Source organism: Phalacrocorax aristotelis, chromosome 2, assembly GCF_949628215.1.
Source record: "Phalacrocorax aristotelis chromosome 2, bGulAri2.1, whole genome shotgun sequence".
Lineage (NCBI taxonomy): Eukaryota > Metazoa > Chordata > Aves > Suliformes > Phalacrocoracidae > Phalacrocorax > Phalacrocorax aristotelis.
Window position 1 is genome coordinate 125,731,904 of NC_134277.1, and position 134,010 is coordinate 125,865,913.

The following is a 134,010-nucleotide window of genomic DNA, read 5'->3' on the forward strand; positions in this document are numbered from 1 at the left end:
CCAAGTGATACAGTACTTTATCACTTGAAGGTAGTGTTATTACCTCTTTCTTTCTGAGCTGAGATAAAGCATGACACCAAAAAAAAAAAGGGAAAAAAAAAGAATATGAAGTAAGCGAGCATAGAAGAATCCTCCAAGGGAAGAGAAGCAAACAACAGAACAAGGCAGGAGCAGGGTTTCAGAGGCTCCTTGTTGATGGGAAGCCAGAAGCTATGTCAAAGACGGACAACTATTCCCCGTTTAATTATCAAACACATTTAGCGGTAATACTTCCATCCCCCGCCCCAAATAATGAAGTAGCATCAGAACTGTAGCTGATGCTTACTTTTTTTAGAACTGGTTATGAAATGTCTGTTGATATTTCTGTTTGGGAACCAAAGACACTAAACCTTCAGTAATTGCTCTAGCAAGTGAAGAGTAATAGAGAATTTACACTTCTGTGCTTTTTCTTTTCCTTCTTTCTCATTCTTCCTAGAAACTGTTTATTGCAACTGCATACTTCCTGTGCTTCTAATCATCTTTTCTTGTCTTTCTTGTAATATCTTGAATGCTAAAGTAATTGTTGAAATTCACAGAACTCAAGGGGGCATGCTGAAGTTCCTTTCATCGTGAAGAAAAGCCTGAAGAAATTTAATTTTGACCTAAAACCATTTCAACATTAACTAGTATTTGCTTTTACTTGGGTTTTCAGTTTGAATTAGATAAAATTACATAAAATCTCTTTCTTTACTGTATCTGGTCAAATTTTGCACATCGAATCGTAGAATTATTAAGGTTGGAAAAGACCCTTAGGATCAAGTCCAACCGTCAACCCAACACCACCATGCTTCCATGGTAGCGAAATGGGCTCAAATGTGCCCATTTGATGGAAAAGCGGAGACACGTGGGGGAGGTTGGGGATGGGGGATGCCATTAGTTGAAAAAAAAAAAAGGCCAGAATTAGAACTTTTAATTCATGCTTTCCCTTGGTAGACAATGCCCTCTGTATAACCAAGAAAGCACAAAATACAACACACTAATACAGTTAGTATGTCTGGAGCTACCGCTGTAGACGACTAGACATGAGGATGCAAGCACTTGACAGTATTTTCCTTACACGTACTTTCTGAAATCAGTAAATGCAGCCAGATTTGGTACTGGGAGATGGATGAGAACTAGCTGAAGTTTCCATGTGGTTACTCCAGACTGCTATGAGGCAGCAGCTAAACCACCTGGTTTTGAATAGTTAGCGCTCAAGTGCTGCAGAGCTGGAAGTTTGAAAGGCAGCTTGTGCTACCTATGAAAAGATAACATTTAAAAAAAAAAAAAGCTCACCTTGAGATAATGGCCACTGTGACGTGGCATCCCAGGGTCCCAGAAATGGCACTTAAGTTGCTGCATTAGATAAAAAACCCCCAAACCTAAATACAATAATAGTTTGGTTTCGAAGGAAAATAATTATATCAAGCTGTGGAACTTGGTTGATGGTAAGACATGAGAGATCTGACATTTAGCAGTTGGGACAAATGAGGCTTTGTTCCTTGCTAAGAGCACAGTCAAGATACATGGTCACTCTTATTTGAGGAGGACCAGCCTGTTCTTAGCATCGGATAACTCGTGCCCTGAATAGAGCATACCTGGCTGGCAGAGGGCGGGAGGGCGCAGCCCAAGGGCATATCACAATATCACTGTGCCCAGGCTTACACTGATGCTGCGTCATCTGAATCTGTGCAATACTGGATCCCATACTTCCAAATTTGCTAGACCCTACAGAGCTGACCAGGACGTGAGTGCTGGTTCAGCCTTTCAAACTCATTATGCTTTTATGTATACCCTGCCAAGACATTTAGTCCACAGAAAGAAAAAGTGATGTCCCTTTTTGTATTTGGTTGGCTGGGTGATCGGGGCAGCCATACAAAGGATCCACAGAGGGGCTTCACAAGTGTTTCATGGTCAGAAAGCAGAGTAAGATGTTGATAAACTACGATTATTACCTGGTTGTAGTGCTTCCTCCAGGCCTTCAACAAATCTTCTGTTTAGGCTGATCGAGCTGCTGGTGATCAGTTCCAGGAACGAAGACAATAAATACACTCGGTACAAATAAACCTTAAAGTGTATCCTGACTTATAATTATGTCATGCTAACCACCTGGAAGTGTGTTGCATACATATGTGCGGAGAAGGAGAGATAAAGAACAAAAACAGCTTCTAGAAATAATTGGGGAAACATTTGGACGAATGGAATCCCATAAGAGGATTGTAACACAATTGTTTGCAACTTCTCTGCTAGCATCATGTGCCGTCTGTTCATATTTTGTATAGAGGTATGCAAGAGCGACAAAGTTAAAGACCAATGTGAAGCTACAGTAGCTTTTGTGCCAGCTTTAGAAGGAAGAAAGCATCTTTTAAAAACCTGAAGCCATGTCCAGATGAAGAAAATGGAAAGGATAAAACTCTGGTGGATTAAATATAAAAATAGATGGAAAAAACTTCAAGGAACTAACATAAACCCCATAATTCATAATTTTCAGAATATCAAGAACAAGAAATCTGTCAAACCTCTCTGGTAGATCTACTCCTGTCAGGTTTTTAAAAGAAAAACAAAAAAAACTCTAATCATTGAAATCTGATTCCCCCCAGGACAGCAAAGGCATTGCAAAGAATCAGTGTGTGCCTTGCATGTGTCGTCCCTGGAGAAAACACAAAATAGGCTCATGCTAGAAGCATTTTTGTGGGACAACTCAGGAGCTGCCTGAAATTCAAACATCTATAAATGCTATTATAGTTGCAGAACTTTTGTGGTTGGGAGGGACTGCTGCAGATTGTCCAGCCCAACCCCCTGCTCAGAGCAGAGTCAACTAGAGCAGCTTGCTCAGTACCGTGTCCAGTTGGGTTTTGAAAATCTCCAAGGATGAAGACCCTCCCACATCTCTGGGCAACCCGTTCCAGCGTTTGACCCTCACAGTAAAAAAAAAATTGTTCTTGCATTTGAAATGGAATTTCCTGTCCTTCAGTTTGTGTCCATTGCATCTTGTCCTGTCACTGGGCACCACTGAGAAGAGCCTGGCTCCGTCTTTACTGCCTCCTGTCAGTATTTATAGAAACTGGTAAGAGCCCCCTGAGCCTTCTCTTGCCAGGCTGAACAGCCCCATCTCTCAGTCTCTCCTCACATGCAGAGGTTCCGATCCCCTAATCAGCTTAATGGCCCTTCACTCCTGGACCGGTACATCTGTGACCTCGTGCGGGCAGAGTCCTGAGCCGGCCACAGGGCTCCAGATGTGCCTCACCAGTGCAGAGTGAGCAGAGGGGAATAATCTCTTCTGGCAATGCTCTGGAAGAGCTTTGCAGTGCACCCCCGGATGCTGTTGGCCGGTTTTGCCGCAAGGGTGCATTGCTGGCTCACGTTCAAATTGGTGTCTGCCAGGAGCTCCATCCAGCTCCTTTCCTGCAGAGCTGCGTTCCAGTCCGTCGCCTGGAACCCCACTGGTGCGTGGGGCTATCCTGCACCAGGTGCTGGGCTTCACAGTTCCCTGCATTGATTCCCATCAGCCATTTTCTCCAGCTTGGTAAGGTCCCTCTCAATACCAGCACAACCATCTGAGGTATTGACCACTCCACCCAATTCTGTATCGTCTCAAAACTTGCTGAGCGCACACTCTGTCCCATAATCCATGTTGTTAATGGAAATGTTAACCTGTGCTGGGCCCAGTGTCGATCTCTGGAGTACACCACCAGTGACTGGTCTCCCACTGGTCTTTGAGCCCAGCAGCTCAGCTAGTCTTCAATTTTCACTGTCCAACCTGTACTTCATCAGTTTATAAGGATGCAATGGGAAACAGTGCTGCAAGCCACATTAAGGTGAAGATGAGCAACAACCACTGCTGTCCCCTCATCCAGCAAGCCAGTAATCTCATCATAAAAGGCTACCAGCTTGGTCAAGCGTTATTTCCTCTTCATAAATCCACGCTGACTACTCTCAATCACCTTCTTGTCCTTCATGAGCTTGGCAATGGTTTCTAGAATTATTTGTTCTACCACTTTCCCAGGGATTTAGGTGAGGTTGACTGGCTTGTAGTTTTCCATATGCTCCTTTTTGACCATCTCGCAGATAGGAATGACATTTGCTTTCTTCCAGTCCTCGGGAATCTCTCCTGACTGCCATGACCTTCCAAAGATAATCGAAAGCAGCCTCACAATGACATCACCCAGCCCCCTCAGCATTTGTAGGTGCACCCCATCAGGTCCCATGAGCTTGTGTACGTCCTGTTTGTTTGAATGTTGCCAAACCTGATTCTTCTCTACCAAGGGTAAGTCTTCCTTGCTCCAGCCTTTTCATTGGTCTCAGGGGCCCAAGATTCCTGAACACAAGCCTTACCATTAAATACCAGGATGAAGAAACCTTATAAGAGTACCTTGACCTTCTCAATGTTGTCACCAGCTCCCCTGCCCCATTCATCAGTGGGCCCAGATTATCACTTGTCTTCCTTTTGCTGCTGATACACTTGTAGAAACCTTTCCTGTTGCTCTTCACATCCCTTACCAGATCCAGTCTGAGATGGGCTTTGACTTTTACAACCCCATTTCTGCACGTTTGGGCACTGCCTCTATATTCCTCCTGGGTGATCTGATCCTGCTTCCACCTCTTTTATGTTTATTTTTAATGTTTGAGTTTTATCAGGAGTTCCTTGTTTATCCTCGAACACATTCTGCCACCTTTGCTCAATTTCCTTTTCGTTTGGGATGGACCAATCTTGAACTTGGAAAAGGCAATCCTTCAAAATCAACCAGGTGTCCTGGGCCTCTCTTCTCTACAGGACCATAGCCCATGGAAGTCTTTAAGAAATAACTTAAATGCTATGATTTACATCTGTACAAGATACATTAGCAGATACTATTTTAAAGGAATTAACAGACACAGAGATATATGATTTCTTTAGGAGCCAATACTGCATTGGTTGGAAGGTGTTGTGCTTCACAATTATGTTGAATTGTATTGGAATTCTTTAGGACTACCAACTGCATGCAGATAAGGAGCTGGTTGATATGGTTCACTTGGGTTCCCAAATGTATTTGAAAAATCACTGCAAACTTTTTAAAGGTACTAAGCAGCCATGTTTAAGAGAAAATCCTGGGCTGGATAAGTCAAAAGATAGGAACAGAGAATGAAAGGCAAAGTGTCAGTTCTCTCAACTGGAGAAAGTGCCCGTGGTGGTTCACAGGGTTCTGTGCTGCTCAGCACATTCATAAATGAAAGGCAAGAGGGTGAGCCATGAGGAAAACAACTTTGCTGATGGTGGAGTTATTTAGGACAGTGAGTGCAAGGGCCAGCTACAAATAGGCAGAAGGAAATTCAAGGTAAATTGATGTAAAGCGAGGCAAACAGGCAAAATAATCCTTATCACATGAAACAATGGATTCTGAACTATCAGGCCTGAGATGTTTCTTGATTAGTATTAACCAAATGCTCATAATCAAAAAGAAGCAAATCAAATCTCAGAAGTTACTTAAAAATAGAGAACATCATTATGACAGCAGACTATGATGTGCCTACATCTTGAGTGCTGTGCACAGTTCTCACTCCCTCTCGAAAAGGAGTCCAGTGAAGTTAACAGACATCTGCAGAGCTGATTACGTTTCAAGAGCAGGTCTTGGCCATCCAGTATTCTTCTGACAAGTATAACAGAGAATTTGAAGGGTGCTTGATTTTTCAGAGACTCAAGTAGCACTTATTGATGCTAAAGTATCATTAAGCACAAAATATCAAGTTTCTAGCAGTTTAAACAACAAGCTACCTAGATTGGCAAAATAAATACAACACATAAGCGTTTAGGAACAACTGAAAAAAACTAACTCAGTTTTTATAATATTATTTTGAAGACTGGAGAAACATTTTTATGTAAGGCTTGATTTTAGGGTGAGGCATGCCAATGGCTTTATCCGACATTTTGCCTTACATGCCCTCAGCTAATCATTTTAAAAGGTAACTGGCTTATTATGATAACTTTTATAGGATATTTCTTGTTCATTAAAAGAAGTTATGCAACATGAAAAAACGTAAGTTATGGTCCTAGAGCATAATTATTTTGACAGAGAAAACACAGGAAATCTATTCCAGAATTTACATTTGGTTTTTTGATTCCAGCCGGCATTTTACAGTTCCACTTCAGGCAGACAGAAGAGCAAGAAATAGTTAAGCTTAGATTCACTTTATAAACCATTAATTTCAATGACCAACCCAAATACCATAAAGACCTACAGAATCATCTCAAATTCACATAGTTGCTCATTTCCAGGATTTCACGGGGCTAAGAACAGATGTGTGTCAGAAATCAGGAAACTGGCTCAATTCCTTTGGGATTTTTTTTCCAGAATGGAAGCAAGGGGGAGGAAGGGGAAAGAAGAAAAACAATTTGTCTGAAACATCAGACTTTCTCCTGTCTTAAAAAGAAGCAGAGTCTTTGAGCAGAATGGCGATATCAGCTACAGCAGTCAGATCTTCATAGCTCCAGAGAAGGGTTAAGATCTCGACAGATCTATAGTTATCAGTTCTGATAAATTAGGGATCAGAGCTCTCTGTCTTCAGCATCGCCTACAGCACTTCCTCTTCCAGACATGTTACAACCAGATTAGGAAAGACAGTAGATAAGACATAAGCAGCGCAGAGGATTTTCAATAGCATATGCTTTGAGCACCAGCAGAATATCGTCTTTACTGCTTTAAGCAATCTGCCTTTTCAGTACTTCCAGTATCTTGTCTAATACCAGCCCATACACTACAAAGGGCAAGTAATCCCCCCCTTACCCCGATTTATGAGGGGGTTTTGTATCTATATATCTCCCTTCATGTTTTCCCAATTATTTTGTTTTTTAAACTCTCCCAGTACCTCCAAAGCCTGGGAACTTTCTATTCCACACAAGAAGTCCTTATAATACTTCAGATACTAAAGTTTACAATATACCAACTAGCAAGTTGCACCTAACACACCTGGTAGCATGGAGGGCTTATAAAGGCAGAGGTTGTTAATGCATCTTCTTACTTTTAATAGCCTTAGACTGTCAAAAAGATTCCTTATTTCAATGGGGAGACAGGGTAGTTCACATTTTCCATTTCAGAAACAGCATACTTACTGAAATGAAGTACATCTAAGAACAAGACAAAACCCCCACTGACACTCTGTTTCTCTGCATTCATCCATTTGTGATACGTACTCATTCCTTGGTAAATGAAGAGGAAAAGCTCAAACGCAAAACCTAGCTAGTGTAAAGAACTATTCATATCTGACATTTTGGAAATACCAAAAGGTATTATGTACAAAAACCCTTCCAAAAGCAGCCCTTTTTTGTACTTCACTTATGTGAAATCAACTATTTTTCTGCACATCACATTCTCCAGTATCTCCCTGAACAAGGCAGCACACAACAGATCAACCAGAAAAAGTCATATTTGCCAACGTCTCTCTCCCTGTTTTTATCCCCACCCACGGTAAAACCCCACAGTTTTGTTAAATCTCTTTATTTATAATCTTCTTATAACAAAGCAGGTTGTTGGTTTTTTTTTTTATATATATAAAAACAGCAACAGACCCTTTAGCTCGCACAGGGGCTAAATTCATCATGTTTGGAAGAAAGGCAAAGGGAAAGAAAAGTCGACAATAAAAGAAACGGGAGGAGTCCTGCGTTTTCCTAGAGACTCCCCTTGAGGGCCCTGAGGCTGGGAAGCAGCTGGGCTGCGCTCAGGCGCTCCTCTACATCAGCCTTCCAGCAGCAGCTAATAATGCTCTGGAGTCTCTGGCCCACTGGCGACTCATGGAAAACAGCAGCAGCCAGCGAAGGCCGTAAGTTATAGGCTACCACAGCATAGAGCACATACTGCCGCTCACCCAGATAGGGCTGCTCTCGCATGACAATTTGCCAGAGGGTGATCGCAAACGAGTAGATGTCTGCTTTGGCAGTGACCCTCTCACCCTTGAGGAGCTCAGGGGCTCGGTGTGTGTACGTGCCCCCTTGCTGGCAAACATGGGGACTCTGGGACAAGCCCTCCTCCAGTTTCTGGGAGCACCCAAAGTCTCCAATCTTGCACACTCCCTGCTCAGTGATGAAGATGTTTGCAGGCTTCAGGTCCAAGTGCACAATGCCCTGTGAGTGAAGGAAGGCTAAGCCAGTCACAATGTCACAAGAATAGCACGCAGTCTCTTCCATGCTCAGGGCCTTCCTTCCACATCCTCCTTCATCATCCTCACCCTGTCTCCATGCATTCCCAGTGCCATAAATGACATGGTGCAGGGTGATGTTGCCCACATACTCCATAATGATGGTGCCCAGGCTGTTCTGGCTGGCCGGGGCACACGTGGTAGCAGCCACCACACGTACCACATTATCGTGCTGTAGCCGGGCTACGTTCAGCTCAGCCCAAAAACTCTGTCGTGATGCCAGCCGGTTTTTGCTGCTCTTCTTCACCTGCTTCACAGCCACAGTTGCACCATGGTAGGTGGCTTTGTAGACAGCACCGAAGCCACCAGAGCCTAGGGGCTGCAGGAGGCAGAGCTGATCCCAATCAATGGAGCACCAGGCCAGGCGTGGAGGCAAACGGCGGGTCCTGGCTGAAGGAACTCCCCCTAAGAAGTTTTTGCTATCTTTGCCAGGGATAACTAAGGGGCTGCTGCAGGGTCGCAAATCTGCAGATGGGGAAAACTCCAAAGGAAGAAAACAATTAAGGGGAATAGGTGATGGCATAATAAGGTGGAAAAAACAACAGGCAGTTACTAAGACAGAAAACTGAAAAGTTCCCCTGCCAGAAAGGACTCTACAGTGCCTTCCAAAGCCTTTTATCCTCTCTTCACCATTCTCCCTCCCACCCCCAAATGAACTGCATCTGTCACAACTAGCTGAACCCAATCAGGCTCACCTGGAAACATCCTTCTCCAACCCTGAAGTAAATCTCTAGAAAGTCAAGGCGAATGGATTTAAAGCTAAAAAAAACATTAACTCACATGTATTTCACATAATCTCTAATTTCAGGAGAAAAGAAAGATGTCCTGCCCATTGAATGCCTCTAGCAAAATGCCCCGACAGTAAATAAAGCGGTGATTGATTAATGTATTTCACCATGGCTCCAGGCAAGAATGATCACCATCAGATGCATTAAACAGCTCAAAGTCATTGTCAGAGGGAGCAACTGAAATGGTGAGTGCTAGCATTTCAAGTAGCCTATGGCAGGCACCACTGAGTATAAAAGTGTGTTCGCAGACACCTGCTCCTTAAATGTGGCTGGGACAAGGGGACCAGTTTGACTAGTTGACTCTGCCCATGCAGGACAGTGAGCTTAATATCAGCATAAAGACAAATGATTGCTCTGCATCATCCATTAGATAAATGTAATTATACACAAATATTTGGTTATCTTCCCATCACATCCCATGCAGTTACTACAGGTGTGTATTTTATTCCTAGATCCTCCTTAGTAAACTTATTGCTAAATTTATGGAGCTGTTCTGGCAGAAATCAAACAAATGTAATTTTGCCTTGCTGGTTCCAATGTTTTTTCAGAGGGGCTTTTGTTCTTTTGGCCCTGCTTTCACATATTCACAATGCTCATGCTGACTGCCTTAAGTGTTTGGTACCTGCTGTTCTGCCCTTCCATCAGAGCACCCTTACGGGGCCTATACAGCTAAGTGCTTTTGCATATCCCAGTAAGTATCTTTCCGTACATGTTGGCAAATATCTTGGAAAGCTATTTTCCCACCTCCTCGCCCTTCAGAACCTTCTTCTGGATGTCAGCTTTGCCAATAGGGATGCTGCCACAGGACTTCGAAGATTGGCGGTGCCTGTTTCTCCATAGTTTACCTCTAGGCACTAGCTCTGCAGGCAGCTCGTGCAGAGCTTTCCTGGTGTTCTCTGATCTTTTTAGTTTGCTTCTCTGGATGAGTAAGATGCAGCACAGAAGGGCTGAGGGAGGTTTCAGGGGTGCTCAGAACACGTGCAAACAGAACTGGAGTGTTCTCCACCTTGAGAAGGGTTCAGTTGTTCACCTCAACAGAAAAACCTAATGTCCCAAAGGCGTCTTCTGACCCTACTTGAACTCTAGATCAGCTCAGCCAGAGGGTTTCAAAGGCATCACTCTATAGTGAATCAGCAAATGGAGAGCTTCCCCCACTGAGACTTAGGATCGTCAGGAGAAATTTGTCATTGCAATTCACAGGGAAGCAAATTTGGGCCAGAGATGAATGAGAATGGGGAATTTGGGTTGTCACCTGCTGGTGTGAAACAGATAGGCTGGAGAAGAACGAGATAAATAGGTGCTAAAATGCATTTGTAGGAGTTGTTAACAAGTGAGAGTGCAAAGAGTTAGGGATGCCAGAGGGCCTCTCAATGGCCCTGGGTGGGACAGTCCCTCCAGAAGGGACTGACAACACAAGGCTCCTCTTCCTTTGCCCCTCCCAGAAAGGACTAGTAGTACAAAAGACCCCTGGACTCCCCTGGTGCTATCACACCCGGCGAGCTTTCTGTTGTAAAGCACAAGCCAGCCAGGTAATGCCCTCTCCTAGGGGCGGCTATCTGGCCTGAGGCACTGCTTCAGCATTGCTATGCAGTGATGCTTTGGGGGTGGGGGGAAGACCAAAGGAGCTTTAGTGTAGTTTTAAATATGCAGTGAAGTAAGCCATGGACCCAACAGGTGTTTTAAACTCCTTTTCTGAGCAGCAGTGTGATTTTATGCTTCTGTGGAAAAGTCTTCACTTCTGATCTTTGCGGAGAAATTTTTCTAGGAAGGCAAGTTGTGATGGAAATAAAAAGCTGCAATAGCAGATGAAGCTATACTGGAGAGAGAAAGGGGGGTTTTATATGTATTTTCTCAGAGCCATTAGGGCTCTAATTCTGGCATGGATTTCTGTGCCATGTAGTATATAAATACAGCAGAGAGACAATCTCTGCTATATATTCTCCAAGAACTTCAGCCTTCTCATGGGAGAAGTGCACTTGTTACAACCTGTTTTCACCAGGTTAAGGTGGCAGAGAAAGCTCAAAGGGAAAGTTGGTTGAGGGAGAAGGACGGATGGATGGATGGATGAAGGGTCCGAGTTAAGCTGACAACTATAGGAGCGCGTATGGAGATTTTGAATGCTGCAGAACACAGCAGTAAACTCTATGCTCATAAAACACAGGGTTAGGATTAGGGCCATTCCCCAGTTTCTTTGGTTGAAGTCTCATCTGGAAAGATATAGCAGACCTTCCGTACTATTCTTTTCAAACTCCATGCCCCCTACCCACTCTTTCCAGTTGTCCTTTTAGTAATTTTCCTGTTATCCTTTTCTGCTAGAAACCTTGATTGCCCGTTATGGCAGGGATGTTGCATTGTTCTTGGGGAACACACCGAGTTCTTGAACAGGAAGAGGGGCATATTTTGGGATCTAAACAGACGTAATATAACTTACTGTCTTGTCTCAAGCTGACAGCTGAGGACTGGAGCAGGGGGACATCCAGTGTCTTTCAATGTGAACGCAATTAGATTTAAAAGCAAACAGGCATATATCCTTAATAAACATTATTTTCCTGTGATCCAGTTGATGACCTGGCCCAGTGACTTCCCACGAGACACAATAGCTGTAGCACATCCTTGCCACACTTCACAGCATTACCACGGGTCAGAGGAGGGGGCTGCAGTATGGCTCGGGGAGCCATTTTCAGAGGGGAGCAGAGCTGCTGGGGACAAGCTGCCCCTTCCCTCCCGGCCACCCTTCCCCAGAGGAACCCACAGCATCACACCAGGCACCCATGGCAGCCTTCAACTGTGCTGTTCCCATTTCACTGCTATTTCCACAAGTAAGAAGGAACTGTATGAACCAGAAGTCATCAGCAAAGAATGCAACAGGAACCTTTACAAGTGACAAGAGGGAAACACACGGTCTGTGTCGTGAGGGCTGCAGTATGTCACAGTTTCCATAACCTGCGGCAGCGATGATTTTGTTCCAGGCTTATATGTCATATTTCTACAAGTAAAACATGCTTGTGCATCTGATGCTGCAACAGCTGCCCAACCTCATCTGTGCTTCCAGCTGAGAAGGAATACAGAATCAGTCTCGCTCAGCTCACCCATTTATATTTCACTTGTATATGAAGAATATAGAAACTCTTTGTTTGCCATTACTGTTTGTTACTACTGCTGTTCATTGAGTTGCTGGACAGAAGAAGTCAGCCCCAATACCGAGGGCCTGAAAGGACTGATGTGGATGTAACCTGCCACAACAGAGGGGACACGCCAAGCACCAGTTTGATTCTGATCAAGGTGCATCGCTGCTGTAGTTCTTAGTAGCTGAAGTTTTGACTAAGCCAGAAGGACAGAACTGGGGGATTGGAACTGATTTTGGAGAGTTTAAGACTGTATAGTTATTTTCTTCTCCACAATCATGACGTTATTTCTTTGTGTATTTGTTTGGTGTACCCTATAACAAACCCTTGAAGGCCTGGCTGTTCAGTGGCTTCTAAGAACTGCTTTACAGTACAGAGGTAGCATTGTGTTTCTACTAAATTAATTTACAATCTTGCTAAAGGAGTCAAATTTATCTCTTAAGTACTTAAATTACAGTCCTACTCTCAAAGCAACACAGTTCTTTAGCCTGTGCCTTAGTGATTTCTGAGAGGTTTTCTTCCCAGTTTTAAATCAAAGTTTTCTTTTTTCCCTATTTACTGTCAGTCCCTGTGATCACAGTTTAGGATTTGGTGATGAACCTATATTCTTCCTGATGCATATAGTATTTCATCGTCCAAATGCTGCTTCCAGTCGCACCTCATAGACCTCAAATGATGTTCAGAGTTGCCTGAAAGCAGTTCTGAAATGATGAATCACACAGGTGTAAGCAGTATCATTATTTGAAGGCAGCCCATACACAGGCTTGCTCTGAAGATAGACCACTGAATAACCTTTTTTTTTTTTTTTTAACCACCACAGGCACAAGCCAGAGAGAATGCGGTCCATATTTTAGAGTTTGATTGTTTGGGTGTGACAAATGACACCTCGGAATATCAAATACAAGCAAGTTTTCATTAGAGCAGTCAGAGGTAATCCCAAACGCAAAGAAGAAACACATCTGCAAGAATTGTGATGCTGTTTTACAGCTGATCTTTGGAACAGAGACATAATAAACATTTAAAAAGGTTAAACCCTGATTTATAAATAATAAGATCAAGTTTCAAACACACATTGCCAAACAGCTGCTTGATGCTTTTTTCCTTCCCAGTAAGGTTACTCTGTGTGTTCAAGAGCACAAAGCAAAGGCTCTCCTTACCTGAACACACTGAGGTTTTAACTGGTGGCACTAGCACGGCAGGTGAAGTTTCACAGCTGATTTACCAGGACCTCACTGACAACTAGTGGACCAGGGCTAACAATCTGGGACCGGCTGCTGTGGATTAACATCGCAGTTGCAAAAAAGCACCTTGAAACAAGCCATGAGAATCTAAACTTAGGGATAAAAAACATAAAGTGTGAAATACAGGCTCTAACCCAAAGTGATGCTCTCCGGCCATGCAAAGATGGGCACCTATCCTGGCAGGTTTACTGCTGTCATGTGGCAGGCACCTCAGGCGGTATTTTCAGCCAAACTGTCCAAGACTGGTTTTGCAGTCTTGCCCCTGCAGCAAAGCTGACTTTGCTGGGTCATGGGGAGATGACAAAAAGTAATAGTGCAATTTGAGACTAGTAGCTTAAGGACTAGAAAAGAGCCCCAACGCTTTAATGAGAAAAATGAATCACCTACAGCGAAGGGCCCAAGGGGTAACGTTAGCGCTATTCTACTGCTTGGTGACAGCTGCTTTCCCAGGTACAGCAGATGTAATGCTGATAACTAGGGCTGAAGTATAAAAGGGTCAGTCTCTCCCAGCAGCTTGCACAGTCCCATTAACAGAGATGATGCCCAGCTCCATGACTCTATGTTAAATACACTGCCATAGCAAATGTTGGGGGTCCCTGCAAACACCACACCTTCACAGAGTCGCAACAAGGAGAAGAGGCAAGAGGATCAGATAAATTCAGTGGCTCTGAATTGATGGCACTGTGGTGGGCCACAGCAAATTATCAGAGGTCGCCCTAAGCTACGGGGTATTAAACCTGGCTGATTAAAATGGGTCGTACAGTTCAAGTATGTTCAAGGTTTGCATCAGTGAATTAAGCAGAAGCTTCTTGTAAAAATACTGCTAGAAAAATACGCCTAAGCTGAACAGAGCACATAAACTCTGGGGCAATCCTCTAATACTTTATTGGCATAAGGAGCCAGACACCAACAGAGTAAGAGGAGACATTTTTTAGGTGAGGACAGACTTCAGTGAGTTTGGGAGTTTAGTCTGTGTTTGTCATTAATGTTTGATATTTGATATTCCTACATTAGAGCTTGCATGTTGCTCGTTTATGGCATGCCCCTTAACCATAGAGAGCCTGTATTTTATTTTCATTTTCAATGTCAGTACTTGTGAGGGAACTTAAGGATTTATCCGTGACCATGTGTGTAACAATTTAACACAAAGGCAATAAGCCAGAGGTGAGCTTAATTTCAAAGGCACAGCCTACAGAACTTTTCTGCTGAAATTGTATCTAATCCTACACAAGGATAGCTGACAAACACCTTCCTCGAGGGAGTCTGTGCACCCCACAGATAAAATTGCTGTCTCTCATAGATTAATCAAGTATTTGGAAGAAGCTCTTCCGACTTGCCTGGAAAACCACACGCTGTGTTAACTAGGAGATACCTTTACAAACTGCTTGATTCATTTTGGACTTGTGAAACACAAAATCTTTAAACTTCTTGAAGCAAACCAACCCAAAACTTTCCCAGGTTTGATTGCTGCCCCCTCCCATGCATACGGACCCATACACATCTACACATACGCGTGCACACACACACATACATGTATATATAAATACATACACAAAAGTTTAAGCAATGTGCTGATTTTCAGAAACTGTGACTGTTCAGGTCCTCTGCACTATTTTACACACGTCAAGCAGAGATCTGGCCAATCTATATGAAAGTGACACTAAACCATTCCTCTTTGTACACTGCAGTTCACTGCAACAGTGAAAATCAGTGCCGTGGGCAAACCGTGAAGGATCAATTCAAATGATTTCCAAACAAGCCACAGAGTGCATTATTATAGTCCTGTTTTCAGAGTGCTCAGCTGATAGCTGATACCTCTTCAGTCCCTTCTGATGCAAACTAGCTTTGTAGCTGGTGATTTTGGGACACAAACACCCCTGAAGGAGACAACGTTGTGAGATGACGATGGCATTGAAGGACACAACTGTTAATTGTATTTTTTTAAATACTTATTTCTCTAAAAACATTCATTTATTGAAGACACATAGACCATGACAACAAATAAATATTATTATGTAAAAATAAAAATACTGGGCAAGGTGTAATGCCTTTATTAGGAGTAGAGAAAGTTTATACCCAATTACCTGGGATATAGCACGCAAGCAGGAACTTGAAACTTCACGCTGCTGCTGGGGTCTGTCATTTTCAGCAGCACTATCCCCACTGTTGTTCAAAACACAGAAATACAGCATTGCTGCTTGTTTGCTAACAGCCCCAGCTAATGACGATAAGCAGCAGTTAAGCAGCAGTTAATCCTCCAATACACTTCTCAAACTTCTAGACCCAGACTAAATTTTGTAACAGAGCTTATCTTGCTGTCCCCCTTGCTGCCTGTTTGTGATGGCAAACCCTTGCCGCGCCAACTACAGCAACTGCCGCTTTGGAAAACTTAATTTCTATCCGAGCTACTACAATGCTTTGATTTGCAAAGTGGGGAAGCCAACAGCATGTAGCTGCTCAGCTCTTGTTAGTCCAGCAGCAGCTCTGCATCACAGTTTTGTATTTCTCTGTCAAAAACCCCCATTCTTTCTCCTAGGGGCATGCTTACACGTGGGAAGGAAAAGAAGGAGAGCGAAGGGGGAAACTGGAATAATCTTCCTCTTCCACTTCTGGAGGACAGCGAGACCAGGTATAGAGAATACTGAAGGACCGCTTTTCTGTACTTTCTTACACGGCTTTTGGAAAGGGGTGGTGACAGGAGAGAGAAGGGAAGATGCCTGTGGCTCTGAATTTAACAAGGAAAGCTCTGGAAGGACTGCACCGAGAGGTCTCTGGATATAACACAGATACCACCCATGCAACCCTGTTCCACTTATTACAGAGGCTGACGGAGTTTCTAGAGGGTGTCCATTTGGAAGGAGGACATGTTAATTCAGTAACAGTGGGTGAGACCAGCTATGACAGCGAGACAATGGGGTGGATTTCTCTCGGCGGGGTGGCAGTGGGGGAATGGTTTTGCAGATTATTTCATATCGGAGAGCATCTGTAGAGCTTTTCACTCTCAACATAACGATGCCAACCCTCTCAAGCAAGCTAGAAACCTTTGACACAGAAGTGGTAAGTCAGCTCAGAGGAAAGGGGTAGGGATCACAAGAAAGTAAAAATGTCTGTGTACAGAGAAGGCGAAAGCCAACAACTCTGTGTAACAATCATTTCTCTCAGACTGGGTTACAGCAAGAAATCTAAATAGTCAAGACTCGGAAAAGAGAGGAACCCAAAAATGGGAAAACACTGAGGATATTATTAACCAAGTATGTTCCGAAAAGCAATGAAATGTGAAATGCTCATCTTTTACTTTCCTGGTGAACAGTCTATGCTAGGGAACAAGAGTGTGGCACCAGCAGAGAGGCAGCTTTCTGCAGCTGTGAGCTGGCTGCTCGTCTGGCTGCGCAGCACCTCTTCCCCCCACGCATCAGACGTCGGCAGCATCACAGGTGGAGTCACAGTAGGTCTGTGGGACCAACGCAACAGAGTTTCTCCTGGACGTATTTCAGAGAAACAACCCAGATGCTGTGTCTAGCACACGCCGCACCCTTGCAGTTCATCCTGCAAACTAGAACAATCTACGTAAATGACTTGCATTCATCTGAAGTGATGGAGAACCACTCACTTACGTCTCCCGAACGAGCGGTCCCACTACGGAACCCCCAAACTCACCTTCCAGTGTCTCACAGCGTTTCAAAGTGCAATTGGATGGCAAACTCAATTGCTTCCTTCAGTTCAGATCTGTCTTGTCACAGACACAGTAGCATCATCCCATTTGTTCCTTGGTGAAATCATGAAATGCAGATATTTATGCTTTAAGATTTTCTGAAAAACTGACATTCTACCAGCCATAAATCAGAAAGACAGTTACACCTTTGCAAACTCAAAACAGCTACACCCAGCAAAACTGGACGTATTAGTTACTGTAATCCCAAACATGCAGATCAAGATTATCTATTGAAATGCCAGGCATAAGTTATTCATTAACTAAAACCATTCTGTAATTTTATTGATATATTTTGTGGAGTTCACATATTTTTGTACAGCAAACATAACACTGTAGGCCACAAGAAGCTGCAGCACTATTGTTTAATAGCAGCAAGGTATATTTTATAATCAGGGTATGTGGACAATAAATAGTCTGTTTCTTTGGATGTGAATGTTTAAAATGAAGTTCTGCTGCAGCTTCATAATGTGATTGCTATTTTACAGAGCTTATACACAAAAATATATATGCAATCTTTTTGTCTATATTTTATACAAATACAACAGTAGTTTGTGAATACATTTTAAAGTACATATACATGATAAGCAACTCGATTTCCCATATCACAGGATAGCAAATTTTAAATGCAAGAAACATATACAAATTCAGTCTGGAATGCAGGGTTTTCTGTGGGTTTTTTTTTTCCCTCTATTTTTGACTCAAAACTTTTACCATTAAACCATTTTAGCATACAAATCCAAACAATTTTTCTACTAGCTAAAAATATAATTTCAGCAATCTGAGTCAGGTTTGGGTGTGTCATCATTCCCCAATATACATTTCCCAGTTTTTGTCTAAATTCCAAGGCTTTTAGTAATATATAGTATATTCTTCACTCCACACCATGTAAAAAGCCCACATTCAATTTTAACTAGCAGTCACCTATTTTTGTGAACAAGAGCTGGGCTTGTCAGCGTTTAAATTTGCATGTCCAAAATCTTACTTTTGCAAGTGCTTATGAATACATTGTGGTGTTGCACAAAGTTCATTAATGACAAATTAAGTCACAGTATAAAAATATATCATACAACTATAGGTCTAGTATAGTCCTTTTTTCTATGGGTAAAAATACATCTGAATGAGACAGGGAGGTTTGTAGCACCATGAGAGGAGTTGTATCCCAAGTTACATTAGCAGCATGATCCAATATAACAATATTGCAGGAGTGTTTCTGAGGAGATAAACATTCACTCTGGTTCAACTGTACCACTGAAGCTTATACTGAAAAGTGTTTACATATGATTAGCAATAGTTCTGTGTCACTTCCAGGGCTAGATAACTGTTATCAAAAGACACTGCCTTCCAACAAAAGTAAGACACCCTTATTGCATAAAAGTTTTGGGACTATCCAAACACATTTTGAACTACTGTGGTGTTATCTGTACGTTGAGCGTGATGCTAAGTAGGCTGTGGCTTTAACTGTACACTGGGAGGATGCAGGATGGGCAGCTAAGCCTATACGGTTTACTACATACCAGGTAAGTACATTTATTTCAGAGGCTTATCGATAGACTGAGAAGAATACAGGATGAGCTGCTAAACCAGTGTATGAGACAGACATAACAAAGGATGCAATCCTGCTCCTCTCGACCTTTACAGATGCAGGATCAGGCCCCAAGTTAACTTCAGACAGCAGCATAGCGGTGATAGGATATGATGAAAAAAATCTGTATCAAATACTGCACATTAAACATTTTTGCCATAGGTTACCATCCAGAACTCCAGAGGACACAGTTTTCAATCGGTGAGGACAAACTCCTAATTTCTTTTGACTGGTATTCAAAATGGCAGTAGAAGACAGTGTAGTTTGAAACATGTAAACCTAGTAAAAACCATTGTAAAACCCTTAAGAAAGACACACTGGTTCTGTGCAATATAGCAAATTGATAAGAAAACACTGTAAAAATGTACCTGTTTAAAATTACAATGTCTACCATTTTGTACACAAAGCATTATACCAAAGGCCTACATATATGTAATCTAATGGCACTTGAAACAAATTATAATAAAAGGTTTTATAATAAAAAGCATAACCTGTAAGAAATTTTCTTAAAAGGTTTAGGTTTTCTTTTTGAAAGTGCTATATCTTGTAATATGTGTAACATAGAGGTTGACCAAGCTTTATTTTAAAAAATATTGGCCTATAATACATGTTTAGCTCACTAGGCAAATGATCCTGAAAATATGTACTCTTAACATTCATTATTAGCTTAATAAAGCAATCAGCTCTGGCTCATGTTTCAGTCAGTATATGGTTTTTAAAAACCGCTACTGCCAAATTAACAATAAATCACTCTATTCCACATTTTACTACTAAATAAAGCACAAGCAACAAGTACACAAAAATATATATATTAAAAAAAAAAAAACCTTACTAGAATTTAGAAGTTGCACAAAGAGTGGTGCACGATCAGCCAGCCCTCCCCCCTCCCGCCGAGAATCCATCTGAAATAGAGAAAACAGGGTTTAAAACCTGACATTTTAGTAGTGGCCAATATTGACTCTGCCTAAGTGATACTCAAAAGCACTCCGGTGGTGGTAGTATTGCTTACAGTGTCAGTCTACTTCCACGTTACCATACATCCTAGTTCAGTGGCAAACGCACTCAGCGCAGCCACCCACTGAAACCCTGACTGAATGAGGTTCAATATCTTGTCTGAGGTCCCTATTTCTCAAGTGAAATGTACGTCTAACTCCAAAGTGAAATGTCAATCCCTTTTCAGGAAGCTAAGGCATGAACAAAGTAGTAAGGATTCTGGCTACACGCTAAGAAACGGGTGTTGGCAAAGTGACTGTTGGGTTTTGTTTGTTTAATCAAGTCTAATCGGCAACAGAGACTGATAAACAGTCGCTACAGGTTGGAACTTTGTGTGCCAGAGGCTGCCCAGGACGTGCAGTGCTGCCTGGCCACGCTGCCGGGCCGGCCGCAGGATGCCGAGCACTCGCAATTTCCCTCTGCTGCAGATGCTCGGCTCCGTGCAGGACATGGCCCACTGGAAGAATTAAGTCCACTTATCTTCATCTCAGATTGATTTAAAGGACTGAGAATAAACCCGAGTTCCTCCTAGATGCGTTATGGTTGCTGATTTAAACTAGAGTTACATTTGGTTGCATTCACCTTGTGCTCTGTTCATCTCTGTTTTTCTTTCCTTTAGAAAGGTGACAAGAAAAAAAGCAATATTGAACAAATCATTCAACTAAAGATGTAAGTAAGCGAGCAATCTGTTTCACAGAAACCAGAGGAAGCAGTCATGAAGCAGAGCTAAAAGCCCACTTTGAGATAACGTGCTCCTAAACCCAAAATCTAGGAGTAGTTTGCAGAATTTCAAAAGGTATTTTCCTTATTAATACATCCTCACTTTAATGCCTTTGGAACACAAACACATTTATAAAAATGTTATCTTTCAGTAATAAAATTTAAATACACATATGTATAAAATAGTAAAACTACACCTGCATATTGCTCCTAGAATTAAAAAAAAAAAAGTAGGAGCTACTGATAAAACATCTGGAGCATGAGCTCCTTAAATGGGAGCAACTTTTGTTTCTGTGAAGTATAGTTAGTTTAACCACTTAAAACCTTGTATGAAACCTCATTATTGTTTGAGAGATATTAATGTACGCGATTTCTATTTTTTAATTCCTTGTACAAAAATGACAAGGAAAAGAATGTTATTGTTGAATTACAGCAAATCTAGTTTGCTTTCATGCATCACAGGGCTGGTGTGGGTTTTTTTTCCTCTTTTGGTTATTAGGGGTTGGGGAATAGAATATATTGCATTAGGTAAAAGTGGTGTAAGCAATATGCTTTTACTTCACTCCTAAGAGTCCTGTCTTTAAATCTTGGCAATGGGCAAAAAGTCCCTAACCAAGTACCCAGGTGTAGAAAGTGTGATTAACATCTAACTTGTTGCTTAGGAGGACATAACACACCATGTAACACAACTGAAAAGATCATTCCAATAAAAAAAAAAACCAAAACAAAACAAAAACTGGTATTTGCAAATTTACATTCACTCTATGACTGCACACTAGTATTGAACTGAAAATAGATACACACTTTCTGGCTGGACTTGATCCACCCTTTGGCGGTGGCAGCTGGGAGAAGACTGATGCCTACAAATGTGAATACACTATTGGAAGATTCCTATGCAGTACTTTCTATGCTACTAAAGAGAAAAAAACAGCAAGTTAAGAATTAAAACAAAAACTGCGACAAAATATTCTGCATTACTAAATTACAATGCTTTTATATTTCAAGATCAGCCATTAATTTCGCCTGTTTCCCTCTACCAGAGTCATGAAAGCACAACAACACAGTTCCAAATTCAACTTGAAACATTTGTCATTTAGGCAAGCAGAGATTCTCTGTTGAAATTCTGTTCAGCCATGATTTTAGAGCATTAAACTAAATTTTTTTTTCTTCTGTTATCCATAACAGGCCACAAAAATTTAAGCCAGAAAATGGCAAAATTCTTAACACCTTTTATAATGACTTCAATACAAGTCAAAATGCTATATATATGTACATGTGTATATATGGACTTCTATATATACACAGACAAGTTTTCAGAAAAATCTGAATTCTATATTTATTTAAAAAATTTAGATTTGTCATTCTAGAACAGATCAGATGTGTTACCATTTGGGAAGAGGATTTGTTTGGAAAGGGACTTGAGAATTTTTTTCCCCAAATCTTCAGGAACCTTTGTGATACATAATTGGATTCTTTGCAAATACTAAAATACATTAAAAGGTAAAAGTGGTAGTTCTACCACTGACATCAATGAAACAGAATAGCTGGTGTGGTTAAAAGTTTTAAGAAAGGGATGAGTGTTGAAAGTTTGCCTGGGATGACTTTCTACTGAACATTTTAAGTGTGTCAATTGGCAGTGAAAATGAAAACGAGACTGTTTAAAATAAAAAACAAAGTAAACACAGCTGAGAATAAACACTTTCAAAACATTTTAAAGTTAATTTAAATTTCTTACTGGCTTCATGAGATTGGTACTGTACAAAAGCAGAGAATTTATAATGTCTTATAGTAGGCACTAAGTTAAAAATGGTCACCTAAGGCATTTCTACAAATAGACAGTAACAAGCCAGCTTTGTACATCCTATTGGAAAGCTTGATGAAATCGTGGTAGGGTGGTGGTTGTGCTTAGACTGCTTGTGAAAGCTGCTGACAACGAGTGCAGAGACCCAAGACCTATACTATTGCTAGGATCTTGTGGATCCTGGGTTTGTGGTGGAAGTTGAGTCATAGAAGAATGTGCCTCCTCTTGCGTATAACTCATTCCGAGGTTTCCCACTGAAACAGAAGGATTATAGGGAGGGCCATTTACAGGTATGAAGTTGAACAGCTGGGAAAAGTCCAATGATGGGGTGTTTAGAGGTTCACTAATAGGAACGGAGCCCTTGGAAAGGGAAACCTCCCCAGACCCATCATCTAGTGGCCCTACTTGTGGATCCAGCCCTAGTTTTGATGAAGATGCTTGAGAATCCTGGGATGAAGAAGGCATACCACTTTGCAACTCCATTAGGTAACTTTCGATTTCCCCTTTCAATGGCTGTTCTTTTTCAGGCATAGAAATTGCATATGAGGTAGTACCGAGTGGATATTTCAACGATAGCTGGTGAGAAGGGTGGACAGACTCCATATCTATTGGACAAGGCATTCCCAATGGCAACGATGTGGCAACCATTTGGTGTGCAGATGCAGAACTCTGCATGGACTGAATCTGAGTGTTGTAGAGATTTAATTGCAAAGTGTTTGTAAATGGCTTTGATGTCAGTTCACTGGAAGGTAAAGACATCACTGGAAGCAGCTCATCCTTAATAGGCACAGAAACATTGCAGGTAAAGGGATCTAGAAGGTCCATTGGCTCTGTTTTGACCTTCAAAAGTTCTTGGTTGTGACTTTTCTTCATGTGGCGCGTGAGGTGATCCTTCCGCCCAAATCTCTGTGCACAGTACTGACAGAGGAAGTCCTTTCTTCCAGTGTGCACTACCATGTGTCTACGGACATCCTTTCGGGTGTAGAACCGACGATCACAGTGTTCACACTGGTGCTTTTTCTCCTTCACTCCACCCGATGACTTGCCTGCGTGAGTTTTTAGGTGCTCCAGCAGCACTCCTGTGCTTTCAAAAGTCTGCAAACATACCTTACAGGTGAGGTCACCGCTTGTTGCAGCATGCAAAGCCAGGTGACGTTTGAACCCAAGCTTGGTATTGTAGTTCTTTCCACATTCTTCACACTTAAAGGCCTCTTTGTTGGGATTGTGTGTATGTAGGTGATTCTTTAGGTGATCTTTTCGGTGAAACATTTTCTCACAATAATTACACTTGTGGGTTTTCTCAGGAGAATGAGTAGCCATATGCCTTTAAACACAGATATATTCTGTAAGTAATTATTTTGATCAAAAAACATATGTGCTCATTTTTTAATGGCAGCTAAATACTACACTAAGGGCTGCTTTGCAACAGAACCTTTTAACTGAAAGCATGACACTACAAAGACAGTTTGACAAATTTAAATATAGCAAAACGTGAGCCATTTCACTTAAATTGACACCTTAGTTTTGGTGGGTTTTAGCTACTGTAACAGGGGTATACGGGCAAGTATGAAAGTACTCATGTAAAAGTCCATAACCAAAAAATTTTCAGTCCATACTCTTTTTTCTTGTGACAATTCCTTATACAAATGAAAATTCTACGCTCATTAAAAAAAATAAAACAACAAACAAACAAACAGAAAACAAAAGCAGAAAACAAATTAAGAAACAAAATCAAAGACATTAGCTTGCAAACTTAGGTAATTTAGAATTCTAGAAACAATCCAATGGCTACTTTAATTAACACATCCTCTCTGCAATCAGCTGAAGGCGTACACAAATATATACTTTTACACGGCTTAACACGGCCAACATAAAATAGATAATATAATCTGAAAGATAAATAGAGTTTAATACCTTAGTAATTTGTACTTAGAAACAAAGGCCTTGGTGCAGTCTTGTTGTGTGCACTTGTAGGGCCTCTCTCCTGTGTGAGAGTATGAGTGAACCTTTAATTTCTCAACACTGTTAAAGGCCTTGTCACACAGTTGGCAAGGAAAGTTTTTTCTTGGTTTGGTTTCACCACGCTTACGTTTCCCTGAAGGGACTTTCTGGGTATCTCTTACTTCTGACAAATCACCAGGAATGACAGTGGCCATCGCAGCCTAAACCAGGCCTTCTTGTTGGACACTTGGGAATTGCCCAACTCCACTAAATGATTTAGCTTTAGATGGCTTCTCAAGTTTCATGTGGTCGTAAAAGAAAGCAAAAGGGGACTGGAAAAAAAAAATAAGAAACAACTAGTTTGTAACTAAACTTAGATTTTGAAGTTTACTTGCTATGTGATGCTTCTGAATAAAACTTAAAAATAAAATTAGGTTCAGCTGGTCTAATGTAATACCTGTAGGTTTCTTTACACTATTTGCTGCAACTCTTAAAATTCATTGCTCAGGATGAACAGATCCACATTTGCCCTGAAATCACACCTCACAACTTTCCCCACCAGCACTGATGGAGAACAGCAAAGTTTCTGTCAGATTACAGGAGACATCAGGCAAAGAGCCTTCCTACCCAGATGGCTTTTGGCAGCTTCGTATTTCAAAGGAATTAAAGCTGTGCCTGTGGTGTTTGCACGGACACATGCACACATGCACACATACATGCACACACACAGTTATCAAAGTGAAAATTTGTAAGCCTCAAAATGTTTGAAAACCTGTGTGAACAGCAGCAATACCCATGCTGACAGTCTGGGGGGGGGCAAAACTCATGTTCTCGGGCATACCTCCTCATTTTGATTACTGCACATCTAAGCATCTACTCTAGTAAAATGTGCACACTGACAATGATTGCTAACGCCAGGTGAAATCATCCTGTAAACTTACCCTCTGCTAACAGAGACTTGACACATTAACAACAGAAATCCCACATATTAGGGATAGATTAGCTAGATTAGGATTTTATCAGACCAGCACTGGAGGCTCCCACCCTCCTCACACTATCCTGCAAGATGTAGGGGCTGTAAGTGTTGAGATTTAGTCTAGCTCAGGATGGAGGCTTAGTCCTGCTGGGGCATTGCAAACCGCAAATTAAACCAGAGGCTTTGAGCTAATGGAGGTACATGACACTTATGTCTGCCTTGCGGGTGAACAGCTTTAAATTCATCATCTGGTAACGTATAGTAGCAACTGAGCGCCTTCCATTACAGGGCACTCAACAGCCCTCCTTTGTCAGGGCTAGCTGACAGCTTTCTTTTTATCATTGGAGCACAATTGCTACTTTAGATACCAAAATCCAGTGCTACTCAGAGTGTAAGGTCTGTGGTAGCAGGGGTGAGGAGAAGGATGGTGGGATGACAGCACTCAACGCAAGCATTGGTCAGGGCTGAAAAGCCCCAAAATTTGGCCTTCCTCCCCCTAAATCATTAACACCCCCTGCCAGGGTGTCACAGCTTGCAGCTGCCATCCGCTCCAGCCTCTGCCGGGCAGCTGTGCGAGAGGTGGCTGGGCCGGCGGCACCGAGGCCGGGGGCTCGTTGGCTGGTCGCCCCACGGCCCCGGCAGCAGGGCAGGGGAAGCCAGCAGCTGCTGGGACAGGTGGAGCCGGGTGGCCGGGAGCCGGGCAGGGAGCACCACGGCCACAGCTGCTCCAACCTAATGCCACCTCCCTGATAAACAAAACTTTTCCCCACTGGCAGTGAGGGGAGGCTGGATAGCTTGGCGGCAGCCTGGCCCTGGTCTCAGCTGTCCTCTCTCCCCTGCTGAGGAGCAGCAGAGACAGAGGGAGCCAACCACTCCAGAGGGGAGCGGAGAGCAGCACCCATGTGCAATGGGGGGCAAAACTAAATGGTCCTTGCAAAAGCTGCAGCGTGGCCCTGGAAGAAAGTGGGGAGGAAGGAGAGCCTGTGTTTTTCTCAATGCACAGCAGGACAGGAGGGCAAGGGGGCAGGGACGGGGAGAAGGGGATGTGTCTCTTCAATGTCTGCATTTTATGAAAGCTTCAGTCTGAGATTTCCATTTGAGATGTGTACACAGAGTATGCCTCTGTCTACGCCTCTTCCTCCCTCCTCCCCAAAATTTTTCCTGTCTTTACAAGAAGAGAGAAACACTGGCACTCCAAGATGGAAATCTGCTGCCTTTCAACCCTATGGTCCTTGAATGGCAGGTTAAACGATGCTACTTTCTTTAAGCAAGAAGTTTTGTAAGACTACCTTTACTCTCCCAGTTTTATATGGAACTACTAACCTCTTTAAAGATACCCAGTGACAGAAAAAGTGTTTCTTTAAGGACTTATAATTCCAGATTTGTCTCTCACTCATTCCCACTCATGGGACAAAGCCTGGAGACATCAATTCCATGAGTGGGAACATGGACAGGTCTTCAAAGAATCAGCTTAATTTAATTTTCTGCCTCTTAAGCAGCTTTCTAGCTAATAAGTGAAAAAATGAAACAGTTGTTTGGAGACTTGAGACCAAAGTGTTTGTGCAATAAAAGTAAATGAAGACCAGTTCCAAAGACTTCAACAAAGCCACCAATGGAATCAAAAGGAGGGTCTGATTCACATCAAAGTTGTGATAAATTTGTAGATTGAGATTTTTTTCAATATATGCTTTAATTAGAATCTGGTAATAAAATTTATTGGGCTTTCTTGTAAATGAACACACTGGTCTTCTATGCATATTGGCCTGAATATAGAATGAAATCTTGTTTTAGCCTAATCTCTCCTCACAGATGAAGTTCTGGGGGAGAAGAAAAATCCAACCCGCTCTATGCTTACACAGGGTGTATCTATACCACACAGGCACCTATGAGAGACCCACCTCACAGAGCCAACAATACAGCAGCCATGGCCCTTGCTGCGTGGCTATGGCACCTATGGTCTCAAGCGGTAAGAAAGGGCTACAGCCCCTTTCACCTTCCTGCCAAATCCACACCTAGCCTGAGAGGGGCAGGCAGCATTAGTGGCAAAGGGCAAAGAAACTGCCTCCACAGTCTGCTGCAGGGGAGTGTGGTTAATTTGACCGTGCTCAGCAGCAAGTGGCCTCCATGCCCAGCCAGCAATAAGGGAAGCAGGCAGAGCTGGTGGGATGTGGGGAGGGAGGGTGAGCTGCCATGGGGAGGTACAATGGACAAACCAGGATGGGGCTGTGGGGCCAGGGAGGTGCAGGGAGCACTGCCTGGGTGTTGGAAACATCTAAGGACTCGAGGACAGGGGTGAGCTGGTAATGCTGGGGACAGGTGGAGAGGAACTGAACGTGCATCAAGCTGGGGAGATGCAGGATCTTAGGCCATGCAGAAGGGTGATATGCAGGGTCTGATGTAAGGCCAAAAGGAGCGTTTGCCCAGCGTGGAACAACATATGAGGCTTAACTGTGAAATTAACAACTCTGACAACTTCTCATTCCTGTTCTAAATGCAAGGATCGCACCTCAGGCTGGAGGATATCCTATATTCAGGCCAATATAACATTACTGTTGTCTTCTCCAAAGCTTCAGGTAACCTAGCTGCTGTACCAGATGTAACTCTGAATGTTGTCACACATTAATAATTCAGGTTTTGTTGCTCTATGATCAAAACTAATTAAGCTGACTTTGAACTGTGTTAAGTGTCCTTAAAAATGCATCATTAAAACAAATATAGTGTGGATCCAATCTTTGACAATGACAGTGTTTTATTAAAAAAACCATGTACGCACTATTATCTCAGTACCGTTTCTCAACAGATGAGGCAATTAAGAACTTCAGTATTGTTCACTGAATAGCAAATAACCACTTTCTTTTTTTTTTGCTTGTGGATATATAGACTGAGCAATGGAGATAAAACTTAAAAAACCACTGATCCTCAAATATTACACTTTCCAAAGACCAGCTGAAAGAATTTTATGAGTAATATTGCCTGTTTGTGTCTCAACATATTATCACTTAAAATCCTCATTCTTATTGGTGCTTTCACAACTGCAGGATGAATGATTATATGCAGTATTAAATATAACAAACACATTACACAAAAGCTCATATATAATACTATTTTTAAAGAAGCATATACTTAGAGCAGCCTCTGTTCAATGCACACCTGATGTTTGCCCACTAAAGTCCTCAGATTTTGGTCTTAACCAGTTCCGCTGACTCTTCTTGGAGGAAACCAGAATCCAGTACTTCCCATTTTTACTGGTCTGAAAAACAAAAGGAAGAATGGACTAGACTCCAGCGAAATCAGTATATTCAGGAAGGCTGGAATGCGGCAAGACGGGGGTTGGAAAGAATCGGAAAGGAAAAGTTAAAAGGGATAGATCCAACCCATGCACAGAACATTATGTACTGTTAATTATAAACTGTAGGAATCAATTGTTCTTGCATTATCAGTAGCAATTATGCACTTCAATTTGCAATATACTTACATCATTTCAACTAATGCTACGCTGGACAGTAACACATAAAGAGATAAAATTAGACAAAAGCGAAGGAGTTTTCAATAAAGTTAAAAACAAAACAAACAAAAAATTCCACAAACCACAAATAATTTAGAAATAAGAGTGAAACACATAAAATGCTGGGCCCAGCCTTGAGTTTCTTACTCAGAAAGGACTGAATAAGAGAAGATTTCTGGATTAGGCCCAACTTTACTAGAACCTAATGCCTTCATTCTGCTTAATTATACAGGAAATAGCAGCTTAAAAGGTGACCTGCAAAGGAAAATAAAATTAATTTAAAAAAAATAATAAAGCCTCCTGATGATGTACATGCTACAGGTAAATCCCAATAGAGGGCAAGTCTAGGTGTGCCTGAGCAAATCCAGAGGGCCTTTCTGGAATTTCCCTTATATCTCCCTTTTCCCTGCCACCATCCTTTTGTAAATTTGCAGCATGTCTTTCTTCTCTTGCTAGAAGGCTCCTGGATGACACAGGTATATGCAGAAAATACGTTCAGCGCCTCATTGTAACGGGGAGGTTTACCCCCTCCAACTCTTCCAGATATATAAGGGTAAAGCCCTATACATATACACGCACACACCCCATGTGGCATAGCAGGCTGAAGGTATTTGGCAGGAGCCCCGGAGTAATGTAACATTTCCCACCGCATAATCCATGTTCCCTTCTCCCTTCTCATTCGCTCCAGGAAAGTATACTTCCTTTTGGTACCAAGTTCAGCTTTGCACAACCCCAGCCTCCTCTGCTGGTAAGCATGAATGTGAGCAAACCAGCACCCTTGAACACCTATTAAAGGCAAAAGCACTTCAGAGAAACTGACTGAAGCTCTCCAACAGCTAAGGAGCATTTATTTGAGGGCTTTGCACATACAGGCAGGAGGCAGAAACAGCTCCAATACCCAAAGAAAAAGTGAAAGCTTTGTTGTCAACTGCTGAGCATGAGAGGGGACGCAACCCTCATTTTCTCTTTTGGAGGTCCCCAAATCACCTTGTTTCAGGTAGAAAATGCTGATGACTCCCCACTCCTTCTCCCAGCAAGAACCTTATAAGTTAGTTACCCTGTAATGCCTATCTCAACGTCATCTACTATCACAGCAGAAAGGAAGAGCTTCATTATCCAGATGTTTCTACTAACATAGCTCACAATAGGTAGACAGCCACATAAATGTAATGGACTACGTCCTCATGGACTTAGTCCCTCTACTATTGGTATTTACAGACTACGTCCTGTTCAGAAAAAATCCCCAAATTCTATCCAAAGTATTATAATGCCCTCTCAAGAGCATTCAACATTTTTCGTAAACGCTTATAGCGTTCAATTCTCACCACACATCTAAAAATGCTCTAGCAAAAAGCAGACGCCCTCAGAGACAGACCATTAGAGGCATGGGAATACTATTATATCAAGGGCAACTGAAGCAACTGGAACAAGTAAATAAGCAAGATAAACACCAGATGTAGTTAAAATTAAGAGAATGAAGGAGGAAGGTCAGGTAGTCTTATCCATTACCTTATGGATATAGCAAAATCAAAATGCAGTGGATCCCGATGAGGGCAATGCTATACCTACAATTAGCTGGGATCTCAACTTCTACAAGACCATTATTAAGCAAAGAGTTTAACAACATACAGACAAAAGGGGATAAGTTTGTATGAATAATGAAAACATCTGCTACATTTGACAGGATTAAATGAAAACAGAAAATAAAAAATTCCTATGCTTTGCGACAATAATCAGCTACAGGATAAAAGACTTTTTCTTACGCACAGAACACAAAACTTGTCCATGATAATGCTGGCTTTTAGACCACCTTTCTCAGAAGCTTTTGGTGCTAGAAAATCTCTGAGGCAGAATACTGGACAAAGATGTACCATTCCTCTCGTAAATGCTTACAGTTACAGTGTTATTGAGTCTTCTTCTCAACTAGATGAGCTAGAAATGATTAATGAATAACAAAGCTCAAAGTATTCTCCACATGAAGTAGAGAAGCATCACACTGCAAAGAGCATTGCCACATGCACGTGCTCAAAGCCCACTTGGGAACTAGTAACAAAATACAACTTCTATAATTTGTCAGATTATAATACTTAGAATTTATCAGATCTTCCAGGATCCATGAGGCACTAATTTTGCTAACTCTCCAAACAACCAGATAACTCCAGGTTAGAAAATATTTTAATTTCTACCATCTAAGGAGTCACAGATAAGCAAACGCCCCCGAACCCTAAGCTAAATAATTTATTCCTCCTTTTAATATTAAAAAAAAGTAACATACTTTTTTCAAAATTCACAGTTCATCTTTACAAATCTGAAAAAACAGCTGCACTTGAAAATGTTTTAAAACATCTGATATCTAAACCAAAATGATAATGAAGGCATTACACGAATACGACCGATAATCCTCCCAACTTGTATTTCATACTTTTAAGAGTGTCCAAGCACAGTAAAGGAAAACACCAGTTTCATGGTTATTTTCTTTCAAAATAAGAGAGCAATAATGAGAACACAGTACTGAGAACACACCTTGTATACAGAACAGTGAATCTAGCTTTAATTACTGAAATTAATCAGTTTTAAACCACAGGAAGGGTCCTGTAAACATTAGAGTCATTATAATGGTAGAACTGATCAAGGATTTAATAGTATTACAGAGTCATCCAGGGTTTTAAGTATTTCTTTATGGAAACAAAATGAAAAGTGGTTACTTACCCTATGGAAACTGTGATTCTTTAAGAAGTGCTGTCCACACAGATCCCAGGTGAGCATGTACTCACATGAACAGGATCAAGTTCTCTGAAGACAGTAATGTCCATCCAGGCTGTGCCTGTGAACCCTCCCAACTGCTACCAACAGTGGTGTAAGGCAAAGGGCTCCCAAACTGTGCCACGCACACCACTGCACCACCTAACGCGGTCTGCAGCAACGGCAGCACCCAGCTCTGCTCTCCACTCACGCTGTGGGCCAAGAGCCATCACATGCACCACTGCCATCAGCGTGCTGCCTTGGGAAGTGGCAACCTCCCTCCCCAGTGGCGGCTGCAGCCCTGCCGCTCTCAAACCTGTGCTCCCATCCCAGGGTTTTATATGCTGATGTGAAGGAGCTTGCAAGGTTTGATGTGGCTGATGAATGGGAGCAGGGCCATGGGAGACAAGTATGTGGGCAAGAGTTGATATCCCAGCTGGGATTGTGCTGTGAGGATGGGAAAGCTGAAACACAGACAGGCATCCTGGTTTGGGAAGGAGGATGAACGCTTGCAGCCCAGGAAAGCCAGGAGCTGCTGCTACTCAGGGTGGTAATGGAGCAACCTAAGTCCAGGATGCCCCACTCCAACCTCTCTCAGGTTTGCCAACAGTAAAGACTCCTTCAGAGTGAAGAACAAGAGATCGCTTGTGGTACCTCTATGGAGAATGTACCTGGAAGAGCCACAATTACTGTACCGTAAATAACTATTTTTCTTCTTTTCTGTATCTAAAAAACGACTAAAAAATGTACTGACAGAGGAAACCTGCTTTGTCCAGTCTGGCATAGCTGGGGGAGCCAAGTTGGAGGAAGCACCAGCGAGAGACAGTCAGCATAGCCACTCTACCGTGGCTGGGAAGAGCTGAAGTGACAGTCAGACAGCACCTCCACTGAACAGCGGCAGAACTGAACTCAAATCTCACCATGTCTGTCCCTATCAGCCGGGGCTGTTACAATTGTGCGATGTCACCAGAGCTCCTGAAGATGAAGAAATCTACCTCCAGGTTAAGGCAGCTGAAGAAGGTGCACCACTTAGCCTCCTCCTGCTTTCCTTGTGCTATGGGCTTACACACAAGCCCCTCACTAGGCAGTTCAGTTTGTGGAGGTGCAGATTTAACCCTCCTTCCTTCAGATACCTCTACTGGGACAGTTGTTGGAAGGGGCTGAGGGCATAAGTGGCGAAGTGCCTGCACTGCTCCAGGACAGCACAGCGGATCCTGCTGCCCTGCAGGGCTCAGCCATCCTTCCTGGATCATCAAGGATCAGTGTGCCTACTGCACACTTGCACTGACCTCGGAGTGAGCAGTAGATCTGGCTGACTTTGTAGAAAAATGCTAGACTTTTTGCAGCGAAGACTCATCTCAAAGTAGCTGCAGGTAGCAGAAGATTTAGCTGCCAACCCAGGACTTCCAGCGGTCCCTCTTACGGAGAATTAACTTTCAGTAAGGAAGGATCTCAGCTGGAGAAGTTGATCCCACCAATGGAAACAGTCAAGCAGGTAAGAAAAATCCATGCTTAGTCAGCAAAGATGTTAAAGTATTGATGACTTCTGGAGTGCCTTTCCCTGTGTTGAATTAAAATCAGTCTTCTGACTGATGCAGGGGTCTACATCACTGTTCTTGGCAGGCCATCTGATCCACATTTATTTGAACAGCACCTCACTCTAAAGGAGACAGCCAGTGAACCCTGTTCACCTTTGCCCATGTTTAGGAGGAGAATCCCGTCTTTGGTAGGAAGATGCTTACTCTCCCCATTTGCTCTTGGCTGGATGGGGCCAGTGGGGGAAGGGGGCAACAAAGGGAGGTGTCTCTCTGTAGCCCGAGTTCTCCTACATCTGGAAGCTCAAGCTGAGGCTTTGATGCTGGAGGACAAGAAGGAGGAAGAACGGGCATTGCTGGGGTGAGATGGTTAACCAGAAGGTGGGTTTGACCAGAGAGTCTGCCTAGGCCAGGAGCAGCTTGTGCCTGCACTTTCACAAAGTGATACATTTAATTTTCTGCTTGTTTTATTGTGTAATTTGGAAGAGATTTGAATAGCAAGCAACATGTACACACGTGTTTCTGCCCTAAGCAACGAAGACACCTGGCACAACTGTCTACAAACATGGCACTGCCAAATGGCAGGAGGCACAGATCTCAACCCCTGGAGGCCTGCCTCTGGCCACCATGGCCTTTCGTACAGCAGGCAGTGAGAAGAGAGCCAACAGGTATACTACCTGACAGCAGCTGGGAATCGGCCGGGGTTTTACAGCTCCTGTTCTCTCACAAGCTGATGGAGAGATGTGAAAAGACACAGGGGTCCACACTGAGGCCCCCAAGGGACAAGATGCATTGAGAGGTGCATGAAGCTACCTGGCCTTTTGCATTTTTGGACAGCAGTTACTGTAAATAATCATTCAAAGATGTAGGCACTAGCCCTACCATACAGCAGTGTTTCATATAAGGGGAGCACGTGCCCATATGCAAACTATTCACAGAAGAACAGATAGGGGTTTCGTTTTTATTTTATATACAAGGCTGTGCTTATCTTATTTTGAACTTCAGGACTTCTCCTTATAGCAGGCAGCTGAGTTCAGAGAAACCCTTCTCCATGGATTCAAGCTCTAGCCTACAGTATAGAGGAGTGGCCGAGGGAGTGTGGTAGGACAGCAGCAAGAGCACGCACAGGCTGCAGGAAGACACAACCAAATGCAAGCACGCAGCAGGAGAGCTGCCTGTGAAAGCTGCTGCAGGAAAACGGAATGATGTGGGCAAAATAGTGAAAATATCTATTCAGCGATCTTAGGTATAAACATAAGAATGACTTAGAGATAATAACACATAAGACTTTACCCCTTGGGGAAGCAGCCTAACATCGAGAACATAATGAATTAACATGAGCATTGAAACTAAAACCAGGAAACCACTGTAGTCTACTCTTAGTGACAGCACATTATTAATATCTACTATGTACAGAACAATGATTATGCTGCAAAGAGTATTATACAGAAGGTAGAAAAAGATAAGAATTAAGATATTTCATAAATTCAAAATTTTAACAAAGTCTTTGTTGTTTTGGTTTTGTTTTTTAAACATCCACAAAACCGAGAAACTTCCTGAAATTGCATAAAGTTAAAATGGAAAAAAACCCCTATCTTTCAAACTAGTGTGAAATATGGGTAGCAAGGGGAACAAACACACTAAAATGATTAAAACCACTTCTTTTCTTCTGCGCAGTAAATAGACAGATTCCACTAGGAAACATCTGTTAAAAATACATACTTTTTATTCATTAATAAAGCGAGCATTTGGAGGAAAGAAACACTAGGTTGCGGTGGGACAGTAACCATCATACAAAAATAGTTATTTATATAGATTTGACAATTAAATACAACATGGGTTTTTTCATGATTATAAGACTATTTGCAATTCTTGAAAGCTGTACTACAGTCATTAAATTTGGACAACCAGCTTTTTAATTTTAGAAAATAACTCATTGTTGTAATATGCTACACCAGAATGAGTATTACATAACTTTTTTCAGAATATAGAAGAAAAAAATTATCATGCCTGCTTTTTTATTCTTCTTAAGTTTCTGGAAAAGTAGAACATGAACTTACCAACATTTATTTTATCATGACCTAATAGTCTGTAATTTAAAAAAAAAAATTCACAATACTATCCAGCATCTCTTTGTGAGCTTTCCATATTTCAAATTACTTAGGTCCACTTTAAATCTTGAGAGCTCAGTTTTGGTTACTATATGTTCCAAAGGATTCCTGATTATATACTAAATTAAAGGAAACAAGAGCTGCCTAGAGTTAACCCATCTGATGATTGTGGTTTTATGGGCTTTTTAAGAATCTATGGCACTGCAGAGATGGTTTTCTAAAAACTTTGGAGAGGCTGTGATACAAATAACGTTGATATTGTAATTACTGTTAGAATGCTTAAAACCTGCAAAAGAGCTTTCATGTATTTTGGAATCACACCCCACACCACACACCCCCAAAGAATAATATGCTTCCACTTTTAAAGTGATGATGCTTCTGTGAAAGCAAACTTTGGTTAATATGTAATCTGCATATAGGACCATGTCATTTTTATAATAAAATCAAAAGCAAATCCTGTATACGTTCAAGTAAACACAAACACACAACCTAAACGTGCCTACGGGATTATACACTAATACGATCAGGAATTAATTGATGTTCGTAAGGAACATTATTTTCCTTTGTCCCAAGACATCTTAAAATGACAGTAGGTATGCAGGCTGATCAGCGGTACATCTAGGCCAGTATTCTGCCTCCAGTAATAGCCAAATGTACAGAACAGGTCACAAACAAGTGATATTTCTCACAGATACCCTTCTGACCTCCAACTACTTTGATGTCAGGGACTTCCTGAACCATATGTGGTTTCTGTTAGTTTAGCAACTTTCAGCACATCACCCTTCCAAGCAATAGTCCAAAACGCTCGCCCTGGAAACTGTATCAGTTTCTAATATCTACAGCATACTTCCAAAAAATCATCCCACAGGTCTCTCCACTACCGATTTTATGGAGAACCCCTTCCTTTTGAAGGCTCTGAATCTACCTTTCCTCTTAACTGTGTATGTTCTTGTTTTGAAAGGCAGTGGTTAGTCTGCCTCTTTCTTCCTCTACAGATCTACATGACATTGCCCTCAATTCTTTCCTTTCCCAGGCCAAAGTCCCAGTTTACAGCAGTGTTCTTCACATGGAAGCCATGCCATGTGCTACATGTTGTTATCATCATTGCTGACCTTCTCTAAGCCTCTTCCAGTCCTAAGAAAATGTTTCTGAGCTGAAGGGTCCAGAAGTGCACACAGCACTCAGGAGGCAACTGGACCATACACTCTTGTAATGACATTCTTAATTTTATTATGTATTTCTTTCCCTTAACATTTGGGTTGTATTTTTGTGACCAATAAGCTCATGATCTCAGACTCACCAATCACAGTTCCCAAATCTTACTCTTCAGTGATAATACACAGCTCAAACTCATAATCTTATTTAGATTTAGGATTTTTCTTCCCCCTGCTTCTCAGTTATCCTCATTTACCTACACTGAATTTCATTGCCCATTTTGTTGCACAGTCCTCAGCACTTTATGCCCTACTGTTCTCCACAGCTGGCTCTCTTCTTCAGAGCAACCTTGCTCATGCCCTTACTGATACCACTTACGAATGTGATGAACAGCACAGATCTCTGTGGAACGTAACTGGGACCCTCCTTTAATTGAGAATTGACCCTCTACTTCTACCCTTTCTTTGATCCTACCTTTTAAACTGTCATTTACTTGTGCAAAGGCCTTCCCTCTTATATTATGGCTCCTTACTTTCCTTAAAAAGCCTTTTTGATAAAGTTCACTTTGATTTTTCAACCAGAACATCTTTAATTCTTGCTGATGCCTCCAAAGAACTCCAGTTCCCTAAGACAGTGCTCTCTTACAAATGCTGCTTTGACTCTTCCCAAATAATCATGCCTACCCAGGTGGCCACCAAATAGCATCTACCAAAATTGCCTGGTACAGATTTCAGGTTTGCCTCGTGCAGGCCTGCCTGGCCCAGACCACCCCTGAAACCATGATTTTACATACTTACATTTCTGAAGATTTTCCTAAACCTGAATACTTTAGGACATACCATTTGAACAACATAATTATGTTGCAGAGCTCAACTAGACAGGATAGGAAGTTACAAGTTTTGCTTTTTGAGACAGTCATCTAACATGAACCGTAACGCAAGACGTTTTTAACATTTTCAGTACTCAGACAAGTAAAAGGGTTTCTGATGCTCTAGTGCACTAAGTGGAAATCACAATGACGTCGGTGAACTCAAGATAAACTCCACCCACAGGTATCACCACACAACATAATCCTATGCAGCTAGTGATCTCTGCTCAGTTAGAGAGATGGTCTGAACTGGAACAGCACAGAAAAAACAGCCACCAGTTACTCCACTTTGTGCTGTGTTCCTCACTGAAGCTGAAAAAGTAAAACTTACCAAAGAGCTCAGTAATTTCACTTGAAGGTCTGCTTGGCAGACAGCACAAAGGAACTGCCAGAAGGCAGGGACAGGTTTTAAATAGCAAAGTCTGTAAAATAAGCATGGACTAGAAGTCAGAAAACATAGGACTACAATAATCCAACCAGTGATTCATCATTTGGGCTTGGAGAAATCCTCTACTCTACCTCAATTTCTGTCTGCTACAAAAAAAAAACCCACAACACCTCCCCCTCCCAAAAAACCCCCCACAAACACACAAACAAAAAACCCAAACCAAACAAAAAAAACCCACCCAAAAATAATATACTTACCCATCTTGCTAAGACAAGCTCAAATAAGAGGGGCAAGGTGGTGAGAAAAAGTCTTTGAAAAATCACAATACCACATAGAAGCTGAAGTGACTGTAATAGGACAAGACCCTTCACAGGAGAGTTAGATTTGCCTCATGAGGTTAGGTTAGATGGTTGGGAAGCTCACATTTGGGACAAAATGACAACTCATGAAGGACAGAAATAAAGTGACTGAGAGAAAGGCTAGTCTCCCCAGTATATATGCTGCATCCCAGGTGTAGGTGGAAACTCTACACAGCTGTCCAAAGAGCGCAGTGGAAACCCAGTCCTGCCCTGAATCACACTGCCTGAACATTGCCTGGGGGCAAAAACTGTGACGATGTTTAGCATTGCCTTTTTTGTTAACCTGGGATTTTCACATGGTTTATTGACACTATTCCTACTAAAATGCTAATCCTGGTTGCCCTGTCTCCTTTGCCTCTTATCCCAGCCCCCAAAGAAAGGCAAGAAGTACGAAAGAGTGCCCAATTTCCAAGCAGCCACTAATCTTCCAATACACTCTGCAGCTGAGGAACTGCTGCTCTATCTGAAAAGAAAATACTTCCTAGATTATTTTAACTTTACATCAAATGAGAAGTGTCATGTTTAGTCACGATGGCCTTTGCTAATACTGCTACAGCTGTGATGTTGGATGATTGTATCAATGACCTTATGAGCTAAAACACAAAAGCCTTAGGAAAGGATAACTAAAGATGCAGAATACTTAGGGTAATACTAAAGCAAATCCCTCTGCAAAGCTGTAATCAGTGAGTTTTTCAAAACCTGCACAGCGCAGATGCTGAATGTGTTTCTGACTCTGTTCGTACGTACCAGCTTTGTCTATGCAATGAAGCTAGCACATACCTAATCAGCTTTCGCTGATTACACTGACTTCATGGAGTATTTGCATGATGCTTTGCTATGAGAACATTCTTGTTAACAAGGTAAGTCCTCTGCATTTGTTCCCATCTCCCATTCGGGGCGTTGACAGGTTCATTTACAGGGCTCTGCTTCAGTCCGTCATGCAATTCATTTTGGGATGCACATCTTAAGAATGCTGAGATATGATACCAGATTAATGAACAATTAAAAGCAGTTGTGCATAATTTAGAGCGACATGATTGAACACAGCAGAAGGAGATGAAGCCAGGCAGTTAGTATCCAGAAGAGTCAGCTGGAGTACAATTTTTGGATTCAGGTGACTGGCAGCAGCTACTAGTTTCAGGCAGCAAAGGCAGAACCTTCCAGAAGTTCACACAGATTCTACCCTGGAGTTGCACTAACAGAAAACCAATCTGGGAGCTCCTGTCAGCCTGATGAAATGTCATAACAATGCAGTCACCAAACAACTTTACCATTAAATCACAAGGTAATGAGCTTGTTACTGGCAAGACCGCCAACTCAGGAAGGCTGAGTAGCATGAGGAGGTTCCTCCATGCCTGTCAATGCACAGGAGGTTACGCATAGCTCTGAAGGGACAGGGTTCCCTACTGGCACAGAAGCAGGGTGGTGAGGCGCATACCTGTTGCCCTACTCTACACCAGCTCCACCTCCCAAACACACATGCTTAAGACCTTATCAACATGATGGCATATTCCTTCACAGTCCTGCTGGATGCGGTTTATCACACTAAGCATTCACCAATACTAATAATGGGTGGTCTACGATGAAAGAACTGTATCGTAGAATAATAGAATAGTTTGGGTTGGAAGGGACTTTTAGAGGTCATCTAGTCCACCCCCCCTGCAGTGAGCAGGAAGGGGTGTCCTGCAAGGTAATTTTTGTTCTCCACAGTCCAAGACACCAGGGCTTAGTGGACTTTGCTTTCCTGACTCCCAAGCCTACATTAAGTGATGGGAAAAAACCACACGCAAGACACTGCCTTGAACAGCTGCAGACTGCCAGTGGGGCAGGCTTCCAGAAAGGTGGAAGGAAGATGGTGACAAAAAAGATGGAATAAAAATAGTCTTACGACTGTATGGTATGCATCAATGCTTCATGCATGTTATGGGAAAAAATCCTGGAGAGCAGATGGAAACATGAAATGGAGATGCTTTTGTGAGTCCCGGAGAATGTATTCCTCTAAGTGCTCTCCAACAAGATGCTTGAGCTTCTTTCACGCTGTGGGAAAGCAGCTGTAGGCTAGCAAAAAATTTGCAATCAAAAGGTATGTTTTAGTTTAATTTTATTTTAAAAAAGTTGTGAAGAGATGAGTTTTACAGTAGTTGTGAGTTCAATTATTTTTTAGACAGGTGTTTAAAAAACGGATTTATTTACTAAGTTAGCTGATGGTGCTTTTTCAATGAAAAAATGATGACCTTAAAAACAAAGCAGGTCGTACAAGGAGCGCTCCTCGAGATGATGTACACAAGATCCTGAATACTGTCAGGCAATATTTCTAATTAGCTCAACTGACATAGTAGCCTCAATATGGAACATCTTCTATGTTTTACAGGGTATTGGAGGTAAAGTGCTTGACCAGTGTTTTGTTACAACTGTTTATGTTTAGCACCTTTGTATTGCCTGTTTCTTGTCCCCTTCCAGAATCGCATAATCCATTTCAATCTTCTGGGTGTTCTCCAGGAAACCCTCCTTTCACCACTTTGCCTTTGCAACCTCCTGCTGAGCTGAGCTGACAATTTCAAGGTTCAGATCCACCTTTCGTTTATCTTCTGAAATCTGATGGCTATCTTTTAGCTAATAATTCCCCTCTTCATATGGGCTGCAGCCTTTTTATGTGCTAAGAGAAATCAGAAAAAATAAAGATGTTACTAGTCACCCCACTCATTACAAACTCTATTTTAATATGCTAAGTAGTTTCTTCCCTCATGACCGCATTCAAATTCTTTTCCCCCAACTTTTCTTCTCACCGTGTTCCCTTCAAAACTGCAAGATGCCTTCCAAATTACTTCCACATACTACATATGCTGTTGTAGGTTTTTTCTGGGACATACGTAATAGGGGATGTTCTTTGCTATTGTTTCAAAACTTTAAATGGTCAGGCACTGTTGGATAGGCATTTGAGTATAGATGGCTCTGCCTTTGAAAAAACAAAACAAAACCAAACCAACACAACCAAACCAGTAGGCATTACATTTGTAACAGCACACACGTGCATCTAGCTGTCCCCATGCTGAAGGGTATTACTCTATAGCAAATTCCTGGGAGACTTAAGGGCTTCATTTGTAAAGACAACAGGCAAACTGTGATAATACACTGCAATGCTACCTATCAACAAACTTCATCCAGGAGTGCTAGAGGAGCATTTCCTTAAAGAAAAGAAAAAAAAAAAAAAGAAAAAAAAGAAAAATAAGGAAACCCCCCAACACCTCCTTTACCTGCAATGTTTGTGTCAAACCTCTCTCCCACACACTCTTTTCACTCCTATAAATTACTGTAAATTACACTGAAAAATCAAGAAAATTCTGTAGCAGTTGTTACTTGTACACAAGCTCGCTCTACTAAATAAAAGTTTTAGAAGAGCAAGGCAGTTCAAAATTTCTTGTGTACTTCACCCTCAGCAAAGATTGAGCACGCTAATGAAACTCTGTGACAGCATAGCTTCATATTTGAGGCTGCATTAAGATTTATAAACACTCTGAGCATGACTAAGGTCTGGAGCAGGGGGGCAGCATAACCAAAGCTGGGGAAGGCTGTGATTAGTGAGGAGGAAATGAGAGGAGATCAAATCAGCTGAGAAGGAGGCAGAAAAGTGCAACTCATGTTTGGGATTTGCCAAAGCAAAGACATGTACTGTTAAAGCTTTGAAGTGAGACTGATGAGAAGATACCATTTCGGGAGGGGAGCAAGAGTGAAAAAAAAAAGAAAAAAAGAAGGCAATATGAAAAAGGCAAAAGCATCAATAAACTGTGATGAACTCTTCTGTTTGTGGAGTTGGGTACTGGAGAAAGCCCTGACTCAGCAACAAAGATGTGACAGATGACACTGACTGGGAGGAAGGCAAACCAATGCTTGTTAAACTGAACAACACGTCACACGGGCAGGGGTATAGGCAGCAGCAGGAGGAAGCACAGAGTCCCATGTTCGCCCTCCATCCTCTATGTCTGAGCAACCCTGCAAACACACGGCTCCCTCCAGCCTTCAAATTCCCTCCCCTTGCACCCACATGAGGAGCTGGGCTCTGGGGAGTGTGGAGGTGAGCCATGCTGTGGCTCCGGCTCAGCTGGGACGGACATGCTCCTTGCCGTGTCTAGCTGGGCTGGGCTGCTTCACGCCTTTGCCACATCCCCAGGGCTCCCCAAGGCAGGCAGGGAGTGGGCAGCATGCTCCATGGTGACATCAGCACGAGCAGGGTCACCCCTCTCCTCCTAGAGATCTACAGGCTTCCTACATAGGGCAAGGTAGCTACAGGACAGAGCTGAAAGGACTTGGGCAATGAAGATAACTTCATGCCACTCCTCATGGGATGGATCTCGTACACAGAGGGCAGAGAGTGCAGAGAAGGAGGGGAAGGAAAAGACATGGAGGTACAAGGAAGGTGACACAGTGACGTTCCTGAGAAGTCCTTCAGTACCACAGGACTGATTAGTAGGCAAGGGTAGATGAGTGAACACTGAACAGAATTTGTTGGATTTGTCATGCAAAATTTTGGGGTGGGGGATACCAACAGTTTAGATTGTTACTCTGGGTGAGAGGGTAACAGAAATTAAGAGATGTAGGGATAGTAGTTGGAGTGCAGAAGTTTGGAGGTTGCCAGTGAGTGACAGTACGGATGAGGATCCCACAGCAAATAAATATAACAAGAGTCTGATCTAAGTTTGAGAACAGCGAAGTTAAATGGCAAGGGGAAGGCTGCTACCTGAGCCAGAGCGCTCCGCTCCAGAAAAAGTACTTTAAACCCTCCTGTGAAGTTATTGTGCAATTGGGCATGCAATACTTACTAGATCGGCTTCCTCCTCCAGCCTCTGCAGGATCCTGTAGCTGTTTCTTGGGTATTGTTCACATCTGGTGAGTCACAATGCTTGCAGCAGGCCCAGACCCAGCTGGACACTATGGCATAGGTGAGGCTACTGACCTTTATTTGCTGGGTTCTTACCCGGTTACCTTGGGCCTCTGCTGTGGCCCTGTGCACCATCCAGGGGAGCAGGGGAAATAAATCACTCCTGGATTTGGTGGCAATGTCACTTGCAAAACCACAGCTCAGAGCATGTATGAGGGCACTGATCAAGAATTCCATTGTGTTTCTTTGTCTTCTGCTACATCCTTTACAGTCCTTTGTGTTGATTCCTTCCCGAGGCCAGGTCAAGGTGTGCTCTCTCTCTTTTGTTTATGGGGGCAGTGACCTGTACCTATCCACCCTGCAACAATTCCTGTCTGAGTAGGGTCAGACATACACGAACCAGAGGCCACCAGAGCCTTGGCAGGCTCTTCAAAACTAATCAATCGCTACAACCAACTTGCTTACAACCCCCACCAAAAAGAGCAGCACTCCTGGCTACCTGCCAAGGTGTATGGAGCATTCACCTCCAGTCAGGATGATCCTGGAGTAAGGGAGGATATGGGCAGTGAGCCAGGTGGGGAGAAATACAAACTCCAGCACATTATAAGCAATTAAGCCAAAGAAACCTTAGAGTGGAAACTAACTCACTGCAATGAGCATTTACTGCACTTACTAGCGTAAGTAGTCCTTTTTGATATAACTCTTTAGTATTAAGTTCAGCATGGACACATGATGCTGTAAGAGGAATTGAAGTGGTGTGTTCAAGGTAACATCCTACTGTGGACTAAGACATAGTTAATTGTTTTTGTTAATTATTTCCCAGTGATCAACAGCCTGGACATTCTTTCTCATTACCTCCATTTTAAGGTTCACAAAGGGACAATTCTACCTATTATCTGCTTGAGTAAATCCTACGTTTTCATACTTAGAAAAGCAAACCAGAAGTAAAAAAAGAAAATGTAGTAAATCTTGCATGCAGTTTCTGTTTATTAGGGCAAATCTCTTTTTTTTTTTAATATACTGGAATAATATCATGCAGAAGATAAAAAATCCCCACAACAGATTATTCCTCATCCTCTGTCTTTAAGAGACTGCTCTAATAGATAACATAAACAGGTTTAAGCAACTGTAGTAACCATTTTCAAGCATATCTTCTCCAAGGCACTGAGATGCCAAAGGAACAGGTCTGGTGGACATGCATTTCAGATCTGCTAAGTCCTGGTCCCATCTCTCTCACATACCCCTCTGCAGTTTTGAGCAAAAGCAGCTTATATCTACTACATATCAGCTTATGCATCTTTATCAACCTCTAATCCTTGCTTAAATAAAGAAACACAACCACTTAACTAAATCCAGCCTACCTCTCTGTCAAGTATGCCCTCTTCTTGCGACCTGACCCAACCATCCCTGGTTTCTAACATGCAGCCCTAGTCACTCTGCTTTTGCACGTCTTCCACTGTGCATTGGCAATCCCAGCACCACACTCCTCTTTCAAAGGTTTCATCACTCTAATGGCAAAACCTGAGGAATCACTTCAGCTCCTCACTGCAAAAGCCCACAGGTCACCGTGCACTGTGAATCAAGTGTTCGAGCTTTCTATTAGATACACAGGCTGTTCTTTATTTACAAAGGCCTTGGATGTTAAGAAGACACCACTACAAACAGAAGGAGTATTTATTTACAGATATCATTAGCCATTTACCAGAAAATGTAATAAACAGGTCACATATGAGCAGCCGAAGCACTGACTGGCTAACTGGATATTTCAGCTATCTTAATTAACTTCAGTATTGCATCAAATGCTGTAAGAGAGCGACAGATCACTAATGCCAAGTTAGTCATTTTCAGTAACAGTTCTCATGGAATTTTTTCCTTCTAAATAATCAAAACAATTGGTCATTGGGCCTTATAAGGAAAAGTGCCATACCAAACAGAATTTCATAAAATACAGCTGTTTTAACATCACGGTTCCCTCCAGCATATCTGCAGCACCTGAATTCTGGAGTTGCATTTTTATGTTTACTTTTAAACAAGATAACAAGATAAAACTATTAAAACAATTAGCAGTAGAGTAACTTGCTCAGATGATTTTATCTGTTCTTAGGACAGTGAGGCACATTCAATAAAACCACAGCATAGCAAATTTTAAACTAGTAAACGCAAATACTTTATTTTTTAACAGCGAAGTATTAGCTTGTGAGATTTACTGCCAGAAGGTAGCATACAGTTAGATGGACAAGACTTACATAGATAACTGGATCATCCAGAATTATAATATGATTTGAAGAGAACTTCAGAAAAAATAATACCAACCCTCTTTTTTCAGGACAAAATCCAAATCAGCAGAGAGTTAAATAAGAGAGGATCTTCTCCGTATGTTATGGTTATACCACCCCTTGAAGCATCTGATAGAAGCTAATATCAAGACAAAATGCAGGACTAGACAGAACAGTAGTCAGAATTCCTGTGTCATATCAGATCTAGAGAGGATAACACTTTCGTGAACTCCAAACAGCAGCCTCCCATCTCTCCACAGCATCTTTTGAAACATACAGTTGAGCTTGCCTCGAGTATAGCAAAGTATATGTTTTAAGACCTCGGGCACTGGGATACCTGCCAAGTCACAACAAATATGTATACATAATCTAATCTACTTAAATTTTGAGTGGAAACTCTGTGCCCTTTAGATATATCCCTCAAGGCTACAAATAGCATACTTGTTGGACAGGATGAACTTTCCCTGTGTAAGTAATAACTGCGCTCTTCTGGCATCTCACCGCTCCTCCCGGCTTCTTTCAAAACCAAAGATCGGCGAGGGAGGAGTGATGAGGATGAAGGTGAGGAGGTTCAGAAATAGGAGCAAAAGGAGATTAAGGAAGAGAAAACAGAGACAAATTATAGGCAGATTAGGAACAACAAGGCTCTCTTACCAAAACAGTTCTAAGAAAGCAATCTCTTCCCCCTGCCCCCCTTTATCTGGCAGGTGACAAGTTGGTAAAAAAATCCCCCAAACAGACAATCCCGTTAAGAGGAGAAAAGGGCCTAAAAAGTTAAATGAAGCAAAGCAGAGGCAAAGCAGCAGTGTTAACAAATTGCAAGGCAACACTCACTGTCCAACAGATTTGAATACAGAGAGGATTATTCACAGCCTTGGTATGGTCACCTTTTCTTAGGAAAAAGTGGCGAGAAAGCAAACCAATGAAATCTTTCGAAGCCTGTACAGGCTTCTACAGCTAAAAATAAAATTAACAAAACAAAAATCAAAACAGTTTAGAGTACACACGAATGTAAACAATCAGGCATATTTTGACAGCACACAGCAGTAGTGAAATAACTGTTGCCTTCTAAAATGAGGGACTATTACTATTTTTCTTTAAAAGCAGGTGAATATTGGGTTTGAAATTTCATACTGCACTTGTTTCTATGACCTGTGAACCTTCTGTTAAGAAAAGTTAAACAACTGGATAAGTTTTAATAAGAGATCTTTGCATTTCAACTCTAGAAGAAAAATTTCACTGGCAGTCTTACTTCCTACCACTAACCAATCTCTTAAAATATACTATCTACTAATCCTTCAAAATACTTGGTCTAATTGCACACAATAATGGACAGACTTATCTGAAGCAGATCTAGTGTGGTCTACACTACTTGTTTCAGCAGGATTTTTTTTTCTTTACTTCTAACAGATAATGTTACAACCACAAATTTCAAACTGCAACTGCCCTGCTTACCCAAATCTGAGTTCCAGAGGGCAGGCAAGGGAGATGTGGAGGCTCGTGCCTGTGCCATCAGTGTTTGTAACGGCACAGATGAGCAGTCTTTAAGAAAAAAAAGAAATACTTGTGAACATGAAGCATGGATTCATGACCAGCTAACGCTGGGTAATACAGTCTGACAGCACGGCACCCACCCAAGCTTTCCAGCATTAAGAACACATGAGAAAGTAACACATAGAAACTTGGCTATAGAAACTACATTTCTTTCCTGCCTCCTATCATATCGCAGAAATCTACTGGAATAAAGAAAGGTATGCATCCCCTTCTCCTGCAGAGAGAGCTGGAAGCTCATCTTACTAAACCACACTGTTACATATTATCGACCACACACAATACACTTATTTCTGACCTGTAACGATGCTAATCTTCCATCCTTCTCCCCAAACACACCGCTCTCTCCCAGCCCCGCCAGTTAGCACAAGCTGCCACCACTATTAGTGCTGGGGGGAAACATCTGCTAAAGGGCCGGGTACAAAATGGTCAAAAAGAGTTAGGGTTATGCGAAGGAACGGCTAAGAAAAACGACACAACGCTACCAAAACAGGAACAACGGCCTGATGATTTCAACATGTCCCTTTCTGAAATCATTTGTTTCCTTACCAAAGCAGGGGGGGTGCTTTCAGAGGAGCCTGTATCCAAATGGGAACATGAGAACGTGTCAGACATCTGTATTTCAGTCTCATTGTTACCACAGTTGTCACCAAAACTTTAAGGTTTGTACCCAAAAGGCTGTACTCACAAAGATGAGGGCTGATACTTCCCTTGAATTACAGGGCCACAGAAACCAGCACTGTGAAATACTACTTTTTTTTTTAAAAAAAACCAAACCCACAAACACAAAAAACCCGACCAAAAAACCCCAAACCAACACAAAACAAAACATTGAAGAATCACTCAGCATGGATATAGCTATGGTACAGATAATTACTGCCAGTTAACCTCAAGGCCTGATCCCTCATCAGATTTGATAGCTGCCTTGGCGAGCAGCTTCAGCAGTTACCTTCTCATCTCTGGACCCAATCCCAAAAGCAAAGCAGCTATCTCCAGAATTAGGTAACTCCACCTAAGCAAGCACCTTGTTTACTGGGTCAACCATAGGCAGAGGCAACTGTGCCCAGCCAACACCCAAAGGTGGCTGGACACATACTACTTTGCAGCCCGGAAGCAAGGGGGAGCAGCTCTGGTACAGCGCCTTGGCTAACGCTTCGGGATTGGAGATGGACACATCTGTCCAGCTGTCATGCTGACCAGAGCACAGCAGTGTCAGCCTGTCCAGAGCTTAGTTATTTTGAGTGTGTCTCCACACTGAAACAGTTCAAGGTACGGTGCTTCTTCTTCCCTCCCTTTCCTTCTTGCACTGGTGTTTGTCTGGCCACACAATGTACCAGGCCAGAGAGCTAGAACAGTCACATTAACCCTAGAGAGCTAAACCAGTCAAATTAACCCTACAGAAAAAATGCCAACCACTTCTGTGCAGTCTACGTCTTTGGAGTGGCTTAGTGCCAGCACAAGAGGAGGCAGAGAAGAGCCATCTCAGGTACAGGTATGAGCAGGTTGGGATTCCCGCAGCTCTAGCCCAAACCGCAAATCATTGAGAAACTGCACCCACAGATTTCCTATGGTCCCTTGGCACTAACCGGATTGAGCAGCCACTGAGAGTCAGGGACAGCAGGAATTTCAGCACCCTGCTAAACAAGAAGATCTGGCACCACCTCTGTCTTGCAGACCCAACGTCCAAGACAGCGGCAAGGGGAATCAACCTGGCAGAACAGATTGAGCACAACAGACTGATGGAGTATCACAGCACTGTGAGATGCTCTCACCTTAGCAGGGGTGATGAGAGGTACTAAATGACTAAGTTCATATTATTGGCAGTGCATGTATTTCCTTGAATAAACTTGGTCAGAACTAAGTCTGTGAAAAATCTACAATCACAACAGAGAGATGCATTGGGCAACTGCTCCAATGCACTATTCCCACTACAGTGAAAATAAGGTAGAAGTTTACAGTCCTCTGCACCAGAGATGGCTACCAGCCACAGAGACCAACACAAAGGTTTCTGAAAGGTGAATGAGAAAAAGTATCTACTGTATTTATATAACATTACCTTTCATATTGAAATTCTATCTTCTGATTTAACAGGAAGCAAGGCTGCCATGTGATGGGATAGAAGAGTCTCAAAACAGCATCAAATCCAAATAAATACTTTTTGTCTCATTTCAAAGTTGAGGAAAGGTAGAGAAAAGTTATCTGGACGTACAATTTATGATGGTAGCATGGCCTCTTGCTTGGAGCATGTTTTCAAAGAATGAACGAAATCATGAAGGTAAAGAGAAAATAAAATAAAATGTAACACTATTTCCAAAAGTTGAACCATGTCAAACATCCAACTTTTCTTCAACATGAAAAAATAGCCTTTATATAAAGGAAGCACAACTATTCTAGTCTCAGTCAGTAAGAAATCTGATATAGTACCACCTAAAGCAGTAGTTTCTTGAGCTGAGAGGGGCTAGTTCAAGAATAACATGGCAGGAAAAACAGCAGATAAAGAGATGACAACAGATTACTTTCTGAAAGGTGGAAGGATGTTATTTATGGACTTCTGCCAAGACTGGTCTTCAGTCTTTTTTGATCCAACTTTTTCATTCAGAATTTTTTTATGCCTTTAAGTGAGCACCACCAAAATATGTAGGAAATATGAAACTAGGATGTATCAGAAGTACAGTGCAGACTGAAACAACGCACAATAAATACTGCAGCAAATCTTAAGGACAGCCACAACAGAAATGGGATGAAAAGTAACAATAAAGGACAGAACAGCACACTTAGAGACTAGTGGTTTCTGCTGAAAAGTGATGAATCATTAGCTGGAAGTAGCGGAGAAGGAAAAAGTTTGTGTATAACCATCCTATAAGCAGCTAGTAAGAGTCACTAAAGAGACTGGTTCAGAAGAAAGAAAATATAACGATTCAAAAAAGCAGCCGTATTTCCAGTGCATAAAGGGACACACAGATGCCACTATAGTGGACTACCAAGATCTTGCAGGGAACACCATGTATAAATCTGGTAATACATATTCACAAAAAAAAATTATTTGGAATAGCACAAAAAATACCTGACCAAAAACCACAATTAAAAAAACCAACCCCCAAACCAAAGGTCTTAGTAAGTACACCAATGAGACAAACAGCAGGGCTGGCATAAAGAATAAGTGAAAGCTTATCATATGTAAGTTTAGGCTGGAAATTAAAAGGGTTCCTAGCCAACAAAACACTGGCCTTAAGTTTACACGTCAGAACATAGGGATGTGAAGAGAGGAAAAATCTGACTATGATCTATATAGGTTCACAGACAGACAGACATGTTCTCTGTGACAGTAAGGCATTTGGCTCAGCCAGGGTGATTTGTTCCAGTTCTGGGTCCCTCAATTCTCACTGGAATGTAACGATGGTCCTAGTGGGTCATACAGAAGCCCATCCAGCCCAGAATCCTTGCTCCAGTAACAGCCAATCATGAGGAAGGCAAGCATGTAGTATTTTGGGGAAGTATCACCATTTGTGATTTTGAGACTTTCCTATGCTAGACAGATTTAAAAGCCCTCTTTTCTGCTAATTTGGCAGTCCCCTCTTGCGCCCAGGTAAGCTTTTTTACTCAGAAAATCCCACAGCAAGGAATTCTACAGCTTATTTTCACATTTTATTCACAACTCCTTCCTTTTAGCTTGTTCTGAACCCAACTCACACTGTTTCTCTTTCCTCTCAGCTAAAAATTTTGCTTCTCCTTCATCCCATCTAAGCCACTCATGATTCCTTTATGATCTGTGATACGAAACCTCTATTGTTTTCTCCCTTTTGTAGTCTCTTACCAGGCTGAAAAGTCTAAGCCTACTTAGGCCTTCCTTGCTTGGAAACTGTTTCACTACTTTGTTCGTATTCATCACCTTGTCCTGTATTTTCTCCGTTCTACATGTATCTTTTGTACAGTATTCAGGAGACAGACACACCACGGATTGCTGCCTGGTTTATTTCTTTCCTAACGATTCCCAATGTCCACCAAAGTACAACAGGTAGTAAGCTTGATGTCTACATCAGGCAAGTCAGCATAAACTTGAATAACAATGGGGGGGGGGGGTTTGGGGGGGTGAAGGGGTTGGGGGTGGTGAGGACACATGAACAAACACAACATATTGGTGAAGAGGCAACACAACTTTTGGAAAAGGAAATCAAGCCCTACAAATCAAGTGGAGTTCTCTGAAGGCATCAATGAACATGTAGATAAGGGAGATGCAACTGAACGGCACACAGGTGTATCTGCACTGAAGTGGCTAGAGACTGACAGACAAAGCTGAACAGGCTGGTAGTTACTGCCTCTTCCAATAAAGAAGCTGGAGATGTGAAGTGAAATGATGAAGACACAGGTTCAAGAGGGAAATGTACCTGTTGTTCACACACTTCTGCTGTGGAACTCCTTGCAACAGGGTGTTTAGACACTTGAGTTTACAAAGGCTCGAGGGGGCACAGGAAAAAGTTCATGGAAAGAGTCCTGTAAGAGTTCGTAAATACAAACCCTCCATGTCTGGCTCAGGAAGCCTTTGACAAGCAAATTATTGAAGATCAGGAGAATACTCTGGGGAAGTTATCCCTATACGCTTGCCCTGCTCCTGTGCCTTTTACCACACCTTTGGTTTTGCTACTGTCAGACACAGAACACTGGGCTTTGATATGCACACAAGTGTAATTATTCTTACTAAATAAAATGCAAACGGAATTGGCCAGCATTTATCAGGTTGATTAAAAGCAGAATTTTTCATCTCAGGCCTTGATTGGGCTGGTAAGACCTGTGATAACAGCTCTCAAACAACTCTTGATTTGAAAGCAGGACAATTCCTCTGTTAACTTACACCAGAACTGACACTGCTGTCAGTAGGTACAAATGCTAACTGTAATCCAGCATATTTTACTATTGGCAGAATGAGTAGGATCACATTTCACCATGCTGCCGGACACTTGCCATTATAAGACAAACTCCTCTACATAAGACAACTTACAACTTTGCCAAATTGCTATTGTTCGGGCTGAAATTTTACAAGTTAGTCTCTGCTTCAATGTTTTGTTTCTTCACTTTTTATTCATTCCAAACAGTACAGATATATCGAAAAAATAAAGGTTAATGTAAAAAAAGTGGCATCTCTGTCAAAAGATTCTGGCAGACTTTTCCTACTTTTCATAGAGTTTCGACCCCCTGTCCTTCAGGATAGAGACTTGATAGTGGAGACGGGAGTAGTGGTAGAGCTCTCATTCCTGTGAGCTCTAGCCAAATTTGGCCAATTTCTTGATTGCTTACTCCACAAGCCCTTTAGTCATTCAGAAACCAATCTTTTGAGTCGGATAATTGAATGCTGTCCTAGAGAACTCAGATTCTACTAGAGATCTCTGTATCATTTAAATTAAACACTACAGAAGAGGTCATTAATTTTCCAGGTCCTTGGCATGGGTCTAGGAGGAGTGATTTGCAGAAATACTTAGTGCCTGCAGCTGCAGTGGCAGGCAGTGAAAGCTGCATTCTAAACAGATTTTGAAGACAATGGTTTTGAAAAACTCGGCCTAGTAACCTCAAAACAGGTTCTCCCAAAAAACGCCACAGAAACTTGATTCTTAAAAAAAACCCTCACAAAAACCACAAGAGCCATTCTCACTTGGCATTTTATTCTGTAAGTGCACTGCAGGCTCTCCTGCTTTGGTATCAAGGTGCTTACAGCGCAAGTCTCATGATGCACATTGGGCAAGTAGTGTCTCTCCATCACAAGAGTCAGAAACAATGTACAAGCAGCTAGGTATTTCATGAGGGTATGGACTGTGTCTGTAGGGGAGGATTTCTCGAAGTATCCAGAGCCTGAAGCAAAACATCAAATGTGCTAGAAAGCATACCAGAACTCTGTATAAATATGTTCCATTGTCAAGATCCATGTGTAAGTTTCCAGCCAGCAAACTGGCTTGTGAACTCCCATCTGCAAGATACATACAGCTCTGAGAACTAGCATCCTACTGGGTATTTGCCTTCAGTGATCCAGGGCAGCATAGCATAGGAGTGCCCATGGCGATGACTGAGGGGAACATAATTTGGTTTTGTGTAAATGAGGGACAGATGAATTTACCATTTTATTTAAAAACAGTACTGTCGGCCACCATTGTTAAATTAACCTACAAAATTAAACAGGGTGCATATATGAAACTGCAAGTACTTTAACTGCTTTTTCCCCTTTCCTTTCCACGTGTCTCAGTTCTCCTTAGAGTAACACTGCAAGCTTGTCAGGGGAAGGACAGATGCCTGCTGTTTTCCTTTTCAGCCTCTAGTACACTGAATCCTAAAAATGGATTCTACTTTTTTTTTTTTAAGGCATGAACAAAGCAACACAACTCCGAAAGCCTCCTTTAGTTCTATTTATTCTTACCCGTCATCAGTGCTTAGAAACAAACATTCTTCCTGTCCACTGCTCTCCTGTGAAAGACCACAGTATCTATAGTTACTAGAGAAGAGCGCTTCAGTTATCTAGGCTCTGATCCTTCCCATGCTTTACTTTTCAGCTTGCCCCAGAAGCCTTGCTTTCTCAAAGGATACCGGAACCAAGGTTTATCTTTTTCCAAAGGCAGCTACTGATATACTCTCTCATCACTGGGAAGCTCGTCATTCCTTCAAAGAATCAAACACCAAGACCACATCTGAAACTGAAGAGGTGAAGAGTCACTTCTGATCAACTTACAACTTCCAGCCAACTTGCCATGCCTCCCCCGGTGCAAGGAAAGCGGTGAGACTGCAACTCTAGCCCTAAGAAAAGCTGTCAGGGAGCACAGGTTTAACTTTTTAGAAGACAGCTACCAACTTCCCCCAAACCATTTTTTCTTCTTAGTCATAGGTCTTCCTCTCAAAGGAAAGCATATTGGGCAGGTGGCACATACCACCACAGTAACACTGTGAAACTCTCACCAGGAGGACAGAAATAGCATCAGAAACAGCACCTTAACTTCCTTCAAAATATCCATGATTTTCTAACAGCCCTAAGAAGCACACATCATGACAATTCCCCCTATCCTAAGAATGAAATGGCATGAGGGAGCAGAGGGAGGAGGACTGTATCAAGCAATAATCTTTCCTATTCCTTTCTTAAACCATGCCTGCTTACATGGCATTATAAGAGGCAATCTCACACAAATATGAGATTTTTTGGGCTGATCTTGCTGGGCTGTTTCTCCCATGCCATTTGGAAATCAAATTTATTAAAAGAAAATATTGGGTTTTTGGCTAGGGGTATCTTCAGAGCTTTCCTTCTTAGAATCCATGAGAAGATACTTCCCACTTCAGTCCAGTGGAGCTGCACAAATTGTGGCTAAGAAATTTTGGGCGTAATTCTGAAAGGAACAAACAAACAAGCCGAAGTCCAATTTCACACAAATATCCCCTCAGAGCAGTTGTTTATTTTATCTAATTCTTCCAGCTGTGCAAAAGGTGCTCTAAACAAACAGAGCACATTGCAGAAGAAAGGGAAGCCACTCAACACAACCTGTGATATGGCAGAGTTCTTCCCTGGTGTGTGAGAAGTCAGAGTCCAAGCTGCTGCTGCCGCACACAAGACAGGGCAAAGGACCTGAAACTCTGTTGGCAGATGGACATTTCTGATGGTTCATCTCAAGGAATGTATAAGAACAGCACATAAGAATCCACTGAAGCATCCAAGTAGTCAGAGGATCAACATATTCTGGAGGTACATCCTTGGCCACAACCTGCTAGAGCTTTATCTAGGAACTACTTACCAATACATGGGTGTCTCTGTTTCCTAGTGCTCCTATGTCACAGAGCACCCTCAGACTAAGCAGTGCAGAAACAAGGACACAAACATTTTTCTTTTGCAACTGAGGAGTAATACATGACTGAAAAATGATGAAAGCAGAGTAGAAAAACAATCTGGTGCGGGAAAACGGTACATTAAAAAAAAGTAATAATGAAACATTCAGGAGAGGATGAATCAAAACAAAACAAACTCAACACTTCCTATAAATCAAAGATTTCAAAATACTGAACAATTAAAGACTTGATTATGAAGAAATCTAAACACACGCAAAAATAAAAGGGCCAGATCAACAAGGTGTCTCGAAGTATTATTAAAATGATGGTCCACCTTGAGAAGGCAGTTTTCAGATGCACTGACAACTCTGGGCAACCTTATTTTATGCTCTCCATTTTTTCTTGGAGATACAAATGAAAACCATTGTTGAGGAAAACTGCACAAACTTAGAATAAACATGAAAGGGTAACAAGATGGGAAGCAAGTCATTACTTGACAGGAAAAGAGAGAAAGCAGAAATCCAGAAAACCTGAAGCAGACCAAGAAACAAACAGTTCAGATGGCAGAGGGATGCAGTGATGGTGGCTAAGGACACACACTCTTCTCATCGTCTTTTTCTATAAGTAAATTATCATGGGCTCCACCTCTCATCTTTCTTGGTGTTTTAAATATAAAAGCTCCTCTTCAGTAAATATATTCTTATCTTTAAAACATAATTACGGTCTGAAAGCTGACATTATAAATAGCAATAAGGAGCTTCGTATTCATGTCTTCTTCATTTCTGTATCAATTTACTTGATTGAAACAGTCAAGGATATGTCTTCTGGTCCTCCAGACTGAAAGGAGTTCTTATGAGGGTTAATCCTAAAGAGGTGTTTGACAGGGTGACAGTTTTGAGTTTATATCCATAAATAATAGCTGAAATAGTAATGTGTAACTGTAAATACTTATATATATTTAAAGGACAAAGCATTCACAGATGTTTAGCAACTTCCTTAAGAAAAGCAAGTATCTGAGTGAAAAAAAATACATTAGGGAAACCTAAAAAAAAAATAAAAAGAATACATAATCCACTAATCCATACTGGCATGCCAGGAAAACTTAAAGACAATTTGGAACAAACTTCCCAAATTCTTACAATTAGGAAATACATGAGGAATAACATCATGAATAAGTCTTCAAATTAGCAAGTGACCAAGAAGTATACGCTTTGCCAATTTCAGTTCAAATCAAAATACTTCATGATACACGCATATTTTTAGTACTTTTACAAATAAATTGAGGTCTTTGGAATAAGATTCTTCACTCACTAACATTCTCTTTTTCTCCCTTGTAGTGTCAGAAACAGCCATTTCAAAATTACTTTTGCAAATCTGCAAATTGAAAGGGACAAGTAATATGTAATCTCATATGAAGTTTGAATGTTTGAAAAAAATGACAAAAATCTTTTAAAATGAATCTCAGAAAAGGTTTTTTTTCTTCACTTTAATGACTGAAATAACTACTGCACTAACCTGATGACACACTTATTTACTATATTTTCTTATGCCCGTTATTCAGTTGTTGGCAGTAATACAGCTTCATTTAGCAATAGCTTGGACCCCTCAGTAAGGGAATGTGTACATAGTAGCTCTCTAATCTTGCTGCCCAGCTGCTAAGACAGTCACATGAGTCACTTGCTGCCTTTAGAGCAACACACACCACTTGCTGAATTTAGAGACATTCTCTGTTTCTGCACTCGTCATACATATAAATTGAGTAATACCCTATCCTAATCACACACAGCTCTCTAGGTGGGTTTTTGTTTTGTTTTGTTTTTAAATGTAAACCAGTGAGTCAAAGGACACATTTTTTATTAATGCCGTTAACAACCCAGCTCCACAAAGTGATTTATGTACCGTTTTTCAGTGTTATTGTTTTCATTCCAGTTAGGCTAACTTCAGGAATCAGTTCAAACCTAGGTAACTTCACCTAATTGTTCAGTGAAAATCCAGCCCTGGAAGAATGAAGAACTCTGACTGCCAGGACGATTCAGTACATAGCTTTGTAACAAAACGCTTTACAACATTTGCTTCCTTATCAGGATTTTAAACTGTGACTGTTTGGAACACCACCTTATTCAATAGTCTATTTAAAAACGATTTACATAAAGACTGACATAGTTACTTCCATGCAGCACTTTGGTCTACTGACACATAAAACCCTCGTTGAAAATACTTTATTTATTAACATAATCTGTAGGCACTACATGTGAAGTACTATCACATACAAACAGTACACAGCCTTACGTTACAGCAAAACACTGTGAGGCTAATCTTTGGACTGTCACTGCAGCCTCAGCGTAGGCCCTATGATGTTTCATTTTACTCTGTATCACGTACTATCTTCTTTCCCATATTCTCACTGTGTCTCATTATGGCACTGTTCTTTGCAGATGGTTGTATATGGAAGTGATCAACAACACAAAGCATTATGCTCTGGTCATACACATTCACAGACTACCAGTGTAGCAAAAACCCCACAGAATCGTACTTCAGGTATGGTGCAGGGCTAATGCCACCAAAACCAAGGCATCTTTTAGATTACATGAAACACTTCTCCAGTTCAAAACTATATTGGCTCAAACTGCAAAAGGTGTTTTAGTGTGCCTAAAGAAGAAAGCAGCATGTCACACCTTACCTAACTCTATTAGTTTCAAGTATGGCCAAGCTTGCCTTAAAATAGTCTTTACGGACATCTTGCCAGTAGGAAATCACAGTAAGCAATGTCCCAGCTCGCCAGTCGAGCAGTAGCACGCTTTCAAGTTAAATGCTCTAATCTGTCAGATAACATTAAATAGAGCTCCATAACTAGCCAGAATAGAGCATCAAGTAGTAACAACTACCTGAATTTCTCACTCATGTGTACCATTCTGAATTAGCATTTTTTTAAAAAGCAAAGAGGAATAAAAAAAAAAGTTATTGCTACGCTGTTCCAGCAAACTTTACACAGTAATTCAACTAAGTGCAAGCAAATTCTTCGCATTGGTATTTAATACCCAAAAAATTCTATTCACTGATGTACACAGTGTCAGTAAACCTAGTCAAATTTCAGACTCACACGCACATATCTACTGTTCTTACAAGTAACACTTAAGATTTCTGAAGTCGATAAGGCAGAACTATATTTTTCTGTTGTATTTTTTGCAGAACTTCAGTTGTAAATTTTACAGGATTTTCTTCCAAGTCAGTATTGCTGTTTCTCATGTTTGTGTGACTCTCTACACAGTAACAACATATGGTTACAAAAATTGAATGAGGAAAACCCAACTTCAGAAAACAAAGTGACAGAGGAACATGGGGCAAGATTAGCAATTGAAACTACTAATCCAGATGAACCTCAGACTCTCCAAATCCAGATGAATCTCAGAGCCTCCAAATCCCGCTGGCAGAAATTCTCATCCTCCTTTACTCTATCTTTCCCATAATCAGTATAGCATTCCATTCAGGCATTTGGCTATCACAACATAATATTCTACATCAAAATTAGGAACTGCTACCCCACACACACTGAGAAAAGGTTTTTGCATATGCCATTTTTAATCAACAATTTGTCTCGAATAACCAGAATGCCTTAAAGCAGGCCAAACCATGCTGACATATAAAACAATTCTTGGAAAAAAAGCTGCAATTTGATAATGCGCGTATTATGCATTCTATTAAACAAGGCTCTCTCCTTAAGAATTCAAATTTATCGGTATATTTCTGCGATAACCTGAAACCTTTCAGATGCACTCTAGTAAGAGGTAGCTGCCTGGAATAAAAACACTGCCTACAGAATGATGTATGATGGTTTAGTGGATTAGCATGTTAAAAGCATAATCTCTTTTGACACAGCTATTTTTAAGTGGTCTCATAAAAAAAGTATAAAATGCTAATTCTGTTTTCCAATAAACATAACTTTTGATATGCTGAGTCAGAGGTGTTACGCGTAATAATTACAGCAGGAGTACAATGCTGTTTGTATTTGTTTGGAGGAAAAAGCATGAGCACAATTGCATGCAAATAACAAGAAAAAAAAATCACGGAGCAGAATCCAATTAAAGGCAAAGACACCAGAGGGGAACAGTAATTCTGACAGAACAAAACACTTGTTTTCCAAGGTACAAACCACATTAATAGAAAGTCAACTCCAAAGCCATGTAACTTTTACATTCAGGTTTTAAAATACACAATTCCAACACTGGACTAAAATACTGTGTGCCACTAAGTCAGTACCATATCACTTTTCTATGTATTACTTTTCATTCTGAATTCAAACCCACAAAACCAACAAACTCACTAACCTTAGAAAGCACTTTATTGTGCACTATCTGAATGTAGTAGAAGAGCCTTGTGTTTGTACAGCTCCCAGAAATAATCATAGCAGCGTTCTGAATACCGATGCGTGTCTAGGTACCTAACATTTTTAACCTCAGAAAAAAAAGTTACAGATGTATATGGACACAACATCATTTTTTTCACTCTCATCAAGTTCTAATGGTTTTGTTACTGCAAAGATTCTTCTAAATATACATGATGTATTATTTTTGTAACTATATGACACACATGCCCTTACTGAGGGATCCAAGCTATTGCTAAATGAATCTCCCATGACATATAAGTATTATTTACCTGGTTGAAAAATATGATCAGATTAGTATAGTAGTTATTCTTCTTCGCTTTCAAGACAGTTAAGTATTTTTCCAAGATCTTTAGTAAAAGGATTTTTGTCGTTTTCAAACACTCTAACTTCATACGTGGTTACAATAATTGCCCTTTCAAGTCAACAGACTTGTAAAAATCATCCTGAAATGTCCATTTCTGATACTGCAGGAAAAAATGAAAATGTCAGTGAGTGACAGAAGAATCTTATTCCAAATAATTTATTTGTAAAACCCAGAGTAAAGCAGTTCCCTGTTCACACTGTAGAAAGAGACCAGTCCTTCACTGCAGGTCTGCTCCCTCCACATTCAGGACATTGCAGTTTCATCATTAAGCAGCATCCCCTGCTGAGACACACATGACTCTACTGTTCCATGATGTACCCTCAATGACCACCAGTTTCCAAATAATGCTAAAAAAAATACTGGTTTTACCCTGAAAACCCTGAACAGCTCAATTCTTGACAACCTGAAAGAGCACTCCTTTTCATGAGTGCCACCTGAAACAATCTCAAATGCATGCTGCAATAAAAAAAAAAAACAAACAAAAACCCAACAAAAAACAGATGGGGAAACACCACTCGCTACCTGAGAAGCACTTCAACTTTAACATAGACCTCTTATTCTGAGACAGGCTTAAAATGTTAGCATTACAGACTATACTCTGTACATCTACTAATGACCTACCTAGAATTTGATAAATAGAAATGATGATATTTGGAAAGCATGAATATCTTGGAGGTCACAGTGAAGAAGAACTGTCAGCATCCAACTGGATTTTAATAAGCTTTGCCAGGGAAACCTGGGACATGCAATTTTTATTGACTGTTTCTTCAATTTAATTTGTTTTTATTTATAGCTAAGCACTGTTGAAGTGGCCAAGGAAACTCAAATAATCTGGTCAAGATCAGACAGGAAAAAAGTCTCCCTCTTCAATCTACAAATTCTGTAGTTCAGGTCACTTAATAACTTTGCCAGCCACAGCACTGTACTCAGAAATATCAAGAAACAGATTTCCTAAACAACTGATGAATGTAACAAATGAAGGGGAAAAAAGAATAAACTTTTATCCCCACATAAGCAGTTTAGAAACACCCAAAGCAAGAAGATAGGATACTTGCTCTTCAGGCCTGAGCTCCGCCATGCATGGGGGAGATTATACATATTTTTGACTACGTGCTCTCTCAGATGTACCCCCAAACACAAAATCACATCAAGAATTTACAAAGTTGCTAAGTAACTATTCATTTGCAAGAGGGATACAAATACATTATGATCTCCATCCACTAGACCTCTTAACCTTCCCACAAAGGCCTAATTTACAAAAAGTTTGGAAATATATATACACACACACGTATGGATAATTGTCAGAGCACTGCTGGCAGCAAAAATGATTGCAAATTTTTACGCATATTTGGGAAGGAAGAATTAACAAATCAGTTAAGCCCAGTCTTCTCCAAACTACAAGTCTTACTACTACTTCACGTAACAGCTACAGAGCACTTTCAACTTGACAGCAAATTTCTGCCTGCATTTAGGCTTTTTTTGTTACCTACGTAAAACCTTTATGCCAAAACTACCACCAAATATCAAACTATCTCCTTTATGATAAAAGTTGCACGCTTAGCAGAAAGAATTATGTGACTTTCCATCACAGTTTAACAACTAAAACTATGACAGGAATAGGGGAGGTTTAGGGCATCCATGAAATCTTTGAGGGATTGCTCAGAGTTGAGAGACTTTCCATGGCTTGATTCCTGGTGAAAACTGGAACAAACAGCCCAATACTCAAGTACTTATTCAGACAAAACCTCTAGGGAATTCAGTCTGTCTAATGAAGAATTGTGGAGCTCACAGAGATAACTGAATATATTATCAGTTTCGAGGTTGCAACATTACTGTGTGACTGAAATCACAAATTCGTAGGATTTTAATATTTTGAGAGACTGAGGGGCAGTGCTTTAAGTCATCAGAGCCCCTTCCTGACCACACCTCCCTCTTCACTCAAGGATTGAAGAAAGATCCAGTCTCCCTTATGTTCAGTATTATTATTAGGCAAACTACAGAAAAATAGAAAATAATAATACATATTCACCCTCCCCAAACTAAAGCACTTTTCTACTCCAATCAAACGAATGAGTAATCAATGCAGTTAAAAACTGCTTAAATGCAGTTTCCTTTCAGTACAAATATTTAAGCATAATGAAGAGCAGGAAGTTTGTTTTACCTGATGCATAGATAAAAACTGTACTAGAAATCAAAATGTGTTACTCAAGATGGACTTCACTTACTTGTTCTCAAATATTCCTAAATGGTCAAGTTTTCAAAGGTAAAATAGTATTATACTACAGGGGAGACCTCCATACCCATGCTTTTTTCCCCCCAAATTTATTTCACAGTTTATCATTTCTGAAAGTGTAAACTATATTTCTGTTTGCCTTCTATAGCAATTGATGCTGGGACTGTGAGTATTTCTTTGAGAAATAGTGATACCACATACTTGACTGATGCTGCAAGGCTGCAAAGCCTGACATCTCTTCCTCATAGGCTAGTTTCACATTCATCCAGTTTGGGACTATTCCCATCATCCAAATACCACTACAATTAAGCTTCCCATGTTACTCTACACACAGTTTTTATACTTGTAGCATCATCAGCATAAGTTAATTCCACAGTATTCCTCAGCTCAATTTTTGAGTACAGAAATGATCAATATCAACACTTAATGGGACACAAATTCATTTTGAGAGAACAAAAGTTTTAAATAAGTGAAGGAACTGCTGGGTTCAGAAAAGAGTGCATCCACAAGAAAAGGATACAGTTGTGCAGCTAAGACAAAAGCCCTTTAAAATTACAGCTGGGAAAACATTACATTTTACAAGTAATGAGAAATTAAACAAGTTTGATATAAATATTGCATATATACTCTTTAAAGCAATTTCAACACATATTAAAACCAGCCTGAATAATTAGGATAATTAACATATTATGATTCTTGGTAACTTTTTAAGTAACAAATAATGTAACTTTGTTGTTTAGGAATGGAGCTGATTTCATTGTATTGGTATGCTTATAACTGTACTTAAACACCATTTAAAATAGCATGTAGCAACACCATCCTTTGACAGATGCAATAATATTTTTATTACTTTTTCTGAAACTGATTAAAATATAGCCATAAGCTATATGTTTGTGCTGGGTTATAATTAGAAGTGGTTTAGCCTAAACACAATCCCAGTATTCAAAAGAATTAAAGAAAACTGTCAAGTCACAGAGGAAAAAAAAAAATCTACAGATTAAAATTAACTGGCATTTATTGCGATCAGCTATGCCTAAGTTCTCTTCTAAGCTATGTGGTTCACAGTCTCCTAGTGTCCTAGATGAAACAAATTATGTGCGTATTGACCACAGTAACTTCCAGTGAACAAAATAAGCTTGAACAATGTCTATGTTTAGCTTTTAAACAAAGCACAAAATCCTAACCGGATTTTACATTTGTTTTATTTCAGTTTAATGCTCACTCTTCCTAAAGTACTTGTGAGGGGAAGAGCACCAGTAACTGATAACAGGTAACTAACACCATAAATTTATGCCTTCACAGTGTATCTTCTGATGAAAACCTAAGAACAGCTGTAGGCAATTTCCACTTCTGTGTATTTATATTGTATCTATACTTCCATGTGATAAGTACAGTATTATTATTAAGCCTTGCATGTAGGCAGCTGTAGTAAATGCACAATTAGTATAAATGAAAATTCCACACCTGACAGTAAGAGTTTGAAGAAACTTAACATTTACAAACTTGTAAATCTTTTATTACTAACTATACAGGCTTGATTAAAATTTAATAGTAAGCTGCCAGAATCTCTCTTTCTGCCTTTTCCTCAAAAAAGTCTCTTAAAAAAAAATGCTGTATCACAACAGATTCAAAAGACATATTCTCCCTAAACAACCAGATGTTTCCTTAGAATGTGTGTGTATTACATAGAAATGTAACATTCATGATAAATACCTATACCCCACAATAAACAGTTTTATTAGAAGTGACAAGCACTTGGGACAGTAAAATCTGATTTGCATACACAGGGTCCTTCTGCTGTTCAAACATTTAGTGTAATGAGATCTCATTAATCTAGAATCAGATGATTTGCAGGGCTTTTCAGAGAACTCATGCACTAGTAAATCTGATACCCTGTAGTATACAAATACATACTCAGTAAATGAAGAGGGAAGATAAGCTTTCTGATACTGTCCTTGCTTTTTGATTACTTGGCAATTCAGAGTAAATGTGCATAAGACAAAATCAGCCATCTGCATCTTATCTAATGAGAAATACTTCAGATTTGGCAGTCTCCAACATGAAATGTGACCCACAACCATAAAGAAAAGCCTTTAGGGTGAAAGGTAGTGATACACAGCGTCAGGCTACCAGGTAAGTTACCTGCACCATACGTAAGTCTATGTGCAATCTGTATGGTTAAATGTTATGAAATAAAATATTATTTACAACAGTATGGAAGAGATTATTAGTTATCCTAACTTTAGTAAAAAAACAACTTTGACAAATAATTCCCTTTAAACACTTTCTAATCTGCTTTCTGGGGATATTCTCCTTTGAGAGAGGAATTTAGCACATTAAGTGCAAAAGAAGATTATAGCAATTCCGTTTACTGTAACAGACACTTTTTGCATTTTTCCAAGTTCCTTTACATAGTTATTTCTTAATTGCATTTGATGGCAATTCTAGGTTTTGCTTTTCTGATTCCCACCTGACTTCTCAAAGCTGATTTGAGCTATTTTACTTCGGAGTTTTGAGTTACTGTTGTGTGTATTACAGCCACAGTTGTCTACATTCATTTGTTTTATCTATCTCTCTTTTTGGTTTTATACTAGTTCAGCCTTGGTTTTTTTTTCTTCTTTCCTTTCCTTTGAACAAGTAAAATAAAGTTATGCACATCAGGCCACATTCTACTCTCTTCATGCCCCCTTGTAAGTCTACAAAAATCGCCAGGGTTGGGCATGTATGAAATAGCCCATGACTCTGGCCATGCTTTTAATGTATTTGACAAAGTACCTCTACAGCCTGGACAGACAGTGAATTAGGTGAGGGGCAGAAGTTATCATAAAGAAGGCTGTGACAGAAACGGATTTATTCCTTCAACATGAGAATAACTGTATAAGCTTTCCCACTCTTCACTGTCATGCAGTCATCTCAAAACCCCGCTCTGTACGGCGGTTAATTTTAATGCCATGATCCTACAGTAACTGTTTAGAAGACATGTAGGGTCCATTTAAATATTAACAATTTTAATATATCCTATAAGAAGGCCCCAACCTCTGTAACTGCTATTACCTAACTATTTTCAAAAGCATGTTGTATCTTGTCAAAAGATTTAAAACCCCCTCTAATTCTATTCATTTCTGCTAATTCATCCTTCTAAGATGAGACAATAACAGGTGAACACTGATACCAAAGTAGGCAAAAAAATACTTCAACAAGCCAATCTAAGTGAAAGTAAAACTGAACTCAGTAATGGTGACCAGTTCTGTTCAGTATTAGGTTTTCGTAACTTGTGTACAACTAGAATTTTTCACATTTGATGTTCGGTTGACAACTGTTCATTTAAAATGCATTAGTAACTGTAATCTACTCAATTTCAGATAAAGGGTCACTATATTCCTTGAAAAATTAAAAATAAAATATAGGCAGCTGTGTAAGTGATTATACGGAGAGTTTATCAACATTTTATACTCAAGTTACAAGTTCGCAGAATTTAAAAATCAAAATAAATTTAACTAAATTCTAGATGTGATTTTTTTGACTAGTAGGAAAAATACACAACTCTCTTGTTATCTAAATGCTCAGATAAATGCAAAATAAATCCTCTACACTTCAGAAATTTAAACATTTTACATATGATGAATACAAAATGTTACTTTGTTCTAATATTTGAATTATTTTAAATAGTTTTTTAAGGCTACCTAAATGTGTGGTAATTGGTTAAAGATGCTTAACAGTTCAGTGGGTAGATAATGCACATTTCTTTCAAAAGTAATGCAAGCTAAATCCTCACTAGTGGCAAATCTTTGGAGAATATCTCCTGGAGATCAAGACCTCTATCACTTCAGTGGTGGTGGCTGCTAGCTCCTTCTAACTCTATACTGATTTCAGAATGGTCTAATTGCTCTAACATATTTCACATTTTCCAGAAGATCTCCCCTTGGTAAACAGATAAACTTATTCAAGAACCCTCCCAAAAGGTATTTGCTGACAAAAAAAATGGTTTTCAAGAGGTAAGAGGTTGCAGATACAAAATCTAAAAAGCTTATGTTTTAGACTCTGAAATAAAACATCTCTTTTAACAAAATAACCTTGAACAGTTACAAACAGTGGTTTATTTAGAACATGAGCAGTGCCCTCTTTAACCCACTAATTTTAACACACATGCACTACCCTGAAAGGAAGAGACTTAAGGGCACCATTTTGACTGACTAGCTGCAGAGATGGACGACCACTAGAAGTGGCTGTGCTTTGTATGCAGTGCCTTTTGGAATTACACAAACTTTGAGATTTAAATTAAGAAACTTTTAAGAAGTTCTACACTGGGAAACTAATTTTTCAGGATACTTACTAAATCAAAAGTACATACCAAGAGACACACTTGAACTAAACATTCAAGAGAAGCTGAATGCATGTCAATTTAGATTCCTGTATTTGCCCTACTGTTGTAGAATACTGTAGTTATTTGCTTTTAAACATTATTGAATAGGATTGATAAGCATCTAAGAAGGATTTAAATACATTTACAGCTCCTCAGTTTACCTACAAAAAGTAGGGTAACTTTACCAACAACAGCCCATAGTATTTGTTTCCTCAGGTGTTTCGATTTTAGAAAATCTTGAAAAAATCTTACTGAATCATGTATAGAACCAGAGCAACATATAATAGAGAAGATTATCTCAACTCTTAGAAGCAAGGAAGCTCTGAAAGTTACTTCTATTTTTATTAAACACCACATCATCCCTGTAAGAAGAATTAAGTTTTCTACAAAAAGAGAGTGAGTAAATTTGTAAAAAAACAATCCAAAACAACATCTATCTTCTGCTATTATCATCACCATCTGCATTGCACCTCAGAATTAAACCCAGTTTAGAAGAGTATCAAATTCTCTGAGAACACCCTTTCCTCTTCCTCCTCCCTACATCCTGAATTTTGCACTGTGGTTGGATACACTGAATTTACTTTGTAATACATAACCGTAAGTCAAGAAAGATACTCCACAACACGTGCTTTTTTCATGTTGTTATTACCAGTGCCTATACCTATTTTCAGCATTATAATACTAATGATTTAGAAACTCTTAATTAGGTTAAAATGTAGTAACACATTAAGCACTTCATACTGATAGTCACAGCCACAGTATTTGAAGAGTTCTTAAATACTGTTCTCAGTACCATTAACTAGTTTATTCAAGTTAGTTCTGTACATCTACTCCTACCTATTTGCCCCGGTATGTTAAAAACACCAACACATGGTGTACTGCTATTATTTTACAAATTTCTATGCATTTCAGGAAATTGTTACTTCAGTCAAGAAAAAGAAGAGATCAGTGTAAAGAAATATTTGGAAAGGAACTCTGAAGTATGAATTCCTGCTAACTATAAGAGATCTCTCTAAACCATAAAAGACAGTTTTGGAAAAAAATGTTCAATTTCATTCCTTTACACAAACTGATTAATCCTTCTCCCTTAATGAGCCTTTTTTTCTAGCCTAAGAGTAGTTAATGTGATTTAATTTTCACAACTGTGAGTCACTGGAAAACTTTGAGATTTCTTCCAAAATCTCCAACCACAAGACTGTCCTAGTCAACAACTACCATACAACAGCTTCTTTGGTCACACTTGCAGAAAAGGTAGAGATCATTTGCGAACACATGCTCCTCAACAAAGAGGGCTAGCACAATTGATACTCAACTTCCACAAGTTCAAACAAAACATTTGCTGAAATAGCCTCCCTACAAGTTCAGTACTCCATCTTCCCTCTCAAGAACCACATACCTGTATTCAATTTTAAATCTAAAATTTAATACAAAGACTACAAAAACAAGGCATGTGTAAAGGAAACATCATAACTCCTCATAAAGGTATCAAATTGCCATGTTAAGAAGCGATGTTAATTTTTTAAATAGGGTATTTCACTGAAAATTAAAATGCATAGGAGACAATAGGGACAAACAGAGCATTTCACATCATTACAGTTAAACATTTACAAGTTAAAAATTAAGCAAAAAACTGTACCAGCCAGAACCCATGCTAAAATCATGCATGCACACACACATGCACACATATATATATGAAACTAGACCGCAGTTAGGATGATTTTTCTTTTTTTAAACAAAGCCAGAGGCAATTCTTCCAAGTGATGCTATAATTACACAGCTAAGGTGTACTTGTAAAAAGCCCCTAGTTTGGCCAATTAAAACCTGCAGTTATTTTCACCACTTTCAAAACCTTTTGGGACTGTTCAGAAGATTTAAGTATAGAACAACCTCCACAATATTTTTCAACAAACTCAGGTGTCCCCAACAAAACTGACTTTATTCGAAGTAAAAATAATGCATTTCATAACTTTTACAAAATGTCTGTGAAATTGCCCTATGCACGTAGGTCTCCTCCCAGGGAATTCATAGGCAGCAGAACAACACTAGGTTTTAATATTAAACAACCTGAGACTATTTCATTTCTGCAACACCCATTCCAAAAAACGACCTCCAAAACGCAGCGTTTTAATTAACACACCAAGAAAACTCCCCTGAAGACCTGCTACACACAAAAGAATTGCTTTGATCCAAACGAATCTGCACTTTTCCCCCTATTATTCTGCCTTAATTTATCAGACCAGGGCCGATTTGATACCTTTCCATTAAAAAAAAAAAAAACAACGAACCACCCCTCTGCCAGAGGCAGAGGTGCTGCAGAGGTGATGATAACCCCAGGAAAAGAGAAGCTGTCTCTTTAAAATGCCCTGCTATGTCCCTGATCCCACGTGGAACCAACATCAGCAGCACTTTCGCATTAACTTCAATGTGAGGCGAGATGAGGCATCATTATTTCATATAAATAAAACGAGGGGACTGCAGAATACGTTCTTTGTAGGAGACAAACAGGTGAACTGGACGTGCCAGAGAAACCAGCAACCACCCGCAGAAGAAGTGCCCTGCCCCTGAGCCCTCTTTGCCTCCCCTGTGGAGCATTACCTCAACCCCACACCACTCCGAAGAATCCAGTTTAAATAGAGGAGGGAGCCACCAGGAAAACTTGAAATTCAAAGGCAACGAAAATGCACTTTATAAACCGGAAAGGTTTACTCTTTGCCTCACACATCCTAATTAGATCAGGAAAGTGACACTACAAAGGCATTACATTCCGGTCCAAAAAAAAAAAAAAAAAAAAAAAAAAGGCAAAAAAAGACAGAGGAAAAGAAGGGAGCCCCCATCTCCAACCCCCCCCAACCACACAAAAAAGCATTAAAAAAGGAAGTTATATAGCAGCACATATAGCATTTATCTTATCTAGGATCACTCCACATTACCCCCAAGTTATGCACTTTCTGCACTATCGTCTCCCCCTACCTCTCTCTCCTGAAAGGGATTTTCACGTTTTCTCATTGTCGGTGGCGAGTTATAAGAGGCTTTTGCCTTTCCAAAGAATTCATCAACAAAAAAAATTAATAAATATTAACTCCTTGCTCCCTGAAACCTTAAAACGGTCTCGGGAAGACACGGGTTTTATTCTGTTACCTTGAGGAAGAAAAGGGGGAGCAGCCCCGATTTTTAGGTATTTTTTGGCAATTTTTTCCGATTTTTATTTTGTTATATGCCTCAGTTCTCCCTCCATTTTGGTTGTTTATGATACTGACAACAAGCTGTCCCTGCTCTCTCTCTCTCTCTCTCCGGATCTCTCCTGCTTTCAGTTAGCAAACCCCCCTCCCCAATGCAACGCGGCTCAGCACTTACTTGGGTTCACACTTTTCTCTAAACACACACCGATGGGGAAGGGAAAAGCTTCTGGGCCACTCGGAGGGGGAGAGCAGGCAAATTCGTTTCTTTATTACGAAAAAAAAAACTTTTGTCCAAAAAACGACGGGAAAGGGGGGTCGAGTGCCCCAAAGTCCCTCTGGATCCCCCCAAAGACGCAGCCGCCAGGTCCGGGGGACACCCCACGGGTAGCCGGGTCCACGGGGGAAATTTCTGTGCGAAATTCGGCCGGTTTGAAGCGGGGGGCGAATTTATATTAATTTTTTCCCTCATTTTTCGGCACCGCGGTCTCTAATGTCTTCCGCTCCCTCTCGCCGCTCTCGCCGCTGTCACTGCATTCACAGCACAGGCTCCGGAGAGGCGAGGAGGGGAGGGGGCGGCCGCGCAGCTCCTGCTCCGGCCCCGGCCCCGGCTCCTGCCCCTGCCCCGCCGCGGCCCCGGCCCCGGCCCGCCGCGGGGGTCGGCGGCGGGCACCCCGCGCCCTCCTGCCGTCCCCCGGGCAGACCGCTGCCTCGCCCGCTCGCTCCGCGAACCAACATAGCGCCGCGGGGAGGGAGGGAGGGGAGGAGTGGAGGAAACTCCTGAGAGAGAGGGTTTTTTTTTTTTTTCTCTCTCTGAAAAATCATCTCTTTCTCCCCGCGAGGGAGGGGAAGGGGGGGCACCGCTCGCCTCGCCTCCCCTCCCCTGCTTTTCCCCTCCGGGGGGGGTCCGACGCGAGGCGGCGGGGGGCTGCGGGAGATGGGGGAGAGGGATGGAAGGGAGGGATGGTTAACACAAACTTTTCCTCACTGCTCCTCTCTTCTCTCCCCCCTCCTCCTCCTCCTCCCCCTTCATAATTTAAATAACCCTGATATTTCCCTGCTAAACCCCGGCGCCTGCCCCCCAAACCCGCAGCAGACTCACCGCGGGAGCCTCAGCATCCCCTCTGCGCCCCGTTTCCACCCTTTACAGTGTTCTCCGATTTTTCTGTAATTTTTTCCCCATATTTCGGGCTGGACGCGGCGGGCCTGGAAATTGTTTGCTTTCCCGTCTTTCCAGCAGCCATTGTAGTGTATGCGCTGCGGTGCAGCCCAGCCTGCCGCACACGCCGCGCCCACACCGCCCGCCGCCCACACGCACCGCGGGTTGGACGCCTCCCCCCGTCAGTCAGGGCCGCGGCCGCGCCCCGCCGCCGGCGCCTGCGGCCCGCGCCGCCCGCCCCGTTGGTGGAAGGAGGCGCCGCTCAAAGCCGGGGCGGGCCCGCCGCCGCCGCCATTGGCGGCCGGGCCGTGTCACTCAGCGCCGCCGGGGCGTGGGCGGCGGCGGCGCTGGGCCGGGGGGAGCCGCGAGGCCGGGAGCGGGGTAGGCTGCGCCCGTACTTAAGCGGGCTGCCCGAGCCGCTGACGTCTTTCGAATTGGAGACGGGCTGCCCCCTCCCGCCCCGGGCTCCCGCGGACACGGCCGCCGGGGACGGAGGTGAGTGCCGCCGCTACCGCCGGCGACCCGCGCTGCCCGCCCGTCCGTACCTCCGCCTGCCCGCCGCGCCGGCGGCCGGGCGCCACTTCCCCTTCCTTCTCCGTCGCCGGAGGGAAAGCAAGGCTCACTCGTCTTTCGCCGCCCGCGGGCTGGGGGAGCCCTGCCTGGCCGGGAGACGGCGCGGGGGGCCCGGCGGCTGCGGCGGAGCTGCGGCGCGGCGGGGCCCGGGCACCGCTCTCTGGCGGCAGGTGGTGCTGAGGGAAGGCTGCGCGCGCGCGCCGGCCGGCGGCCGTTGGGCACCGGTGGCGGCCGTTGGGGTGGGGACCGCAGCCCGCGCGAGGTGGAGAGGAGAGGAGAGGAGAAGGGGACGCCGGGTTCCTCCGGTTCCCCCCCCGCCGCTGCTGGTGGGAGGAGGCAGGGGCTGGGTGGTGGGTGCCGGCGTTCCCCCGGCCGCCCCCCGCCCCGCCGCGGCGGCCTGCCCGCCCCCTCCGCACCTGGCTTGACCCCCAGCCCCTTCTGGGGGCTGAGGCGGGCGAAGCGGCCCCGGGCGTCCGGACCTGCCGGCTGCCTCCCTCCCCCCCGCCACTTGTCCTGCCGTAATAGCGATAAAAACAGTGAGATTTTTATACGGCCTTCGCTTCAGGGTTGAAGGTTTAATAAGTTGGTCTGTATTGTAGCGTAAGTGCAATGTTGTACGTATGCATGCATTTTAAAAAAGCCAAGTGCTTTTCGGTGGGTGGGAGCCCACGAAAAAATATCCTGATGGTTTATGAACTGAAAAAGCCCTAGGGTTAAAGAGTGCTAGCAACAAACATATTTCTCTGTGGTGCAGTTTACAACTGTTAATGTGTTAAAGCATAGTTAAGAACCGTGGAATAGACAAACCTTTGGTTGTGGTCGGGCTCAGACCTGTAATCTGAAAGCAGGAAGGGAAGCCTGTGTGAGTGCAAAAACGGGGTGGGGGGAAGATCTCTTCCTGCTCGACTGCTCATTCAATCATGCAGCAGCATTTCGGCGTGACCTGCCTGCCCTTCCAGCTGATAACGTTTCAACTCCTGTAGTACTTCGGAGAGGAGCAGGCGCTGGAGTTGTCAGACCTTTTTGGTAGTACTAAGTATACTTAAGCGTTTGCCTACTCTGAACTAAGCAGCTTCATGAGAGCCTGAACTGCTTCTTCATTAAACAGGTATTTAATGTATTGTGTGCGTTGTTCCTTAAACTGGGCATGGCTGCAGACTCTGGTAGTGTAATCAAACTGAAAATGCTCATTGCAGTTTGTATAATGAGCACAGATCATGATCCATCCTATAACTCATGAATACTCTTTCAGAGAGTAAGGCTAAAGTCAATCTAATACTGCACACCTTGAGGCATGTCTGCTTCGGTGGCACTTGCACCTCTAATATTGATGAAACAGAGTTGTCACACAGGCACAAGAAAACCTCTAAAAATGTTATGCCTGACTTAAATGAGGCATTGTGATGTGCTATTTTTGTTTTCTTCTACTTCTTCACACACACACACACACACCCCCGAAGTCTGGGTGATGCTGTTGTTTTACATGCTTATGTTTCCATTTGGGTTCTAAGTGCCTGATCAAAAAATCCTCCTGCACCCACAAAAAAAGCAAACATTTGCCTAGCTTGTACAGTTAACTTAAACACTGGATAGTTCTCAAAGGAAAGTGGAAGGGTTTCCTGATGCTTTTCTTTAAAAGGCCTATTTGCAGAAAATGATCATGTGGAATGCAAAAAATACTCTAAGCACCAGGAGAGTATACTTACGCAGGATGTAAAATCTAAGGCTTATTCACCTGATATAGCTTACTCTTATGCAAAGAAGAACCTTCATCTAAAACATTGTTTTCTGTCAGTGAGCTACTAAGAGCAGATTTTTGTTTGCTGATATCAAGCAAAACTGGCTTTTTACTGCAGACTTGCACTTATTGATCTCTTAACATGAACTGAAACAGGTTTAAGTTTAGAATTAGCGGCAATGTCTTTTGGGGGGGGGAAAAACCCAAACCCAACAACCACCAAGAAGATCAAGCATGGATGTTCTTCCACAGTTTCCTTAATCAGCGGTACTTAAATTTGCCGCAAAGAGCGCTGTCTTCCTCAGTCCTGTGTTTCTGTTCGCATTGGCTCAGTCATCTGGTCAACATTAATTTATTTTTGGTTAGGTTTAGTATTTGGAACAAATACCTGCATGGCTGTATGTGTGCCAGAGGCAATGTATGGGAAGTAGTGAAGAGAATCAGGGTCTGCTGTTCATCTTGACATCATCATCTTGGATCAGCGAAGGTTCTTGGTGGTGAGCTCTGTGTCTCTCAAGCTTACAGTTCCTAGTGTCAGTGTCAAACTATAAACTGGTGGAAAATGTGGTTCAAGCTGTCATGCACAGGGTAAGTGGATCTGGTCCTTCTTGCAGTGAAACCATTTCTTTTTCTTTTAAGTATCTGATACAGCAACACAGGAGATGGTTGGGCACTGGTTACACCTGGGAAAGCTCAGTGACAATACAGATTCAATCCAGCTAAGGAGTAGGCACAAATCTGGAAAAGCTTACTTGCACATTACTCCCCCGTACTATTAATTGAAGTGTCTACAGTGTGTTGGCTGTGAACAGCTTCTGTGGAGCTGTTTCTCCTAGACAGTTACTTCCTCAATGATATGGCAGGTTGGTATGAGAGCCACCACAGCAGCTTCATCCTCTGCAGGAATTTGTCAGGGAGTAAGCAGTCTTGGCGACAGGCTAATCGTGCCCGAGTTGTAGTGCTGTTAGTGCTTTTTGTGGTGATGCTTTTGTTTTAAAGACAACCAAACTCTGTGTGTTACTGGAAGGCCTTTATTCATGCTGCAGTTCAGACTTAATTCTGAGATGCTATTAAAAGTAGATACTTAACCTGTTTCTTTTCTGTTTCTAGCCACGGTATGAGTGTCTGTCTACAATGTCCAGGCATGCCCAGCAGCTTAGAGACCATGATATAAATCCATGTGTAGCGGTAAGATGATAAAATTGGGGTTTCTGTTTGTATGTTTCAATGTTAAATAATGTGATTTCTAGAGGATTTTTGTATGCATAGCACTCTTGCGTTGGTATTCGCATAAAAAAAAATTCTTAAAGTCTGAAGATGGAAAAAGCTGAAAATCATCTGTTATAGTAACTATGAAATAACAACCAGGAGTTCCACATAAATAGGAGTAATAGAACTGATAGCAATCTTTTCAATTTTCTGTCCTTAAAACCAGAGCCTGAAAACCTGGTTAGACAAGCTTGGTTGACTTTTAAGTGTCTTTGTGGGTTATACCAAGCACCTCTGTAAACAACTATTCTGTGGACTCTATCCTCACTATTCAAAGAGTACTAATGTCTGTTATCTCTAAATGAAGCCATTGCTTGGAATTACTAATTATCCTTTGTGGTAGATGCTCCTCTACTCTCTTTGATAGTATTCTTTTGTCTGAGAAGCTGGCTCCTCTCTTCATAGATATTCTGAGACTTACTAGAATTTCTAGACACTGAGTACAGTAACTTCCCTCAGCTCTGAAGTATGTTTTCCCTATTAAAGGAAACAGATGCCTCTAGAAGATGTATGGATGACAACAACTATAACAAGGATATGTGTACTACTTATTTTTTGAAGTACAAAAGCTGCAGAAAATTCTGGGTAAGTGCAGTAAATGTTTCTAAATTTTACTCCATGCTTTGCATTAAGTACACTATTTCTGACATGCTGCTTTCTGAACTCGTCAGACCTAGTACTGACTGCTACTGTTTTTACGGTGACTTACAGGCCTAGGTAGTCACAGTATGTGTTGCTGGAAGACTTAAGCAGATGCATATCAAACTACTTCACTTGGCTCCCCTAAGTTTACCCTCTTAGATTGTGAGTCAGTGTTCTTGTGGTACCTGATATGTTTCCCTCTGAATTTGAGCCAGATATTTCTAGTAATAAGTTCTGGTTTAAATGGATATAATGAAAAAATTCTGAGGTAAGATGAGTTCATCTGGTTTCCCATTGGTTTGGGTCATGTTTACTTCAACCTAAGATGAAGCTTTAAGAAGAGTTCATTCTTATTTGGTGGAGTCTTTTTTGTGTCTCTTGCAGTAGAACAGGGTCATGAGGAACTATATGCAGTTAAACTGTGTTCTACTATTTTCCTCCCTTATGCCATAGTAGTAAAGAGTCTTTTAGCTTAGCCTATAAATAATTGTGCAAACTACAAAAAACTACAGACAATTGCATGTTAGTCTTACATTTTGAAATAGGAATACTGTAATTCCACTGTCTTTGGAAGCAGCAAGGTAAACTGTCAGATATCTTTGATTAAATACTAGTACGTTTAGTTATCAACTAATTGGACTTGGAGCATCCAGCTCTTGATATATCGAGAGTACTTCTGTTAAAGAATCTGATTCATATGGAGCCCAGAGGCAGAGGCTTCTGAGAAATCTCTATTCTCATGGTCACTTTCTTCTATTTTCAGCATGACATCATGATGCAAAGGAGAAGAAATGGTGTGAAACCGGAGATGCCCTCAGCAGAAGAGAGAAAGAAAATGTTGGAATCAATGGGGAAGCCCTACTGACCAGATGCTTGCATTGATTGACGGTTTTTACTGTATATATGAAGATTTACTAGCAGCAAGTTGCCCTTTTATGAACTGGACTTTACAGTTGTCATATCTTGGATTAAAATAAGCTTTTAAATTTTGAAATGTGTGAGCTTTCTAGGATAGAACTTCTTGGCTTTATTTGTATTCCCCATCATGGGAACATGGGCTCTCACTGGAAGATACAGGTATCAACAGAGCTTATGTCTAGACACTTTGGAAGTAGAAAGTAACTTGCTGTGAAATGCTAAATATAAAATTAATGGGACTCACAGAAAGTATGTTTGAAAGGAGGGGGCTGGTGAGTGTTGCAGTGTAGTTGTAAGGATGGAGCAGGTTGAGCGACTGGTATATGCAGCATGTTTCTTGTGTCCAGCTATTCAGCCTAATATTCTGGATTTATTATGTGCAGTCCTATAACTATTTTCATGTGAGTTGCATTCTGTGTCCCTTCTTTAAATAAGACTGCTGATGAACTAAAATCCCAAATCCAACAAGCTTGTCATTAGGTCTGCCACTGCGCTCATCAGTGAAGCAGAAGTGTGCAATAAATCAGATCTGCAAGCTTTGCTTGTTACAAGGTTAGAGAGGTTGATGAAGATAAAACTGGACTCCCCAGGTCTGAACGGAATAGTATCCTCTGTGGATAGTAAATAGATACTTTGCTGGCAGGGAGGCAGGAGGACTTGTAGACATGTAAACATATACTCTGAGTGACATGGCAGGTTTAACTATAGTACATCTGTCTAAGACTCTCTGGACAGCTGAAGCCCTGGGTTTGGAAATGCTTACTCATACAAGACCACAAAGCTCAATTTGAACAGGTACTTTAATCCTAAGTAAGATTGATCCCTTAACCAAACTGAACAACTGGTAAGTGTAAATGGGTTGCTGTCTAGTGGAAACACTGTTTTCTTACCTCTAGTACCTTCAGGTGTCCTGACTTAAAAGCTCACACCCTGTGGTAAAACAGAAAAACCACTGTCATGATCTCAAGTTCCATGTGAAATCCTTTAGGACTTACTGCAATCAAGTTGGCACAACTCTGGCTGACCTCATGGAGGATGGTGTAGAAGTGTTGTCTCTATTTAGACTGCTTTGGAAAGACTTCATGGCTTCCTGTTTCTCCTTCTGTCTGGCTTGTCTTGTTTCTTTCCACTGGAGGCCTATTTCTATGCTTAGTGAGATTTTTATGCTGTTTCCACCTTTCCCCTTGTTATTTGACCTGACTAGTAACTAATGGAGGTCTGCTTTTCCTCCTCCTCTTCTTTTTGCCTGTCCTCCTCATAATCTGAGTTTTGAAATGGATTGATCACACAGTTTCTGTTACTGGAATGAGTGTGTAACTCTGCCTTTTGAGTATGCAGTTCTCTGAGCATAGCTGTGCAGCTTTCAAGCCATGTCACAAGTTCTCTAGTCACTCCCTGGCAAGGGAAGTAGACTTTTTTCAATCAAGATCATCAGATTGTTTATTTTAAATCACTTTCTCTGCACTTGAAATTCAAACTCTGCTGATGTTTTCCTTTTTTTTTTTTTTTGTGGAACAGAGGAGAAACTTTCATTATAGATTCCAAGGCTTTTTCTTGCCCACCACCTCCTTGCCACCTTCTTCCAATACCCTCCTACATACCAGACTTTGCTTCCTCCCCCATTTGGCACCAATTCTTTTTTACTGACTTGAGTGTTTTGGTCTGTTCTCATTCCAACTTTTTTTTTCTAGTAACTTTGTTCTGTCTCTGACCTAATAAAGTCCTGCAATGTCTTTCTAATACAGTTCTTCTTGAAGATCTTGTGTTCTCTCTTCTCCCTGTCTTAGAGGAGAACTCCTTGCTTTCATTAGTCAAACTTAGCCATAATACTTCCTCATTGGCCATGCCTCTATCTGATCTTATTCATCTCCAGGTTTTGGGGGAGCTGATTGTCCCCTTTTCCTTAGGGCTGTGTCTCTTTGGACTCTCCTGGTTTTGCTGCCTTGCCTGCCTAAGGGCACCTTCTCTCCACTTGGCACAGGTTTGTCATTTGGCACCCCTGCTGTATCTTTGGGCATGTTCTTTGCTCCTGTGGCTTTGGCTACTGTTCTGGTGCTTGCTGTTTTCCTGTTGCTGTGCTCTTATGTCCTGGGCTCACATTAAAATCTGCTGTATGTTTTTGTTCTATGTAAGAAAAACTGTATCTCCTCCTGATGTGGTTATGCTGATTCTTCCTTGCCTAAGCTCATGTTCCTTAAAGTCTTTATAATTTATCCTAGGTTTTCCTTTCAAGTTTTCTTTGAGTGTAGAAATGCCCTTTCTGCTAGGTTAATTGTTGCATTTACAATGTTTTTCCTGCCAGTATTTACTTGGAAAGTTTCCACTGGTTTTGTTTTCTCTTAAAGGATGATTGACTTATCTTTAGACTTGAATAGATACCCTGTACTGCTCTGCAGAGTGTTTGTAAAGAACTAGTACTAGACTTCAGAAAGTCAGAAAATATGCATTCCCTGTTTTCAAGTATCAAACAATGCAAGAATTTGGGATCACAGGACAGGCTAAGGCACATGTAATGCAAGGCAGTAGTCTAATATTAGACTTCCTGATCATCACTGGACACACATGGTAAGCTACCCGTGGGTGTTACAACAAAATTGAGTTTAGTGAAGAACTGAGGGCAATTTAAGCAGTGACCTTCTGGATTTAATTCAGGTAATCTGTTGTAGGGAATGCCGTTTATTCCTTTATTTCCATTGCATATGCCTTAGATACTCTTAAAGAACACAACTTTATGAAAAACGTTGGAAAGCAAGAAGTTTTCTTCCTCATGTCATAATGGCTCTCAAGAGTAATCCATTGGTGAGGTCTGAGTTTTCATTGTTGTTTTCCCCCTCACTGGAGGTTGCTCTTCTTGCTTTCACTTCTGAAGCTCAAGAGTGGTAAGTTGATAGCTAAAACACAGGCTTTTGTGTTGAATGGTTGAGGTTTTTCTCTTAATTATTGTAGTGTGATTAACTGTCTTTGGTTGTGAGCCAAAGATAACGGTCTCTTCCTCATACCTGAGAGTTTATATTCCACACTTCACTGAAACGCTGAGGTGAGCTGTAGCCTGCCAGTCTTCCTGGGCAGAAATAAACTGGGCTGAATTCTTAGTTTTGCCAAGGCATGCTTTTGTGTACTAACCCAGAAAACATAACACAATGGACCAACATAATTAATTCAGAAGCAGGGAAAAGATCTGTGGGGTTTTTGTTAAGTAGGTGTAATTCTTTGTTACCCAGTGAATCGGGACCAAATCTGGATAGTGGTGTTAATGTTTCATTATTTTTTTGACAGCTGGATGGTGCTGTTGCACAACAGACTGTATGAAAACAGAATCACTCCACCCACTACTGGCTCTTTCAAGCTTTTTTTTAAAGCTTCTTCCCACAGAGAGAGCAGAATTCATTCAGGAGAAAGGGAAGATTGGTGCTGTCTCTACACTATAAACAGAAGAGGAGAACAAGAGTCTAAATCACTGCTGGAAAACAGGAGGTTTCTGTGCAGCCTGAGAAGCTTTGGAATATGGTCCTTGAAAGAAGAGTATTTTTCACTGTGGTCATTTGATCACAGCTGAGCACTGAGCAGCAGCTATGGGCTCGCTGCCGGTCCCAGGTAAATGTCCAGTCTCCCATCTGTACAGTTTCCCATCTTACCTTTCCCGTTACCCTACAGTGCAGGCCTTTGTTTGGCTCTGGAACTTACCTGCTGCCACAATTGGGATGAATCTGTGATCCTGAAAGTGTTAGAAGAAAGTAATCTAATTCTAGCATCGTGAAACTTCATTAGGTTAAGAGCTGAAGCTTTGAAAGGCAGGAGGTTGCATGTGCTGCAGCTCTGAGTCTCTTTCATGGTCTTCCTCTAATAAAACTTTTGTACTTGTGTGAGCAAGGACACATGTGTAGGGGAGGTTTCCGTAGGACTTCTGCAGAACAGATAGGATAAATTGAGAATATACAATGTTATTCTGCTGTAATGCCTTTGGAGGCATCTTTAAAGTCGGTCTTCCATAACAGCTATGAAAAAAAGTAATGTGTGAAAAAAAGCTGGGGGAAAAATGGTACCATATTGCAGGCTTTTATTTTTCTTGCAAGAATTTGAGGCAACTGGAAGAAATAGTTCTGCAAGTATTAAAGTGGTAAAAAGTAAAACAAGCATACTATTTCAGAATTTTTATTTTTGTTGCAGCCTGTTTGATAGAAAAATGAGGCAAGTACGGCATTTATACTGACTAAATGCAGTGGGTCTTTAAAATAAAACCGTGTTTTTTACACATATGCATGTAGTAATTAAGACTAATCATATTTTGAACAGGTAATTTCTCTACATGCTTTAGGCTTCTGTCTTGATGCCTCCTATCTCAAAATCCTTTTCTGAGGGTTTTCAGTTTTAAGGCCTTCAACATATGATCCTCCAATCGCATGATTACTTCCTTTTTGACAACTGAGCTGCTAACTGAATGCAGCCAACTTGAAATTCCTTTGCAGCTTGCCTGGATCTCCCTTCAGCATCCGTTTCAGCAAGATCATCCTCTTGTCTTCCTCACACTGATGCTATATCCTGCCTTGTGGCCACTGTTCTCCTATTTCATTATTTTTTTACATTTTTTTTCCTTGGGTACAATATTGTTTCATACCCTGATTCCTATATTACCTTCTCGGTTTTTTCAATTACACTGATTCCCACCCTGTCCTGCAACTTTGTGATCACCATCCATGTCTGAGGTTCACAGTTTGTCTTGGAGGTTTCACAGAATCACAGAAGGGTAGGGGTTGGAAGGGACCTCTGGAGATCATCTTGTCCAACCCCCCTGCTTGAGCAGGCACACACTCAGTGCAGGGGGCACAGGAACGTGTCCAGGTGGGTTTTGAATGTCTCCAGAGAAGGAGACTCCACAACCTCCCTGGGCAGCCTGTTCCCCTGCTCTGTCACCCTCACAGGAAAGAAGTTTTTCCTCATATTCAGGTGGAACTTCCTGTGTTCCAACTTGTGCCCATTGCGCCTTGTCCTGTCATTGGGCACTATTGAAAAGAGTCTAGTCCCATCATCCTGACACCCACCCTTTAGATATTTACAGGTATTGACAAGATTCCCCCCTCAGTCTTTTCTTCTCCAGGCTAAACAAACCCAAGTCTCTCAGCCTTTCCTCATAAGGGAGATGCTCCAGTCCCCTGATCATCTTCGTAGCTCTCTGCTGGACTTGCTCAAGCAGTTCCCTGTCCTCCTTAAACTGGGGGGCCCAAAACTGGACACAGTACTCCAAATGTGGCCTCACTAGGGCAGAGTAGAGGGGGAGGATAACCTCCCTCTCCCTGCTGGCCACACTCCTTTTAATGCAGCCCAGGATACTGCTGGCCTTTTTGGCCACAAGGACACAGTGCTGGGTCATGGTCAACTTGCTGTCCGCCAGCACTCCCACGTCCTCCTCAGCAGAGCTGCTTTCCAGCAGGTCAGCCCCCAGCCTGTACCGGTGCATGGGGTTGTTCCTCCCCAGGTGCAGGACCTTGCACTTGCTTTTGTTGAATTTCATGCGGTTCCCCTCGGCCCAGCTCTCCAGCCTGTCCAGGTCTCGCTGGATGGCAGCACAGCCTTCTGGTGTATCAGCCACTCCTCACAGCTTGGTATCATCAGCAAACTTGCTGAGGGTACACTCTATCCCATCACCCAGGGCATTGATGAATACGTTGAACAGGACTGGACCCAGCGCAGACCCCTGGGGAACATCGCTAGTGACAGGCCTCCAGCCAGACCCTGCTCCACTGATCATGACCCTCTGAGTTCTGTTGTTGAGCAAGTTCTCTGTCCACCTCGCTGTCCACTCATCCAACCCACATTTCCTTAGCTTGCCTGTGAGGATACTATGGGAGTCAGTGTTGAATGCCTTACTGAAGTCAATATAGACAACATCCACTGCTCTCCCTTCACTGACCCAGCCATTCCACAGCTTTATTCTCTCTAACTGCCTTTTGCCTCATCATCTCTTTCACAAACTAGTTGCCATTTAGCTCTGGCTGGAATATCTTCCCTGCTCATATATGCATTATACAACCAATTTGGGTTTTTTTGCAAGTGTCTGTTTTTGTACAATGCTACCTTCTCCTTCAACCCAAAAATGTGCTTATGTAGTTAATTTGCTGTGGTTAAAAAAAAAAAAGGCTACTCTAGCAGCAAGCTTTAAGACTACAAGTGTATCTATAAAATGCTAATTAGGTAGCTAGTGAAAGGAGCTCCTTTATAGTTTTTTAAAGTTCTGGTAACCCTTTCTCAAAAAAGCTTTCCAGTCTCACTTCTTCTATGGTGGTGTGTGATGTTTCATCCAGGTTGTCAGCTCCTTGAGCAGCAGCCTGCCATTTTGTATTAGTCTGTAGAATGCGGTACACAGTGGTAGCACTGGAGGAACAGTGAAAAAGTCGGTGAGGCTGAGAGCTGTGACAGATTTTCATGTCTCTCTGGTGCTGAAGTAACACGGCAGATGGCCTAATTATTATTAGCCATTCCTTCCCTAGAAAATCTCTTCTGAGGAGAGACATTCAATATGAAATGCTTTCTCCCAGTGCTGTCTGTGGGAGTAATTCCTTTATTTTCTATCTAACAAGCGGGAAAGTTGGGTGGCATGACTCTTCCATCAATAGGACAGAGGTTTATTTTGGTGATGTGGTTTTTTAAAAGCTAATAATCTTCATTGTCAGTGAAGCTAGGCAAACACCGTTTGTTTTTTTTTTTCCAAGAACATTGTTTTAAAATTAGTTTTGAGAACCGTTTTCTATATCTAGGCTTTTCCCCCCTTTTCCTAAGTGAATTGATATTTGCATTATACCCCAAAGGATTATTCATAGTCACAGCCTCCCTGCTTCAGGGGCTGCGTGGGTTGTAGGTTTGTAGCCGCTAACACTAATCTAGTTAAATCCATCTGGAGCTATTCCACAGCCTGCAATTGTTGTTTGTTTTTATCTATTTTTTTTTACATTCAAACATTTCTGGTGAATTAGGTTTTGTGTTGCACTATTTTGATCATTATTCTCTCTTAAAAGTGCCACTACCTTTGGGCTACCTCTTTACCTATTTTACTTTGATAAACAGCTATGCAAACAGTTTCTGATATTTATATGACATTGGTAAAACAGTCTTGAAACAAAAATGAAAACTGCTCAATCGCTGCTATTCTCTAACATTTTCATTTTCAAACAGTTTCAAAAACATCTTGCCTCCTCTTCCATATTTCTTCTGGGTCACATCAGTGGATACAAGCTATAAGGCACCTTTTGAAGCTGCTACATAACAAACATTTTCTGTTAATGCCAAACTATTTTACCTGGGAATTTTTTTTACCCTTTTATGGTAAACACTACCGCAAGTATTGCCTCCTGTTTTAGCTTCTTCTGTGTCCTACATATTTCATTCTCTTCTAGCAAAGAGGTTGTCTTGTACCTAACAGCTGCAGTGGAACAGAAATGCATGCATCTTTGACTACCTATTTTTTATGTTTCTCTCTCACTGCTCAGTATTTTAAATTTACACCTTCTTCAATATACTTTGTAGTTTTTTTCTTAAAGGTTTTAAAATCCAACCTTTGCTTTTGGAAAGGTGCTGTTAAATCCCTGTACTTCAGCGCCTTAACTATGCCATGTTTTGTTCTGTTTTTTTTAACTCTTCATGTGATGGTTTCCTGGCCGAAAACCTGTCCTTTGTGCCAGGTAATATCAATGTTGTCCTTTGCCCTGTAAACTAAGAGTAATACTCTCAGTCATTGCAAAATGGCATTTCATGTGTGCTATGGATCAGTAGATTTAAAATAGAAAGTAATAAATGAACAAAACAATTTTTAAAAAAGCATCTCGCTTTTTAAATTAACTGTTACTGCAAGGGATGAAGATAAAAGATTCTTTAACCACTTTTCAGTAAAAGCAGTTGAATATTAATGCTGGGTGATGTTAAAAAATAGCTGCAAACTATACAGTTTGGGAACTGTATGGGCCAGGGGTCAGATTGGTATCTGTCAAAAATCAGTGTCCCGTGTATAGATAACCCTGTACTGTGTTGTATCAACTGTACTTACACTTCAGACTTGTTCCAAAATAGAAAACAATTGTAAGATGCATAAGAAAATGTATAATGACAAACAAGAAAGTTTGTATTCAGGATAAAGAAGCAGTACTCACTGAATGTACTAAAAGCAATTCACAGCTGTAAGACAAGCTAATAGAAATAGGTGGCATCACCCCAGGCTTGCAAGTACTTATAAGTTGGTGAAGCATCTAAACACACTTCATTGATGATGAAAGGTTGCAATTGTTTTGGTAAAAGACTTTTTCAATATTTTCACAGAAATAGCTTGCTGACAGTATTTTTTTTTTTTATTATGCCACATGTGAATCTTCAGTTTTTGTTGCCTTGAAACACATGGACCCCTGAGTGGTCACTGGCTCTGGAGTTGCATGTAACTGTTGATCAGTGAACGTGGGCGCATGTGAAGAGTAGGGGTACAGGAGTTTTGTGGTATTTTCTTCTGTTTTTTTACTAAATAGTGGAATTGAATGAAGTTGCCGCACTGGAATATGTTAGCAATACAGTGCATGCTTCAGTGTGTAAGAAGCAAAAGCACGAATGAAGATAAAGGGACAGATCCTGAAGTAGGGTGCGTGCTGTGAATTTACCATATCCCAAATCCAAAGTTTTGAGTCCTTTGGCTCTAACTTTTCTTGTGGTGAATGGATTCAAACAGATGTTACTGATGGTCTAACAAAGTGCTGTGTTTCTGTATTCTTCTACTTGACAGGTAAACAAAAGCAGATCCTTAAAAAAAGTTAAAGATCACAGTTTAAGATCCTGGGCTGGTCCCATACAGGATGGAAGAACCACTTTGACTCTCAGATTTAAACTGTGGATCCCTAAGGGCCTGTTCACATGTTGGCTGTCTCTGTGTTTGGGCGCCTAGAGCCTGTGGGTGCCAAACACACTGACATCAGAAGTCCCTGGTACTCCACGTTCCCCTTAGCGCTTTGGTGCTGGCAGTGCTGATGGACTGGGTGTCTCTCCCTGCCTCACTGCTGCTGGGATTTATGGAATGAACATGTCATTCCATCAGCACTGGGGATTGTGAAGTCTGCTAGTGTGTGGGTGAGCAAAAGGGAGTTTATTTTTCTGCAGGGTGTTACTTGATGGTCATATTTTCAGTGATTCCCTTCAACTCCCAAGTCCCTTGTTCTGCCCCTCAGCTGGTGCGTCTTTGTGATCCCTGCTGTCAGTGCTGGTGCATGGCTGTGGCCTGGGGAGCGTATCCAGCTGCAAAACAGCAAAGGGAAAATGGGGAGAAAGGGAGGGCCAGTGCTTTTCAGCCTGGCTGGAGCCCCAGGCACCTCACTGTGCAGCTGCAGCCACACTTGTGCACCTGGGTCAGGAGGGATAACATAGGCTGGCTGAGCGAGCAGCAAAAGACAGGGAGCAAATGCTGGAGCCACAGCTGCTATCACAGGTCAAGCAGGGCTTCCTGTGCCTGAAAAAAACGGCTTAGGTGTTCAAAGCTGTGAGTACACAAGGGCTGTGACTCCTGAGGTGGCAGGCAGCTGAAAGCAGATAAAACCTAGAAGGAGCCAGGATTTCCTAGTATCTCCTGCTGGGCAGTTTAGTCTTCTTGACAGTGTGCCAGGCTTTTTGGTCCTAGATGTGATCACGTTGCAATTAAGTGCTACAAGCACACATGTATGAGGAGTAAAAAAAGCACTGAAAAGGCTCACTGGTAGGTTTTACCTACATGTGCGTTAAAAGCAGTTTTCGGATTTCTGCCCTTTAAATTTTAATGTTCAAAACCCTGAGAATCAGTTACGTTAATAAGTACTTTAACACTTCGGCTCTTTTAGGGTTGCTGTGGGACAAAAAGAGTTCACGAAACACTTTGGTTTTCTGCGGTGTAGAAAAACTGCCAGCCAGGAATTGGCAGAGAGCATCAGTATCTCTCTCTCCTCCAGTTGGCAGCTGCAGGAGATCGGCCTGCTGGAAAAGCTGCTGTAAAGCTGGATGTTTGCAAACAGCCAGCTGCTCCTTGTGTCAGGGAAATCCCATTCTCAGTTTGACCCAAATGGGTACAGATCTGCCTGCTTTTGTACTGGTCTGGAAATGCGGGCTGGTCATTTTTGAATGTGCTAGTGAGGTCGTTTGTTGCTGATTACTGCTACCAGTTGGCCTCTCTAAAGCAGTGAGAAGCTGATGCTTTCTAAAATCAGAGTAATTTGCTAATTTAAAGTGTTAATGGATTAATTTATGGTTTTGTTTGCATCCTCTATGAGGTCTAGAATTGCTATTCACTTGTAGAGAATGATTTTATGTGCAAGTTTTTCCTTGTGATTTATTTCCAGTTCAGCTTGCACATTGCTAGATTCTGCACCAAGCCCAGAGAAATAACATCTTCTGTTGAGTAAGGGACAAATACTTCTGAGATGTTTCTGACACAGGAGGTTCACAGATGTTCTTGCACAAGCCTTTAAAGGGACGTTCAACATGTGGCAGTGCAAGAATATATTCAGCAAAGTTTAGGTAAGTAAATTGACTGAACTTAAACCGCTTTTCATCAAACTAGATGGAGCCAAATCAAGTATTTTGCCAAGAAATTTATTTTTATTAGCTTAGTAAGCACCAAATTATACTTCACTATCTGGTTCATGCAGTGTTTTGGAGGGGAAGGAGCAGAACTGGTAGTGTTGGGAGATTTCCTGCTGAAAGAGGGTGGCTCCACTGGGAACAGGGCCATGGCACTTCCTCCAGGTTTTTGAAGAAGAGATCAATACTGTACTACACAACTCATCCCTGAAACTCAAAAAACCCCTAACTGAAATGAAAGCCAAAGAAAGGTGAGCTATTCAGTATGCCCGGCTCACTGCTTTCCATTTCATCAGCAGTAAAAACCTGAGGGGGCCTGGAGCAGGAAACTGTCACAACACCAGAAAGTGTTGTAGGACTCAGTTTCCAGTCTCAGAGTAACTTCTAGGGTTTCCAACAAGGGGAACCATTCACTATGTTAAATTCACATGCACAAATCCTTTTGTGGGTAGTGAATGCTTTGGCATATGCAGAGTTCTTCTTTCAAAAGCCCATATTCAATACAGATTTCAGCATTTCTGGACAGCAAGTCATCTCTCTGTATCCTGAAAGACCGAGAACCACAGAAGTTGGGTGCTTGTTATAATTGAGTGTGACTTCTCCAAAGAGATGATTGCTCCCTGAGAAAGGGTGAGGGGTATTTGTTTGGTAGGTTTTGGGTTTTTTTCCTTTCAGAAATTGCCTCCCTGTATCACTTTCTCTACTGAAAGATGTGTGTGTGCGATTTGGGATATGCTGTATCTTCACGGTGGGTCTTGGATGAGACATAATGGATCATGTGCTTTGGATTTTGTCTGACGCAGAGCCTGTCAGAGAGCTCACAGATAACATTGACTCCCACGGTATTTGTCCAAATGACGTTAAAATTACTTAGTCAAAGAAAAAAAGGTAATAGCCTTCAACTCCCCACCTCAAACCCCTGAAGAGTTGTATAAAGATAAGATTTCTTTAAGAGATACAGGAAGATGACTTTGTTTATATTCTCCTCTTTTACATTAAAGCAGTTGTTCAATACGTCCTGCTGTTTCTGGGTAGGTAGCACTCTGGGTGTGAAATGCAGCTACTAGACTGCCAGAATGATGTTCTCACAGTATTATGAAGGCAGGTCCTCAGCACGGCTCCCCTTAGAATAAGGCCACCATAAACCCTTTGTTTCACTGCCCATGATCCCACTTCAACCTATCACTTCTACCTGTTACCCAGCATATGCTGACTACTCTGTTTTGTTAGGTAGGTTTTAATAAGTCTTTCCCAGTGTTAGGTGAACTTATCAGGCAAACCAATATTAGATGTCACTACTTCAGCCACTGGAATATGAATTTTGTTATGATATTTGTATGATATTCCTTAGAGTGTGCCATCATTTCCTGGTTTCTGAAGCTGAAAAAATATTGGTTTTCTTTCTAGTCATGTGCTTTTTGTTAAAAAGGAGTATTGATTTGGTCGTCTTAAAATTAGAAACATATTTTGATTCAGTTTGTTTATTTTTAAAGTTTAGCAACGCTGACACCAGAAAAAACTTGTAAAAGCAATTTCTTAAAACAATGTGGGCACTTCAAAATAAATGAACACCACCAACTAGTTGTCCTTCAATAATCTCATTGTATTTTGATTTCTCTTCCATTTCTTTTAAGAGTATTATCCACTAATATAATCCAGTAAGGACATTTCAGTCATTGTGTCCATAAACTAGTCTTGATTTGTTGAGAAATGTTCACATGATCTGTCCTAAAGATCTAAGCCAGCAACTTACATGCTCATTAATTTCACTGATGGATCTAAGAGAAGCTGTTGAACCCTTCTGGGTGATGGGTAGGAGCAAGTTTACTTCTGTGAGATGCATGAGAAACACTTAAATTGTCAAATACTAGTTACATGTAAGAAAATGCATTGCTTGTGTCAGGGAGCATAGACTTTTTTCTTCTTCCAAATGAACCTCAGGATGTCACAAGTTGCTGTAAATGAGGATAGCCTTTTGAAATGTTCCCTCTCTGCTAAACAGAATCAAAGCTGAGAGAGATGCAAGTGTGACATCCTGGTTATTAGCAGGTGTGTCATCTGCTCCTAACGACTTACCTGGGGGTGTAGCAAACAGCATTGCTGAAGATCAGCTTTGCCTATAGATGTTGAAAGAAAGTGTCCGCAATCTCTGGCCACCCAGCAGAGTTAAAGTGTATTTTGATTCAGTAAAGACAGCAGTAGGAAAACAAAGTCATTTTTTCTATTCCCAAGAAGCCAGATCATATCACTGGTACTTTTCTTCCTCGGGTACTACAAAAACCTCATGCTTGAGAGAAAAAAGAATGACATCTGCCCCTGAATGTTGCCCTGCTATCATGAGCGGCTAAGATTTATTAACCGACAGCAGAAAGACTACTTCCAAATTCCTCACACAGACCACATTCTACCAGCTGCGCTGAAAAAAATGGTGCAAGGGGTGGCACTTAATGGCACCTCTGAAGAGGCCATCTCTAGCCCTATTATGAAGACAGGTAGTTTCCCAGGTAAACCTATACCAATGGTTTCGTTGTTCAAACTTCTAGGCCTCATTCCCCCCAAAAAACAAATGAACCAACCCACAACACAGCCAGAGAGGAAACAAGCACACATCTAGGTAGGCATTTACATGTCAGTGTTCACTGTATGTGTATGATCATGTGTGTGTTTTCCCTCTGGTGAAGCAATCGTGTTTTAGCTCTCAAAACTAGAAGCGTATCCCCCCCGCTGCCTTCTTTGAGACCTATTTAAACTATTCGGATGTTACTAAGCTAAGTATTATTTGTGAGGATAATTCAAGCAAGGGGCAACAGAATGGGAAAAAGCATATTTGAGAATATTTGCAGACTTGTTTTGGTATTTAATAACAGAACTATGTTTTTATCTAAAAAGAAAAAAGATTCCCCTAGAAGAGGGGTTTTATTGCAAATGTAAAATCTGGCTTTAAAAAAAAAATGCAGGCCTAGGCCACAGATGCTTCACTCTCAAATAACTTTTAGAAGTTCATATGCACCTGTAGTATAAAAGCTCCTAAGTCAGCAAACGCCAAAGTCTGGAGCCTCGATCACAGATGATGTGTCCCATTAGAGCACAGGGATGGGGAACGCTGCAGACTGTGCCCTATTCATTGCAGGCCTGTGGCATCCCCACAGGACTCCTCTACTCACAGACCCAGGCCCAAACATTTTGAGTTTCAGATGAGGTTTTCAGAATGGAAAGCTGTGATTTTAGGCAGTGTTTCTTGACCCTCTGGGTATGTCTCAGGCTACGCTTATAGTATGGAAATGCCCAACCTCTTGATATATCTCAAATCCTGACCTTTAACTGTTCATATCACACTTCTGATGTTTTTACACCTTCATTTAAGAACCTGTACCACATGCTAAATTCCCAACTTATTCTCCTGTCTGGGGAAGTGGGGCAAAAAGGGAGTGAAGATATGGGAATATTTTGCTCCACTCATGCTCCCTTACAGAAACTGAGTTGATTTGGGAACCTGAGGCCTAGTTCTAGTCCAGTTCTTGTCCTGAGGTAAAGCCAAAGTTTCCCCTTCCTTTGAGAAGACAAGTGTGACCACTCCATTAATCCCCACCCTTGATGGTAGAAACTCTTGTTTTCAACCCATGCTGCATGGTCACAGTGGAAGTGCTGTGGATGCTCCTTCTTCCTGGAAACTACAGATGAAAGTGAGTTTTGAGACATATTTTTGACCATACCCAAGTGTTCCAAAGCATTACATCATCTGTGAATTTGCTTTTCCTGCACTGTGGGTTAATGAATAATCCACTGTGTACCTTTATCTTTCAAAGTATGGTGTTCAATTGTTGGTTGCAGCAGATGGAAAGCAAGTAATTATACTGATTTTTTTTTTCTCTTTTTTTTAAGTGGTGTCTGAAATCAGTAAACAAGGCATTGGAAGATGAGTTAAATTGTAAGGCTGAGCTATCTTAACAGCTCACCCTTGTCAAATGGGGATACCCTGCTCCCTCCTCTACCCCATCCCCTTGCCTAGTGGCAGACTCATCTTCATCCTTCCACCAGTTCTCACACTTGCCGGATCCTTCACTGAGCTGATCAAATTTGCGAACCCAGCAGGTTAAAGGGAACAGCTTCTGTGGGGTTAATGACCGGTCTTATGTAATTTCACACTTAAGCAAAGTGATTGTGCAAGCACTGGGACTCATGCACTACAGGCACCACATAGCATCTGCTGACATAACCGCTTCTGATTGCTGCCTTTCTGTTCACTTATGAACATTTAAGCCAAGAGACCTCCCGTGTAAGCCTGGGTTACCACCAACCAAAGTGATGAGTCAAGAATCCGCAACAGCTCATATCCTCTGTGGCTCACCAGAAAGACCTCTAACACCAAAAGACTCCAACTGCATGACAGTGGGTTCAATTCCAATTCTCCCATCTAATTGTTTGACTTTTTAACAACAAAAGTCTGCAAAAAAAGCCTGACAAACCAATCTTAGGAGTATTGCTTCCCATTTTCTGAAGCTGAATCCAGAACAACAGTTTGTGTAATGATGATGAACTGTTAAATAAAATTAAGTCCTTTTCCCTATGGACTTTGCAATAAAAACTGTAAACAATATTTTGCAAATAAAGCCGCAGGCCTATGGGCTGTCACTCCCAGACGGCATGAATTAGGGGAGGAAGGTTCGTTGTGCTTCCTTTCCCTAGCTGTCCACCCCTCCCTGGGTTTTGGATGTACTAGCCTTGGACAGGGATGACTCAGCTGCTGGTGAATCACCTGCTGAAGTGCTAAAAGTGACAGCTTGGCTCCATTTCCTCAAGCAATAGTGAGCTGTCATGGCAAACTACCAAGAAAATTGTCTTCTGCAGCTGGGAGAATTTTCCTGCTTGCAGATCTAGATTCACTGCAATTAGAGGTGGTTGCACAAATTTTACTGTAGCTTCAACAATCCCTGTTGAGATCTTGCTTAATAAAAGCTTCCTTGTGCAACTGCTTGCTCACGATAGGGCTTTTCACAGGCATTGCCGTACAGCTTTCCTTAGTGGAAAGCCAGTGAATAGCTCATGTACAATGTAACTGGAGAAATACTGGTCAGGGTTGTTTCAGTGTTTTCCAGTTGGTGACATGGAAAGTAATGGAATATTTCCAACCAGAGAGATTGTTCCCGAAAAGAGATGAGATCTAGAAAAGCATTCTGAAATCTTGCTATTTCAAATTATTGTTTTCTGGCTTGGCGGTGGTAGAGAAAGACAGGAGAAAAACTAAAAACCACATGGAAAACTTTGCCAGGCTCTGCATCCCCATGGGCCTGCACGTGTCCAACCAGCTGCTAGGGAAAAAACCATGGAGAGCCCATTGTCACTATGTGGTGAGCCTAAATGTCCTTTACTAACAGAAGCTGTTTGAGAGATACAAAACAATGCTAGTTTACCACAATATTTTTTAACGAATGGGATCAATGGGCTTTTTTGATAATTTCTGTCAGTGTTGGTACCTTCTTCCCCTTAATAGTCAAAGAAAGGTAGTATATAAACCAGCTGCCTGTTCTCAGCAACAGTAGCACCAACTGCCCCTGCTGACAAGCAAGCAGATATTGCAAGATCATCTCCAGGTCTCTGTTGTGAACCTTGGCAAGAACCAGCCTGCATTTTGTTTTCCACCTGCTGTGGTACAGACTTGTACTACTTAATCTAACCAGCAATGGTTCCCCGAGTGGCTGAAGTTTGAAGAAAATATAGTCACAGCTAGTTACTTTGGCTGCCCACCACCAAAAGGATAGAATTTAGTAAGTACAAAGGAAAAACACTAAGCTTTATGTACAATGGCAATTATTTTGCTGGATGTTGTTTACTTCGTCCGCTTTGTTGTATGGCTTAATATATTTTTGGGGATTGGCTCCATCCTCAGGAAAAGCACATCTTCAGCCCCAGTCACCTCCTTCCCCTGCGGACAGCAGTAGTACCATGGTCCCTGTTCACCTGGTAGGCCAGATGACCCTTTCCTAACAGATATTTCCGATCATCTTTGTCAGGGTCCTCTGAGCCAAAATCCTCCTGTGAACTAATGGCTGCACAATGACGATGTCGTGGTTTAACCCCAGCTGGCAACTAGGCCCCACACAGCCACTCGCTCACTCCCGCCCTGGTGAGATGGGGGAGAGAATCAGAAGGGTAATTTGAGAAAACTCCTGCGTTGAGATAAAGGCAGTTTAATAGGTAAAACAAAAATCTCACATAAAGGCAAAGCAAAAAAAGAAATTCATTCACTGCTTCCCATGGGCAGGCAGGTGTTCAGCCACCTCCAGGAAAGCAGGGCTCCATCACTCATAATGGTGACTTGGGAAGCCAAAACACCGTAACTCTGAACATCCCCCACGTACTTCTTTCCCCAGATTTATATGATGCACAGGATGTCATGTGGTGTGGAATATCCCTTGGGTCGGTTGGGGTCAGCCGTCACGGCTGTGTCCCCTCCCATCTTCTTGTGCACCCCCAGCCTCCTCGCTGGTGGGGTGGCGTGAGAAGCAGAAAAGGCCTCGGCTCTGTGTAAGCGCTGCTCAGCAGTAACGAATACATCCCTGTGTTATCAACACTGTTTTCACCACAAATCCAAAACATAGGCCCATACTAACTACTGTGAAGAAAATTAACTCTATCCCAGCCAAAACCACCACAGATGGTTAAATTCTCAGGCATGTAAGGTTGAGAAACAGTGCCAAAAAGGATTATTCGAAGTTATGTATCTGTGTAACTCCTCGCTGTAGCAAAGCCAGAGGGTTCATCACCTGGCAGGGCCAAGCTAAATGAACAAATGTAATTCTATCAATTCTTAGTTTTGGAACAAGCCTGATTGTTATTAACATTTTTGTGGGGGAAGGTCCAAGGACGTGGCAGAAGCCCAATATGAGCCAGGTTTGCTCATATAATCATGCTTACTGTGTCTCGATAAGCCTTCAAATTAGTCTTATGGTGAGAATGTTGTTTGAGACACAGATATGAGATTTACTCAAGGGCATGCCTTCACATACTTTTCCATGAGCATCCCACATCATTAATATTAAACTAAAACTAAAAAAATATACTCCATTGTCTGGAATAGCAGAAATTGGACTTGATGCCATTTGAGGTTCTTAGATCCAGAGGTAACGTTCCAAAACATCACCACATGCAAAATGCTGATATCCAAATATCTGCAGAAAAACAAATGCAAGGGTACACATACATCTCTAAGGGGCACGTAACACTGTGTACTCTAATACTATTCCAATCTCAATGGAAAGCCACTGCTGCTGCGTGCTTAGTTGCATGACAGCACCCACAAATCTTAAGAGCCAAACCAGTATCATCAGCATTGTACTGACTGTGATTTGCCTTTTTGTGTCTTTCTACCTCAATTAATTTTCAAACCATCAGCATGTTAGTGTTGCAAGTCCCCAGACTAGTGAAGCTAACTATTTACCATTCTATTACCTTTATTCTAAAGTTAAGCATAATGTACGCATATGCAAGTTTAGAGGTATTATTTTTTCTCATCAGATAATTGCTTTTGTTAGAGGGATCTTATTTCTTAAGGGATTACACTCCATTTACAATCAATCCATTTTGCTAGTTGTCTTTAAAAAGCTCTAAGATAACAACAGTCAATTTATAGCAGTCCTTTCTCTATGCAGGCAAAATACAAAGGTTCTTAATAGTTTCCATCCAAGTCTTCTTACAGTCCAACTTGGGAGTGGTAATAGGATGAGAGCCAAGGAATTTCCAGAAATCTTGAAGTGCTAGTAAGTCATTACTGACACACTGCCATGAATATTTGCTTGATGAAAGTTAGATGCAGGACCATTCTGCCCCTGATTAGCAGATATTATCAGCGTACCCCAACAAAAGTCAAAGCTTCTTATTTGCTTACACAGTGTGGAAAGAAGGGTAGTTATTTCCACAATTAGGAATAAACACAACTTTTCAGCACTCTTCAACCTCAAATTGTCTCTGCAAGAGACTATTTTAGCTACCGCCTTTTCTGAGCCCCTTCCTCACCTCAAGTAATTCTTCGTTTAGGTTATATTTGTTTTACAGTTAAAAGATTATAGATCAATTGGTGTGAAAATGTTCTTTAAAAATATCTGTAGGTATATAAAATCTGGAGACCAGTCCTGTGCCAAAGGTTGTCTTCCAAAACAGATTTCATGGAATACATGGGCGTGAAGCCCATGCAGAACTTCATTAGTCACCCCAGAAGTGCTAATGGTTTATGTGTAGGACTGTAAGAACAGGCATCGTAGATTTTTTCAGGGTGATTTCCTGGATTTCAAAGTGTCTAGATCAGGTGCTTCAAAATAGTTAAGGGAATTCATATTTGGTTTGTAAAGGCATAATTTGTTGTTCTATTATATCTCCTCCAAAATCCTCAGCTAAGGAATGGTGTGAACCCTGAACACCTCTCCTAGCTTGTTCCCTTGATCTACGTGTACTTTTAGTGCGCCTTTTTGGACATTAACAGAACACCATTAAAAAGAAAAAAACCCAACCAACCTATAACTCAGGTGGAGAACACGGATGGATATTCATGGTACATCTTTCTGGCTTTGTCTGCTGTAATACAGTATGACAAAAAGCGTATGTATACAAGAGATCACAGGACAGGCCTCCACAGTGGAAAGAATGCGACAGGTCTTCCTTTGGATGTGAAAAATCCCTTACTTCTGTGTCATGTTCTAAAAAAATAATGGCAAAAAGGCTAGCCTTGCGCCTGAGTGAACAGAAAAAAGATGTGAACATGCCAGTGTTTCCTTAGTGTGGGTCTTAGCAGTCAGGGTGCTTCCTCATAAAATGCCTGCTATTTTTAAAGAGATTATTTAAGCTAAGGGGGGAAGCATTGCACAGGCAAGTCGCTACATGGCCTCAGATGTAAAACACGAGCCTGATAAGGCATACCAAATTGCAAAAACTAGTTTAAAATACTTTGAAAAGGGGATGGATTTGGAAGCCTTCCTGGCCGCCTCAGGAAGGGGGCACGTTGTTCCTTGTCTCGCAACAGCTCTGATCTGCCTCTTTCTACCTCCGTTCAGGCACACTCCAAACAAAAGTTAAAAATTATACTTCATGTAGTTGAAGTATACATATGTATGTATGCGTATATATGTATGTACAGACACACACCCTGGCTCCTGTCCTATATTCTGCTTTTTCAAAATGCCCAACCCTCTGCTTATCCTCTTCACAGCGTTTGAGACTTTAAGACACAATGCTAACCTATCCCATTTTTTATTAGCTCAGGAAATTCTCTAGAACAGTAGAAACAGGTCCAGAAACTTCCTCACTACTTTTTCATCTGCCCTCCAGCATTCTTCTCTAAGGTGTTTTTCCACTTTGGAAACTGTAGCTCTCTCCTATCAAACCTAGATGCCTCTCCCCAAATCCAGGAAGAAGCAGATGACAGGACATTATTCCTTGAACATGAATGTTCAAGTACTCTCCCCGCTTTGAAGGGAATCTGAAAACCTGACCCATTTTCACTGGCAGACTTACAATCACACTCAAATTAAAAGTTAAGATACTTTGGTTTTTTAATTATCTGAATGCTAAGGATCAATCCATAATCTTTAAAGTGTTAATATAAATACTATTGCAGATAAAATTATCTCTATCTAAAACCATGAGTAGAGGCAGACAGCCATTTCATTGAGCAATGTAAAAAAAAAACCCAAAAGGTAAAGAAACTAGCTTCATAGCCTGTTCTAAGTCATAAGCTCAGAAGCAAGGTTGGAAACAGATTTCTGCCTTTTTCTGAACGTGGAGATAACTTCCACAAGCAAGCTCTGCCTGCTTCAAGTATTTAATTTTTCGTGTAATTAACTTGGTATTCATGTTTTTGGGAGTTGTAACACAAAAGATTTCAACTAGATACCTTGTCATTTTACTCTCATCCTCTCTTACAGACTGACTTCAATACCAGAGCATGGAAATTACATACTTCCTGAAGGAAACACTTCAAACAAGCACCTCACCTGGCTATTCTGGGGAGATTTGTTCTTTCTGGGTGCAAAACTTTACAGATGCGATTTCTTGGAACAGACAACTCTCTCTCAAATTAAGTTGTTAAAAGCTTCCCAAAACACAGGTATGCTATTTTGCAATAACCATAGCATGACTCAAATCAGGTTTGGAATTTAATTAACTCTGCATGGTGCATTGTATGAGCATGCTTCAGGGTCAACCATTAAAGTGCCAGAAATATGCAGACAGACCAATAAGTTAATGCAAAGCATATTTTCTAAAATTAGTATAGAGAAGACCCTCCAGTTAGCTCTCCAACAATACACATCATTTTCCCATCATTGAGGATTGCAATTGCACGCTCAACAGATTCCTCAGCTATCACATCTCGCTCTGCATTTGTCTCTGAGCAAGATGCCTTTGCAGTGATGCACTTAGAAGTGATGCAGATTCTCCCCCAGTGGGACTGCACCAGCACCTAGGTTTCATAGCCTAGATGATGGCACCTTCATGACATGAAGTTTATGGTGCCAACCCACAAAACTTGTTTGTAAAGAACCACTTTTTTTTTGACAGCGCTGTTGCTGCCGCTCATGTTCTGGCTCTCTTGATTCTTCTTTCTGTGCCACAGACAGGAATGGTGCCTCTGGCCATCAAGACACAAGAGGAGGAAGCCACGCTCTCCTGGGTCTCCTCTGTAGTTCTTCCCTCCTGGGCAGCAAGTCTGGAAGCCTATCCCAATATAAGCCCTGCAGAACCATGCTTCCCTAGATAGCTGTAGCTATGCACCACCTTGGAGAAGGGTGACATCTCTCAACACAGCTATACCAATAATCAGGGTTTGTTTTGATCATGCAGTAGCCACCCAGCACTATGAGGCATCTTGGCATGCAGCCTAGGACTTTGCCATACCCTTTTCTTTTCTATCTGTGTCCAGATTATGAGGACTCTCATAATCTTAGTGTGAATATTGCTGAGGGCAAGGCAAGGAGGCATGAAGGGGTTTTTTTCACCCCTCTTTCTTCCCTAGCCAAAGCTATGTTTTCCCCAGGTATATGCTATCTGCACAACTTCAGGCTCTGAGCCTGGTGGCTTTGGCAAGCAGAGGAAAGATCTGTCAAGCTACAGCAGCCTAGGACTAAGAAGTGTGTTATACACAGAGTGGACAAATGCCACTGCCTGTAATGCTCCCCCGCCTACTGAAGCATCAATGACACTGCTAAGTCTCACTGGAGAGAGAGTAATTCTGCATTTCCCTGGCATATGTGACAGCTGTGGATCCAAGCCTGTGCCTCATATCTGTCAGAGCAAAGAAACACCTCAGTCAGAGAAGCTAAGTTATTTTGTTAAAAGGTTTATTTTACAAAGCCTATGTGTTTTTTTTGGACAGCTGCTTAGCAAAGCATACAGTCCACAGAGGTGTCTTCAGGAGACCAACTGCCCCTAGGAAAGTTACCAGAAGAGAGGTATCTGCTGGGTTCCTGCCTGAAATAAGATCAGACCACCATGAAGACCAGCTTCTAAGCAGCTACATGTTGCTGTTGGGTACAATTTCCAAATTCATAAAATAACAGAGCCTGTACCTTAGCTGCTACTTTTTGTCACTGTTTTCCTCTTCCATCTTGTTCAGAGGCTCAAGTTATAAAAATCATATTCTCTGCACTTTGAAGCATTAGTGGATAGTAATATTTTTGCTACCACAGGAATATGAACACACACAGAAAAGAAACACAACAGGCAACAAAATACCATGTTCTGGACTGTCTTCGAATCACTGTATCGGTGATTGTCAAGTCACTGCAGCCATCCCAGTCAAACTCGGGACCACAGCAATCCTTCTGTGAGGATTTGTCTTGCAGAGAGCAGGAAAAATCCTTCTTCACATCAGGAAAGCAAGCAATCAAGATCACAGTTATGCTGGAAGTAAGCCATCTTTTACCTCAAGAAATTCCCATGTCATGTGAAGATCCAAATACTCACCCCATACTGCCTCCTGAACACAAGGAAACAACTTGTGCTGCCTGACCTCCAGGATACAACTCTACGTATCTGTCATGTCACCTCAGGAAACGTGGGAGATCAAAACCACCAGCCGGATAGGCTATTATCCTCCAGTCACAAAGTAATTGGACAGCGACCACAATATTCAAAGTGGTAGCAGCACACTTGCAATGAAGGCAACATTTGTGGACTCCTACCAGGACACCCAGCTAGCAGAAATATTCTAGTGCAGCTCCATATGACAGATTGTGCACAATCAACCTACTACAGAACTCTGTCTCTAAAAAGATAAGAGCACAGTGGCGTGAGTCCCATGAAGGGCCACTGGAGCACCTGTCATACAGGGAGAGGTTGAGAGAACTGGGACTGCTCAGTCTAGAGAAGAAAAGGCTCAGGCTCAACATGTCTAAGTACTTGAGATGGGAAGGTGTAAAACAGAGCCAGACCCTTAGTGGTATCCCCTGAAAGGACAAGGGGCAACAGGCACAAATTGGAAAAAGTACATTCAATTTCAACATAATTTGTTTGTTTTCAAACTGCATGTGAACCCACACTGGAATGGGTTGCCCAGAGGCTGCAGAATCTCCAGCCTTAGAGATATTCAAAACCTGATGGGACACAATACTGAGCATCCTGCTCTAATTGACCTTGCTCTGAGCAGAGGCCCCTCCCAAGCTCAATAATGATGCAAAGTAGGAAAATCCCTATGGAGATGTAAATCTCTGGCACAAATTATCCGGGAAGATCCAGATGTGTGTCACAAACCTGAACCTGCTGAGAATCCACAAATCCCACAGCCGGACTCATTGCTTTTGGTTTCCCTCAGCAGAATATGTTCGCAGAGACACTAAGAATGAAAAGCTACTTGCCCTCACAAGAACTAGAGTTTGATTCCTACTGTTCATATACATATAAAACCACTTCTCCCTTGCTCCAGAATCCTGCACACCTAGTATTTCATGGTTAGGAGGAAAAATGTGTTGTTAGTATAAAAAGATGAGGAGTCTGCAAGACACAGACACACCACAGTTATTAGTGGCTGTCTTTGTGAACAGTGCATATCGACAGCACATTTAGGCAGTATCTGGTTTTTTAATTAGTAACTTTCATTTCCTGAAGTGTATTGTAAATGAGCACAATTTCCAAGGTAGAAAAGCTTATTCTGCTTAGGATGTGAAAATTTAAAATTGTTCTTAAAATACCGCACTTAGAAGTCTTTGTGTCTTCTACTACAAAGTTGCAGTCACAGTATTAGCTTTTAAAATAAATTAGAAAAAAGTAGATTAGTGCATAAATCTGTAACTGTCATCCTTCCCCCTCCCCATCCCAACAACCATAGTCATCTAAAGCACACAAAACTTCCCTTTATATAAATTAGAATCTGTTGTTGCAGGGAACTCTTGAATTCCTCAGCTTACCAGGGAATGGTAGTGGCACCAGCAGTACAGCCCCTCCTCACGGTTCAGTGAATGGCAGCAACAAGTCAAGCCCGCTAGAGGCTTTCCTGACTCCCTGCCAAACACACACGACTTCTTGGTCTCGTCCCCCCCAAAAGTTGCAATTGTTAGTTTGTAATGCAGGATCATATTTAAGGCATTATAACAGACATAACCAAAGCAACTAATTTCAAGTAATGTATTTCCATAATGAGGTGAAAGACAACAGTTCAACTAGATTAAAAAAAGTTCAAGTGAAAGCTGTTGATTAAGAGCCAATTAGGAATTCCCTTTAAAAACTGTTACTAATAAGCAAGGCATCTTAAGTTCACAGCTGCTACAGAGCCAGACTTTCCCCATCACCACCTTTAACAAGGTCCACTTTAGAGCTGTTGGTCTTTGTGCATTTTCAGTCCTTCTTTGGTCGACCTTTGAAGTTATTCATGACACGGTGGACCAAAAGATAGTCCATAAGGGCAGTGAATGCTTTCACTGGTAGGATACTGTGAGGTTGGGGAGTTGAAGAAAAAAAAGAAAAAGAAAAACCAGAACAGACATCAGAAGAGTTATGCAGTTTTATCACAGAATTAATTTTACCTGCCTAATAGTGGCAAGGACAGTCTGCTCTCTAGAATATAGTACCACTGGTCCTCTCCATTACACTCATTTGGCAGCCTGAGTTATTAGACAGATTGATTTCCCAACCTGGCTTGCAACAGTCAGAAGTGCCCTAATGCTGCGGCGAGACACCACGTGGGCAGTTACCGAGGAGCAGGCCCAGTCTCTAGAGACCACAGTAAAACTGCACCCTAGTGGAGTCATCAAGTCCCAGTTAGACATTTCTGTCATTGTTCTGTGGACCAAGGGTAGACTGAACACCTAGAAATGAGAACTCCAGAAACGTGCAGAGCTCAATGAAAATTCATACCGACAAGGGGAAGCCTGGTTTGGATTTCTTTTAGTCAAAAAACGTCGGTGAAACATCCCTGGACTAGAAAAAGAGAAAAGAAAGGAAGGAAAGGCAAAACTCACTATTTCAAAGCAAACATATAAGAAGTGCGTGGTAACAGCAAGAATTCTTGGTTCTGCCGAATAGCAGTGATTATCTCCTCAGCCACATACTCTGGCTCCAGAGCGGGTAACAGACGTGGACACCTGGAAGAGAAGACATTTCTTACTATAATACAAATTGCTTTGGATTCACATTTTACTCAAAATGGTCTCTATTTTGCAGTTGCTCAATGAAAAAATAAAAAAAACAACAAATCCTATGAACGACAGAACCTTTGTTACATTAGGGAGTGAGTGGCGATTGTTATTTTCTCTTTGTATGGTCTCTCCTAAAATGATGTGCACATAGCCCTCATAGCAAGACACATGAGGTTTTTATTCGGCTCCTAAATTTCTGTCATTATACAAGCATACTGAGCAGAGCTATGCCACTGATTTCAGGAGGTAATGAGGGTTTAGAAACCAGAGAGGACAAGTGGAGCATTTGGCTTCTGCAAAGGAGAGGACACCAATTACATTTCACATTTAATGAACAGTCAGGTACGGAGGGCTTTCTCCTGTGGGTTGCCCAGTCACTGGATAGCACTGCTAACACCCATCTGAGGCCCTAAAAAAAAAACCAACACAAGCAGAGAAAAGCCTAGCTCATGATTTTCAGAAAGGAAATAGGAATACATAACATGCTAAACATGCAAGTTGCATAAAAACCTCACAAGAGTTTACTCACTGGCTTATGCAGCCATCAAACATCCCTGTGTTTATGAGACAAGGACACACAATTGTTGTTTTAACACCAGTCTTTTGCAGATCTCTTATCTCACGATCAACTGACTCTGCAAAGCCAACTGCTGCAAATTTACTCGCAGAGTAATCTGTAAAATAGTAATATTACTTTCAGTAAACAATTTAATTTACTAATTAAACTTTACTAAACAGGTTCCATGACTCCTACCACTGAATGCGTACAGAGGAGCAATAACAGTTTTTGACAGAAGAGGGACAAAACTATGCTCTACTAAGTAAACTGCATAGCCACAGGGGCTTTTTTTGCCTTTTTTTTTGTCCTAGTGTACAACAGCAGCACCATAGTATAGAAATGAGATACACAGTACCTACAGGAAATTACCGTCTGATAATGAATTTCTTTACAACAGAGTAGGAACTGTTTCCAGGATTAGGTTACTAATAACGTTTGCCTTTGATGTGAGTCACACCTTTACTCTCCCTCTCCTAAATTAACTGTTGCTTGAGACTGGCAGACAGAGGGCTTCTCATCGCACCTCTGTTATCACCTTTCCACTCTCTACTGAACAATAGCAAATGAAATTATCTTTTCATACCAGACCTTATCTCTGAATCCATGCAGTGGCTCCTTATGCATCAAACGTAAGCTTTCAAGACTCCCTAATGCAGTTTCAACTTGAAACTCAATTTATCTTCATATCATTGCCTTGAAGCCAGAATTCTTTTACTGCTATGTCACCTTATGAATGGGTGTGAGAAAGAATGCAAGATGAGGTATTGCACCTCTGCCTCTGTACCACATCTGGATTTTAGTAGTTCTTTGAGTTACAGAAACCTGCACAGGAATCTGCTCAGCTTGAGAGCATGCTTGCCAGAAGAACCAAAAGTGGCCACTTCCCCACCAAATACCTGCTGCTTAATTTGAATGGTCTATTTAAGGTCAGCTGGTGTGAAAGCACAACCAGTTGCTTTACCTATACGCAAAGACCCAGAAACTCAAAATTAGTTTTTTTTCATGAGTATCAATTGCAAAGTTTAAAATCAAACTAATTGTCCAAACGAACATGAGCTTTCATACACTACCTGAACAACGACTGAATCCCATCAGTCCCGCGATGCTTGCAATACTGACCAAGTGCCCATGGTTAGAGGCCAGCATTGCTGGAAGGAAGGCTTTGTAAGTCTGCAATGTAAGTCAGAGTTGCAGTGAAACATCTTATTAAGTAAGCTACATGCTATAATATTTTGAAGGTGTTAAAGAACTTCTTCCTACAGCTGAAATAAGCTTCTCCCACTTCCATTATGGGGGGAGGGGGAGAAAGAGGTGGTTGTTTATGAACTCTAACCTTCAAGCACGAAGCTGGGACTTCCCAGGACCCACCAGTACCACTTTCTCCCCAACACCAAAGACAGATGGTAACTTGCTGAAAGCTAAAGATACAGCTTAAGCATCTTTCAGCCTAAAGCTCGGCACTGCAGTGTTTCAAATGAGAATTAAGTGTTCACTGCAAATTTTGTGAAATGGCAGAAATCTGAATTTCATGGCTTCTTCCTATTAAATTCATTTTATCTTTGTGATTAAGGTTTTTTAATGAAGAAACAGAAGCATGTTTTAATATGCCCTTTGCAATTATTTATGCTAGGAACACCGTACAGATGACCTGCCTTCCCTGGAAGGAAGAAAAAGCACAGTAAGTTACTCATTCTGGACAAAAGCCCCACTTCTCAAGAGCATTGTCTGAACATGTGGTATTTCTTACAGAAACTATCATCACTACAACGCAGCTACAACGCTAACAGAACTGAACACTTTTCTGTTACTAGAGCAGCAACTTTTAGGCTGGGCCTGCTTCACGTCAATTAACATCAAGGGATTATAACCCAGAACTAGCTTCAGAATTCAGCAGACTGTGAACTTCAGTTCTTAAGAGCATCTCTAAAGATAAAGCAGTTTTGCTTCCACCTACCTACCCCAGAGGTTCCCAAAGGATCCTTTCTTCCATCCTTTTCTATTTTACAACCTCCTGAGCAGAAAAAGTAATTCCTTGTATGATTTCTGACCAAACTTACAAAGAGCTATATATCCTTGCGTATTTTCTTCAATTCCAAAAGGCAAAATTAACACAGAGAACATGTTAAAAGGATGTTTTAGTATGTATATGCAAAGTACAGGTATTACCCAGAAGTGTGCCATTGTGTTCACTTCCATGGTTTTTTCTATAAGTGAATCTGGACAATCAAGAATCTTCTTCCCAGTTACAACACCAGCATTGTTGACTAGGATGCTAACGTCACCAACTTCTTTTTTAACCTAAAACAAAAAGCCTCAAGATATTATACATTAAATACAAAAACATGCATATGTTTGTTATACAAAAACATAAGAAAAAGAAATATTGCACATGTCAGCTAAGGTGAACTTATTATGCTGGTTGTGGATCCAAACACCTCAGGTTCTTGCACGTTCTCACCTAATACTTTTTACAGCTGAGTTTACAACTGGACTGACTTGGAGGTGTGGAGCCCAACAGCTCCACACAGGCTCCTGCTTTCAGCACCTCTAGTTCTTGCTGCAACAGTCTCTATTGCAGAGAGCTTAGCTAACGCAACAAGTGTTTGCTACAGTAAACCCATCTTAAAACCAATAAGCAATTATCTTTCTACCACATGGCATAGAAACGGCTGTAAGGCACAGTACATAGATCCCCAGGCCATTTCACCTGAAGCGGGCACGTCAAATCTATGCGAAGGCTGCAATATCTAAACTTTCACTTGTGAGATTCCTCGCATTAAATCCTCCTCTTGTGTTTTCCACAGAGGAACTGGAGCACAGAAGCAGTGCTGCCGTACGACTTGAAGGCTGAAGCCAGCTTGCGCAGTATTTGAGTCTTTTGATAGGCAGAAGGAAAAATGGATTTCCTGTTGGTGGCATTAATTGCCTGCATCCCAACAGCCCAGTGATTCATCTCTCCTACTGCACAGGGCAGCAGTTACTTAGTAGCATCTTAAGATTTTGGATATTTCAAGATTCTTCGTGCTGTTTTCCACATCTTCCACTTCTCCTGACTGCGACTGTTGAACACCAACATGTATTACATAGCAAGCTCTGCTACTGCTTTTCTCCACAGACAAGTGCTAGCCCTCAAGTCCTCAAAACTGAAAGGTAGTTTCCATCTTCTTCATTCCAGTGTCCTTCACCCTACAATACTCCCTCCTCCTCTGCTCCGTTCAGTGGGAAGCACAGTTACAGGCCTGCTGTGAGACACCTGCAACCGATCTGTGGGGACAGCAGCTGCGCAACTCAGCTGGCATAACATTGCTTGCAAGGGGGACCAAGGGTGAGCAGCATTACCAGAATCTAAAACCATCAGTACCAGCCTGGAACAAGCTGCAAGTCACACACAAGCTTATCACAGAGCGTGCTCTAGTCATTTTGGGACAGATAGAAAAATGCAGAAGGCTAGAGCTTCTTAAAAAACAGCAGAAAAGGAACATTACTTCAGCCAACAGATGTTCTTGAAGACAGCTGAACTTTTTTTTGGTTTTGTTTAAGAATTCATCCTCAGGCAAACACTCACTGTGGAAATTTTCTAGTCCAATAGTTAAGTTTAGCAACATTTTAAGCTAATGAAAACAGGTTGCTATAATGGAAACTTAAGCAATTTAAGCTTTTGGCAATTCTACTGGTCTGCCCAAAACACCTAGCCATATGCTATATTTACAAAGCTCTTCAGAAAGGAAAGTAAGAAGTATTTAAGATTTCTAGATACATTTATTAATTCCAATAAAGTGAGTCTCCAAAAATCTATTCGCTGCTATGGAATTACTTGAAATTGCCTAAGCAGTTAATCCTTCTTACAACGTACAGTTTTTAGGGTTTACTTTTGGTAAAAGGCTGCCAGGACTTGCAATACTGCCTTAGCTTCAATAAATTGATTTTCTGCACTTCACCAGTGAGTGCTTACTCAGTAACTGAACAAACGAGAAGCTATCCAGTTGAAATTAGCTACTGGAAAAGAGAACCAGCTCTATTTTTACAGAAACAGAGGTACACAAGTCAGCTCTGAAAAAGAGCATTCTTTAAATCTGTCGCATGCGCAACACCTTCTGAATGGATTACCTTTAATCTCTTGCTTTGAAGCCACTAAAACTTATCATACGTCATACACACATGCATGCGCTCATCTTACAATAGTGACGAAGCCACAAATACGACACTTTACCTCATCAGCTACTCTGTAGATGTCCTGCTTTTTGCTACAGTCACAGATGTAACTGTGCACTCTCGCTCCCCCGTTTTCTCGGGCCAGTCTACCTGTCTCCTTGAGCCCCTCTTCATTAATGTCCCACAGAACCAGTGTCGCTCCAAGCCTGGCAAACTTTAAAGATAACAGTCTTCCAATGCCACTTCCCGCTCCTGTTATCAGTACTATTTCACCACTAACGTTCTTCTTCCGTTTAGGCACAATGTAGAACACTAGCGACTCCAGCACGTAATAAACAGTAAGTCCAATGAATCTGAATGTGTTCAGGATAAAGTTCATCTTGAGGCTCTCTCTTCAGGTACCTGATAAAAGAAAATGTTTACCAGATAGAATAAACCATAAAGACAGAAAATACAAACATGAATATTTCAGAGCTGAAAAGCATTTTCAGACCCATTCTAAATATTTTCTCTCGTCTCTGTCAGCGTGTGGTTTCAAAAAAACACATAGGACAAATGGCTCAGATGTAAGCCTGTTTCTGTATCACCTCCAAGCTGCTCCTACTCCAGAACACAGCACACCATTGATTTACCATTTGGCAGAGGCAGGAAACACCTGCTCTTATCTGCTTTAGAAATCCCCTGCCCCTCACATCAGGGGTTTCCACCTCTGCTCTGACAGAATGTCAATGCGAAAACTAGAATCAAAAAACATGACAGTTGCCCCCTGAGCCTCTTAAGCAGAAATACATGGCAATTACAAATTGAAACTCTTGGCTTGATCAAGCAGCCTCAGTGCTAGTATTTTAGGTCAGGAAAATAGTCTCCTTTGAGGACCAGGACTTTTTGGCTTTGTAGGCACTCCTTGTCATCAAGAAATCATACGCAGACCAAGTCACATTCTCAACCCTGCTGAAAAACTGCCAGCGTAGGGAGCTTCAGAATACAATATGCTTATAAGTCTGCAAAACACACCAGGTAACTCACTGACTGTCACTACTAGCTCTTCAGCTACCAGCACTACCATTACTAAGGAGAGCCTGCTTTTGCCATTGAACAGAGCCTTTTTTTCAGGAAGGCACTACAAAGCCATTGACTTGCTTCTCTTCACCTCCATGCATTAAGCAAGTGTCTTGGGCTTGGCTCGTGCCATCTCAGGTGCACATTTAACTTCACAGGCTGTACTCATCACACCAACATTGACACCGTGCAGGCATTTAAGTCCTTGAAATAAGGCTATTTATTTCCTGGTGTACAAATGCCATACAAAAAAATGCACCCTTGGTCAAAGCAGGTTTTAATCTTCGACTAACTACGGTATGAGGGATTAGTATTTTCCTTCTCAGCTAAAGGAAGAACATGCTGGTGCTTACACTTCAACCTTTAGCACTAATGCCCAGCTTGATCACATCTCGTAGTTAACATTGCTGTCCAGGTGCATAGGTAATAGTGTTTGACCACTGCCAAGAGATAAGTTAGCTCTCTGCTACTCTGAGCAAAGTTCATGAGACTTAGCATGTGGACATACACACATTATCATGAGTCTCGGGTTTTGTACAACGGCAACAAGGTTAGTTCTGAAAAGGGGGAGGTCACTGCTTAGTCAGAGCAAATTGTTCCAGCAAGCTTTCTGGCAGAAACACAAGGACATCTTAAAACTGTTCCGATAACAGACAAACATTCATCAAACACATAGTAAGCAGGAAAAAGTTCTTCTTTCTGAAGAGGAGGGGTCATAGGCTGAACACTTTCTGTTCTTCATTCCCTTTAGAACAGAACCAAACATGTGCACAGGTTCTGGCACAGAGGAAAGGCAGTAACACCAGTAAGAAATGGAGGAAATATCAAAACAGCACAGGAACATTTTTCTAGAGCAGATATTAACATCTCCTTTAGAAGGCTCTCATAACTACAGTGTTACTACAAATATAAGCAACACCAGAGTTACACAGGAAAAGTGTTATTGAATTTCATGCACATCAAAATAAATCCAGCAAGTTTTTCTGACACACAAGTTCTTTGCTGGGTCTAAAACAGAAGCAAGAGATCCTTCAAATAAATGCAGTTGCTTAAGTTATGTGTAATCAAGTTAAATCAGTTACACACCCCACCTGCCTACCCAGTTACCACCATAAAAAAAACCAAAACAAACCAACCCCCCACAACACCAACCCACAGCCCCTCTGCAGCTGCGGTGACCAGCTCGCCGACCCCCCGGGACCCGCCTGAGAAGCGGCGCCCGGCACCGCCGGACACACGGCGGCAGCCCCCGCCCAGCGGCCACGCACCCTGCCCCGTCCCCCACCCGTAACGCCCCGGCACCCACCGCCGCGGGTACCTCCGCCCGCCGGCCGGCCCGAAGGACCGAGAGAGGTAGAGAAGGCGGCGGGGCACAACCTCCGCCGGCGCGACGCGACAGCTCCGGGGCGGCCGAGGGCAGCACGGAGCAGCGGGCAGCGCGACATGGCGCCAGCCCCGACGCCGGCCCGGCCTTTATGCCGGCCGGCAGCCCCGGCGCGGCGAGGCGCGGCGCGGGGCTGACGGGATGCCCCGGGGGCGGGGGCGGGGACCGGGCGGCGGGGCCGCCCCCTGGAAGGGGAGCCGCGGCCGGGGGGCGGTGGGGGCGCTCGGCCCCCTCGGCTCCGGGCGCGGGCCGGGGTAGGGCGGAGGGCTCTGCGGGGCGAGCGGCTTGTTGGGCGGGGGCTCCCTGGGCAGCGGCCCCCGCGCCCCCGCCCCGCTTTCTTTTAAAAACCCCCCAAACCCCAGTATTTATTATGTGCTTTTGGTCTTTGCGAGGCGAGAAGTAACTTCTGTTGGGGAGGTGATGGACTGGGAGAAGGTGGCTTTCGTGCCTCGGACCCAGTGGCTCCCCATAGTGAAAAAGAGCAGCGGGCTGGAAGGGGCTGCGATCTTTCAATAAATTCTTTCCTTGCTTTGCCCGCACGGCCCACTGAAAGTATTGTTGAAAGAGGTGGAGAGGTCTGTTCTTTCAGGTACGCAGGTTTGGGTCAGAGTCAGCCTCTTGGCCACAGAGTGCCGCGCCCTGAGAGCTAGTCACAGAAGAGACATTAACTGCTGCGTTAGAATATTTTAGTGGGAGTTAATGTATTATTGTATTGATACAGTAAATCCAGGAGGCTGATGATAGCCAAACAGTGACACTGATGAAATTTGGGGTTGGCTGCTGCTTTCCTTTTGTGGATTGCATTGTTTACAGAGGCTCGCTTAGAACAAGGAACTGTAATAAAAATACCCATCCATTTAATTTTCAGAAAGGCTTACATAAAATCCGTGCTTGGTACTACTACTTGGCAATTAATAATGTTTAATATTGAGACTGACCTTACGATCACAGCTGGAGGCTAGAAGGTGGGAGACCTGGCTCTTTCCCCACCTTGTACAAAGATTTCCTGCAAGTAATAAAGTCACCAAATAAGACTTGCTGAGATAAAACGCACTAAATGTCTTGAGTTTGCTTGCCTGTAGGATGAAAGGCTAAAATTAGCCTTAAAGTAAAGGCACCCTTTTGAAGACTGTCAGGTTAGTGTCTTCCACAGTCTGCAGTCAGAGAGGACCCAAATGGGATCGTCACACTTGATTCGAGTTCAGAAGTGGAACTGCCCTAATCTGCGTTAGGTGAGGATGTTTGTCTCTTGCCACGCATTATTTTTGGACTCATTTGTGAGTGCTGGCAAAATCCCAGGAGTGCAGAACTGGGACTGGTGGTGTTTGTGTGTTTCGTGTAACATCGTGCTGGATGTTTTCAAAGGAACCCAAGGTCATTCCAATCAAAAGAACAACTCTGAGGAACTGCGTAAGTGCTCTCACTTCGGCTTGTCTGCAGTGCCTGTGCTACGTAGGTGTACTGCTAGTCTGTAGTCATTTTTTCACTGAGCGCTGTACTGTATTTTGGTCTACCCTAATTTCCAGAAAGCCCTCAGCATTTGTTGTCGGGTGGATATTGGCACCTCTAGTGGAACAGTGTCACCAGTAGCACACTAAATTGCTATTTATGCTTCATGGGAATCTGTTGTACATTCTTTATTACATTGCTCTGACTTCACCACCATTTAATCTTGATTATGGATGTGTCGCAACAAATGAGGATAAAGCAAATAAAGAGTAAGGGTTGGTCTAAGCTGGATAAATGCAACTGCATGGTGACTAGGATACTCATCCACACTTCAGAATAATAAAAAACAACAACAGCTTGGACAACGACAGGACCTGACACTCGTCTTTCATTCCCTCAGCGTTGACCATGGTGATGCATGTCACCTACTGTGGTGTGGTGAACCTGATCGGAACTGATGAGTAAAACCCTGCAAAAAAATATTTGGGGTTTGCTTTTTCATCTGGGCCGGCTCTGTGAGTGAACTTACCATGTGCCCACGCAGTGCACAGGACTGTGTGGGAATAGGAGTGAAAGTTTTGCAACAAGACTAACTTAATCAGAGCTCCCATGGGAGGTGAAATTGTGGCATGGGCCGAAGCCACTAACCTTGGCAATGGACAGTATTATAGACGGGGGGTATGTCTGAAACGATGTTCTTTTCCCAGACAGGAATGCCTGCTATGTTAGGCCTCTAATGCCAAAGTCCAGTTATTGCTTGTGGATGTTGGTGGCTACATCAGCTCTTACAAGTAACTGGTGTTTGCTGATGGTAAACGTGGCGTATGCCCTTCGGTCATGGAAATGTGTGCCAGTTTCTGGTATAGTGGGGCTATGATGACAGTGGTGTGAAGGACTTAAAACCACCGCCTGCCAGGAGGACATGTCAAACACGTGTGTATAACTTCTTTATCAAAGCTGCAGAGCTTTGAGTCATGCTGGACAAGAGGGTACAGCACAGGTATCTGACCTTGCCGACACCTTCCCTCAACTTGCAGTGTAAAAGTGGGTGATGGCAGCAGCATCGCTCTTTGAAGTGATGTTTGCCAAGGGTGATGAACTTTACTGAACTCCCTGCAATGGGGATGGAACTGACACGCTGTGATCCCCTCTGGGTACTCAGTGCAGAAGTGTTCAGCCTACTGATCCCAAATATGCTTTGGTACGACTTGCTGGGAGTGGCAGCCGAGGGCTCGCTCAGGTGAACAAGCAGCATGGGCTGAGCTCTTGTCTGCCTCCAGAGCTGACCCTCTTTATTCAGAACAGTGAGATGAATGAAAGAAAAGGTGCAAGTAATTCTAGCGTGATACGGAAGTATTAAAGCATATGCTCAAGTACTGAGTATGTGTCCAAGTGCTGTTATAAACCGGGGCCTCACCTTGGAGCGTCATGTTTTCCAATCCCTCCACTAGGATTGTATTTGCAAACACGCAAGCTGTAACTGTGATGCACAACAGAGATAATCAGCAGCCTGCCATAGTCAGCTGCAAACAGAGCGCTGCTATGTAGCTCTTCGCTCACCATTTTTGCACATTCTCCTATGTGCCTGTGGTAGGTATTCCTCATAGTGTCTCTACTTTTAAGAGAGTCTAGCTGTACTGCAGGAGGAAGTGGCCCACAAGAGATTTATCTCCTTCCTCCAGGAAAAAAATATATTTGTGGGTGGTTACTTGGGCAGTTTGGTCTAAGACATCATTTAGAATACAGATGTGTCCAGGCTGTCAGGATGGATTTAAAGGGAGAAGTTTGGAGAAAAAAAACCAAAAAGGTAATTCATAATATAATCCTCACTGAATAGTAAAGAGAGTGAGGCAGCTTCCTACCATTTGGGACTTGGTAAAATTTCTCCCTAATAAAGAGTAATGCAAGGTTTCTGCCATGGAAAAATTAGAGACACAGCAGGGAAGCAAAACTAGCAACAGAGGTCCAAGGATCTGAGGTCTGTAGTGATGTTTTGTGAAATGAGGCTGTAAGGCTAACGGACAGCTAACAGAAAGAATAGTTAGCAAGGTTTTAATGAATTGAGTGTACGTGAAATCAGTGGGTGGGAGAGCACACTCTAACACGGGAGTAAGCTGGACTGGACCAACACATGGGATGGAAACAGCAGCATGTAACAAACCAAAGAACGAATTTAAACCTCCATGCACTGGCTGGAAGACTCCAGGTGAGGCCGCGATGAATACCTCATCCTGGGCTTGCAGATCTGTGCCCTGAGGGAATCACAGAATCACTGGTTGGAAGGGACCTCAGGGATCATCTAGTCCAACCTTAAAGTCAGGGCAGCTTTGCAGGTAGGTAGGGGCTGCATGTGGAAGTAAATGGTTGGGAGAGAAGAAAACAAAGAAATAATGATTCTGTGCCAGACCTGATTTCAGTTCTGTGCTTCTCCTTCTTTGCAAATTCTGTTGCTTTTTGTCTTGTTTTAGTCAGTAAATAGCCTGGAGACAGTGAGATGCAGAACTTTTAGCGTACTCTAACACACCCTCTAACATGTGGCCACTAATTCTCTGAGTGTTCAGCCTCATTTATACTTGCATTACTGCAAGCCACTGTAAAAAAAGGAATTGTGTCCTTTGCTGCCCCAGCAAAAGGTGTTTTGTAGGTCTCAGGGAGATGGGAATTTCCAGCTCTGCACCGTGCTTTCTAGGACACTAGCTGGTGTGATTATTCAGCATCAGGTTTTTTGGCTATTCTGAAGGAAGTGCCTCTCAACAAGAAGAAAAATACCCTCTGTGCCTCAGTGACACTTTGCAAAAGTCAGAACATTCTTGCTATCTTGTGATGGTCAATTTTGCCTTATGCATTTCTGGTAAGTTGAGATAACACTGCAAATGGCTGTGAGAGTAAAGGCTGCTACATTTCTCTGCATTAATTGTTGGTCTGTAAATAGCAGAAAAATGCTGTGAGGGGAAAAACTGCTGATACTTTTATATTAATTTTTATGTCCATGATACCATACTTAGTTACGAGATGCAATGACACTCACCCTTGAGTCTCTGCTATTTGCAGAATCCCAGCATTGGTGCTTTTGGATTTTAACTTGCCTTTTTCTCTGCAATCTCTAAATTATTAAGGTCTTCTGCTGCACACGAAACCCACACATCAAAATTTTGGTGAAACCATTTTGTCAGAGAACATGTAAATTCATGAACATTGATCATGAAGTATTTACGGGGTGTTCTTCCTTGGGCAAGGTTTCACTGTGTTCTCCTTGTTACTTCAGGAAAGCTCCAAACCTGCTACTTTCTGAGTGACCCAGCTTGTATCTGAGGAACCAGAGATTAAATTTCCTTGGCTTTGCCAGGTTTGGTTCAAACTTAAATGTCCCTCTCCCACCTCTACAGATTTGGATTTCTATGGTCCACTTCATAGTCTATTTAAGTAGAACAGCTCCCCAAAAGAAGATAAGGGTGTACAGGCCTGATTTCTGCCAGGTGGTTCTGGATGTGCCTCGGTGGTACATGCTTCTGCTGCATGGTACACATGTGCAGTGCAAGCAGCTGTTTTTGTGATGTAAAACTCTGATCTAAACCAGGGCGATGATTTGTATTCAGGACTTTGACATCTGGAGTACTAATGAGGCTGTTGGGCTATGAGTGCTCTGTGGGTTAGAAAGTTAGAGTACAAGGAAAAAGACATTTCAAATACAAAAGGAGGGAGAAAAAATCGTGTCCATCTTTTCCAGACACATTTCCCAATTCTTTTGTAAGTTGTACCACATTTTGGTGTATATTAATTACTTTATTTACACTTTGATGATTTTGTCATATCAATTTGCCTACATTTGTTTGAAATGCATCCACTGCATTTGTTAATACATTTTTTCCTATAATAAACTGTTGTATCTTTGTGCATTATGTATAAGACTCATATTTGAAAAATTCACTGTTGTCACACTTCAGCTCTGGTTTTAATGCCTATACCTGGCTTTTGATGTGTGAAACTGAGCATCATGATGTTAGGTGACAAAGGACTCATGCACGTGATACCACAGCAACATAAAGTGGTATGATAAAAAAATCTCACTTTCTGAAATACATCTACACCAACGAAGTTTGTGAAGAAAGGAGACATGTCCAGGAGAAGAGTCCTCTCAGCTACCCCTAAGGAAAAGGCTTATCACTGCTTTTGTAGCCATTTATCTTTCATTGGATTTTATACTAGAAAACCTAGAAAAACAGTGCTCAATTAAAACTTTTTTCCACAGCTGACTTTGAATAGCCACAGGAGATTTTTACTTCTGTGGTGTATTTTTTTTTTCAGACATCACCTAGCTAAGCGTGAAACCTCACCCAGGTTTCCATTTCACAGGATTCTCTTCCTATGAAATCAGCTCAATATTACAGAGGCAGAATTTTTCTCCCCTTTTCTTTTGGTTACGTATGAATGCAGGATATGATCTTAGCACTCACTATGGCATTTCTCATTTATCTGAATATGTAGCAGGTTCCTTATAGTTTCTAGAATGTCTGTATTTCACAGTGCTCATTTAATTTCTGAAATATTTTTCTGTACTAGATTTGAAATCTATAATGTGTTAATTCCATAGCTCAAAGCCAAACAAAACAATTTTTAAAAAGCTTCACTGTTGCCCATTTAACTTCCTGTAGTTGAAGGATGGTTCCACTAACGTTATTTTCCTCAGCCTCCTTCCCATTCCCTGAAAATTATGCCTGGACAAAACATGACCACTGAACCTGGTTTTAGACTGGACTTTGTTTCAAAATCTGCCAGGCTGACAATCGCTTGCTTGTTAAACCCAAAATCATTGTCTCCGAGTTAGGGAAAGAGCTCTGGGAGCACTGGGAAGAAAGCTAGAGTAACATGTGAAGTAACAGTTTTTCAAGGAAGAAATGAGTAAGAAAATAGAAAGCAATGATCACGCCATGATTTGATCCATAGTTCACCCACATCTTCGATGCTGAGCGAAGACTAATTCCCCTGCATCTTCCCCCCATCTAGGATCTAGTAGAACCTGGGAAGTATGCAGAACAGTGATAAGGCTGGTCACACTATGCAATAGCTTCTGCTTAAGAGACATTTCAACAGCTTGCAAGAGAGTTGATTGGGGAGGGGTGTGATAGAGGAGTATAAAATCTCTAATGGCGTGGGTGAAGTGAATGATTATTCACTTTCTTACTTTCTCACAATAAATAAGTAGGTGATAACAGGTGAACTTCATCCTCAAGTTATAAATGGAAGAGATTTCCCTTTCCCTCAGCGCCTGGAAATCAGACTGGTTTTCCTGCCGCAAATGGTAACCCTTTTATACAGGTTGTTTATAAAACAAATACATACCCAGTGTTTCTAGTAATTGCCTGCTAGAAGCTCCTTTTCAGAGATTCAGCAGTCAGCTAAGTTCTGTATGAGTTTTGGGCACTTTATAAGGTGATTGTGGAGAATGTCCTTATTGTTCAGAGCAGCAGTTTAAAGAAAGAAGTGTTTCATTTCAGAAAGCTAAATCACATAGCTGATCCGAAATGACAGATTCATGTACCTATACAGTATCGGCTGTAAAATAGTTCTTTGCAGAAGAACAGCCATACTGTGTTAGACAAAACATCTATTTAACCTAGTATTTTACTTCTCAGGTAACCAGCAGCACGTACTTAGGAAAACAGTGTGAGAACAGGGAAAGCATACAAGTGCTATTTCCCCAGTGCGTACAGGCACATTCAGTTCAGGGACTTCTGAAGCCACAGAAAAGAGTTTTGTGTTTATGGTCCCAATGGATAAATGGAGCAAATGCAGTTGATGTGTTTGCACATTACAGCAGCTTCTGAATAACTGTGGATACGTTGCTTTTCTGCCTTTTGAGCCCTGGGTAATCCCTGTTAATGTTCCCCAGCAAAGACCTTTTGTATGTAAAGTGCACGTTTTCAGTTTGTCCATATTAGTACGTCACCCATGTACAGTTAAAGTCTCAGGGTTTTATCTGACTTGCCTGCCTTTATAGGCACAAGGGCATAGGCACATAATATTTATACTGTGCGATCAGGGGAAGTGATTAACTATTGAAGGTACCACTGTTTTCCCGTTCAATGTGGATTAGCCCATCTGTTGCATTTTAAACTGTGATCCATGGATTGTGCCATCTGCGGATCATGCATAACATAATGACAAAGGTAACTAAAAAAGTAACCCCCCTTCTCACTGTGCTTAAAGTTGCCATATGGGGACATATACCTCCACTGGAAAATTTCCAGGCATCTGCAAACTGAGTTGGAAAAATATATTCAGAAGGGACAATCAGCAAGGAAGGTAGGAAAAAGCTTCCCATGATGTTCAACAAAGACCTCCATCCTTTTTTTTTTTTTTGACAGGCCCCCCCAAACTTCTTGAAGTAATCTAACTTTCTGAGCAAAGAAAATCCAGTGTGTGCAGTGTTGTCCCAAAGTTTTTCAGCTAGAAGCAACCAAAACCAAACCTCAGCTGTAAAGATTCAGTTTTATTTTCATGTTGTCCTCATTTGTTTATTTGCACTCCCAAATCCTCATGGGTACAGTTTTGTTTCCCTTGTTTACAGTGATTCTACAGATTGCCTTTTTGTGTTTGGCATAACACAGGGTGAGAAAACAGTGGTCAGGAAGGTATTGCCAAAGAGATGGCCTAGCTACCAACCTCATGTTCCCATTCTTTCCTAGAAGACTGAAAAGCCATGAGAAACAAAAGGACGTGTGATGTATCTGCTGATCTCAGGTCACGTCAGAAGCAGGCAAGGGTCCACTCCACGTCCCTGTGGAGCGGTGCACAGCCATAGTCTCTGCCTCCCAGGGCCTGAACTTTGCATTTGGAACAAATGCCCATAAACGCAGTCACAGCCCGTGGCAAGGCAATCCTCTAACAGCCCCTCCTCTCCAGGATGCCCGTGAAGCCACTATAGAGATCGTGAATTTAACAGACGATTTTTAAAATTGATCTCTCAAGTGCCACAGTCCTCAAAAGGAAGGAGCTGCTTCCCCCACATAACCACCTGGGAGCCTATTTAAAACCTCCTCTGCACTGACTGGCACTACCGTTACTGGTCCCAGTAGGAATGGGGACCGAGTTAAGCGGACTTGCTTCTTTTTAGACTGTTGGGCATTCCCCTTTACGTTTGCACCTACAACAACAGCAGCAACAACAACAGAAAACCCCAAACCCCAATCCCCTTCCTTCCTGCGATGCATCATGCCGTTGATGCTCCGGAAAACCAGGAGGTAAATGAACAGGGCCGAACCCCTCTCACCTCCTGCTGCTGTCACCCGCCGGTCCCTCTCAGCCCACACGTAATCCCTTACGCAACGAGCATTTACCTGCCCAGTTTTAGTGCCAGCGCCCACCGGCACCCATTAAGGCAAACGGCCCGCACCATGAGGCAGGGAGAGGCGGCTGCGACCATCCCCACCAACTCCCCCTCACGGGCGGCCCTTGGAGCCCGCCCCTATAATGGCTCTCCCGGCAGCCCCCGCGGCGGCCACGGCGCCTTCACACCCACCCCCCCCACCCCCCCCGGGGCTGCTGGGGGATGTAGTGCCGGCGGGGGCTGTGGCGGGGCGGGAGGCGACCGGCGGGGGGCCAGGCGCCGGTGGTTTCCCTGGGTGCCCGCGGCCGTGGCGGCCGCCGCCCTCCCCCGCACCGGGAGGCTCGGCTGCTCCGCGGGCGCCTCTGCGAAGGCTGCGTGAGGTGTTCGGGCCTCTTGTGCCACAAAATGGCACCTGCCGGCTGCGGCCGGGCGGGTGGGCTGTCCGCGCTGTCCGCTCTCGGCGCGGAGCTCGGTCCCGTGCTGGAGGGCGGGTGGCCCTCCATGCCTCGGTGATGGCAGATGAGCAGTGACACCTGCTAAAGCCGTAGGCATTTGTTACAGTTAACGTGGGTCCCGCAATGTTTTTCTAAATCTAAGGGACGACTTTCCACAGAGGAGGCTGCCCTGTCACTTGAATATCAGTGTCCTGGTTTTGGCTGGATAAAGTTGATTTTCTTCACAATAGCTGGTATGGGGCTATGTTTTGGATTTGTGCTGAAAACAGTGGTGATAATGTAGAGATGTTTTAGTTGTTGCTAGGTATTGCTTACACTAGTCAAGGACTTCTTCAGCTCCCCATGCTCTTCCGGGTGCACAAGAAGCTGGGAGGGGACACAGCTGGGACAGCTGACCCCAACTGGCCAAAGGGATATTCCGTACCATATGGCATCATGCTCAGCGCTGGTGCGGCCTCACCTTGAGTACTGTGTGCAGTTTTGGGCGCCACAGTACATTAAGGATATAAAGCTACCAGACAGTGTCCAGAGAATGGCCATGAAGTTGGTGAAGGGTTTAGAGAAGAAACCATATGAGGAGCAGCTAAAGTCACTTGGTTTGTTCAGCCTGGAGAAGAGGAGACTGAGGGGAGGCATTGTGCACTACAGCTTCCTCACAAGGGGAGGAGGAGGGGCAGGCGCCGATCTCTTCTCTCTGGTGACCGATGGCAGGACCTGAGGGAATGGCAGGAAGATCATAGCATTATAGGATCATTAAGGTTGGAAAAGACCTCTAGGATCATCAAGTCCAACCGTCAACCCAACACTACCATATCTCCTAAACCATGCCCTGAAGTGCCATTTCTACATGTCTTTAAATACCTGCAAGGATGGTAATTCCACCACCTCTCTGGCCAGCCTGTTCCAATGCCTGACCACTCTTTCAGTGAAAAATTTTTTCCTAATATCCAATCTAAACCTCCCCTGAAGCAGCTTGAAGCCATTTCCTCTTGTCCTGTCGCTAGTGACCTGGGAGAGAGACCAACATCTGCCCTACAATCTCCTTTCAGGTAGTTGTAGAGAGCGATAAGGTCTCCCCTCAGCCTCCTCTTCTCCAGACTAAACAACCCCAGCTCCCTCAGACGCTCCTCCTAAGACCTGCTCTCCAGACCCTTCACCAGCTTTGTTGCCCTTCTCTGGACACGCTCCAGCATCTCGATGTCCTTCTTGTAGTGAGGGGCCCAAAACTGAACACAATGTTCGAGGTGTGGCCTCACCAGGGCCGAGTACAGGGGGACGGTCACTTCCCTACTCCTGCTGGCCACACTATTCCTGATATAAGCCAGGGTGCTGTTGGCCGCCTTGGCCACCTGGGCACACTGCTGGCTAATGTTCAGCCGGCTGTCAACCAACACCCCCAGGTCCTTTTCTGCCAGGCAGCTTTCCAGGTACTCTTCCCCAAGCCTGTAGTGTTGCATGGGGTTGTTGTGACCAAAGTGCGGTACCCGACACTTGGCCTTGTGTCATGGTTCAGCCCCAGTTGGCAACTAAACACCATGCAGCTGCTCAGTCCCCCCACTCCTGTGGGCTGGGGGAGAGAATCGGAAGAGCAAAAGCAAAAGGAAAAAAAACTTGTGGGCTGAGATAAGAACAGTTTAATAATTAAAATAAATTAATAATTATAATAATGATTATGATAATAGTAACAACAATAATGATAATATAATAAAAAGGAAAAAGGGGAAAAAGGGGAAAAACCAGAAACACAAATGGTATAACCGCTCACCACCCACTGACTGATGATGCTGTTCCCAAAGCTGCGATTGCTGCCTGCCTGCCCTGGCTAGCTCCTCCCAGTTAACATACTGGGCATGACATTACATGATATGGAATATCCCTTTGGCCAGTTTGAATCCGCTCTCTTGGCTGTGCCCCCTCCCCTCCCGGCTTCTTGTGCACCTGGCAGAGCACAGGAAGCTGGAAAGTCCTTGACTAGTACAAGCACTACCCAGCAACAACTAAAACATCAGTGTGTTATCAACATTGTTTACATACTAAGTCCAACACACAGCACTATGCCAGCTGCAGCGAAGAAAATTAACTCTACCCCAGCTGAAAACATGACACCTTGTTAAACCTCATACAATTGACCTAGGCCCATCTAGGCAGCCTGTCCAGACCCCTCTGCAGAGCCTTCCTACCCTCGAGCGGTTCAACACTCCCACCCAATTTGGTGTCATCTGCAAACTTACTGAGGGTGCACTCGACCCCCTCATCCAGGTCATTGATAAAGATGTTAAAGAAGACTGGCCCCAAAACTCAGCCCTGGCGAACCCTGCTCGTGACTGGCTGCCAAGTGGATTTGACTCCATTCACCACAACTCTCTGGGCTCGGCCACCCAGCCAGTTTTTTACCCAGCAAAGAGTACACCTGTCTAAGCCATGAGCTGCCAGCTTCTCTAGGAGGATGCTGTGGGATACAGTGTCAAAGGCTTTGCTAAAGTCCAGGTAGACAACATCCACAGCCTTTCCCTCATCCACTAGGTTGGTCACCCTGTCATAGAAGGAGATAAGGTTGGTCAGGCAGGACCTGCCTTTCATGAACCTATGCTGGCTGGGCTTGACCCCCTGGTTGTCCTGTACTTGCCTGGTGAGCGCACTCAAGATGTATCACTCAGTAATCTTCCTCAGTACTGAGGTCAGGCTGACAGGCCTGTAGTTCCCTGGATCCTCCTTCTGGCCCTTCTTGTAGATGGGCATCACACTGGCAAGCCTCCAGTCATCTGGGACCTCCCCTGTTAACCAGGACTGCTGATAAATGATGGAGATGTGCCAGGGGAGTTTTAGGTTGCATATTAGGAAAAGGTTCTTCACCCAGTGGGTGGTGGAGCACTGGAACAGGCTCTCCAGGGAGGCAGTCATGGCATCAAGCCAGATGCTTTTCAAGAAGCACTTGGACAACACCTTCAGAGATATGTTGTGAGTTTGGGGTTGTCCTATGCAGGGACAGGAGTTGGACTTGATGGTCCTTGTGGGTCCCTCCCAGGACATTCTATGATTCTGTGATTCAGGATATAAAGCTGGGGGAAGAAGAAGGAAGGGGGGGGGGACGTTTGGAGCGATGACATTTGTCTTCCCAAGTCACCATAACATGTGACAGAGCCCTGCTTTCCTGGAGATGGCTGAACACCTGCCTGCTAATGGGGAGTAGTGAATGAATTCCTTGTTTTTTTAACTTGTGTATGAGGCTTTTGCTTTACCTGTTAAACTGTCTTTATCTCAAACCATGAGTTTCCTCACTTTTACTCTCCTGATTCTCTCCCTCATCCCACCAGGAGGGAATGAGCGAGCGGCTGCGCGGTGCTTGGTTACTGACTGGGGCTAAATCACGACAATCTGGACCATGAAATTATGGGAGGCTGGTGGCAGATCAGTTCCCAATACAGCAAAACCAGAGAACCTCTTAAGCATCAGGGATATAAGAATGGAGAATGCATTGTTAATGACGCACAGGATCTGCCTCTTTCTTTGTTCCTCCTGTTAGGTCAGGAAAACACGGACAGGAGGACCTCTGATGCATACACCTACTGCCCCCTCAAAGAAGTCTCTGCGAGGTGGGGAAACAACAGTAATCAAAGCTGGAATAATAAAGCATATAGGAACATGCTGGGATAATAAAGCACACAGGAACAGGTGTTTGCCAGCCTGACTTACGCAGGTCAGAACTGCAGCATAAGAGCCTTCTGCTGCATGGGCCTGAACAGGAGTTAGTGGGGAAGAGGGGTAGCAGCAACGTTTAACTGGCACCAGTCCTCCTGCAGGTTCCTCCACCAGCTCCCTCAGTACTCTTGTGTGGATCCCATATGGCCCCATAGACTTGTGAGTGTCCTGGTGGCTTAGCAGGTCATGAACTGCTTCCCCCTGGATTGCAGAGGGTTTATTCTGCTCCCTGTCCCTGCCTTCCAGCTCAGGGATGAATACCCCATGACACCCTAACCTGATTTATTACCAAGAAATGTAATAAGGAGTTCCTGGGCTTGCAAAGCGGAGCAGTGTTCAAGCTGTGTTCAGCCTTACCTAACCTCACTACAGTTCTAGTTGCTGGTGACCATCTCTCAAGGCCTGACAGAACTGGAGATGAATAGAAGACAGCAGAGATGAGAAGGCTCAGAAGTAAAATATGAACTGGAGCTCAACTATGAGCGGTAGTCAAAATGCCACCTTGGATTTGAAACTGTCAGTATATATTTGATGCCTCATACAGGATAAGATAACTTTGTATCAGCAGCAGATGGATGTATTTACCTCATATAGGTCAATGTAGTTTAGTAATAAAATATATCAAATCAACTTGTCCAGATACACTTGTAAAATAGCTTTATACTATTGGTAGAAGGAGAAAAGAAGGGTTCTTTTCCAAGGCAATGTTGCCCTAATCCTAAACTTGTGTTCACATCTACTGGAGTTGCACACCTTCTCTGGGACTTAGGTGTGCTGGGAAGGGAAGGTTTTCTTCTCTTACGGGTTATCTTTGTGTAGGTGCTCGAAATTGCTATTTTTTAATTTAAACATGTATTCCTTTTCTTTTACATTTATTTTCCTTTTTTGTTATCCACATAGTAATACATGTCCTACGCTCCATGATTGTAATACTTGAACTTCTTATGTCTTGTTCTTTGTTTACTGGCTGCGAAAATGCAACTTTCATTTTTCCAATAAACACAAGAGCACAGTGCTAGGTGTTTCTTGTGAAAATCAGACACCCTTTTACAAGTCCTGAGCACAAGCACATTACAGTTTCACAAACTGAATAATAAAGGTATCCATTAAAATGTTTCCCATTTCTCCATATCTGTTCAGGCTTCTCTTTATTTTGCAACACTTGGAACACTTGGACACGTCAATGTCAAATGCAATCATATTTCTCAATTTGGAAAAAATGTACATATTTTGTACTCTACAGAGCAGTTTGCATAGGTAAAATACAAGACTGTTAGGCTTATGACTAAGTTTACAGCAAATGAGAACGCCATGCGTAAGCTCTTAAACCAGAAAAATGGGGCCAGCAGTGCATTAAAGACACATGAGAGATAAACTGTCTCAATTTTTCTGAATGGGATGGTCACACGAGGGAAGAAAGGGTTGCACTGGGGAAGTGGGTGAGCTTGTGATTTAAAAAGCTTGGTCATTAGCTCAATAATCCTGCTGGTTTCACTGCAGAAATATGTGTTAACACATTGTCAGAATTGCTCTGTAATGTGTCATGCTCTTTCAGGCTGTGCAGTTCAATAACACTCTGATCTTGGAAAACCAGAGTGAGGAATCAAGGTACATGCTAATGCCACCTTAGCTGTGCCTTCTGGAACTGGCAGTAATCTTGGAGCTGTCTACTGGTATCCAGCTGCATCCCTGGCTTTAGATGATGCTGGGTTGAGGGGTAGCTGGAGTAGCCTGAGAGCTTGAGAGATGCCCCATCATCTCACTGGGGCGTGAGATGATCCACCCCATTTATATGATCAAAAGAAGACAAAAGAGATTCCCTAAGAATGGCCAAAGACAAGTTTTATACTATGTGTCCATGGTGGACTCTGGTGGTCTTGTAAGAGCTGTTGATGTACAGGGAGGAGGGAGTTGTGGGGGGCTGTGGAAGGCTTGTGAAAATGTAGCTTTCTGTAAGAGTTATGTGACTGAGAATCAATCGATGGTTGTAGAATTTAACAGGGTTAATTCTCGGTACCAGACTAAAAGGTTGAGTGCACGGCTGTTGGGGATGCTTTGGTTTAGTATGTCTCATGTAAACATATGCTTAGATTTAGAAATGAGATAGAATCAGTGTCAGAGCCTCAATTCTAGAAAAATATGTATAATTTTCACAGGCAAAATATATTTATGGGAATTAAACTACAATTGCTCAAATCTGAGCAGAGCTAAGGTGTTTATGGTGTGTATCTTAACGCATCATTGCCTGACTTCAGACATTTGAGTGACACTGAACACGGTGCGTGGTTAGTGTGTGATTCTGTTCTGATACTTCCCCTCCCAGTACCCTTCGCTATAGCAAAACAGGGCTAATGGACATGCTTTGAAACAGCTAAAATATGTTAGGGCCAGTGAGAGAAAGAAAAAATTTTATCTGTGCCAAATCCTGACAGTATGTTGGGAACTTCCCTCTCCTTTCCACTTACCTGCACACCTTTCCCCCAGATATCTTGTCTGTACACCAGGCGTCATTCCCAGCTCACCCTCTTTAATTCCTGTTGCACTGTTGCAAGTGGCAAAGCTGTGAGCAAAAAGCTGGTGATTTCCATTTCACAATTTCTATTGCCAGACATGCCACAGACATCAGTTTGGTTTGGGGATCAATAGTTCCAGGTTACCTGAGGTACCCAATGTGCTGCAGCTGGATATGGCTCTTTATAAAGGGGTGATTAGCTTGACTGTTTTTCTTTGAAAAGAAAAGGATGAGACTCTTCTTGTGTTCAGCCTGTTGCATTTTTACCAAGATCTGATCGAAGAAATGGAGAATGCCTTGCGGTAGTTAAATCACTGCATTGATCAGGACAGATCAGTGTGTTGGTGGAAGATGGGCCCAGGCCAGTGACTCCTCAGTAATTTATGCCCAGCAGAGGTGTCTTAAGAAAGAGCTTGTCACTATAGTAATCCAAACCATGTATAATCATATGCATATAAAGTGCTCTAGGAAAGTAAGAAATAAGAGGTCAAGATTTTCTGGCAACAGCTTCTGGAAGGAACAGAGGCGAGGTTTGTGATGGCTTGTGAGAACGCCGTCTACTCTGTGGTGAAGAGGAGGCTTATTTAAATCTCTAGATCTGGAATGTGCTGTAGTTTTGTCCTTCCCAGTCTGAGAGTTAAATCTGCATTTCCTTCAGTGTCTCTCCAGCTAACGTGCAAATAACTTCTGTGTGTCACTTCTTTTCTCCTTAGAAATAGTCGGAGCTCCTTCTAAATAAATTATGTTCCGTATTCAGAATATACCCCCAAAATACAAATATTCCCCGGGGTTTGAATGTAGTCTTAATTTATTAATTTTGATATGTTCTTGAGGGTTAGAAGACCTACTCTCTTCTTTCCTCAGTGCCAAAGAACAGCAGTCTCACTATATACCACCAGTGTCCTAAACTCCCAACACCTTTCTGAACATTAGTTTTGATAAGTTATTTCATGTTTCTGTTACATAGAAAAAGAAGTGAGGAGTGAGGTGAAATCCCTTCATGGGGAGCACAGGGAAAGCTGTTTCTGTGTTTGGGTTAGGACCCCAGAGCGCTTGTCTCACAGGCCTGGTTTCTGACCACAATGACACATTACTAACCTTTTGGCTGCCCTACCAGTAATCCAGTCAGCAGTATATGGCAGAAGGAAGTAGAAGTTACATTCCCATGCTTCTTGTGAAGAGTTGTAGGAGAGAACAGTTGAACTGAGGGAAATGCAGGGAGAACTGAGTCACTGCCTGCTCCAAGAGGCAGCCAGTGCTTGGCCAGTCCTCCAGTGCTATCTGCAGAGAGTGCTGTCAGTCCCTGGTGAAACTGGCAGGAGCTATGGGGAGGGGACTGAGCTATGGAGAGGAGACAACGGTGTGAATCACGTAGCCCAAGCTAGGCATGCGAGGGTGGACTGAAGGTGTTGCAGAGTTCAGCCTTGGTGGGGAGGGGTTGGAAGAGTTGCACTGAGGAGTGGAAGGGGTGCGGGAGAGGGGCACAGGGGTGCTATGATGGTGCTGCTGGGCAGATGGTAGGGCATTGTGCAGGACCCATTAGTTGTGCTGCCCAGGGAACAATTTAGAATTTAGGAGCTCTGATTACCATTCAGAGAAAGAGATGAGAAGAAAACAAGGGTGGCAGAGAATAGTTCTGTTTCCTTTTGTGATGAAGAGGGATTTCAATGAAGGGCATGAGATCACATTTAGGGCCAAGGTAGCTTTGCAGACTCTTCCACCAAGAATGTTTTTGTTTCTTTGAAGATGAGATTACTAGATTCCGACAGAGTTGTCTGTCTCCATGGTAGCAGAGCAGGCTATGGAGGGGACAAATGCAAACCCAAGTTTTCATTTTGGCTAATGCTGTTTTCTTAGGACTTGCCTGCACTGGGACACTCAAGAATGTTAAAATGAAATAAACTAATGCACATATGCTAAGTTGCACTAAACCTCTATGTAGACGCTCTCTTTCAGTGTAACTTAGGTCACCGTATCTTAGCCTACTGTTAAATAAAACTGCCTTTCTTCTGAATGAAAATGTAATAAAGCCTCACTTATGTACATCCGCTAGTTAATATGGCTTGACTAGATGTTTTCCTTAGCATCCCCATGTAAATGAAGCCTTAAGTGAAGACAGTACTGAGGCCACATTGTTGGGCAATGAAGATCCCAAGCTTAGCTTGAGAATGGTGTTAGAGTATGATAGGACCAGACACCAACTTCTCCTTAGGAAGCCCTTGTTAGCATGAATCCAAAAATATCTGCTTCTTGATGCAGTCACATCTATTACAGGACATTTCAATCTGCCTTTTTGAAGACGTTTATAATGAGGTAATTCCAGAAATATTTGGAAGCTTCATATTTCTTTGATCCTAGCCAAATTGGTTTCAGGCCTTATTATGGTAGGGAATCTATAAGACTGTCTTATTAGCTTACTGGCGATAGCCAAAGACTGAGCTTATGTATCAATTATCTACAAAAAATAGGGGCAGGAAGTTTGAGGATGTCCATTACAGACAAATATACTTAACTGGCAAATAAGTTTCACAAATGCACTGGTGTTTCTTTTGGTATAGAAGTTCACAGTGAAAATGACAACAGATCTTGTGTTACAGGATTTACTGCATGACATTTGACAAGGTAGAATGAATACAGAGTCTCATCAACACAAAATATTATAGAAGTGACTCCACTAGTTAGTGGAGCTCAGAATTTCCTATTTTGTGATAATGGGTAGACACATGACTCTGAACATGTCTTAAATACTTGCATTTAATTCATTCTGGCATTTGAAAATACAAAAAGCTCCAAATACGTTGTGTCAGTGATCCCAGCTATAGGTAGTCTTGCTTACCTAGAAACTAAGGAACGTTTCCCACAAGAACAAGAAATAGGATAATTAAGATCTTCCATCAGTTAAGAATGCATTTCACAGTTTTCATATCAAAAGAACCTCCCTCTCTTTATCTGAAGGGGCATTCCCACAGGATGATGAATTTAGTTAACACCCTTGTTCAGAAGTGGAGGCTGGTTGTATCCCAAAAGTTAATTGAGTTCCGAAGATGGAGATGTGGGAGAACAAGAGTCAGCGGTAGCTCTTCTTAAGATCCAGAGCAGCAGACTCCAGGGACCTGCCATGTTTGTCAGCCTGTAGGAGCATGCCTATCTGGACCTGGATAATGTGTCATGTTCTCTAAAGAAAATGTTTCTCTAAGCCCCGAGGAAAGCAAAATGAGAGGTAAGGGGAGAATCAAGAAATATATAGGTGGTATCGCTAAATGAGAGCAGAACTGTATGGATCTTGTTCTTTTTTCCAAATCATTAGTTGCACTCTAGAAATCAAATTAATTTTTTTCACCTACAGAGAAGGAGTAATATTTAAAGGGATTAGTTCTTAACAAAAAGCCGATACTGAAATGTTGAAAATAAGTAATCAAAAGCAGGAGATTCCAACTAAAGTAAAATTGTTACAATGAAAAATGCAAGGCAGAAGTAATAAAAAAGAGTAAAGAAATACATTATACACTGAGGCCACCTACTGGGTACTGTTGAATTAGCAGAGTAAATGGTAGAAAAACTGGAAGAGTCACTTGGCAAGAGTCCAAAGCAAAAGAAGAGAACTATCTTGCTCTTAGAAAAACAAACAAACAAACAGAAACAAAAATAAAAAAAACCCCAAACCCCAAGGAAAAAAGATACAAAATTATGTTCTGGAAACTAATTTTTTTTTAATTTTTAAGAAGTTTCAGGAAAAGATAATGAACTTGGAATGGGACTTCTGGTTTTAGGTTTTGGCTTTTTTTTTTTTTTTTGTGGTGATCAGTCCTCCAGAGGGATGTTATCATTTTTTCCAATGTTAACATTGTCCTTTGTGCTCTAATAAAAGTGACATGGCTGAGCTGGTGCTCAGAGTAATGCAACTCCTTGGATCTGGATTCTACTATCCTACCTTCATCTTTCTCTGTTGTAAAATCAAAATAGGTTGTCCTAAAGGAATATCAAAGACAACTTTAAACTGCTTTAAACTAGTTCCATTTAAACCAAATAGTTGTGTTCATCCATGGTGGTATGGTAGGAAAAGTGCATTTTTATCTCTTCAAGTGTGATCAAGCTATTAGAAATTATGATTCACTATGATATACTCAAGTGATTCCTTTTAACTTAATCATTAAAATGAGTTTAGTATCTGGATTTGCTAATGGCAATGTAAGGCAAAGTTGCTCTGAGAAGAATGCAGCAGGAAAATCAGTATGCTAGTGCTTCTTAGGCCTTATAAAAAGGCATTGGTCCTATGTAGCTCTGTTAAAATTCAGCTTGTTTTTCAAATATAGTGTTTATCCTTCAGCTTTAAGATACAGCTGTTCCTGGGCAAATTTGTCAGTTCAGGAAAGTCTTCGGACCTTTTAAATACTGGTGCAGAATCAGGGGAATATGAATGAATGTAATATGTTTCAGCACTGTCTTGAAGAGAACTTCATATAAGTGTAGCCTGACTGTGAAACTGGAAGATTTACAAGAGCTGAAGGTCCTCAATGTCTGATCTTTTCTACCACTTGACTTGCAAAAACCTGTCTAAGTAGTAGAGTGTTTTGGGCAGATGGAGTGCCATCACCAGAAGATACCTGTCATTTAAGCACTTCTCCATTTCTTTTACTTTCCACAGCCCTTCCCTCTGTCGGCATAGAAAAGTGTGAATAACTAAAGAATGTGATTTCAGTGCAAAATTCACCGGGAAACGTAATCTAAACAGAAAACTCTTATTCTACCACCTGTAGCAATACAGTCGGTAGCACTGAATTGTCATAAATGTCTTACGGTAGCACCATATTTTAAAGGAATCAGGAGGAAAATATGAAGGTTTTGGCAGAGGAAGATTCTCCTTCATTTCAGTGTGGAAGGTGGTGTTAAGCTAATTTATGCACTACCGTGTTGCCAATAGTGCTGCAGGCTGCAGGTGGAAGCAGACTCTACAGGAGGTCCTGCTAATGGTCCCCCACTGGTGGCAAGAGCAGTGCTGCCAACCCAGTCCTGCTCTGTGGGCCCTGGTGCGGCTGGGTGGTAGGGCGAAGATTTTGCATGCCATGGGAGATCATGGCATAGGAGAGATATTGTGGTTCTCTGCTGTAAATGCATGAGAGATGGGCTTTGGTGTGTCAGAGGGTAAGGTAGGAGCAGGCAGTGCTGTATGGGGTTTGGCTTATCTGAGAAAAATGTTTTTGAGTGGGGTGAAAAGAAGGTTAGTTTCAAGGCTGTTCCTTTTAGGACTCTGATTTAGTAATTGCTGGATGCATTAAAACAAAGCGGGTTATGAAATTTAGAAAAGAAATAGAACTCAACTGAGTGGAAAAGAAGAAATTTCAGCCTTCCTAACAAGGATGGCCAAGGTCTACTAGACCGATGGTACCAGGTAATGGCATTGGAGGGAACACAGTGTGTCCCCTCCTGTCAGCCTGTACGCACAGCTCAGTCAGACTCCGAAAAACTCAATTCACTGGGAAAGCTTTCCATCCAGTAGGACAGGGCAAGAGACCGCCCAGTTATCCAGCAGAAACATGGGCAGTTTTGGCCTTAGTTATCATGATTTCTGCTTCTGGTTGGTTTGTAACTAAATAGAAGTGGAGAATTCACAGCTCAAGAGTTCATTACAGAATTAAAAAAGAACAACGTGGTCATGATACAGACATGGCTAAAGTGATGGGGAGAAGTCTGAGCGAAACACATACTGTCTGGACAAATGACAGGGGATAGGCACCATTTTTTACACAAAGCATCTGAGCAGTGCCGTGTTCTTGCTGATGCTGAAACATCAGAAGGGGGGAAGAGCACTGTCAAGGCTGAAAATCTGCTGTGTGGTTTTCCAGGCATTTCACTGCAGATTTATAGTCAGTAAACTTGGCTTCTGAATTACAGGGATGTATTCAATTTTTTTGCTGGCTTCAGTATGTTGCTGATCTTCTGTGTACAATTTTTTCTTCATAAAAGTTTCCAGTTCCTAGGGAATGGACTGTAGATTTAAATTCTTCTGTTTTCTTCCCTGCTGAAAATAATATACTGGTCTTCAACTAGCCTGGAAGAGCAAATGTAACTTTCAACGTATGTGCTACTTGGTATTTACTGAAACCAATTATCAAAGTGATTACATAGTCATGGCCTTATACAGTATAACCAAATATACTCACAATCTCAACGAGAGGCTTTTATAATTCTGAATCAGGTAAAGAACAGGTTGCAACGGCAGTGAACAACTATCTGATATCTTGTCATGAGACTGGCAATTTTTACAGTGCTTAAGCACTGGAGAATACCCCACTTCACACATCTTATGTGGTAAAATCATTGCCTGCTTAAAAAGATGGTAGTAGAGCTGGACAAATATATTCAACTTGTTAGGAAACTTATTGTCAGAAAGCCGCATTTTTTTTTTTTGTACAGGGCATGTTAAAAAATAGAATTATGCTACTTATTCTGAGCCATTTTCTGTGCAGTCATCAGTTGAAAGTAAGGACAGATGAGGTTTATACTAAGTCACCACAGTTTGGGTTCCTGGTGCGTGTCCTTTCTAAACAAAATCATAATTGCTGACCCATTGGTTAATTCACATTCCTTTCATCTGAACTTTGTCATTAACTGTGTCACAAAAGGGCTGAATCCCATTCCGTATTTGAATGTGTGGTGCAAAAAGCAGCCTGTCCATTTCTATGGACACAAACACTCACTCCTCTCTCAGCAGAGGGATACTTACTTACAGGCTGAGTAGCAGCCCTGCTGGAAAAGACCTGGGTGTTACAGGGGACAAACAGGAGTCGCGTCTGAGCCAAGACTGTGTTCTGGTGGACAGTAAGGCATGCTGCATAGTGGGAAGCACTGGGAGGAGCGTGGGCAGCAGGTTACAGGAAGTTATTATCATCATCTAATCATATAACAACAAGGTGTTCAGGATGGACATTAGGATAAACTTCTTTATTAGACTAATAGTGCAGCACTAGAGAGTGAGTCGAGGGAGATGGAGGAATCTCCTTCCAATTTTCAAGGCTCAACAGCCAAAGCCCTGGCTGACCATGTTGTGTTGAGCAGGGAGTTGGGTTAGAAACCTCCAGAGACACCTTCCAGTCAATGTGTCTATGATTCTGTGATCAGTCCTGTGAAAAAGAAAATTCTGCCTGCCTGAAGTGAAAGCTGGCAAAGATCAGCTGCACTTACTACAGCCCATGAGTATTTTTCATGTGATTTAGGAATTGTTCCAAACACAGTGACATCATTCACACAGCTCTGGACTGTACAATAGTTACAAAGAATCACTGCAATCATTCTTTGGCTGTCGATAAAGGTCTACATGGCACAAATTTAAAACAGAAATGTGTATGAAGCCCCTACAGTCCTTGTCCCAGGTTACTTGCAGATATGTGCTCCATAAACAAGAGTAGAAAACACCTCTGCACTGTGAATTTTTCAAATGGCTCTACAACAAGTGATCCATGAATCACAAGAAGAAAGTGATCAGTCACCACAGTGTTCCCTGGCTCCCCCAGGACTGTGTGAAGATGCATCATACCTTTGATTTCCTCTTCATCTATCAGTATCTGCATCTGTACTAGTAAAGAAAAGAGCATCAGAGCCTGAGCGCTCTCCCATAGTTATCTATACTGTAGCATTATTAGTGGTTTTTTTCCTCACCAGTCTGCACTTTCCTACACGATGCATGGCCGTGGTTTCAAGGACAGTACAGGCCAGGGATGGTTCCCTGATGCCACCCCTTTTTTGAAGGGAAGGGAATTTAAGTTTGTAGACCTCAGCGACTTGACATGCTACTTACTATTCACATGCTTGTTGCAACACAAAAATGCCCAAAGTTATATGTATCTGCAGGGAATCAAGTAAGAGAATGTGGTTTCTCAGGTGACTCATTTAGCTACAGAGAAGATTCAGTCAGTGGCAAACATTAAAGTGTTGTTGGTAGATTCAAGTACCATAAAAACTGCTCATCTAGTGTCTAAGATTACTTAAGAGCTTGCAGCTGTCCTTCTGATGAAAAAGAATCTGTAATGGTATACATGTTTGTATCTGCAGTGTATTTTGTTGCTAGTATCATTTGATGTCTCCCAGATGTTTTAGAACAGATTCTCTATTCATCTTCTTCATGCCACACTTGATTTCTAGACCTCTTACCATCTTCCCAGCTGTCTCCTCACCAGGTTTAGTAATCCTAATCTATTCTACCTCTTCTTTATAGGAAGGCCACTCTGTAGTTCAAAGTTATCATTGCTAGATTTCTCTTTACCTTTTTATTTCTGCTATGCCCTTTCAGTCATGCTGTTGGTATTCATAATACACACAACTGATTTTACCCAGTGGCGTAATGACATTTTTTGTCTTGTTCAGTATTAATTTCCTAATAATTCATAGCATTTCCTTTCATTTAAAAAAAATCATTATTCAACATTGATATTTGATGTTTGTGTTGATATTTCCATGTAACTACCTATTATATCTTTAAAATCTCACTCCCTAGCAGTAATAGCGAATTCGGGACCATTATTAGGTTTATATGCAAAGTTAGGATTGTGTTTTCATGTATGATTTTATATTTGTTTACATAAACGTAATTTCCTCTGCTATTTTCGCACTTAGTCACTTGATCTCCTGAGGCTCTTCTGTGGTTCATTTTCAGCCCTCATCCTTACATGTATAATAGCATCAGCAGTACACCATGTCCCTGAGTCACACCTTTTTGTTGTCATTTTGGATATGATTTACACTTTCGTTCAGAGCATAGGTCCTAGAGATGCTCCATGTAGTCTGTGACAGTTGGCTTTTACCCAATGTCTCCTGGTTTTTGAGCAATTGTAACAACACAAAGGCTTTTCCTGCTAGCCCTTGTCAGTGTATTTTTTTATCTTGTCAAATGTCTTTTTTGAATCTGTATAGACTATGTTAACTTTTTCTCCCTTGTCTTTAGGCTTCTTGATTCCCTCAGAGAAGAACAATAGATCTGTGAGGCAAAGTAGTAGTTTCCCTAAAGCATATGAAATTCTATCTTTGTTCTGTATTGCTGGTGTTAGTCATTCACAGGAAACAGATATTGCTTCTGCTTAGTATAGGTAGAGATATTGAGTGATATGAATGGAAATGGACACCTGAAACCATGCAGAAGAAATATTTCTGGAATATATAATTTGTTTGCTTTGTTTGCACTGCTTTAATAATCTGACAGAATTGCAACAACGTATACATTGCACATTTGCCATTCACAGTTTCCTCAGTCAAGAAATATCGCTGATGCAAGTTATATTTTCCCATCAAAAAATTCCTGAGTAGTTATGCAGAGGCAACTACCCGCTAGTAAACAGATATTATTATTTTCTCCTATTCCACTGCAATGAAGATGTGCAAAGTAGCTACACAATATCTCTTTTGACCAAACACTAGTTTGTTCTGTGCTGTGACTAAGAAAGTAAAGGACTCTCATGGCTCAAAAAGAATTGGAAAAAAAATCCTGACAGGCTCATTGTATTTAACGGTTCCAATCACTAAATCTGCAGTCTTCATTATAATCAGTAAACTGAAGAGAATCATAGAATGGCAGGCTTTACAGGGCTCGGGTGTGGACCACGTGCCAGCCCCCTGTGGGTTCCAACAAGCAAGCACCTACTCTACAGAAGAAGTAGAATTACTTGACCTCAGGACTGGCCATCGACCTACAGAACCATGTAGCTTGAGTGGCTAAATGTCACTGACATTAATAGAAATGACTACTTACAGAGAACTAGCACATTCACACCCTCCCATATCCTCCCGCAGCACTTGAGATGGTCAGCCGTGAAAATAAGTTGTTTCCTTTGGAAGGAAAAGGTGCTGGACAATATACTAAGTTGCTTTGAGTCTCTTCTGCAGGCTTGCAGGCTTGAATAATTACTAGATCCTATCGGACTGTTCACACGTGGAGTTCAAGAACAATCTCTCTTGGATCTGTTTTATCATCAAGCTAAACTGATCAGGTGACATAAAGTCAAGTACTAGAGAAAGGTAGGTGATAGACTGCTCTGTCTATTACTTACTCCATACAACCACGCTGCTGTTTCTGTCTTGTTGGCTCTGCACTTGGACAAAGTTAGCCCAAGGATGAAAAACAGCTGTGTGAAACAGAACCCATGCAAGAGTCACGATGTGAGGAAAGCCTTTCTGAGGAGTGCAAAATGCAGCCTACTTTGGAGTTAGTTGATCCACATCTGTAATTGATCAACTGAATCTATAATTTAGAAGTCCTTTTGCATTCCTTGATTGTGCATTCCTTGATTGTGCTAAGTTCGGACATAGCATTACCCATGAGTAATGCTTTCTATGAGCTTTGATTGGCTAGAAGACCCTATCCCATGCTGGCAGACAGTGACACGTTACTCAGTTATTCATGCTTCACTTGCTTCCTGGCTGGACTACAAGAGTTGTGATGTATTTGGTCACCAGGCTTTTCAGCACTTAGAACAATTCACCTAGAATAAAAAGCCCTCAGCCATGCTGTTTATTTTGACTGTATCATCAGACCTGTCCTCAGCTGTCTACAATCTCTTCCCGCAAAGAAGTCAAAAGCAGGATTTGCTCCTTCTCATCACAGCAGGGTTTCCCACAATGGCCAAAAAGCATCTACAGCTTAGTGTTGACAACTACATTCATCTGTCCCTGCAGACCATTCCCTTTGCTCCCTATCTCCACCTCAGTAAGGGTATATGCTGTCATAAAAGTTGTCTGCCCAGGAGACAGAATGTTCTTGGACACCACTCTGGGACTGTGAAATGAATACCCTGGGATATAAGGACAGTCACACACCTCACCTTTTATTCAAAGTACGAGACACATCTATTTGACCTTCTCTAGCAAAAACACTGAGGCGTCATACATATTTATAGTAAAACCAACTCTACCAAAAGACGACACTTCACTGCCCAAGCATCTTCCCTTGGGAAGAAAATGAGAGAACAAAGAGCATGCAACAAGCAAGAAGTCATGCTGCTTAATGTATTTTGGAACGACTCTCCAATGCCACGCTAGTGAGTGAGGTATAAAGAACTCTTGCAAAGCTGAGCAGAAAGTTGCCTAGTTGCCGTGCTGTAAACTGGTCCCGATGCAACCTTGATGCCTTCTTCTTTGACCAACATGTAAATGGAGTTGAGAAAGTAACGCACCCTTTCCTTCAAAGACATTTGGTTCT

General features: G+C 42.1%; 4 protein-coding genes across 14 annotated transcripts; 1 reads left to right on the forward strand and 3 right to left on the reverse strand.

Annotated features, from left to right (window-relative positions):
• Positions 1-7,660: 7,660 nt before the first annotated feature.
• MOS (MOS proto-oncogene, serine/threonine kinase) lies at positions 7,661-8,812 on the reverse strand. The gene has a single exon (XM_075086171.1). It carries the CDS (start codon positions 8,708-8,710, stop codon positions 7,661-7,663), a length of 1,050 nt encoding a protein of 349 aa, XP_074942272.1. The 5' UTR covers positions 8,711-8,812.
• A 6,478-nt stretch (positions 8,813-15,290) lies between these two features.
• On the reverse strand, positions 15,291-70,050 carry PLAG1 (PLAG1 zinc finger). Of its 6 annotated transcripts, XM_075085053.1 has the most exons (6): positions 69,843-70,043; positions 68,919-69,007; positions 40,158-40,385; positions 28,217-28,316; positions 24,064-24,422; positions 15,291-23,473 (listed from the first exon to the last, which is right to left on the reverse strand). In XM_075085053.1, the coding sequence occupies exons 5-6, from the start codon at positions 24,303-24,305 to the stop codon at positions 22,210-22,212; spliced, it is 1,506 nt and encodes a 501-aa protein (XP_074941154.1). In that variant the 5' UTR covers positions 24,306-24,422; positions 28,217-28,316; positions 40,158-40,385; positions 68,919-69,007; positions 69,843-70,043; the 3' UTR covers positions 15,291-22,209. The 6 variants fall into 6 exon arrangements, with proteins under 6 accessions (XP_074941154.1, XP_074941151.1, XP_074941152.1 ...); XM_075085050.1 differs by lacking the exon at positions 68,919-69,007; XM_075085051.1 differs by lacking the exon at positions 40,158-40,385.
• Positions 70,051-70,222: 172 nt separating this feature from the next.
• On the forward strand, positions 70,223-75,115 carry CHCHD7 (coiled-coil-helix-coiled-coil-helix domain containing 7). The gene is made up of 4 exons (XM_075085061.1): positions 70,223-70,394; positions 73,321-73,398; positions 73,966-74,064; positions 74,885-75,115. Exons 2-4 carry the CDS (start codon positions 73,345-73,347, stop codon positions 74,984-74,986), a joined length of 255 nt encoding a protein of 84 aa, XP_074941162.1. The 5' UTR covers positions 70,223-70,394; positions 73,321-73,344; the 3' UTR covers positions 74,987-75,115.
• A 21,802-nt stretch (positions 75,116-96,917) lies between these two features.
• LOC142053421 (epidermal retinol dehydrogenase 2-like) lies at positions 96,918-107,529 on the reverse strand. Of its 6 annotated transcripts, none has more exons than XR_012659212.1 (8): positions 107,306-107,529; positions 104,999-105,342; positions 102,955-103,086; positions 101,859-101,958; positions 100,759-100,903; positions 100,053-100,175; positions 99,003-99,523; positions 96,918-97,576 (listed from the first exon to the last, which is right to left on the reverse strand). XR_012659212.1 is itself a non-coding variant. In XM_075085059.1 (8 exons), exons 2-7 carry the CDS (start codon positions 105,317-105,319, stop codon positions 99,430-99,432), a joined length of 915 nt encoding a protein of 304 aa, XP_074941160.1. In that variant the 5' UTR covers positions 105,320-105,342; positions 107,306-107,529; the 3' UTR covers positions 96,918-99,096; positions 99,387-99,429. The 6 variants fall into 6 exon arrangements, 5 of the variants coding, with proteins under 5 accessions (XP_074941160.1, XP_074941159.1, XP_074941158.1 ...); XM_075085059.1 differs by having other exon boundaries at positions 96,918-99,096; positions 99,387-99,523; XM_075085058.1 differs by having other exon boundaries at positions 96,918-99,523; positions 107,377-107,529.
• Between the last annotated feature and the right edge of the window lie 26,481 nt (positions 107,530-134,010).

Excerpts from the sequence above, each read along its gene's own strand:
- MOS (XM_075086171.1), bottom strand. The coding sequence starts at position 8,710 with ATGCCATCACCTATTCCCCTTAATTGTTTTCTTCCTTTGGAGTTTTCC.
- CHCHD7 (XM_075085061.1), top strand. The coding sequence starts at position 73,345 with ATGTCCAGGCATGCCCAGCAGCTTAGAGACCATGATATAAATCCATGT. Across the intron at positions 73,399-73,965 it reads ATATAAATCCATGTGTAGCG|GAAACAGATGCCTCTAGAAG; the intron begins GTAAGATGATAA and ends TCCCTATTAAAG. Across the intron at positions 74,065-74,884 it reads AAAGCTGCAGAAAATTCTGG|CATGACATCATGATGCAAAG; the intron begins GTAAGTGCAGTA and ends TTCTATTTTCAG.
- PLAG1 (XM_075085049.1), bottom strand. The coding sequence starts at position 24,305 with ATGGCCACTGTCATTCCTGGTGATTTGTCAGAAGTAAGAGATACCCAG. Across the intron at positions 23,474-24,063 it reads TCTAAGTACAAATTACTAAG|GCATATGGCTACTCATTCTC; the intron begins GTATTAAACTCT and ends CTGTGTTTAAAG.
- LOC142053421 (XM_075085058.1), bottom strand. The coding sequence starts at position 105,319 with ATGAACTTTATCCTGAACACATTCAGATTCATTGGACTTACTGTTTAT. Across the intron at positions 100,904-101,858 it reads GGGATTCAGTCGTTGTTCAG|ATTACTCTGCGAGTAAATTT; the intron begins GTAGTGTATGAA and ends ACTATTTTACAG. Across the intron at positions 100,176-100,758 it reads TTTGATGGCTGCATAAGCCA|GTGTCCACGTCTGTTACCCG; the intron begins GTGAGTAAACTC and ends CTTCTCTTCCAG.